The sequence below is a fragment of the Delphinus delphis genome, chromosome 9 (assembly GCF_949987515.2).
Source record: "Delphinus delphis chromosome 9, mDelDel1.2, whole genome shotgun sequence".
Lineage (NCBI taxonomy): Eukaryota > Metazoa > Chordata > Mammalia > Artiodactyla > Delphinidae > Delphinus > Delphinus delphis.
Window position 1 is genome coordinate 102,382,716 of NC_082691.1, and position 144,179 is coordinate 102,526,894.

Here is a 144,179-nt window from a genome sequence, read left to right on the forward strand (position 1 = left end):
TTGCTTCCACTGCAGGGGGCATGGGTTCCATCCCTGGTTGGGGAGCTAAGAGCCCACATGCCGCACGGCAAAAAAAAAAAAGAAAGAAAGAAAGAAATGACACTACAGTAGCACTGATCACACATATCTTGGTTTGTGAATAACATCCCCTATAAAAGGAACCAGGGCTCCTTGGAGAAATGGCTGATTCTGCGATTCTAGCAGGAAATATACAAAATGAGCCTGGAGCGGGACTTCACTGGTGGTCCAGCGGTTAGGACTCTGTGCTCCCAATGCAGGGATCACTGGTTCAAACGCTAGATGGGGAACTAAGATCCCACATGCTGCATGGTGCAGCCAAAAAAAAAAAAAAATTCTTACGTTGGTGGAGGGGTATCAAAGGTGCACAAGAGCCAACTGAAAGAGCTCCCAATGGCCAAAACTGGAACAAATTTTTTTTACAGCTGTGTTTTAATTTTATTTATTTATATATTTTTATTATTATTATTTGGCTGCATTGGGTTTTTGTTGCTGCACGCAGGCTTTCAAATAAATAAATAAAATAAAATAAATAAATAAAATTTAAAATCTTAAAAAAATAATAATAATTTCCAGTGGAGAAACCTGACAAACACCACCTCAGCCAGATGATCAAGGTCAACACCAACCGTGGTGAGCCATGTTGACAGTATGTATCCTTGATATGATGTGATGAGAAGGGCACTTTACCTCTGTGGTCTTCCTCCCAAAACCCACAAACTCAGTCCAACCACGAGAAAAACGTCAAGGACATTTCAATAGACGGGCGTCCTTCAACATACCAGACCAGTCCTCTTCAAAACTGTTCCGGTTACCCAGGAAAAGAAAGTCTGTAAACTGTTACAGCCAAGAGGAGCCTAAGGAGAGATGACAACTAAATTCAGCACGAGGGGGCTTTCCTGGTGGTCCCGTGGTTCAGAATCCGCCCTCCATGGGCTTCCCTGGTGGCGCAGTGGTTGAGAGTCTGCCTGCCGATGCAGGGGACACGGATTCGTGTTCCGGTCCGGGAGGATCCCACATGCCGCGGAGAGGCTGGGCCCGTGAGCGATGGCTGCTGGGCCTGCGCGTCCGGAGCCTGTGCTCCGCGGCGGGAGAGGCCACAACAGTGAGAGGCCCGCGTACCGCAAAAAAAAAAAAAAAAAAGAATCCGCCCTCCAATGCAGGGGACGTGAGTTCCATCCCTGGTTGGGGAACTAGGATCCCACACGCCAGGAGGCAACTAAGCCCATGCACCGCAACTATTGAGCCTGCGCACTCTGGAGCCTGCACGCCACAACTAGAGAGCCCACGCGCCACCACGAAAGATCCCACATGCCGCAATGAAGATCCCACGTGCCGCAACTAAGACCCGACACAGCCAAAACAATAAACAAATAAATTTTAAAGTAAATAAATAAATAAATCATTCTCCTTTAAAAAAATGAAATAAAATAAAATAAAATAAAATAAATTCAGCATGATTTCCTGGGTGGATCCTGGAACAGAAAAAGGACATTAGGGAAAAAACTAAGGAAATACAAATAAAGTATATATTTTAGTTAATGATAACATATTAATATTGATTTATTAAATGTAACAAGTATACCATACCAATTTAAGATGTTAATAATTGGTGAAAGTGGGTGCCAGGTACACGGGAACTCTTTGTATTAATACTATCTTCTCAATTTTCCTGTAAATTTAAAGTTACTTAAAAATATAAAGTCTATTGAAAAATGTATGGGGAATTCCCTCGTGGTCCAGTGGTTAGGACTCTGTGTTCTCATTGCTGAGAGCCTGCGTTCGATCCCTGGTCGAGGGAACTAAAATCCCACAGGCCATGCAGTCCAACCAAAAAAATATATATGTATACAAAAATGAGAAGTTCATGGATAAAAAGACCCTATTGAAGTGGCAATTTAGCATTTTTATTACCTTTTGAATTAAAACCAAAGAATCACAGTATGTGTACTAGGTGTATGAGAAAATCCCAATAACTCTCATGTTAAAAGACTAAAACACTCCATATAAAGTATAAGTTCCTCATAATTTATGTTTATTTTTAACTATTGGTGGCAAAGGAATAATCTTTGCCTTGTTTAGATAAAGTATAAGTGAACTGGGAATCTCATTTTTTAAGACTTAAAACTCAAAAGTATTTTGTTCTTGCTAGTCTCCCAAAACCTCCTGTCAACCTGAAATATAGAACTTTTTTTTTCATTTTTGGTCTTAGCATATGTAAGGGATAAATAATTGATTAGCACGGGAATTCTGGGAATATATTCAGCTTATGTTCAGCACTAAACTGTTTTTAAACGTCCTTAGGCATCAACCCAAAATGTACATCAAAAAGATGTCAGTTGGAATTGGGAAGTGAAGTGACACTGTGGATTAGAATTATGAAACTTGAAATGCAACAAGAGGAATAGCAGTTGTCAGTTTCACTGCCAGTTAAACAGTCAGTGTACCTTGCTATTTTCAAAAAAATTCCTTGAATATCTCTCTGGTAAGACCATAGCCTCTTTGAGGATAGAATCTTCCTTTGTAATTTCAACAAAATCTGGTTGAGAGCAGAAACTTGAAAATGAATTGAAGAAAAAAGTATGATTTAAAATTTTATTATGATAACACTTAACAATGAGATCTAATAACAATAAAATTTTAAGTGTACAATACAGTATTTTTAAAATAAATTTATTTATTTATTTTTGGCTGCGTTGGGTCTTTGTTGCCACGTGCGGGCTTTTTCTAGTTGTGCCGAGTGGGGCCTGCTCTTCGTTGAGGTGCGCCTGCTCTTCGTTGAGGTTGCAGTTGGCTTCTCTTGTTGCGGAGCACCGGCTCTGTAGCACGCGGGCTCAATAGTTGTGGCTCACGGGCTCTACAGCGCAGGCTCAGTAGTTGTGGTGCCCGGGCTTAGTTGCTCTGCTGTATGTGGGATCTTCTCGAACCCCTGTCCCCTGCATTGGCAGGCGGATTCTTAACTACTGCGCCACCAGGGAAGTTCCTACAATGCAGTACTGTTAATTATAGGGACAATGTTGCAAGGCAGATCTCTAGAATTTATTCATCTTGCAAACTGACATTTTATGCCCATTGATTCACAATACACCCTTTTCCCCTTCCTGCAGCCTCTGACAACCACCATTCTACTCTCTGATGCTATGAGTTTGACTGTTTCGGATGGTGTAAGTGCAACCATGCAGCATTTGTCCTGTCACTGGCATATTTCACTTAGCAGAACATCTTCAAGCTTCATCCATGTTGTCACACATTCCGAATTTCCTTCTTTTTAAAGGTTGAATAATATTCTATTATATCATTTACTTTATCCATTCATCCATCCTGGACATTTAGGTTGTTTCCACATCTTGGCTATTGTGACTAATGCTGCAATGCTGCAATTCTGAATTCCCAGAATTCCCGTGCTAATCAGTTACTGACGCGCTGATATCTCTTCAAGATCCTGATTTTCTTTTGGCTGAATACCCAGAAGTAGAATTGCTGGATCAGATGGTAGTTCTATTTAAATTTTTTTTGTAACCCCTCCACACTGTTTTTCCATAATGACTGCACTATTCTGCGTTCCCACTGGCAGTGTACAAGAGTTCCCTTTCTCTACATCCTCATCAACACTTATCTTTTTTTTTTTTTAATGGCCATCCTAACAGGTATGAGATAATACCTCATTTTGGCTTTGATTTGTATTTTCCTGATGATTAGTAATATTGAGCATCTTTTCGTATACTTATTGGCCATTTGTATGTCTTCTTCGGAAAAATGTCTACTCAACTCTTTAGCTCATTCTTTTTAAAGCTTCACAACATTGGTCTTGGCAATCACCTCTTGGATATGACACCAAAAGCACAGGCAACAAAGCAAAAATAGACAAGTGGGATTACGTCAAACTGAAAAGCTTCTTCATAGCAAAGGAAACAATAAAATGCTGTGTCAACCTACAGAATGGGAGAAAATATTTGCAAACCATATGTCAGATAAGGGATAAATTTCCAAAATATGTAAGGAACTCCTATAACTCAAGAGCAAAAAAACCTAATAATTTTTTAAAAAAATTTAAATTTATTTATTTATCTTGGTTGTGTTGGGTCTTCGTTGCTGCACTCGGGCTTTCTCTGGTTGCGGTGAGCGGGGGTGACTCTTCATTTTGGTGCATGGGCTTCTCATTGCAGTGGTTTCTCTTGTTGAGGAGCACGGGCTCTAGGTGCGTGGGCTTCAGCAGTTGTGGCATGTGGGCTCAGCAGTTGTGGCTCGTGGGCTCTAGAGCACAGGCTCAGTAGTTGTGGTGCACGGGCTTCACTGCTCCGTGGCATGTGGGATCTTCCCAGACCAGGGCTCAAACCCGTGTCCCCTGCACTGGCAGGTGCATTCTTAACCACTGTGCCACCAGGGAAGTCCCAAAAAAGGATAATTTTTAAAACTTGAGTTTCTATACATTTATGAAAGAGTGATCTCTGTCTGAAAATTTTTCCTTCATAAAATTATTTACTTTAATTATTTTATATTGGAGTATAGTTGATTAACAATGTTGTGTTAGTTTCAAGTATAGAGCAAGGTGATTCAGTTATACATATACATGTATTTATTCTTTTTCAAATTCTTTTCCTATTTAGGTTATTACAGAATATTGAGCAGAGTTCCTTGTGTTACACAGTAGGTCCTTGTTGGTTATCTATTTTAAATATAGCAGTGTGTATAGAACAATCCCAAACTCCCAGTCTCTCCTTCCCCACCACCCAAAATTATTATTTCTCATCCGGAGCGAAAGGTCCCGGGCCCCACTCAGCGTGTAACTGAATTAACACTGTGAACATGAAGAGCCTCAGTTTCCACATGCTCATGAGACAACTCAGCACCTTTTATTCTCCCCAGCCCCACTCACTCCCCAGGGAATTTCTGGGATCCATCAGGGCTGGGTTATGTCCTTCTGCCCGGCTTTCTTCTGAGGTATCTCGCCCTGGCCTTTGCTGCTTGCACCCTTCTTGGGTACCCAGCTCGACTGCATCCTGCTGTCCTCTGCAGGTGGCTGCAATGGTCCACGGAGGACCAAATGTGCAGACCGTAGAGGATGGGCCTCCCACCAGCTTTGTGATTCAGTCTGTCACCTGGTCCTTAGAGGCTCCCAGCTCTGCGACAGAGCCTCTGGGGAGCACATCTCTTCCCCTGTGGGGCCCTACCCCCTCAGTCAATAGTGACGGGGGTGGGGGGCGGAATAAACTGGGACTGACATACACACACTACTATATACAAAATAGATAACCAGTAAGGACCTACTGTACAGCACAGGGAACTCTACTCATTACTCTGTAATGACCTGTTTGGGAAAAGAATCTAAAAAAGAGTGTGTATACGTATACGTATAACCCACTCACTTTGCTGTACACCTGAAACTAATGACGTTATAAATCAACTCTACTCCAATAAAAATTAAAAAAAAATAGTGATGGTGACATGTGCTTACCCATCCTCACTCTTTATCCTCATTCTGCCCATTCTCCTCAGGCATCCACGCATCCCACCCTTCACCCCCCACCAGCCCCCAGACCAAGGTCTCTGTTCATACCAGTTCACGCCAATAGGGCACCTGGAGGAATTCCCAGATGCCCATCCTCCATACTCTGAGCTCTAGTTTGAGCTTAGCCAGGACCTACCATGTATTCCTAAAGCAAAGTCTTACTTTCTAGTTATGCTGGAGGAAGGGAGACTAGACTAGCTCATATCAGTGACCTGTACTCACCAATCACTAAGTCTGCACTGAGCCTGCCATATGTAGGATTTCATTGAAGGCACAGGGAGAGGTATGAAGACGGGAGGTCCCCGCACAAGGCTTTCATAGTAACTGCTCAGCTTCTCAATCTTTCAGTCACTTTCTCAGGCCTTAGCAGATGCCCTGGGACAACAGAAGGCCTACAGCTGGGTGCTCCTCCTTCAGTTCAATTGTTGTATAGATCTCAGCCCCGTAAGTCCATACTGTGCAGTTAGTTCCCCTGATGCCTGTAAGCAAAGTGTTCTTATATTTTGTGCAGCTTTCCTAAATCTTCTCAGTGAAAGAGTTGTTCCCCGTGATTTAGCCTGCCATTTTCAGAAGATATCCAAGTCAATCCTTAGTAAAATTCTACTCTTCCCACATAATCTAATAGTAAAAAACAAATGAACAAACAAACAAAGCTTCTGTCAAAAAAATGTCATTTTCTGTTTCTTTACTTATTGGTAAAGATGCTATTAAAACACTTTCTAAATAACTGAGAAGCAAGGCAGATGGCCAAACAAGATAAGGGAAAATATCTGGTTAATTCACAAACTGTAGAGTTAGTCTGAACAATGGGGATAAAAGGAACAGTCCCCGAATTAGGCTAAATAGACATTCTCCCTTTTAAAAGGCGATCCCATTTTCAGCATTGTTATATATATATATATATATATATATATTTTTTTTTTTTTTTTTTTTTTTTTTTTTTGCTGGACGTGGGCCTATCACTGTTGTGGTCTCTCCCATTGTGGAGCACAGGCTCCAGACGCGCAGGCTCAGCGGCCATGGCTCACGGGCCCAGCCGCTCCGCGGCATGTGGGATTTTCCCGGACCGGGGCACGAACCCGTGTCCCCTGCATCGGCAGGCGGACTCTCAACCACTGCGCCACCAGGGAAGCCCTATATATATATATATTTTTAAATTAATTAATTAATTTAATTTTGGCTGCATTGGGTCTTCGTTGCTGCACGTAGGTCTCTCTAGTTGTGGTGAGCGGGGGGCTACTCTTCATTGCGGTGGCTTCTCTGGTTGCAGAGCACAGGCTCTAGGCACGTGGGCTTCAGCAGTTGTGGTGTGAGGGCTCAGTAGTTGTGGCACACGGGCTTAGTTGCTCCACGGCACGTGGGATCTTCCCGGACCAGGGCTCAACCCGTGTGCCCTGCATTGGCAGGCAGATTCGTAACCACTGCGCCACCAGGGAAGTCCAGCATTTATATATTATGTCCTCCCTGAAGCAAATTTCTCTTTATGCAAAGCATAAAGTAATCAGGTATTTCATCAAGAGGGAAAGAACTTGTTTTTCGCTTCCTCGATGACAAGTGGGTGTGCACACCATTTGACTCACAGGAGGCAGAGGTAGCACCAGGCTGAAGGTGCAAAGCCAGGAAGGTGACCTCATCAGAAAGATTATGGCCAGGTCAGGGATCAGTGCCAAATCCATCAGTCAACCTGGGCAAGGGCAAGTCCACCAGAGTGGACACGAGCTAAGGATGTGAGGTGGCCTTGGCAGTCAGCAGGCCATGGTGCCTGGGGCGAGGGCAGCAGCCCTGGAGAAGGCCACAGCAGCTGCAAGGATCTGGTGAGACCTTGTAACTGGGGCAGTCTGCTTTAATTTCCTTCTTGTCCGGAGCCAGCCTCGTTCTCAATAGGACCAGCCCAGAGGAATGCAGGGGAAGAGAATTTCACACTGGTTTCTGTGGGCAGAGGGGGAAGTGGAATTTTATCCCTCTCCTGACAGAGGCAATTACAGCCTCCAGAAGCAAAGCCCAGGCGGTATTTCCCCAGAGCTGATCCTATTTCTCTCCCCGGGTTGACAACTACCTCAGGACAGGGATAATGGTTGTTGATAATATCTGCCACTGTGCTGATTTGAAACTAAAAGAGGGATTAAATGTTCAAGCAGAAAAGCATAAGGAAAAAAAAATCAAGACAGGCTTGCAGGCTTCTGTCTGCCTCAGATAACCACTGCTGAGTCTGGGTTGTGCAACTGAGAGGCTAACACCCCTTCTCTCCTGGAGCCTGGAAGGAAACGGGGGAGATCAAGGGCTCCCCACTTTCCCGGGCTCCCTGCCTCAATGACCTCATTCGTAGCATCTCTAAATGAAAAGGCTAGGTATTGACCCTGTCATGAACTGGGCCTTACCCAAAGGAGGATTTCCAATTTTTTTTTTTTTTTTGCGGTACGCGGGCCTCTCACTGTTGTGGCCTCTCCCGTTGCGGGCACAGGCTCCGGACGCACAGGCTCAGCGGCCATGGCTCACGGGCCCAGCCGCTCCGCGGCACGTGGGATCTTCCTGGACCGGGGCACAAACCCGCGTCGCCTGCATCGGCAGGCGGACTCTCAACCACTGCGCCACCAGGGAAGACCTTGCATGTGTTTTAATACAGAGTAAAATGAAACGAAAAGGAACCCCCTAACAGTTTTCCTGACATTGATGGTACTTAAGCAGAGTCTTGTCAATGAGTTGATGCTTTAAAAGGAATTCCTGGGCTTCCCTGGTGGCGCAGTGGTTGAGAGTCCGCCTGCCGATGCAGGCGACGCGGGTTCGTGCCCCGGTCCAGGAAGATCCCACGTGCCGCGGAGCGGCTGGGCCCGTGAGCCATGGCCGCTGAGCCTGTGCGTCCGGAGCCTGTGCCCGCAACGGGAGAGGCCACAACAGTGAGAGGCCCGCGTACCGCAAAAAAAAAAAACCAAAAAAATACATGCATGGAATTCCCCGGAGGTCCAGCAGTTAGGTCTCGGCACTTTCACTGTCGAGGTCGCACGTTCAGTCCCTGGTCAGGGAACTAAGATCCCGCAAGCCACGCTGATCGGCCAAAAGGAACAAACAAACAACGACAACAACAACAAAAAACGCGTGCAGAAAAAAAGAGCATGCTGAACAGGGTAATTCTCCATCCTACCTCAGTCTCCTCCCTGTGGAATCATTGTTGTATTTTAAAAATATTTATTTTATTTTTGGCTGCGTTGGGTCTTCGTTGCTGCGCACGGGCTTTCTCTAGTTGCGGCGAGTGGGGGCTACTCTTCATTGCTGTGTGTGGGCTTCTCCCTGCAGTGGCTTCTCTTGCTGCGGAGCACTGGCTCTAGGCGCACGGGCTCAGTAGTTGTGGCTCGCGGGCTCTAAAGCACAGGCTCAGCAGTTGTGATGCACGGGCTTAGTTTCTCTGCAGTATGTGGGATCTTCCCAGACCAGGGCCCGAACCCATGTGCCCTGTATTGGCAGGTGGATTCCTAACCCCTGCACCACCAAGGAAGTCCTCCACTGTTGTATCGTAGCAGGAGGGTTTTGTACATGTGTTCATATGCGTGTAGCACCCTTCCTTAAACCAGCACCATACACACCTTTTTTTTTGTTTTTAATACATATGACAACATAGTTCTATATTAAGTTCCTTTTTGAGCACTCTAACTGACAGAAAGTTGTACCTAAAATTGAACTGGAATTTCTGCAGATTTCAAATGGTTAAGTCCTTATTTGGGCTTCTAGAACATTACAGAATGAGTTGAACTCTTCTACTCAGTGATGGTTCTGCAAGAACATCAAGACAGCGATCTTCTCTCATTTATCTTCTCCAACCCTCTGTAAGCAGCTCCTTACCCATTTTGTGTTTGTTCATCCCTGTTTTCCTTAGATCTTAAGCATAAAGATGAGATCATTAGGCAACATTTAAGTTAGCTCCTGATTTCTGCTTTTCTAAATATACACAACACCTTGCCTAACCTGTCGATTCCTTTCCTGGATTAGAAGGAATAAGAATAAAGAATTGCTTCCCCGGCTTCTCCCCCAAAACGTGGGGTCGTCCTTCCTAGGCCAGAGGAGTGTCCATAAGGAGAGTTTCACCTTCTTGAAGATTAAAGCCTAGCAGTTCTGAGCTATTCCCAGTCCAAATGTCTGCAAAATTGAGAGAGACATCAAAACTCCTTCCACAAACTTCAGGGGACCCTGACTGCATTCTGGTAATGAAGGTGGAAGAGGGAGGGCAGGCCTGTAATATGGTCTCCAGCTGCCACTGGAGCAGCTACTACAGCTCAGAGACCTACCGCCAGCAGTTCAGGCAGTTTGACTACCAGGAGTCACCTGGGCCCTGGGAGGCTCTGAGCCAGCTCCGCGAGCTGTGCTGTCAGTGGCTGAGGCCAGAGGTGCACAGCAAGGAGCAGATCCTGGAGCTGCTGGTGCTGGAGCAGTTCCTGGCCATGTTGCCTGAGGAGCTGCAGGCCTGGTTTCAAGAGAACCGACCAGAGAGTGGAGAGGAAGCCGTGGTGATGCTGGAGGAGCTGGAGAAAGAGCATGAGGCGGTGGCTGAACAGGTCTTTCTTGGACAAAATGAGGACATGCTTGCAAAGAAGCTACCAACTTGTGAAATCACTCAGGAGACAACACGTAGCCAGCTTAAGCCCACAAAAAAGCAACTGCAGTGGGCATCGAAGGAGCTTCACACCTTAAGACAAAATGATAGAGACACCGGAACTATAAATGTGAAATCAGCTTCAAGGCGAAAGACTTCTTCAGGCAAAGAACTGCATTACAAAGTTTCTAACACTCTTCAAATGAATGCTTCCCAGAGTTTCACATTTAGAGGAACCTGTGAACAAGATAGAAAGTTTGAAAGAAGACAGGGAAACCGTCCTCGAAAACAACAACACAAGTGTGATGAATGTGGGAAAGTCTTTAGTCAGAGCTCAGCCCTTAATCTACTTCAGAGGATCCACAGTGGAGAGAAACCTTATACATGTGACGTGTGTGCAAATACTTTCAGCCGAAGTGCAATCCTGATTCAACATCGAAGAATCCACACTGGGGAGAAACCCTTCAAATGTCATGAATGTGGGAAAGCCTTTAGTCAGAGCTCGAATCTTTTCAGACATAGGAAAAAACATGCTGGAGAAAAAGTCCCATCAGTGCTGTGAGGGAGTCAAAGCATTTACTGAGAACTTTTTCAACAGGGGAGCAGATACAAGGCACCAATACTCCTTTAGTATAAATTGGTAGTTTCAGTGGGCACCAATTTCCTTTCAAAGGTTGTAAAAGCCACAGGAGAGAATGTAGAATATTTTCTGTCAGCATTGTTTGCTTTTCTGCTTTTCAGTACAGTGTCAGTTCAGATGATTGAAATTCTAAAGCTTAAATTGGATTTCCATCCCTAGTGCAACTCTTGAAAAGATACTCTCAGACATGTTCTACTGTTTCCATTATTAACACAAATAATGAACTAGTATGTTCCTTTTTAGACAAGTACATTTTCCCTGTTGAGAAGGAGTGTGTGAGTTAGTATATAAGTGGGTATTCTCCATTTCGTTACTTGCACATTGGAGTTATTAGACCAAAGATTAAATCATTTTTTAAAAAAAATTACCTGGGAATTCTCTGGCAGTCCAGTGGTTAGGACTCCACGCTTTCACTGCTGCAGGCCTGGGTTCAATCCCTGATCAGGGAACTAATATCCTCCAAGTCACGTGGCATGGCCAAAAATAATAATAATAAAATAAAATAAATTTCCTGTTTTATTTTCTGTTACCAGATTCAAAATATGAGAATAGGATTGAGGAGACCCAAAAGAATATGTACCTCAAGACCTAAGCTGAAATGTCCAGGATCATTGTTAGGAAGCAGGTGAGTAAAGGGACTTTACTCATCTCTTACGAAAACCTGAGAACCTACATACTGTTCTGTTTCAATTTTTCAAATTGAGGTATAGTTGATGTATAATATCATCTATACATACTGTTGATGATACTAAGTAATTTCCTGTGTAGGAAAAAAAAATATCTCCTTTACAATTTATATTGGAAATATCTCAGTGAAAGCATTAAGATTTGCTCTACATGTCTTCAGGAAGTGGCCTAAATATGATGAGTGTTCTAATAATGAATAGTTATCTGTGGGTGCTTATATAAAGTTGATGATCACCTTAACATAAAGAAATAAGGAAGATGAAGAAAAGACTGATGTTACCAAACAAGACTGATGTTACCTGGTAAGTGCAGCACATAATGGAGAAGTGTACCTACCTGGAAATGGGAACCCTTAACAGCTGGTGACTATCCTTCAGAGTTCTTCATGGCCTCTGTTCTGGCATAAATCAGCTGTGAACATGTTTCAGACATCACAGGACAACCTTTTCAGGGTCTTATGCATTCTTAGTAAATGAGTTTCTAGACGATTTATCATGATGTTAAGACCTTGCATTTTGATACTCTTGTACAAATGAGAAAATCACTAAAGTTCGATTAAAAAAAAAAAGAAGAGAGAAAACCCCAGGAATAGTCATGAAAAAATAAGGAAAAAAAAAAGAAGTGATGACACCGGTGAGTTCTAAGAAAATTTGGATTCTGGGCTCTGAGACTAAAATGCTCATCACAATCAGAAGGTGGACTACGATGGGCCATGCCAGAGAAAGCTCTAGTAAGTCTCAGACTTCCCTGGTGGTGCAGTGGTTAAGAATATGCCTGCCAATGCAGGGGACTCGGGTTTGAGCCCTGGTCCAGGAAGATCCCACATGCCGTGGAGCAACTAAGCCCGTGCGCCATAACTACTGAGCCTGCGAGCCACAACTACTGAGCATGCGAGCCACAACTACTGAAGCCCACGCACCTAGAGCCCATGCTCCACAACAAAAGGGGCCACCACAATGAGAAGCCCGCGCACCGCAACAAAGAGTAGCCCCCGCTCGCTGAAACTAGAGAAAGCCCATGTGCAGCAATGAAGACCTAATGCAGCCAAAAATCAATAAATTTAAAAATAAATAAATAAAATAAAAATTTTAAAAAAAGCTCTGCTAAGTCTCTTCCTCTTGACCTTGAAAGTGTTTATTTTGACGTCACCAGGTTTCTCACAGGATCAAGATAATTATGATGCATGTGTGGTTCTATTATTTTGTGATAATATTTCTGAATTGAAAATATTTAGTAATCTATGTACAGATGTAAAGAGGGTGATAACTTAGAAAAAAACAAATCTTTGGTTTCATTCGATTAGTATAAATGAGAGTAAAATTTAAAAAAAGGGAGATTGTCAAAATTATGTTGAACAGAGGATATTTTAAAAGGATGAATGTAATAAAATGTATTGGAGGGCTTGTAATCATGAAAAGGTTAATAACAGGAAAACCTAAATGGGATTCATATAATTGTTGTTAGGTCAGGAACAGATCAAGTGAATTAAAATACCAGAAGAGTTAGTTAAATTAGGGAAACTGGAACCTCACAGGAACTTAGGTCTGGTGCCTTTTTTAGAAGTTCTAGGAATTCATGATTTGGGATATAGAACCATAATATCTAAGTTTATGGAATTGAGCCCTATAGTGTCTAGTGACACTCTTAACAGTAATAAAAAGATAATTTTTTCCCACATATTTTCTGACGAAATAAATAATATTAAAAAAAAGAGAGAGTCCATTGAGTTTAACCCACATTTAATTCAATCAGATTCTCTTGTTTAAAAAGTAAATGACTGGTATTCTTTTAAAGTATTCTGACAATATATAACATAATGTCCCCCTTTCCAGGGATTCTTAATAAAACTCTGTATGTATTACAAGAATACATGGATTGTCGTGTCTCCCATGGTGCCACCGTTACCCAATATGGAGGCAATCATGAGAAATGAAAGTCCTTAGAAGGAGAAGGGAAGATAGGCCTCATGGTGAACTTCTTTGTTCCTCATGAACTGTAAACATTTCATTATCTGAAAATCCAGTCATATCTAGTGCTTGGAGTAACTCCTGAGACAAATGTGGGATTACATGCTCTGCTTAATTAGAATATTGATAAATATTAGATTAGTAAGGGGAGAGGAGAATACAAATTTTAATTTTAGAATTTTCTGATAGTGATTATACTTTGTAGCTCTAGTAAATATGAATAAGTATTGAGTTTTGTACATTTTCATTTATTAAAAATGTAGGAGTCTTTTTATTTGGGTCTCATTCTTTTTGTAATTAAAGAGAGGAACAAGCCATCTATTAAAGCAGCAAATGCCTCAAAAAAAAAAAAAAAGAATAAAGAATTAAGTAGTTAAAGAATGACTAACTCTCCTACCCTAGCTCCCCCTAAGTAAATTTGCAGGTGAAGCCTGAGGACGCAGGCGGATTACGTGGGCAAGAGAACAACCAGTTGCAGGCAGGCCACGTGAGCAAGACAGCATGGCAAGGAAGACTAGGAGAAGTCAGCAGTCCTGCACGCAATGGAAAAGTGACGCAGAATCTGACCTCCTGCCTTAACAATTAACTGAGATTTTTTTCCCTTTAAAAATTGTCATGGCTGGGCTTCCCTGGTGGCGCAGTGGTTGAGAGTCTGCCTGCCGATGCAGGGGACACAGGTTCGTGACCCTGTCCGGGAAGATCCCACATGCCGTGGAGCGGCTGGGCCCGTGAGCCATGGCCGCTGAGCCTGCGTGTCCAGAGCCTGTGCTCCGCAATGGGAGAGGTCACAACAGTGAGAGGCCCGCGTACCGCAAAAAAAAAAAATTGTCATGGCTGAGCAGAATCTTTGGAGTTGGTCTCTGGACATAAGTCCGCCTTCTCCCCAGATTGCCGGCTTTTCTGAATAAAGCAACTTTCTTCTCTACTGAAGCTTGCCCCTCAATTTATTGGCTGTTGAGTGGCCAGCGGCAGAACCTGCATTTGGGTACACCTCTCTCTCTCCCATCACCCACCCCTTTATCACATGATTCATTTCTGGCCAAAATATTTTGAGTTTCTCTATTCCTCATGTGGCATTGTAGAACTAAAATAATTGTACATATTTCTTGCCAAAGAAAAACATTCATAGTAGTAAGCTTGGTTGGAATTAAATAAAATGAGTTAATTTCTTTTGTGAAAGGTTTGTTTTTGCCATTATAACTTTATTATGCCATTACATAGCATATATTATGCTGTCATAGCACTAGGTTATAGATGGTTACCTTCTGAAGACTCTATCTCAATTACCTGAGTTTCACTTGCATAAATAAGTCAAATACTCAAGTGATTTTTTTGCAGCTGAAAAAGTAAACTTTCAAAATCAAGATAACTTAAAAACAAAGTGTACAGTGTATCTCTTAGAGCAGAAAAAAATTTAAATACATTTTGTTCTATAGCATGTTTATAGATACTATCAAATTTTCTTATTGAAATGCAAATCAATGGATTCAACTGAAAGACAATTTAAATCCTCAGCTATATAAAATCTCTATGAACTGGAAATCATTTAACTGTAGGAATTAATTTGGCTCTCTTCCTCAGAGTTTTGAAAATGGAGCTTCGACAGGGTCTCTGTTTATGAAAGAATTTGTGCTTGAAAGAATTTGTGCTTCGACATAAAGATCAAAACACAAGATTGCAGGAAATATTTTAGGACGTTCCCAAATTCTTAAAATGTGTGTGCAAGGAAGAAAAACACTGGGTCTGAGTTAGAAGACTTTGGTTTGTATCCCAGATTTACCTCTTGTTAGTTTTTTATCTATTTGAGCTGCAATTTCCTCACAATACCATTATCTGCATCATAACATTATAACCAGTATTTAGCGAGCATTTACTATATGCCAGCCACCGTACTAAGTGCCTCACACAGAAGATCTAAGTAATCTACACATCAACCGCATGAGGATCATACTCTTATTAACCTGTGTTACAAATGAGCAACAGGCTCAGAGAGGTTAACTAGCTTGCCCAAGGTCACACAGCCCAAAGTGAGGGAGTGGGAATTCACAGGCAAACAGTCTGGGCTTCCCCACCCCCAACTCAGGGGTATTTGGGGGGATAATATTTTTTAAGTGTTTCCTTGCTTGTGTTTCCTTCATTCTATTCTACGCATCTTCCTTTAAGACACTTATGGAATCTTTCTTTGTTAAAAATCTCAACTGGCTCTTGATTTGCACATGTTAAACTCTGCATTTCTAACCTGGCATTCAGCATCTTTCAGATATGCTCCCACTCATCTCTCTAGACTATCTCATAGAGACGTACCCTTGTGCTGCTCCTTGAACCCGAGTTGTGCTTTTTCTACTGTTCCCTTTCCTCTGACCAAAAGGCCTTTCTCAAGGGCCATGATTTTGTGAAGTGAGATTATTCCTGTCTGGAGGGATTTCTTGCCACCATGCCTGGAAATCTTGCGGCAGGGACTGTGTGATTCATATTATTTCCTTAGATACACTATCACGTAGAGTTATTTGTGTACACGAATTATCTCCTTTCACATCCTATAAGATGGTAGAAAACAAGGTACAGCTCTTTCTATACCCATCACAGGAACGTGATGAGTGTTTCCAGAAGACAGGGATTGCGGGCTTTTTTGGGAAGTGGGATGGGGAGGGATTTGTGGCCCCAGTGGGGGTGAGTGAACAGCCTTAGACGTATCACTTCTACTTTGTTTTGCCAACAAAGGAAAGCTCTTAAGCCTCAGGCCATAAGGAATCACAAAGCCAGTCCTTGGGCTACATTGCATTCCAAGTTTACCTGGGGGCGTTGGCGGAGTGGGGTGGGAAGGTTGGGGGGAGGTAGAAAACCTGAGCTCTTCTCCAGTTCCAGGACTGTCATTCACTAGAATCTCTTTCAGCCCTTCTTGAAACCAGCATTTGACCCTGTGGTTTTAGGTCGAACGGTTTATGTAATCGAGTTAAAAACGGCACCCGGCAGTCAAAAGTACCCTTGCATTTTTGTTTTTTTGCAGTACTCCTCGTAAAGCTAATATATTTAAATTGCTGTGAAGTAGACAACTGAGTGTCCCGTCATCTCTTTTCAATAAGGGTTCAGAGTCTTTTAGCAACTGGAGCGGAGACAGAAAAAAAAATTCCTTAAAATGTGGCCTCACACAGACAACACTGCCTCCTAGTGTCTAGCGTAGGTACTGCCTCACATCCGCGGACGGGAAGCCACTGTGGATTGGAGACGGAGGTTTTGGAGCAGGTTTGAGTGGGTTTTTACCCGCCAGCAGAAACCTTAAGGACAGTGAAAGTTTCATCACAAAATGGATCCCAAGCAAGGAACTTCTGACTTTTCACAACCAAGATTCAAACCAGGTCTTCCAACTCATATCCCTTCCTGAGCCTGGCAGGTAGGGGTGCGACTGCAGGAGCTGTGGCAGAGGCATGCCCCTTATAAAGGCATTCACTTTTCTCAATGTTTAAAGTGTCATGGGAGCCCAAAAACACTTCAGAGGACCACATCAGACTCTAAGTCATCAGTTTGCACTTAAACGATTCTGCGTGGGAGAAAAGAGATTTTCTTTCTCTTGGAGTTTCTGTTTGATTAAGAGGTTCCCAGAGCCAGTGAACTGAGCTCCAGAGTTTGCAAATACAGGCTACTTGTTTTCCCAGTGCCTGTGCACCGCAGACACACGGCAGGGTTAGGGATACTGTGGTCTTGTAACCAGGATGCATGACTGGTACACACAGGGTTCCACACTTAGGAAGGTTCCACACTTGGGTGCACATGCTGACGCTATCTTGAAATTCTTAATACATTCGGAACCATGGCCCCCACCTTTTCATTTTGCACTGGGACCTGCAAGTTATGTAGCTCATCGTGCATTTGATAGAATTTTCTACTTTCTTTTCTCCCCATTTCTTGCCTCTACTCTATGTTCTTGGCACCATGCTACGCCCCAAGCCTTGCCAGGAGAAAGAGAAGAGTCTCGGTGATGGTAGTCTGGACCCATCTTTTGATTCTCAACCCCAGCCTCTGAGACTAGGAGTCTGTGTCTTCTTTTGAAGTGCACCTGCCACGGTCACCCCACAACATGGACAGTGAAGCTCAAACATCACAGTTTGGACCCATCATCTCTTATTGGACCGTGTCTGGCTACCATGTTTATTCTTGCTCCCCAGCTGTACCTTTAAACCGTCAATAACCATACTGGCAAACCTAGGTATCAGGTAAAGAAGCACCTGGGGCTGAATGCTCTTAGGCGCAGGCTACTATTCTGACGTAGCTCCTTTTTACAAAAAAAACTTTTTTTTTTTTTGCGGTACGCGGGCCTCTCACTGTTGCGGCCTCTACCGTTGCGGAACACAGGCTCCGGACGCGCAGCCTCAGTGGCCATGGCTCACGGGCCCAGCCGCTCCGCGGCATGTGGGATCTTCCCGGACCGGGGCACGAACCCGTGTCCCCTGCATCGGCAGGCGGACTCTCAACCACTGTGCCACCAGGGAAGCCCGAAAAGACTTTTTAAATTTTATTGATGTATAGTTGATTTACAATGTTGTGTTAATTTCTGCTGTACAGCAAAGTGATTCAGTTATACATATATATACACATTCTTTTCATATTCTTTTCCACTACAGTTTATCACAGGATATTGAATATAGTTCTCTGTGCTATACAGTAGGACCTTGTTGTTTATCCATTCTCTATATAATAGTTTGCACCTGCTAGCTGCAAACTCCCTATCCATCCCTCCCCCATCCCTCCTCCCCCTTGGTAATCACAAGTCTGTTCTCTACTGACGTATCTCCTTTATTTATTTATTTGTTTGTTTGTTTGTTTATTTTTGGCTATGTTGGGTCTTCTTGCTGCGAGCGGGCTTTCTCTAGTTGTGGTGGGCCGGGGCTACTCTCCGTTGTGGCGTGTGGGCTTCTCATTGCAGTGGCTTCTCTTGTTGTGGAGCACGGGCTCTAGGTGCGCGGGCTTCAGTAGTTGCAGTGTGTGGGCTCAGTATTTGTGGCTCGCGGGCTCCAGAGCGCAGGCTCAGTAGTTGTGGTGCATGGGCTTAGTTGCTCTGCAGCATGTGGGATCTTTCTGGACTAGGGCTTGAACCCGTGTCCCCTGCATTGGCAGGTGGATTCTTAACCACTGTGCCACCAGGGAAGCCCTCCCTTTGATCACAAATTTCCTTGTACAACTTGTCATATCCTCCTCCCTGCCCACATCTGGCAGGTTTCTGCTCTCCTGTGTGACTGTCTACTTACCTACCTACCAACATCCTATATTCCTCCTACCTACCTGCCTATAAGATCACACACCGAACACCACCTACGTACCAGGCACCACTAATAGTTTATACACACATACCCTTCAGTCTTCAAGGGCAGTAGTTTATTTCTTCATTTTCCACTTGAGAAAACTGAAGCTTACAGAGAGGTTAGGTAACCTGATGGAGTTGGAAACATCTCAGATTCTTCTGAACCCAAAGTCCACACTTCTTCCTCTACACCAGCGGTTTTCAAAGTGTGGTCCCCAGAGCAGCACCTGGAAATTGGTTAGAAATGGAAATTCTAGGCCTCACCACCTCAAACCTATTGAATCTGAAACTCTGTGGGTGGGCCCAGAGTTTGAACAAACTGTGTCTGAACAAACCCTCGGGGTGACTCTGAGGGACACTCAAGTTTGAGAACCACCATGTTGTATCCCATCCCTGTCGGCCTTCTCTACATCCTGGAATTGGCAACCAAGATTCTGGACCCTCAGATGGTCCCTAAACTGAATCCTGCCCTCTTCACTCCAGATGCATTAGAATACGAACATCGCTGCAAAGGGCACATTGCATCCTGGCTCTGGGTCCCTGCCTTTCTGCCTTCTCTCTCCCTGTGCCTTTTCAAGTAGCATATCCCAAACCCAAATCATCTTTTCCTCTCCTCACACATGGCCCTCCCTCACGTCTTCATTCTGGTTAATTATTTCACTTCTTTACCATATACTCAAGCGGAAATCTGAAGTTCTCTTTACCTTTTGTTGCCTTTGCTACCCCATCTATATCATCTTATACCATCTTTCATCCTGCTCTTCTAGCTGTAACACCAGTTTTCTCAGCTTCTTATTACTTCTAGCCTTTTAACTCTAGAATGTCTGTAAGAGTCATTCTAAAGAGCAGTTCCTGAGCCCACCCATCAGATAGAAAAAAAATCTCAGTCCTGGGGCTTCCCTGGTGGCGCAGTGGTTGAGAGTCCGCCTGGCGATGCAGGGGACGCGGGCTCGTGCCCCGGTCCGGGAAGATCCCACGTGCCGCGGAGCGGCTGGGCCCGTGAGCCATGGCCGCTGAGCCTGCGCGTCCGGAGCCTGTGCTCGGCAATGGGAGAGGCCACAGCAGTGAGAGGCCTGCGTACCGCAAAAAAAAAAAAAAGAAAAGAAAAAAAATCTCAGTCCTTTGGCGCCTCCCCATCCCACGGCTCTTTACGTACGAGTCTTTTATGGTACTTCCTTGAGCTGTAATAATTTGTGTGCTTGTCTGGAGCAATGGCACGGTAAGAAAATGAGACTGGTTTCCAGAAACCATTCAATATAATCACCTTTAGTTTTTCGTTTTTTTTTTTTCTTAATGTAGTCAATCAGCTGGCTGATTAGACATCTGCCATTGGAAGAGAATTTGATGGGCATCACCGACATTTTTGCAGACCAATAACGAACATCCCCAATGACCCGGAACAAACTCCCAGTAACCCAGAAACCACTTTTCAGTGACCGCATTAAGAAAAGCTCTACAGTTGAAAGCAGAAAGCTTTTTAAATGACCATAGAATCACCTTTGGAAAAGTTGCCTTAGGGCCAATATCAGAGGTGGACAGATTCTCAGCATTAGGGCCCTAATGACACAATTACCACCACCCTCCTCATTTAGTCTGCTTCATTAAGCCCTTGGTTTCCATTAACTAAATCCAGTCCTTTTGTTGCTGGTTGAGGTAATAAATAGTGAATGGCACCTTTCTCCAGCCACCCATTTGATTAGCTTAAAATGACCTCATACTAGTTTTACATACTAGCATGACTCACACTGATGTCATTAGATCCTGCTAAGTGACTGTTGATTCCCCATGGCAATCAGCACCTTCCCAAAAGCTTCAGCAGAGAAGATTATTAAAAGCCTTTTGCTCTAACTTTTTTTTTTCGGACGTTGTACAATAAGCTTTAGCCTTGAGGTAACTGTCTCTGTTGACATATTAAGTCTTTAATTTTTAGTGTCTTGCATGCAAACAACTTGTTGAGAATGAGCCACCCTTACCTTTCCAGTTGTGAGTGAAAGCCATTTTCTAAGACTAAATGGAATAAAAAATCTAAATCCAAGAATCAGTTTTCTCTGGTGAGAGAATATTAGTCAGTGTTTCAGTTCATGAATTATTAACAATAACACCTGACATACGTATCACTCATCTCATCAAAACACTCTCAAGTGTATTATCTCATTTGACCTCCCAATAATCCCTTCAGGTAGATGGGTACGCATTGTTACCTCCCCTGCTGACAGCAAGGATGAGTGAGTTGATCAGGGTCAATTAAGTAGCAGAAGGTCAAGTAAGCAGCAGAAGGAGAACTCCAGTCTTATGTCTACTTACGGAAGAGGTTGATACTAAGAAGTCTTTCTAATTATCAGTAAGCAATAACTTAAAAAATTTTTTTAAAGCGGACTGGTGATCCTAGGACATAGAGGAAATAGGAGATAAGAATAGGAAGAATAAGGTGAAAGGGGAAGGAGAGAAAATAAGGAGAAAATTTTCTATTAATGGACATCAAATCTCAAGCAGTTTTAAATTTACAGCCTCTTCTTTTTACAGAAGACTCCGGATTTAAATATTACCGTAGAGAAGAGCTAGAATTTAAATGGTGGAGATATTTTTTTTAAAGTTAAGAATTGTGAAATCAGAGATGACATGAAAGCATGCATATGAGAAAAGAATATCTCTGTTGAACAGCCAGAGTCAAGCTGACCTTAATGGAAAAAGATTCCTCTGCTAAATGAGGTCCCACCCATGGTCTTTACATTACTCCTAGCTGCTCCCATCTCTTCCCTACTGGTATGAACCTGCTGTCGGGTGGAGAGGATAGCCTTCCACCTACACTTCAACTGTGCTGATTTCCCTCTGACATAATCCAGCCCATTCTGGCCCGTGACCCAGTTGAACAGATGGATCATGTGTTTGACTCTCATGTGAAGACTCTTTGTAAGGCTGATTTGGAAATTTAAACAAAGTCGACGATTCGGTACTGATGTGTTGATGGTGAAATATTTTAAAATAATTTGTGGGACTTCCCTGGTGGTGCAGTGGTTAAGAATCCGCCTGCCAATGCAGGGAACATGGGTTCGATTCCCGCTCTGGGAAGATCCCACATGCCGCGGAGCAACTAAGCCCGTGCGCCACAACTACTGAGCCTGCTCTCTAGAGCCCGTGAGCCACAACTACTTAGGCCCGCGTGCCTAGAGCCCGTGCTCCGCAGCAAGAGAAGCCACTGCAATAAGTCTGCGCACCGCGACGAAGAGTAGCCCCTGTTCGCCGCCAACTAGAGAAAGCCTGTGCACAGCAATGAAGACCCAACGCAACCAATAAATAAATTAATTAAAAAAATAAACCCAATCTGCTAACAAGTGCAGACTGCCAATTTAAAAATAAAATAGGGGAGGAGCTTCAAGATGGCGGAAGAGTAAAACGCGGAGATCACCTTCCTCCCCACAAATACATCAGAAATACATCTACACGTGGAACAACTCCTACAGAACACCTACTGAACGCTGGCAGAAGACCTCAGACCTCCCAAAAGGCAAGACACTCCCCACGTACCTGGGTAGGGCAAAAGAAAAAAGGAAAAACAGAGACAAAAGATAGGGACGGGACCTGCACCTCTGGGAGGGAGCTGTGAAGGAGGAAAGATTTCCACACACTAGGAGCTCCTTCGCGGACGGAGACTGCGGGTGGCGGAGGGGGGGAGGTTAGGGACCGCGGAGGAGAGCGCAGCCACAGGGGTGCGGAGGGCAGAGCAGAGAGATTCCCACACAGACGATCGGTGCCGACCGGCGCTCACCAGCCCTAAAGGCTTGTCTGCTCACACGCCGGGGCAGGCAGGGCTGGGAGCTGAGGCTCGGGCTTCGGTCGGAGCGCAGGGAGAGGACTGGGGTTGGCGGCGTGATCACAGCCTGCAGGGGGTTAGTGCGCCACGGCTGGCCGGGAGGGAGTGCGGGGAAAAGTCTGGACCTGCCGAAGAGTCAAGAGACTTTTTCTTACCTCTTTGTTTCCTGGTGCGTGAGGAGAGGGGATTAAGAGCGCTGCTTAAAGGAGCTCCAGAGACGGACGCGAGCCGCGGCTAACAGCGCGGACCCCAGAGACGGGCATGAGACGCTAAGGCTGCTGCTGCCGCCACCAAGAAGCCTGTGTGCGAGCACAGGTCACTCTCCATACCCCCCTTCCGGGGAGCCTGTGCAGCCCGCCACTGCCAGGGTCCCGGGATTCAGGGTCAACTTCCCCGGGAGAACGCACGGCGCGCCTCAGGCTGCTGCAACGTCACGCCGGCGCAACGTCACGCCGGCCTCTGCCGCCGCAGCCCCGCCCCCAACTCCATGCCCCTCCCCCCCGCCCCTCCTGAGTGAGCCAGAGCCCCCGAATCAGCGGCTTCTTTAACCCCATCCTGTCTGAGCGAAGAACAGACGCCCTCAGGCGACCTACACGCAGAGGTGGGGCCACATCCAAAGTTGAGCCCCCGGGAGCTGTGCGAACAAAGAAGAGAAAGGGAAATCTCTCCCAGCAGCCTCAGGGGCAGCGGATTAAATCTCCACAATCAACTTGATGTACCTGCGTCTGTGGAATACATGAACAGACAATGAATCATCCCAAATTGAGGAGATGGACTTTGGGAGCAGAGATATATTATTTTTTCCCCTTTTTCTCTTTTTGTGAGTGTGTATGTGTATGCTTCTGTGTGAGATTTTGTCTGTATAGCTTTGCTTTTACCGTTTGTCCTAGGGTTTTGTCTGTCCGTTTTTCTTTTTTTATTACTTAAAAACATTTTTTTCTTAATAATTTTAATAACTTTATTTTATTTTACTTTATTTTATTTTATCTTCTTTCTTTTTTTTCTCCCTTTTATTCTGAGCCGTGTGGATGACAGGCTCTCGGTGCTCCAGCCAGGCGTCAGGGCTGTGCCTCTGAGGTGGGAGAGCCAACTTCAGGACACTGGTCCACAAGAGACCTCCCAGCTCCACGTAATATCAAACGGCGAAAATCTCCCAGAGACCTCCATCTCAACACCAAGACCCAGCTCCACTCAACGACCAACAAGCTGCAGTGCTGCACACCCTATGCCAAACAACTAGCAAGACAGGAACAAAACCACACCCATTAGCAGAGAGGCTGCCTAAAATCATAAGGCCACAGACACCCCAAAACACACCACCAGACGTGGACCTGCCCACCAGAAAGACAAGATCCAGCCTCATCCACCAGAACACAGCCACTAGTCCCCTCCACCAGGAAGCCTACACAACCCAATGAACCAACCTTAGCCACTGGGGACAGACACCAAAAACAACGGAAACCTGCAGCCTGCGAAAAGGAGACCCAAAACACAGTAAGTTAAGCAAAATGAGAAGACAGAGAAACACACAGCAGATGAAGGAGCAAGGCAAAAACCCACCAGACCTAACAAATGAAGAGGAAATAGGCAGTATACCTGAAAAAGAATTCAGAATAATGATAGTAAAGATGATCCAAAATCTTGGAAACAGAATGGAGAAAACAAGAAACGTTTAACAAGGACCTAGAAGAACTAAAGAGTAAACAAACAGAGATGAACAACACAATAAATGAAATTAAAAATTCTCTAGAAGGGATCAATAGCAGAATAACTGAGGCAGAAGAACAGATAAGTGACCTGAAGGTAAAAGAGTGGAAATAACTACTGCAGAGCAGAATAAAGAAAAAAAAAATGAAAAGAATTGAGGACAGTCTCAGAGACCTCTGGGACAACATTAAACACACCAACATTCGAATTATACGGGTCCCAGAAGAAGAAGAGAAAAAGAAAGGGACTGAGAAAATATTTGAAGAGATTATAGTTGAAAACTTCCCTAATATGGGAAAGGAAATAGTTAATCAAGTCCAGGAAGCACAGAGAGTCCATACAGGATAAATTCAAGGAGAAACACAACAAGACACATATTAATCAAACTATCAAAAATTAAATACAAAGAACAAATATTAAAAGCAGCAAGGGAAAAACAACAAGTAACACATAAGGGAATCCGCATAAGGTTAACAGCTGATCTTTCAGCAGAAACTCTGCAAGCCAGAAGGGAGTGGCAGGACATATTTAAAGTGATGGAAGAGAAAAACCTACAATGAAGATTACTCTATCCAGCAAGGATCTCATTCAAATTTGACAGAGAAATTAAAAGCTTTACAGACAAGCAAAAGCTAAGAGAATTCAGCACCACCAAACCAGATTTACAACAAATGCTAAAGGAACTTCTCTAGGCAGGGAACACAAGAGAAGGAAAAGACCTACAATAATATACCCAAAACAATTAAGAAAATGGGAATAGAAACATACAGGTCGATAATTACCTTAAATGTAAATAGATTAAATGCTCCAACCAAAAGACATAGAAAGGCTGAATGGATACAAAAACAAGACCCATATATATGCTGTCCACAAGAGACCCACTTCAGACCTAGGGACACATACAGACTGAAAGTGAGGGGATGGAAAAAGATACCCCATGCAAATGGAAATCAAAAGAAAGCTGGAGTAGCAATTCTCATATCAGACAAAATAGACTTTAAAATAAGGACTATTACAAGAGCCAAAGAAGGACACTACACAATGATCAAGGGATCGATCCAAGAAGAAGATATAACAATTGTAAATATTTATGCACCCAACATAGGAGCACCTCAATACATAAGGCAAATACTAACAGCTATAAAAGGGGAAATCGACAGTAACACATTCATAATAGGGGACTTTAACACCCCACTTTCACCCATGGACAGATCATCCAAAATGAAAATAAATAAGGAAACACAAGCTTTAAATGAGACATTAAACAAGATGGACTTAATTGATATTTATAGGACATTCCATCCAAAAACAACAGAATACACATTTTTCTCAAGTGCTCATGGAACATTCTCCAGGATAGATCATATCTTCGGTCACAAATCAAGCCTTGGTGAATTTAAGAAAATTGAAATTGTATCAAGTATCTTTTCCAACCACAACACTATGAGACTAGGTATCAATTACAGGAAAAGATCTGTAAAAAATACAAACACATGGAGGCTAAACAATACACTACTTAATAACGAAGTGATCACTGAAGAAATCAAAGAGGAAATTAAAAAATACCTAGAAACAAATGACAATGGAGACACGACAACCCAAAACCTATGGGATGCAGCAAAAGCAGTTCTAAGAGGGAAGTTTATAGCTATACAAGCCTACCTTAAGAAACAAGAAACATTTCAAATAAACAACCTAACCTTACACCTAAAGCAATTAGAGAAAGAAGAACAAAAATACCCCAAAGTTAGCAGAAGGAAAGAAATCATAAAGATCAGATCAGAAATAAATGAAAAAGAAATGAAGGAAACGATAGCAAATATCAATAAAACTAAAAGCTGGTTCTTTGAGAAGATAAACAAAATTGATAAACCATTAGCCAGACTCATCAAGAAAAAAAGGGAGAAGACTCAAATCAATAGAATTAGAAATGAAAAAGGAGAAGTAACAACTGACACTGCAGAAATACAAAAGATCATGAGAGATTACTACAAGCAACTCTATGCCAATAAAATGGACAACCTGGAAGAAATGGACAAATTCTTAGAAATGCACAACCTTCCAAGACTGAACCAGGAAGAAATAGAAAATATGAACAGACGAATCACAAGCACTGAAATCGAAACTGTGATTAAAAATCTTCCAACAAACAAAAGCCCAGGCAGATGGCTTCACAGGCGAATTCTATCAAACATTTAGAGAAGAGCTAGCCCCTATTCTTCTCAAACTCTTCCAAAATATAGCAGAGGGAGGAACACTCCCAAACTCATTCTATGAGACCACCATCACTCTGATACCAAAACCAGACAAAGATGTCACAAAGAAAGGAAACTACAGGCCAATATCACTGATGAACATAGATGCAAAAATCCTCAACAAAATACTAGCAAACAGAATCCAACAGCACATTAAAAGGATCATACACCATGATCAAGTGGGGTTTATCCCAGGAATGCAAGGATTCTTCAATATACATAAATCAATCAATGTGATACACCATATTAACAAATTGAAGGAGAAAAACCATATGATCATCTCAATAGATGCAGAGAAAGCTTTCGAAAAAATTCAACAGCCATTTATGATAAAAACCCTCCGGAAAGTAGGCATAAAGCGAATTATCCTCAACATAATAAAGGCCATATATGACAAACCCACATCCAACATCGTCCTCAATGGTGAAAAACTGAAACCATTTCCACTAAGATCAGGAAAAAGACAAGGTTGCCCACTCTCACCACTATTATTCAACATAGTTTTGGAAGTTTTAGCCACAACAATCAGAGAAGAAAAAGAAATAAAAGGAATCCAAATTGGAAAGGAAGAAGTAAAGTTGTCACTGTTTGCAGATGACATGATACTATACATAGAGAATCCTAAAGTTGCTACCAGAAAACTACTAGAGCTAATCAATGAATTTGGTAAAGTAGATGGATACAAAGTTAATGCACAGAAATCTCTTGCATTCCTATACACTAACGATGAAAAATCTGAAAGTGAAATTTAGAAAACACTCCCATTTACCACTACAATAAAAAGAATAAAATATCTAGGAATAAACCTACCTAAGGAGACAAAAGACCTGTATGCAGAAAATTATAAGACACTGATGAAAGAAATTAAAGATGATACAAATAGATGGAGCAATACACCATTTTCTTGGGTTGGAAGAATCAACACTAAAAATGACTCTACTACCCAAAGCAAGCTACAGATTCAATGCAATCCCTATCAAACTACCACTGGCATTTTTCACAGAACTAGAACAAAAAATTTCACAATTTGTATGGAAACACAAAAGACCCCGAATAGCCAAAGCAATCTTGAGGAAGAAAAACAGAGCTGGAAGAATCAGGTTCCCAGACTTCAGACTATACTACAAAGATACAGTAATCAAGACAGTATGGTACTGGCACAAAAACAGAAATATAGATCAATGGAACAGGATAGAAAGCCCAGAGATAAACCCACGCACATATGGTCACCTTATCTTTGATAAAGGAGGCAAGAATACACAGTGGAGAAAAGACAGCCTCTTCAATAAGTGGTACTGGGAAAACTGGACAGCTACTGTAAAGGAATGAAATTAGAACACTCCCTAACACCATACACAAAAATAAACTTAAAATGGATTAAAGACCTAAATGTAAGGCCAGACACCATCAAACTCTTAGAGGAAAACATAGGAGAACACTCTATGACATAAATCACAGCAAGATCCTTTTTGACCCTCCTCCTAGAGAAATGGAAATAAAAACAAAAATAAACAAATGGGACCTAATGAAACCTCAAAGCTTTTTCACAGCAAAGGAAACCATAAGCAAGATGAGAAGACAACCCTCAGAATGGGAGAAAATATTTGCAAATGAAGCAACGGACAAAGGATTAATCTCCAAAACACACAAGTAGCTCATGTAGCTCAATATCAAAAAAACAAACAACCCAATCGAAAAATGGGCAGAAGATGTAAATAGACATTTCTCCAAAGAAGATATACAGATTGCCAACAAACACATGAAAGAATGCTCAACATCATTAATCATTAGAGAAATGCAAATCAAAATTACAGTGAAATATCATCTCACACTGGTCAGAATGGGCATCATCAAAAAATCTAGAAACAATAAATGCTGGAGAGGGTGTGGAGAAAAGCGAACACTCTTGCACTGTTGGTGGGAATGTAAATTGATACAGCCACTATGGAGAACAGTATGGACGTTCCTTAAAAAACTAAAAATAGAACTACCACCCCACCCAGCAATCCCACTACTGGGCATATACCCTGAGAAAACCATAATTCAAAAAGAGTCACGTACCAAAATGTTCACTGCAGCTCTATTTACAATAGCCAGGACATGGAAGCAACCTGAGTGCCCATCAACAGATGAATGGATAAAGAAGATGTGGCACATATATACAATGGAATATTACTCAGCCATAAAAAGCAATGAAACTGAGTTATTTGTAGTGAGGTGGATGGACCTAGAGACTGTCATACAGAGTGAAGTAAGTCAGAAAGAGAAAAACAAATACCATATGGTAACACATATATATGGAATCTTAAAAAAAAAAAAAGAAAAAAAAGAAAATGGTCACAAGAACCTAGGGGCAAGATGGGAATAAAGATGCAGACCTACTAGAGAATGGACTTGAGGATACGGGGAGGGGAATGGGTAAGCTGGGAAAAAGTGAGAGAGTGGTATGGACATATATACACTACCAAACGTAAAATAGATAGCTAGCGGGAAGCTGCTGCATAGCACAGGGAGATCAGTTCGGTGCTTTGTGACCACCTAGAGGGGTGGGATAGGGAAGGTGGGAGGGAGGGAGATGCAAGAGGGAAGAGATATGGGGTCATATGTATGTGTATAACTGATTCACTTTGTTATAAAGCAGAAACTGACACACTATTGTAAAGCAATTATACTCTAATAAAGATGTTTAAAAAAATAAAAATAAAAATAATTTGTACGGAATATGCGTCTTTTTAGGGTTTCCTGAAGCAGCCTGGCTGGCTGGCAAGTAATTGTCAATCCATTATTCAACTGTTTATTGAGCATTTATTTTGTTTTCTGCACTGTGATAGGCACCAGTTATAAAAGCTTAACATTTGACAATTGCATCACTCGTTTCTAAAGCATGTTTGTGGCAGGGGGGAAGGCGGAGATAAATTAGGAGTTTGGGATTAACATATACACACTATTATATATAAAATAGATAAACAACAAGGACCTACTATAGAGCACAGGCAACTATATTCAATATCTTGTAATAAAGTATAATGAAAAAGACTATGAAATAGTATATATATATATAAATGTATAACTGAATCACTTTGCTTTACACTGGAAACTAACACAACATTGTAAATTAACTATATTTCAATGAAAAGAAAACGCTTAAAACATAAAGCACGTTCATACTCATTTTCCCCCTTACTCTCATAACCTCTGAGATGGATGGACAGCATAGATATTATTCTCTCCTTTTGGCATGTGAAGAAAGAGGTACACAAGGATGAAGGGACTTGGCTGAAGTCCCTATTTGCCAGTTAGTGACTAAGATATGCCAAGATATGACCATTTCTATCGACTTCCACTGCCTGGGTACTTCACCTAGAAATGTTGTTTTGTTTTTGCTTGGTTCGTGAGTCTCGGAATCTTTATATATAAGGGGAATGGGGAGGAAACTGTGGACTCTTGTTTCAGAGTGAAAGACTGGATAAATTGTAACAGAACTTTAGCCCAATTTGTAGACAAATTTGTAGGGTAAATAGGAAATGATAATCTGAGAAATGAGTGAGGCTATATTAGCATGGTTACTGAGGATTGGAAATTGTGGGAGTACATGCTTCAGTTTATTGTTTTTCATTTATACGTGCCTGTTTGTATATAACATACATTCAGTACAAACAGTTCAATGAATTTTTATAGTGTGTACAATGGAGTAATCACCACCCAAAACAAGATACAGACTATTTCCAACAACTGAGAATGTTCTCTTAGGTTCCGTCCCAGGCACTCCTCCACCCAGAGCTAGGAGCTATTCATAATTTTGTCACATGAGTTTTGTCTCTTCTTCACCTTCATATAAATGGAACCAGAGGGTTTATAATTTGGCTCAACACAATCGCTGTGAGATTCATCCAAGTTGTGTGCAGCAGTGGTTTGTCCTTGTTAACGGTTGTGTAGTATTCCATGAATGACTACACCATTATTAATTTATCCATTCCAAGGTAAATAGGCATTTGGGTTATTTCTAGTTTTGGGTTATTATAACAAAGCCACTAGGAGTATTTTCATACATGTCTTTGGAGGATATATGTAGTATTAATCTTGGGTATATATATACTTGGGGATAGAATTGTTGGGTCACCTGGTAGGCATACATTAACGTTAATCAATACTGTTAAACAGTTTTCCAAAGAGGCTGGACCATTGCACGCTCACACCAACAATGTACGAAATGTCTAGGTGTTGCACAGCCTCCCTATACTGGTTAGCGCAGCCAGAGGCTTGATCTCACTGAGCTGTGATCATTTCAGCAAGCCTGGGGGTGATGTTGTGTTCTTTCAACAAAACACACCTAGTTTCAGGTTTTCCTGATAGTAGTTTATCTGTGCCATTTATACTTGAGGGTCAGTTTTTCTAAATAGGTAATCTTTGGCTCACAAGAACTTACTCCATTTTCTTCTGGTATGAAGTGTTCCTGCCAGAAGTTTGATCATAATCTCATTTTATTTCTATTTCTTCTTTCATGTTAGCAGCCATTGATACACAATGCCAAGATCCCTTAATTTATTAGAGGTTGCAAAATAATGATATTCTAATTTTATCTTTCATTTTAATGGATAAGCAGAAATGATTTTATAAGAAAGCTACCCCTCATCTACTATTAAGTAACCCATTAATAAAGTTCATACAGGAAAGTGAGGGAAAATGTTTGATTATTTCCTTTTATTTACTGACTTTCCAAATAATGGTTTCCTGCCATCCTCAGATGATATCCTCGTCGGGTCTTCATTTCTGCACGCGGGCTTTCTCTAGTTGCAGCGAGCGGGGGCTACTCTTCGTTGTGGTGCGCGTGCTTCTCATTGTGGTGGCTTCTCTTGTTGCGGAGCACGGGCTCTCGACGTGTGGGCGTCAGTAGTTGCAGCATGCGGGCTCAGTAGTTGTGGTGCACAGGCTTAGTTGCTCTGCAGCATCTGAGATCTTCCCGGACCAGGGATTGAACCCATGTCCCCTGCATTGGCAGGTGTATTCTTAACCACTGTGCCACCAGGGAAGTCCCCATGTTTGAAATATGATCATGAACTCCTGGATTTAAGCATATTTGACGGGTTTTATTTTACTGTAGTTCTTATCTTTATTGAAACTCAAATCGTCCCACCTTTGGCCAGTGGGGGCCTCCTTAGGTTGACTCTTAAGTGCTTTACCATAACTCTAAAGTCTTTGATAGCTTTTTTGCTTTCTAGTATGAGAAGATATTTGAGGCTTTTCTTATACATTTCCTGCCCCAGCCCTGAACCAGGCATTTCACCAAGAAGCTCAGATTTATTTTAACAGGGAATGGTTTTTCAAGACTATGATCTGAGAACGAGGCATGCTTTTTGCTGCTGGGTTGTTCAGTCTTTTACATTGGACAGATCTAGGAATTATAGAAAGATAAAATACCTCATGAGTTCATATTGCTATTTCCAAATCAAATTCAGGACTATAGGGTTTTTCCTTAACCTCTTCTATGTTGCATTTGTATTGTATTTCTTCCACAGTAAGAATTTTGATTCTCAAGGGAATATGGAATTGGAATATTCCTTACCGACTCATGGAATTAACACCTCTTAACTATACACAACATTCTCTAAAGAACAATAATTCCACTACCACCAATTATGATTAATAAAACAGTAAAAAATTTTGACATACACTATCCCAATAACCCCTCATATTTCTTCTTTTAAACTCACATTTAGTCTTAGTTCTACAACTAACTATATAATTAATGCTCACTATTTACTGCTATGTCTATCTCTCTCTCTAGTTATTTTGGTGTTTGACACCCATTCTCTAGTGAATCCCTTAGGAAAGGCCAATGAAAACAATATTCTCCGTCTGTGGCATGTATACTTGAGGGTTAGTTTTGCCAAATAAGAAATCCTTGGCTCACAGGAATGTACTCCATTTTCTTCTGATATGAAGTGTTACTGCCAGAAGTTTGATCATAATCTAATTCTATTTCTCTTATGTATATTTGTTTACCTAGCTGTTCAATGGATGTTTTTTCTTTAAAAAGTCCAGTTATTTTACTAAAATTTATTTATATTTATTTATTTATTTTGGCTGTGCCAGGTCTTAGTTGTGACATGTGACCTCTTAGTTGCGTCATGCATGTGGGATCTAGTTCCCCGACAAGGGATCAACCTAGGCCCCCTGCATTGGGAGTGTGGAGTCTTACCCCCGGACCCGCAGGGAAGTCCCTTAAATATATATATTTATTTATTTAAAATAAGTTTATTTATTTATTTGTTTATTTGATTTTGGCTGCGTTGGGTCTTCGTTGCTGCACGCGGCCTTTCTCTAGTTGCGGTGAGCAGGGGCTACTCTTCATTGTAGTGCACCAGCTTCTCATTGCGGTGGCTTCTCTTGTTGTGGAGCATGGGCTCTAGGAACGCGGGCTCAGTAGTTGTGGCTTGCGGGCTCAGGAGTTGTGGCACGTGGGCTCAGGAGTTGTGGCGCACGGGCTTAGTTGCTCCATGGCATGTGGGATCTTCCCAGACCAGGGCTCGAACCCATGTCCCCTGCATTGGCAGGTGGATTCTTAACCACTGCGTCATCAGGGAAGCCCCATGTGTATCTTTATAAAAGGCAAAGAGGCAGAAGAAGATTTTATAAAGAGACACACAGAGGAGACGTGATGTAAAGATGGAACAGAGAGATGTGAAGATGCTGGTCTGAAGCTTGGTGGTGTTGCAGCCCCAGCCAAGGAGTGCCGGCAGCCACCAGAAACTGGAGGAGGGAAAGAATAGACTCTCCTCTAGGGCCTCCGGAGGGAGTGCAGCCCCGCTGACACCCCGATGTGGACCCAGTGATACTGATTTCAGGCTTCTGGTCTCTAAAACTGGGGGAGAATAAATTTCTGCTGTTTTAAGCCACCACGTTTGTCATTACAGCAGCCACAGGAAACAAATACAAAGATCAATCAAGGTGATTCAGTGAATAGAGCGGCCCAAAGCGATTTAAGGAACTCACTGAACTCCAGTTGCGGAACTCTGAGTCAGCTGTGCACAAATCCTCCACCTTCCCCTCAGGAGAGGGATTGCACCTCGATTTACTTTCCCATAGGGCCAGCAGCTCATTTACTCTGACAGGACAAGACCCACAAGTGGCCCCAATGTAAATGACAAAAAAGGGCGAAAAACCCACCCAATGATTATCACAGAATGTACTTTGTTTAGTTCATTGTTTACTAGCGACTGAAGTTCCCAGACGTAAAGAAGTTACATGTTAACTTGTAGATTTTTGTCTGGTAGAGAGGCAAATAATTTCGGTCCAGTGGAAAAGAAAACCCTAAAGTTTATGTTTGATTGCCCTCTAGTGTATTAGCCAGTTTTTAATCCAATCCATCAATCCTATTCTAATGTTTCTTCATTAATTTACTTATACATACCTACCTTCTCATTCCGTCTTTGCACCAGTATTAACATCTTACTATTTCCTGCATTAAATAGTGAGTTGAATAATATATTTGTCAAATGTTCATTTTACATTTACATGAGAGTCATGATTTTCTCATTTTGAAAATTATAATCTAGTAAAGTGCATGCAGGACGTTGGGTATCTGACTCTGGTGACAGTGTGGAGAATGAGGATGGTCCGCCGAGAGAATATCTAGTTTGTTGATAAAGATAATAACATCTCTTTCTATGTGCTTGAACTTGAGGTGTCCTTGTGGTATCCAGAGGTAAATGTCTACTGACCTTCTTTCCTGGAGACAGGAAAGAACTTAGGGAGTGAGGCCACAGCAATTTTGGAAAGGCAGAGGCTCTAAATAAGTAACTGAATGTGATGAGCGTTGGAGTGGTCTCTGCAAGTATACTTGCAGAGTATACACACGCATACACACACTCACACACACTCACAGGGGCAGGACAAAACTACTGCTAATTGCTAATTTGTTTTTTCATCAGAAAAATGGAGTGCTCCTCAAGCTTCATATGCTGAGATGGAGAGTCTAGCAACTAATTTCAAAATCAAATTAAACAGCAGAATAATTACTTTCAATCCACAAATATTTTGAGAGTTTCATTGACAAATTAATATAACACTCTTGCTGCAACCATGCAACAATAAGACCAAACATAAGGATACCAGCCTTTGCTTGTCATCAAAAATAATCTTCGGATATTACTTGTTCACAAGGTGGGAGACTACTTAAAAAGTTATCCAGAACTTGGATATAGGGTCAAAAGGTGGGTGACATGTCCTTTCAAAGCCACAAAAAGGTGAAAGCTCACTGAGGGTTTGTCCAAGAGGATGTACTTCGACTTGCTCTTCACTGTTGATTACAGGGAGAGGATACGGCACTGTAATGAACGTTTGGCACTTTGCAAGAATATGCACTTACATTTTTTCTTCAGTTATAAGGTATCACTTTTTTTCACTCGTTAAATTTCCTGAACACTTAATTTAAAGCAGGAATTGATGGGGCACCTTCGATTAAGGAAACATTGTACTATTTTAGTTGAATCTTACTTATATCCTTGTAAGTATTCATGTTAACTAATCAAATCTTCTAACTTTCCATTTATCCACCTAAGACATTGACAGGAGAGTGACATCAATGGCTGACAGCCATCAATCAATCAGTTATAAAGCACAATTATGAGACTAAGACTCGTTAGTCCCTTTTAATTTTCTTCTCCAATGGAGTAACTGTTTTGATTGCTAGATACAGCAAAGCAAAAGACATGCAATATTTTGATTTTCATGGAGCACTTAAGTTTTATATTTTGAGTAACACCGTCATCAGCAGCTATAAATATAAAATATATAAAAATATAATATATATATTCTATATATGTAATGTCTCTGAGTACATATCTTTGTTCTAGATGTCACATCATTATAAAGTAAGGGGTGGGTGGGTAAATGGTCCCTTCATAGTTACACATCTTGATTAAGGCTTTTCATTTCTCTTCCTCTGAAGAGCCAGTGGGGTGAGAGTTTAAAATCATTGGGATTTCTGGGAATTCCCCGGTGGTCTAGTGGTTAGAAGTTAGTGCTTTCACTGCCGTGGCCTGGGTTCGATCCCTGGTTGGGGAACTGAGATTCCTCAAGCCTCGCGGCATGGCCAAAAAAGAAAAAAAAGTCATTAGGATTTCCACTTGAGGTGAGCTGAGAAAATACAGTGACAGTAATGGGAAGTTAACCTAGTTCATCTTGCTGCCTTTTAATATTTCTGAGAACAGATGGTTATAATAAATGGTCAGTTAAAATACACGTGTCTCCCCATCCCATGTTGGTAATGGAAAGTGAGCGGTAAGGTTGTACATGTCTGAACACAATCCTGGTAGAAGGGAACGTTTGACAAGACCTACTGTCCTTGCTCACTATTTATAGGCAGAAATGAAACAAATTATGGGAAGGTTTCTTCCAGAAGAGGATAAGACACTTCTGGAATATCTTTGTCCACATTTTCTCCAGGTTGTTTTTGCTCATCTGAGTGAGACGCTGTTGACATATCGAATTTCTAGGAACTTGTAGAATGTAAGATGTTGAAGGACACTAGTTGTTAGAAATCCAAAGGGGGGGAGAGCTGGAGCTGATAAATGCACTGGCTATATTTAGAAAATGAGGACAAAGGGTATACCTAGAGATTATAGTCCAGTCTACTTAATTTTAATTCTAAAAATATTCAGAAAGCCAGTTGCGAAAATCTCAAACATTGGCTTTGTAAAGGACACATTTTATCAGACCAATCCTAATTTTCTTCTACAATAGTGATTAACTACTAGAAGAGCTTAGAATGAGTATGAGACATTTCAATTTTAGGGAATTTTTGGCCTTTAAATTCTGAATAATACACGTCCTAGTAGGTTGTGAAATATTTGGCACTTACTAATATTAGGTTGATTTACATCACACACACACATAAAATGATTACCTGGGGGTTAGCATGAGCTACCACGGGGCTGTGATTCCTTGCAACAATTCTGAAGTTCAAAAGGGCTCTGAAAACAGAAGGGTTTTTGTTCAGTATGTGGCAAACTTTTTGGCTGTAAAACTTGACCTGAACCAACGTGAGGCTATTTTTAGTCTTTATACTACTTAGTGTGAGAAGTCCTATGTTTCACTGCAGAAACGTTAGAATGATTGATTACAGCACGCTGCTCCGACCCCCGCTGGTGTTACCCGACGATCTGTACCTGCACCATTTCCTTTCTGAGGCCTCGAAATTCTGAATTCTGAAATGCACCTGGAACTAAAGGCTGTGGATAAAGGACTGTAGAAAGTATTAAATATTTTCTCTTAGCTTTTTAAAAAGAAAGGATTAAGAAGGCACAAATAATACGTATGAATGATACTAAATTTCCAGAGGTAGTTCACATTGGCCTCCTTTGTATTTCATAGAATTAAAAGACTTTTTGAGAAGGACCCCCTGGTCTAGCCCCTTCATCTCACACATGAGGCAGCTAAGATCTAGGGAGGCTACGTGCTTTGCTTAAGGTCCTGTATTTCAAAACCCATAGGAGGGGCTTCCCTGGCGGCACAGTGGTTAGGAACCCACCTGCCAAGGCAGGGGACATGGGTTCGAGCCCTGGTCCGGGAAGATCCCACATGCCACGGAGCAACTAAGCCCGTGCACCACAACTACTGAGCCTGCGCTGTAGAGCCCGCGAGCCACAACTGCTGAGCCCGTGCGCCTAGAGCCCGTGCTCCGCAACAAGAGAGGCCACTGCAATGAGAAGCCTGCGCACCTCAATGAAGAGTAGCCCCCCGCTCACTGCAACTAGAGAGAGCCCGTGTGCAGCAACGAAGACCCAATGGAGCCAAAAATAAATAAATAAATTTATTAAAACCAAAACCAAAACCCATAGAGGACATTCAAAATGATTTTCTCAGCGACTTATTATCAATCAGGTCGCTGCCTATAAATGGCCCTGTCCAACTGCAGAATCGAACATCTGTAGCCTTTTAGTTTGGTCCTGCCTACCCCCCCCGAATTAATGAGAAAACAGCACAAGACAAAATAAAAAATGATTAGAATTCCCTTCATCCCCGGTGGGTGGGGTGAGGACTTGGTTTTGTTGCCATCACGCCTGCGACCTGGGACCTGGGACCCAGACCTGGGGCTCCGCGGTCAGGGCTCGGGGTTCGGCATCCACTCAGGGGCACCTGCTGGGTTACATGCCTGAAGCTTGGTGCACGGGGCCTTCACAGCCTGTCGAGAGCTTGTCACCTCCCTGGAGCTCGGACATCCAAGCTGGGTATATGTAAGAAAATCCATGAGGTTGCAGGGCACATAGAATTCTGATTGTATCTACTTTTTACATAGACACAAAGCTTTGCTGATATCTAAGAGCCTGGTGGCCAGGGGTCAGCACTGTAGCTGGTGATGTGACACTGCTGGAAAAGGAGGAAGAGGGGACACTCCAAGGGGCTGACACAACCTCTCCATGCCTCCTTGCTCTCAGCACATCGTGAAGACGGCAGTTTACCTGCACAGGGTTAAGTGGCGTTATACGTTGTAGTATCTTTAAATTTTTTTTTTAAATTTTTATCATTTTTTTATTAAAGTATAGTTAATTTGCAATGTTGTGTTAGTTTCAAGTGTGCAGCAAAGTGACTCAGTTATACACAATATATATATACATATATTCTTTTTCAGATTCTTTTCCCTTATAGTTGATTATAAGATATTGAACATAGTTCCCTGTGCTATACAGTAGCTCCTTGCTGTTTATCTATTATATGTATATATATAAGTTTGTATCTGCTAATCCCAAACTCCTCATTTATCCCTTCCTCACAGCTTTCCCCTTTAGTAACCATACTTTGTTTTCTGTCTGTGAGTCTATTTCTGTTTTGTAAACAAGTTCATTTGTATCATTTTTTTAGATTCCACAAATAATTGATATCATATGATATTTGCCTTCCCCTGTCTGACTTCACTTAGTATGATAATCTCTAGGTCCATCCATGTTGCTGCAAATGGCATTATTTCAGTCTTTTTATGGCTGAGTAATATTCCAATTTATATATGTACCATGTATTATCTTAAATTGTGTGATCTTCACAAAAGTTTTGTAATGAGATGGGGAATGACCCTGGAAATATTTTGTACCACACATAGGTTCATTGGTTATTTCATCACAGAGTAGCTCAAAGAGTCTTCGAGTTTAAAGAGGAGCTATTCATTTCTTAGCTTTTGTGAAGTATCTTTTTCAGCAAGTTGGGCAAGGTTTAGTAATGAAGCGAGTACAGAAGGAAACCAAATTTGATATCAGACTTATCTGATATCAGATATCAGATATCAGATACAGTTGAATAACTGTATCACAGTGTTAAATCAAGATCTTGTGAAATAAGTACAACTAATCACAAAGTAAAGTGTGTTTTGTTCCATTAACAGATGAAATAAAATTATTTAAAAATATTTTTTTCTTTTACATTTAAATTTTGTGTATGTTTTAGAATAATATTAATGCAGTAGCGTATATACAAAACAATATATATATGCACAGACACACACACACACACACACACACACATACAAAGCAAGTTCAAACATTTTTTTATAGCAGTGTATGATCAAGCATTTGGAGACCACTGCCCCAGGACCAGCTCCTGCCCTGTACCCTCAGCAGGTGTCCCTGGTTCTGACCCCATCTTGCCTTGGAATGATGATATCTGACCCTGATTCTCTATAGCTGGATTGAACATTTTCGTTATTAACGCCAAAATACCAATCTGGAAAAAAATGCAAAAATATTCCCAGAGAGAGATGACAGTTTAATGGGTTTACATTTGCTAAAATGCATTAGCATTGTGAAGTGTGGGATGGGAGGGACCTATTCAAATCCCTACTCTGTTGCTCACCAGCCTTGTGCATTTGGGCAATTTCTTAACCTCTTTGGGACTTTGTTCCCTCATTTATAAAGTGATGACAATGCATCTTCAGAGGGTTCTTGAAGTTTAGGTTCAAATAAGGTAGACTTTATGAAAAAACCGGAGTGTCTACTGCATCCTTAACACTCACTTCTCTCCATGGCTCCCACTCCCGAGAAACGTCCTGCCCAACCTTTTTTTACATGTGGGCAACACTCCCACCTAGAGAGGCAATACACTCTGTGCAAAAGAGTGTTGTCTATTTTTGTTCATCACTGCTTCCCTGGAGCACAGCACAGGTGTGTGGAAGAACAGTTGAAGGAGCTATTAAATGTTTGCTGATCATTTAACTTTTCCAACTCTGTAAAGAGGGCATTTCTATATTCCAAAGTTGCAGATGAGGAAACTGAAACTAGAGGTTAAGTAACTTGTCCAAGACAGCGGAGCCGGTCAGTGGCAGAGCAGGGCTTGTAGACTGAGCTATTTAAGACTAGCATACGTAACCGTAGAAATCCACCGAAACTTTTCTGGAATAGCTTGTCATCTTTTGTGTTTTCCCCCTTATTTTCCAGTACCTTCTACTCCATGGACAAAGTAGCAAAGGCAAATACAAGAGGTGGCTGGGTTTTTGTTGTGGTTTGTTTGTTTTTTAACCTAGCAATTGATCTCACTGGCCCAACCAATTGAGCTTGAGAACTTGCATCATTTTTCTCTTTTGTCAACTGTAGGTAATCTCAGTGAGGGTTATAGATATAACTGCATCACTATGAGGATGGCTACTGCTATAGGCTTTGTGAAATGCTTCTGACCATCTGCCTGTTTGTATATTACTTGGGGGGGGGGCGCGGTCAGGGTGGGGATTCTAGGTAAGAATCCAGAGAAGAACTAGAAGGCATGATCTACCTCTACTGTTTTGGTGAAATCCTTGCAATTTCTTGGTAGATATTGCATATTTCCAGATACTCCAGAGCTTATATGTCTGCCATCAAAGCAGGGATGGCAGACAGAGGAGTTGTTGCCATTTATTGAATGCTTATGAAGTTCCAGGAACACTTTCTTGTCAGTTTATTTAATCTTCACACCATTTCTACATGGTCGGCCTTGTTTCCCCCTCTTTTACAGAGGAATGTATTAAGTTTCAGAGAGGGTGAGAACTTGTCCAGGGTAACTCAGATTGCATGTGGCAGAGTCAGAACTGGAACCCATGTCCACTTGGATCAAGATCCCCACCTTTAATCACTACTCACACCATCTCTTGTGAAGATAACACCCAGAACTGCTGGGCTGATTGACAAGATTTTCTTCTTTCCGGAATGAAAACCAGTGACTATCATTGAACACAAGTGTCTTGCCTGATGAGTGTGTCTGATTGCTGCCTTGGAATCCTGGATCCACCATTTAGTTCTAAACTTGCTTCCTTATCTACAAAATGAGCATATTAACAATAGCACCAACCTCCCAGAGCTGTTTTAGGGATCAAATGAAAGTACTCATGTAAAGCATTTAACACAGTGATTAGTAAGTTTTTTTTAAATGTTAGCTATTTTGCACAGGGAACTATATTCAATATCCTGTGATAAACCATAATGGAAAAGAATAAGAAAATGAATGTATATATGTAAAACTGAATCATTTTGCTGTACAGTAGAAATTAACACAACATTGTAAATTAACTATATTTCAATAAAACAAAATTTTAAAATGATAGCTATTTTTATTATTAGACAGTTCCCCACGTAAATATGGATGGAGTTCCAAAAGTTCATTTTACATTCAGTTGTTTGGACTCAGAACATATGAAGAATATTAGATGTTCTATTTGATTACCCATAAATACTATTATTGTGTCGCTGGCAATGTATGGACTTAGATTTGCATCCCAGAAGCCGGGGCTCTGCAGGGTAAGGAAGGAGCACAGCACAATCTACTCTATCCCAGGGTTGTTCTCCTTGGGGGGCCAGGTCCTAGAGCCCTCAAGCTGCCTTAAGCCCTTCTTCTATGGTTCTGTGAGGTTTTCTGCTTCGATATTATTCTCTTCCTGCAGTAGTAATTAAATATTCAGTGCCTCTGGCAGTTGTCCAAACCTTAAAAAAAACAAACAATCCTCTTCTCCCCGCCACGCCTGCCCTCTGTGTCCTGCATCAAATATCCTATTTCCTCAGTAGCTGGCTCAGGAAAGCAACCGCTAATTTATGATGATCTGTGAAAGCCCTAAACCTCTTAACCGCCCAAGAGGTGTTTACATTTTTGAAGAAATGGAATCTAGAGTTTCAGGCAGCGACACAGAGAGCAATCCCAGAATCTGTAGCACTGGGATATTAATGATGCCCTTCTTACAATGTCGTTTTGAGAATGAAGTTCCCTCAGACAGGGGTAATGGGTCCACTATCTGTTTTCTTACATAATACCTGTATGACGGAAGGTACTTTGAGGCAGACCAGCTTAACCTGGAAGTTTGACCTGGGATCATCTCTCTTAAGCTGACCTTGTTTTCTTTATCACCTCTTTCCTTCTTCCATTCCTTAACCCAGTTTTTCTAAGAGCTCCTGGATTAAAAAAAATAAATAGTTGTAAGGTAGACGGACTCTAGTAAAAACTGGGACCTCTGATGGGGTATGTGCTTGTTCAGTGACTAAGAGATTTTTGCTGTGTTAGCGGAACACAAGAAGGATATGCAAACCAGTGACAGAGTGTGTGGGTGACAGATAGCTGAAGAGTAAGGTTCCTGTATTGTCCAAGCTAAAATTTAGGACACATGATCTAAGTATAAATAAATTTATGGAGACAATGGGACCAAATAATTGAAACTGGGATGCACGTCAAACTTATGATAGCTGAAAGAGCTGGGCAGATAACTGGAGAGAGTAGTCTTGTGGTGCAGTGGGAAGAGTTTTGACATCTCTATGTCCCTGTGCCATAGGCAAAGACAAAGATGAATAACCCAAAGCCCCACCTTGCCTCTTCCAAACATAACAGAGAGTTAGTGACATCCTTTTTATGACACTGGAGGAATGAAGAGCATCTCCCCTCTCTGCTCAGCTCCAGACCAGCATTTCCAACTGCTTCCTGAGCATCTTTCCCTTGATGTCCAGGAAGTGCTTCAAAGGGAACCTGCTGGTCCTTCTTTGACCTCAGTTCATGGCTTCCCCATACACAGAACCATACAAGCTAAATATAGCAATTATTTTGTCTTCCTCTTCCTCACTTAAAAAAAACAAAGCCAACTGGTCCCTGAGATCTTTTATTTCCATATTTCTACCACTGAAATATCTTTTCTATTCCTACTGCCATCATGACCTTCTATTTCAACTACTTCATTGGTTAACATCCTTGCATTCAATCTCATCCTCTCTATTCCCTCCAGACATACACACACACACACACTTTCCTCCTGCGAAATCTTTGGATATTTATTGTCTAGAATAAACTATAATGTCATACAATAGTGCTGAAGGTTTTGCGCAATTTGATTTCAGACTCTTCTTTCTAACTTCATCCCAACCAACGAACGTATCCTGCGTTGGCTCACACTGGACTAGTCATTTCCTGGAATAAGCCTCTGTGCCTTTGCAAATGCTGTTCTTCTTTTCCCACTTTTCATTGTTTTATTTTTAGATGTCTCTCCCCCTGTGAGGCTTGTCTTAGGTCTCCTGATGAGAATTAATTCTTCTCTTCTTGGCGTTCCCTACAATGTCCCCGTCTATCCTAGCATGTTCAGAGGCTGACATGTATACATTTCCTCCTCTACCCGTCCCCGCACAGGCGTTCATCTTTAGACCCCAATCACTTAGCCCACTGCCAGCATCTAAAAGGTACTTGCTAATAAATGCATAAAGTCAGAGCTGAAATTCAAACTAAGGGAATTTGGCTTCCAAGCCTGGACCTTTCACCAATACAGACTATTTAGCTCTGAATCACAAAATCTTTAGCACCATGACAATAAAGTGTCCTTGGTCACAAGGGAGAGCTGGTAAGAGGACATGAATGATTCAACATAGCTCATCTCCACTAATGGAAAAATGTCTCAAATCTTAAGTATGAGTGACGATAGGTCTATGTCAATCCTTTTTTTTTTTTAATCCCTTAGTTATAATCCAAATAGCTGGAACAGAGCTGTGATTGTGGCCACAAAAATCTAAGGTTAAGAGAATTACTAATCAGAGGAAAGCAGTCACTGAGAATCAGGGCAGTAATGATATTGAACACTTTACATGTTACAATGCCTGGTATTTTTATAAGCTAATTTGAAAACTCAGAAAAATCCTTCCTTACAGATAAGGCAACTAAAGCTTAGAGATGTTAACTAACTCATGCAGAAACATATTTAAGTTTCTAAGATGAGATCTGAACACAGTTCTGAAAGACTTCAAAATTTAGCCTCTTTCCATACTCCAATAAACAAGTAAATTTAATTTTATACATTTTTTGTTGGTACAAACTAATACAACTAAAAATATCTGGATTAAGAATACAGTATAATTTTTATCTTAACTGATAGCTATTTCTTTTCTTTTTCTTTTTTTTTTTTTTACATCTTTATTGGAGTATAATTGCTTCACAATGGTGTGTTAGTTTCTGCTTTATAACAAAGTGAATCAGTTATACATATACATATGTTCCCATATCTCTTCCCCCTTGTGTCTCTCTCCCTCCCACCCTCCCTATCCCACTCCTCTAGGTGGTCACAAACCACCGAGCTGATGTCCCTGTGCTATGCGGCTGCTTCCCACTGGCTACTGATAGCTATTTCTTATCAGTTATAATTATTGGGAACACAGTGACCAAATGTTTTTCTGCAAACTACTCTTGCTTAGAATTCATACTGTACCTTGATAAGTAAGAAGCCCAAGAAATAGTAAGATAAGACATGGAAACATTGTGGTTGTGTGTCCAGTTTCAGGTACACTTTGTTGCAACCAGAGTTTCAGCTGGATGAAAAGACAAACTCAGCAGGTATGGGTTCTCACTTTGCACCCTCCTACCTGTCACTGTTCAGGTAGAAACTCTTTAAGTTTCCCCGCGCATCTTTTCCTGCCCAAAGGGACCAAGTCAATACCCAGTGAAGACATGTTGAAATGGAACAGTCTTGCTTCCTTTATTCCCTTATGAGTTCTGTGATGCTTCTAAAAAATGTTCTAGAATGAGCATCAAAAAGGAAAGGAGAGGCCCCTGGGAAGACAACTCCTCCAAAACCTGTTGCTTGTGAGATTGCACAATGGCGAGAAACGTTTGTACTTAGAGCTCTTGGCAGTACATTCCGTCCAGATTGCTTGGCGTCCAATTCCGCTACTCAGCAGTTTCATTCCGATTGGCAAAAGAATTAGATTTTTATTGGATATTACTCAGTCTCTAGAACATATAGTAATTGCCTAATGGGAGTTCATGGGCATTTGTTACTGGAAATAGAAAACATTCAAGGTGAAGAGCTCAAAAATTTCAAAGTGTATTTGAAATTATCAAAGGACTGGGTTAGGCTGAAGGACCAACTGCTGAGATTCCTTCTGGCTCTAACATATATTGAACCTATGCATACCAGATGCTGGCTTTGAACACTTTAGCATTTTCCTGTTTTCTCAAGGGCGCCTAAAGAAAGTGCCCAGAACAAAATTAAACTTTTAATATATCCTAATTTGAAAAGTACGAGTCTCCAGTTCTTTATTTCAGAGAGGTTTTTATAATATCTCCCTCATGGGATTGTTATGAAGATTAAATGTGTGATGGAGTGAAAATGCTTTGTAAACTAAGATACTGTTATAATTTAGTTTTCTCCACGAGAAGTGGACAGGGAGTAGTTACAAATAAAACCATAAGCCTGTTTAGTAGAGCAGAAGACCTCATTAAAATGCACGTCTGCAGACTTCATCTGTAGACTCTGACACAGAATTGGTGACTGATTCTGATTACAGCCGTGAGGAAGCACGCATCCTGTTTTGTTGAATGAATAAATGAAGTGGATTTGCACTGAAATTGGAAGGACGAATGAGCTTTGAATGGAATGGATGTAGAGGATGGGGTAGGTAAAGAAGAATGTTCTAGACTGAGGAGCCTGCACGAAGACCAGACAATAGCAATGGTTTGGTCCGCGGTCGGCTGTGCCCAGACGTGTCAAGGGCATCATGTGAGATGAGATTGGAAAGGTGACTTGGGAACAGATCATGGAGGACCCTGAATGCCAGCTTGAGGGTTTGGATCAAATTCCATAACAATAAAGAGTCATTGAAGGTTGTGGGGGAGGGAGACTGACATGATGTACAAACTTTCTGGGTTTTTGCCATGCTGCTTCTCCTAGCAGCATAATTCACCCCAAGATGTCTTGGATGGGCAAAACATGGCGATAGGCTGGCTGACAGGAAGCTATGGAGTAGTTTAGCAAGAGTGACAGTAGGAGAAAAAGCAGGGTCATAGACACAAGGGATTGAATGAACGGCACAGGAGGGGAGCAGGAAGAGGCGTAGGGGATGGAGTTTTCCAGTCGGAATCATTGCCACGGGTGGAGGCGGAAACAGTAGAGTTGATCTGAATAAGGTCAGAGCTTTAGGTGATTTCCTTACCAATCTTGTGGTTTTATGTCTGTTACCAATTCAGCACACTCCGGCCAATCAACTCCAGCTTGGACCATTTTCTCACACTATTGTCAAGACCTCTGGGAGGTCCTTTGAGTGCAGTGACAGGCCCTTCCTCTTAAAGGAGAATGCCAGCTGCTTTCAAAGGAACGGGCCCTACTTTTTGGGTACTCCTTTCTCTATTTGTATGCTCATGGCAACAGAGAACACACAGATCGCTCCTACCCACAGCTCTGCAAATTAAGATTCACAGAGCTGCTAGGTGGGCAGTTTTTCAAGACAGCCTTTAGTTTTTGTGTTCTTTTCCCTTCTTGGCCCAGCACGACTAGTTAAATGCAGGAAATTAAGATCACATTGTCCGAGTGTGCCCTGACTAAATTCCATTAGATTGACAATCTCTGTAAGTCCTGATTATTTTGTTTTTAAATTGTCTTCATATGCATAAAAATGCATTGTAACCACCATCAAAAGATGTTTATTAAAAGTTCATTTGAGAGTGATGCTGGGTTATGCAGCCCTCAGGAGAGTAGGAAACGGTCACATCATCTGCCACGGAAGTGATGCTGAATTCTGTACAGGAAGCATTCCAGTTCCCCTGTTTCTGCCTTTTTGGGGGTTGGGGGAGGGGAGTAGAAGGCTATTGTTGGGTAGAAGCACCATAAAGAGATGCTCGTTCCTGCCACGGAAAGCCAGCTACTGATAAAACATTCCTCTCATTACAAGGAGACGGTAGAATTTTGCTAAGTATGTTGGAGGGAGCAAACCTTAGCAATATAATTAATAGAGACTGTACTTGAAGTGCTTCTTACAGAATGGGAGGTTTATTTCTCTGTTGGTGTTTTGGCCTTTGTCAAAAGGGATGCCATCAGTCTCTGATCTATAGGAGTTTATGATATAAGAAGAATAACACAGAAGAATGGGTTGTAATGTATAGAAAAAACAGTAAAAACACGAACACAGAAATTATTACATAACCTTTGCTTTTATTTGCTTTTGATGATGACAGCAAATAAAAGCAAGTGTCATGTATAACTGAGAGGCTTAAAAATTGCTGGATGACTTTCATTTATTCAATAACCATTCACTGGGTGGCTACAAAATGCCGGAAGTGTCCGATGAACTAGAGACATAAAATTATATGAGACATAGTTCTACTCTCAGAGAGCTCCTGGTGTACCAAGGGCTATGGAAGCATAACCATAATGATGCCATCAGATAAGTGAAAATGTGGAAAGATGTAGGAGGCTCTCTGGGAGCCCAGAGGAGAGAGCGATTACTCTTTCTGGAAGTTGAGGGAAAGCTTCAGAGAGGGGGCAGATCTCCACCTGGGTCAGCAAGGATGAATTATTTATTTATTTATTTATTTTATTTATATATTTTTTTGGTCACACCGCCCGGCATGGGGGATCTTAGTTCCCCGACCAGGGGTCGAACCTGTGTCCCCTGCAGTGGAAGCACAGAGTCTGGAATGCACTGGACTGCCAGGAAGTCCCTAAGGATGAGTTATTTAAATGACAATTCCAAGCAGAGGCTAAAGGAGTGAAAAGGCATAGAATCAGTTAGAATATACGGTTTAATTAGGAAAATAGCGAGTGAGGCAGAGACTGTTGTCATTCCCCTTATTGCTCATTAAATCCCATTCCCATCAAGCATTGGTACCATATGCTTCTGAGGACTTGAGGCCCCGCTCCAGCCCAAGAGTATGGTCTTTAATAGTCTAAACCAATCACAGTCTATCAGTTCCCCTTACCAATGACTGTTTTTGGCATAGGCTGGTGTTATGAGTTGAACTGTCTCCCAAAAAGATATGTTGGAATCCTCACCCTGGTACCTGTAAATGTGATCATATATTTATTTTTTTTTTTTGCGGTACGCGGGCCTCTCACTGTTGTGGCCTCTCCTGTTGCGGATCACAGGCTCCGGACGCGTAGGTTCAGCGGCCACAGCTCACAGGCCCAGCCGCTCTGCGGCACGTGGGATCCTCCCGGACCGGGGCACGAACCCGCGTCCTCTGCATCAGCAGGCGGACTCTCAACCACTGCGCCACCAGGGAAGCCCAATGTGATTGTATTTGGAAACAAGGCCTTTGCAGATGGAATCGTGGTAAGATGAGGTCATTAGGGTGGGCCTTAATCCAATATGACTGGTCTTTATAAGAAGAGAACACCATCTGATGATGCAGAAACACACAGGGAGAACACCACGTCATGAAGAGGCAGAGACAGGAGAGATGCATCTATAAACTAAGGAACACCAGGGTTTTCTGACTTTCCTCCTAGAGTCTTTCGAGAGGGCTGGTCCTGCTGACATCTTTTTTTTTTGTGGCTGCGTTGGGTCTTCGTTGCTGTGCGCAGGCTTTCTCTAGTTGCGGCAAGCGGGAGCTACTCTCCGTTGCTGTGTGCGGGCTTCTCACTGCGGAGGCTTCTCCTGTTGCGGAGCATGGGCTCTAGGCACACGGGCTTCAGTAGTTGTGGCATTCAAGCTCAGTAGTTGTGGCTCGTGGGCTCTGGAGCGCAGGCTCAGTAGTTGTGGTGCATGGGCTTGGTTGTTCTGCGGCATGTGGAATCTTCCTGGACCAGGGCTCGAACCCGTGTCCCCTGCATTGGCAGGCACATTCTTAACCACTGCAGCACCAGGGAAGCCCCCTGCTGACATCCTGATTTTGACCTTCTACCCTACTGTGAGATAATAAATGTCTGTTGTTTAGGCTGCCCAGTTTGTGGTACTTTGTTACAGTAGCCCTGGGAAACTCATGGAGCTGGATAATGAAATGAGAGAACGCAGCTAGGGACTTCTAGGGACACCTTCCTCCCTCTCCTTCTTAGAAAAGAACCAAGATGGGGCATTTCTCCCTCTGTCTTTGCCCATTACAGTTATGGTGGATGGAGCGGCTGTACCCATTTCCACAACAGCAAGGGGATCTGTCTGAGCACCAAGGCCAGTCTGCAGAGTCTGGTAGAACAGAATGTACAGGCCCACAGTGATGTCATGGAATGGTTGAATTATCCTGGGATTTCTGGATTTTCTATTATATGAAATAATAAAATTTGCTATTTCCTGTGCCATCTTAAGGGAAAACACCTTAACTCATACATCAAGGGTTGGTGGTGTCTAGAGGAAATAATTGAAGTCAGGAAGTCTTTTGTTTACTACCAGCTACTGGCCATGGTCACCATTTCCAATAAGTCCTATGCAAAAGGGACACTCCCCCAAAAGGCACATCCTTTATTACGAGCCAGTTCCAAATTCCATTAAGGCTTCTTCCCTGGTGAAGGGGACGGGCCCATATATGAGTCTTGAGGTCCTCCAGGCCTTTGTATGTGTTTCCCATCCCAGAAACATTCTCCCACCCCACCCTCTCCACCATCAAGCTATTCTCCACCCACCTTCTGGCTTTCAGCTTAGACACCATTGCTTTGAGAAGATTTCATTGACTCCCAAGACAGGTTTAGGTGCCCTGTTAATGGCTTTCTGGTCACCCTGAACTTGCGCCAACTTGGATTACACTGTATTGCAACTGCCTGTTTACTGTTGCTATCTCTCACTAGACTCTAAAGTCTTGGGGGCAGAGACTGTAAATGTCCCACTTACTGTTTCATACCCAATCTAATACAAGGCCTGTCTCATAGTAGGCACTTGATAAATATGTATTAAGCGAATGAAAGACGTGGCAGTGCTGGCAGTCTGCAGTCTAGAGTTTACAACATTCTGATGACGGCCGTGGAAAAGTGGGGCTGGGCAGGGCTTTGGCAAAATACAAAGGAGTGAGCCTTTGCCCCCAGCCTCTGGGTCCTATACTGGGATTCCTCCACACTCCTGACCTTTCCTTTTCCTCCCACCTTCTACTTTTCTTTCTAGTTCCCTTTAAAAATTTCTAGATCTGGCTCTTATTTGAACTGAATAGGTTAAAAAAAAAAAAAAGGAATGATCATGGGTTACCTAGCATGACCAACTAATCTACTACTTTTCCTAGGGAAAAAGCAGTTTAAAAGTGCTTTTAAGGGACTTAAAAGCTGCTGGTCCAGTGGTAGGACTCCACACTTCCACTGCACGGGACATGGGTTCCATCCCTGGTCGGGGGAACTAAGATCCCACAAGCCGTCTGGCAAGACTCTCCAAAAAAACAAAAAACAAGAAAAAAAACCATGTGCTTTTAATACCAGTTAAACTACATGGAACTATGTCTCCAGAAAGCTCCTAAAAAATAATGTCAGGAATTTATTATAGGGAAGGAGGAGGAAGGAAGTGGGACTTTCAGTACCTTTATAACATAGTCGGTAAGTGGTTGCCTACTTTGATCCCAGGGTTCCAGTAAGAACTTTTGGACATCATCCCATCTTTGATACTTGAAAACATTTCCTATAATGATCTTGGGGTAGTGTTAACCCAATCTAAGGTCATTCATTCCTAAAGGCTGACCATGCGTTTGTTTTATAGGTTTTTCTTTTATAGAGGAAGGCATGCAGTGTTCTGGTAGGTATAAGAATTCTAACGGCAATTTTTTTCTTTATTCATTCAAAAAACATTTGGGTGCCTCCCATGAATGCACCAAATACTGTGCTAAGCATCCGGTGATCAATGGTAAGATATTCGGGAGCCCTATCCTAGCGGAGTTTATATTCCAATGGGAGGACAGACTACAAATAAAAATATAAATTTGCTCCAAATGTTGTGAATGAAAGCAATAGATTGTTGAGATAAGAGAGTAAGGTGCAGGGAGGGCACCTAGTGGGTGATCACAGACAACTAATCTAAGAAGGTGACATTTAGGCGGAGACTTAAAGGATGAGAAGGAGTCAGCCTTCGGAAACGGGGTCACGTTCACCGTAAGTCAGTTAAAAATAGCCCGCAGGCTCTCCAGCAGCAAGATTGGACGTATCGGCAACGAGACTCCGCCGCCAGCACTAAAGATGGCGGACAGGGGGCGGGGACGGGGAAACGGGGCGTGCCCGCGCCGTGATTGGTCAGTCAGGAGAGGCGTCACGTGGGCTGAGGAGAGCATCCGGGCTCCCGGCAGAGGCGCTGCGGAGGCTCCCGGGAGCGGGCGGCGCGGGGTTAGCGCGGCAAGCGGACAGCGGCGGGACCTCCCGGGCAGCCAGCGTGGACTGAGCGGTGCGCGTGCCGAGCATGGCGGGCTCCTTGCCTCCCTGCGTGGTGGACTGCGGCACCGGGTAAGAGCTGCGGGCGCCCACCCCGCTCCAGCGCGGCCCCGCTCTAGCCCCGGCGCCGAGCACCTGCCCGCGGCCCGCCCCCTCTCTCACCTGGAGGCGCTCCGCCCGGGGCCCGGGTCTCGGCCTACAGCTGGGCAGGTTCGGGGGGCTGGCCCGTCTCCGCGCCCCGCTCCTCTCCTCCACGCCCGCGAGGGCCACGCGCGGAGCTCGCTCCCCTTGATGCGAAGAGGACCGAGGGGAGGAGTCGGGCCGGCTCGCCTCGCCTCCCGCCTCCTCTCTCCGCGCTCGGCCGGGGCCTCCCGGGATGCCAGGTTTCAGGCAGGCGGCTGCAGACCCCGCTGCCGTCACTTGCCTTCTGCCTGCCTGACGGTGCTCCTACCTTTTCACGTTCTTAAAAGGGGCCCTCGTTTTGGGTTCGCAAACGCATGCCATTTCTCCTTGCTCGTGATTCTCACTTGTGGAGGTTTTTATATTCATCTACCAAGTTGACACCTTTTTTTGCAGCCTACTCTGCTCTCTTCCAGGAGTGAATGGTTCTCTCGGGCTAAGCTCTTGCTTTAGTTTGCATAGAGTTGCCTTTTCACTTAAAAAAAAAAACCAAAAAGACTCCATTTTGAAAAACAGAAAGTCTAAATCTGGGAAAGCCTGTTTGTGGTATAGTTTTTATTTCGCATTACTTTTGGGGTGAGATTGCTTCTTTTGATGTTGTTGGGATATGCAAAAGAGACCTTAGGAAATTTCCTGTACTTTCTTTCAGTGGCCCCCGCTTCGCTGGTTTTAGGAAGGTGCTCACCGAATCCGTCTAGCTGGTGGTCTAGAAATTCAAGCTTGCTTGCTTGCAGTGTAGGTGAAGTACCAAATAAAGTAGGCTGGAAGTAAATTTAGCCTCTTAAAGATCTTTCAAGATGGGGTTTTAATCATGTTTTCCACAAAATATTCCATGGTATGTTCACCTTAGCCTTGATTCTTTTCTGTAGAGAAATGCACGTGGTTTAGTTTCCTTGACAACCTTGTAGGGGTGTCTCTTTAATTTGCTTCAGTCCGTCTCCTACGGATCGTTCTTTCCTTTTGCTGCTGAAGCCACCGGTGGTGGTTACAGGCTGGAAAAAAACTGCCTCTTTGCTTGTACTAATTTTCCTTTTTGAAATACACATTTGTACCAGAAGTTCCAGGGCTCTTTATTTTAGAAGTTGTTTTGCTATACAAAACCCAAGCCCAAACCAGTATTGATATTAACCCCCCGCCCAGTTGTTGGCTTCCTTATTCAACCCCTCCTCCCAGGAACTGGTGTTCACCCCACACCCATCTGAGGTCTGTTTGTGTCAAGAGTGCAGGAAGCAGGTAAAAGATTTTTTCCTTCTCACATTTGCACGTGAGATTTTTTGTTTTTGTGGTTTTGGTCTTGTAAAACTATTGAAATGCAAAGCATTTCTTGGCAGAAGCAATAACATGTGCCCACAGGATTTGTCATACCTCTACTAATAGTAAGCTGGGGACCTTACTCATCATTCTTGCTGTAAATATCTAAAATGTGGTGCTCAGTTTTGACCTTTTGAGGTAGGTGGTATCTCACTTGGAGATGTAACTTCAGAATCTCTTTGTTTTATGGCCCAGTTATGTTATTGTCTTCAGGCCGTCGTAGGCTTTGGTGTCAGGACTTAGAAACAGTGGCCTGGAATCTTCCCAGTGGGTTTCACATGGACATGTTTTGTTGTGGAAACAACAGTGGTTAATGATAAATTTCCAGTGTCCAGTGTGTGGCCAGATGGAGCAGCGTGGAAGAGCCTAAATTTATTTAAGCTTGTTAGTAGCTCTTATATTTCCCATAGAGCTAAGTGGTTTTTGGATTGACTTTTACCTCAGAATACAATAAAAAGGGGTAAAATGCAGATTAAAAATAACTAGGACCAAGGAAAAGAATGGGCCTGGGGCGTCACCCTAAACTGTAGACCAGTGGTGCAGCCGACCGGCCTCACATTTGGCCTTAGTTTTCCTGTCTGACAAAATTATAAGAGGGTCATCATCAGTTATGTAATTCCTGTCATCGGGAAGGAAGAGAAATACCTGTTTCTCAGGTGAAAAAACTTTTCCTAGTACTAAATTCTAACAGAAAAATTCACACTGAATTATACATAGTGGACCTTAATGATTGAGTAGACAGTGTACGAAATAGTATTTTTTAATTGCAAATAAATTTCATCCTGGGAGCCTGGCCTCCTCTACTGAGCCCTGAGACCAGCTCAGTGAGCGCAGGCGAGCTGGGAGCCGCGATAATATGGACCACGGCTCTGTCTGCTCCGGAGATGAGGCTTCATTTACTTAAGTGAATTACTAGGCTGCTTAGTGTTCAGAGAATATCCCACAAAAACTATAGTGTTACTTCTCTTAACTGAACTTTTCGTATTTTTGAAGATTTTTATATTTTTAAACTTACTTTGAAAACTGTCAGATCTACTGAAAAGCTGCAATAAGAGTACCAAAAAGCCGGCTGTATATTCTCTATCCAGTTTACCAACTATTAACATTTGCTTTATTGTTCTCTATATACTATACACATTATTATTTTCTGAACTGTTTGTAAGTCGCAGACATCGTGCTGTTTTATACCAAGATACTTCAGTGTATCCTTTATGAAAACAAAGACCTTCTCTCATAGTCACAGACCAGTGATCAAAATCAGAAAATTTAACGTTTATGCAGTAGAGTTGTCTACTAAGTCTGGATCCCATGAATGGTCCCATTACGTCTCTGGACGCGCAGCTCTCTGCCCTCATCTGGCACCGTACACTGTGTTTGCCTGTCATCGTGTCTTTTTAGTCTCGTTTCGCTGGACCAGTTCCTTAGCCTTTTTCTGTCTTTCAGGACAGCGACATTTTTGACAGTCAGTTGTTATGGATCATGTTCCTCAATTTAGGCTTGTCTGGTGTTTCTTTCTGACAGATACAGGGTGTGTATTTTTGTCAGGAGTACCACAGAAGTGATGTCAAAGCTTCTCAGTGCATCACATCAGAAGGCTTTTCCCCTCCAGCTTTATTGAGATGTACTTGACACACAACATTGCATAAGTTTAAGGTTACAACGTGTTGATTTGGTACATTTATATGTTGCAAAATGATTATCACATTACGATACTAACACCTCCATCCCGTCACATAATTACCTTTTTTTTTTTTTTGTGGGGAGAATATTTAAGATCCACTTGTCTTGGAAACTTTCAAGTATAAAACATTATTATGAACTATAATCACTGTGTTGCCCATTAGCTCCCCAGAACTTACTCATCCCATCAGAAGACTGAAGACAGTTGATGACATTCATTTGGATTATTTGGATACGGTGGTGTCGACTAGATTTCTTCATTGTACGGTTACTGTTTTCCCCTTTGTAATTAATGTCATTTGTGGAGAGATATTATGAGATTATGCAAATGCCCTGTTCTTCCTTAAACTTTCAGCCATTAGTGTTAGTATCCATTGGTGGTGATTCTTCTTCTAATGGATGATTATAGTCATGGTTGCAATATTGTGGTTTTTTTTTTTAACTTCAGTATCTTGTACATTTATTAGTTAACATTTTACTATAAGGATGCACTTTTCTGTGGCTCCCATTTATTTATTTATCGTCTGTATGGGTTATTATCTTGTTCAAAGAGTTATTTATGTCATTCTTACTGTATTCAATGGATTATGATTTCTTATTGCCATTATTTGTTTTGATGCTTAAATTGTCCAGATGTGGCCAGCAGAAGCTCATTCAGGCTGTTTCTGGAGTTCTTTAGACATGTCCCCGTCATTTTTTGAGCATTTTGTTATTACCAAAAGACTGCAACGTAGCCAGTGCAGTGCATTTGTCTTTTTGCATTTTTTCTGGAGCATCTCTGAGATAGGTTTCTAGAAGTGGGATTTCTGGGTCAAAGGGTAAGTGCATGTGTAATTTTGCTAGACAGTGTCAAATCCCACTCAGTAGTGTGTGTCTTCACCAGCAACGTGTGAGAGTGCCTACGGCTTCTTACAGACTCACCAGCAGAGTAATTGCCAAATTAAAATTTTTTTTACCAATCTAGAAGGTAGGAAATGATATCTTATTATAGTTTTAATTTGAATTTCTTATATTATTATGTGGGAAGATGAACATCTTTTCGTATGGTTAAGAGGCATTTGCGTTTCTGTTTTCTGTCTCTTCGTTTCTCTAGCTAGTTTTTCTGTGGGTTTTTAAGTCTTTTGCTTCTTTATTTTTAGAAGCTCTTTATGGATTGGGGTGTGGTGAGGGTCCCACAGACCACCCGCAGGTTCATTGATTTGCTAGGAACAAGCACAGGATGATAGTGAAAAGGTAAAAGCAAGAACAGCCAAGGAAAAAGGCACATGGGGCAGAGTCTGGAGGAAACCAGGAGCAAGCATCCGGAATCCTTTCTCAGTGCCCAGAGTTTTTATTGGGGGCTGGTCATGGCACCTCCTGCCTAGCACAGACCAGAATTCCAGAGTCCCAGAAGGAAGGCAGGTGTTAGCATAAACTGTATTTGCGGAGCAACAGGCTCCAGAGTCCCAGAAGGAAGGCAGGTGTTAGCATAAACTGTATTCCAGAGTCCCAGAAGGAAGGCAGGTGTTAGCATAAACTGTATTAATTTTATAATCTGCTACTTTATAAAATGCTCTTATTGTTTGTATGAATTTTTCCCTTGATGTTTAGGGTTTTCCAGATACAGAATTTTGTCATTGGCAAATAGAGATTGCTTTCCCTCTTCCTTTCTGTTTTTAGGAGCCCTGATTGCCTTTTCTTTTCTTTATTTTGACATACTGCAGTGGCCATTGCCTCCAAATAATGTTAAATAGGAGTGGAGTTAGTGGGCATTATCCTTTTGTTCCTTACTTTAGTGGAATAGTTTCTGGTGTTTCTAAAATAAGTAAGATGCTGGCTTTTGGGCTGCTGTGTGTATGTACATACTTACACACGTATACAAATATATGTTAAGAAAGTTATACAAATATGTTAAGAAAGTATCTGTCAACTGCTATATTTTGGAATGTTATAACATGAATGAGTGTTGCATGTTGTATGATTTCTTTATAATAAATGGAACATGTGGTTTTCTTCCTTAGCTAGTTAATATGGTGGATTTCCTAATATTGAACCACCCTTGCATTCTGTAATAATCCCCACTTGATCATGCTGCATCATTTTTTGATGTGTAGGTAGATTCTGTTAATATTTTATTTAGATTTTCATGTCAGTATTAGTATGAATTATAGTTTAGTTTTCTGGTGCATTCTTTGTCAGATTTCGGGATCAGTGTTACACTCTCTTCATAAAACAAATTAAGAAGTTTTCTTTCTTTTCCTGTGCTCTGGAATAGTTTAAGTAATTTTGGGATTATCCGAGTTTTAAAGTCCTGGTAGAATTCCCCAGTGAAACTGTCTGAGCTTAGTGCTTTCTTGAGAGGAGAGTCCTGCTGCCCTTTACATTTCTTCTAAGGCTGGTTAGACTTCCTACCTCGAGTGGAATCAATTTTGGTATGTTGTATTTGTCTAAAGAAAAATTCTATTTCATCTAGATTTTTCAAATTTATGTATGTACTAGTCTCATGATTTTAAAAAATCTTTGTTTTTATGGCTATTTTTCCCTTTGTTGCTCAAATTTATTTTGTTTTCATCCTTTTTTCTTTTTCTTTCTTTTTTTTTTTTTTTGCGGTACGTGGGCCTCTCACTGTTGTGGCCTCTCCCGTTACGGAGCAACAGGCTCCAGACGCGCAGGCTCAGCGGCCATGGCTCACAGGCACAGCCGCTCCGCGGCATGTGGGATCTTCCCGGACCAGGGCACGAACCCGTGTAGCCTGCATCGGCAGGCGGACTCTCAACCACTGCGCCACCAGGGAAGCCCTATTTTTCTGTTTTTTTATTTATTTCTACTTTTATTTATTTCTTCTGCCTTCCTGTTTTTTTTTTTTGTTTTTGAGTTGGATATTAAATTCATTTTAATTTTCCCTTTATATTGAAAAAGTATTTAATTTTGGCTGTTATGTCTTTAACTACATGTATTCCTTACGTACAGGGATTTGGGTATAGTTTCTCATTATCGTTTTCAAGACATTTCTGTATTTTTCTTTTGAATTTCCCTCTTAACTCAATATTTCTATACTAGTATGTTTTAAAAATTTCAGGTAAAAGGACCTTTTTGTTTTTAATTCTAGTTTTATTACATTATGGTCAGAGTGCTGTTTATATTCTATTCTTTAGACTTCACTGTGTCTAAGATATGGTCAATTTTGTGAATGTTCTGTATGTACTTGGAAAGAGGAATATTCCCTATTGGTATGATAGGAGTTCAGTGTATATCTGTATGAGCTGTCTTATTAATGATGTTATTTAGGTCTTCCAGTTTTTTTGTCCACTTACTCTTTAACTGAGAATAGTGTGTGAAGTGCTCCTATCACTAGTGTGTTTCTTGTTTATTTCTTCTTGCTTTGTGAAAGTTACTGCTGCCTTATTGAGCGCCTGCGTGTGTAGATTTGACTTACTGATTTTGAACTTCACCAGGGGTGATATAGGTGGGTTGTTTGTTGGGAAATCTCCTGGTCTTATGGTCTTTGGCTCTTTCCTTTTGAGCTGGTCATTTTCCCCAGAGGATATACTTCTGATCATCTGCTTGGAGGGTGGGGTCTGGGTGCTTGTGTTATGTGTGAGAGCTGAGTTGGGGGCAGAGGAGGGCGTGGGAGAGGGCCTCTGAGCCGTCAGCTTTTTTTGTATTCAGTCAGGTAACCCCTTTCTTTTCAGAATGGTTCCCGGACTCGCCCAGGCCAGGTGACTTGGGAGTCCAAAGGCCCTTGGCTTTACACTCTCTAGAGTCTGCTTGTGGGAATGCGGGGGTCAGGGAAGGGTGGTCACCCTGAGGTGTGGGGCGGGAGGGAGCAGTATCACCTCAGCTTCGTGTTTTGGGCCCTTCAGTCCTGGTTCCACAGGTGCCTGTGCAGCCACCCATTCCGGGGCTTTTCAGGGTCCGGGGTGTGTTGGGCTGGTTCTCAGCTTTGCCCACTGCTGGATTTTATATACCTCTAAAGCCACTTACTACTGGTCCTCTGCGATCCAGGGCCAGAATTTTGCTGTTACCTCCTCTTCTTTTCTCCCTATTGTTGTGGTTTATATATCTTAAAAAAATCATTTTGCTTTGGTTTTAGTGGGGCTTCGGGACAGAGTGAAATTAGATCATGTTTAGTCCATTGTTTTACCTTGGAAGTCAGAGTTCACTTGATAATGCGCCAAACCCACAAAGAGGCCACACATCATGATCTTATATTTACTAGCCATAGGGCAAAGAATGCTGCTGTAGAAGAAGAAATGGACAGGTATATAGGGTAATGTAAAATTTACAGATCAAATAGAGAAAAAGAAAAGAAAGGATATTGGATTTAGATAAAATAATTAATAAATTTGAACTTACATGTTTAACTGTGTCCTATAAACAAAGACTACCCTTTTCTGTATGACAGACAACCCAAGAAACGTTTGAAGAACTTGATCATATGTTAATATACAGTGTACAGTGTGGGGAGCATATATTATTTAGAACTCTATCATTAGGATCTGGGAGCAATTTTAGTTTTATCAAAATCATATTCTGGGGCTTCCCTGGTGGCGCAGTGGCTGAGAGTTCGCCTGCCGATGCAGGGGACACGGGTTCGTGCCCCGGTCCGGGAAGATCCCACATGCCGCGTGGCGGCTAGGCCCGTGAGCCATGGCTGCTGTGAGCCTGTGCGTCCAGAGCCTGTGCTCTGCAACGGGAGAGGCCACAACAGTGAGAGGCCCGCATACTGCAAAAAAAAAAAAAAAAATCATATTCTGAGTCAGTGTAGTCACTTTTTTAAAAACTGAAAACATCTTAGGAGGGGGTAGAGCTATTCTGGTTGAAGTTGGGCATTTGAGACTGGACCTCATAAGAGGTCTCAATCAAAAAAACCTCCCTGCAGGATACAGTTTCAAAAACATTGTTTTAAAATGTGACATTTCCACTTTCAAACATAAATTAATCGAGCTTACATTGTCACCTTCTGCTCTAGACACATGGTTGTAGGCGGGATATATATAAGTATGTTGAGTTGACGGTAGTCAGATTAATCCTCCTCACTGCAGGCAGTTACTGCTGTGGGCAGAGGGGCCTTTAACAAGAGGAGCGAAAGAAGTTTTGCACAAGGACCTTTTAAAATGTTTGGGGCAAATAAGGATATACTTTATTTACAGAAAGACATTGGAGGATACATGAGAATAGGATGGAAGGCGAAATGGGGTAGATGGGTGTAGGAGTGAGAGTGAGACTTTTTATAGGTACCTTTTTAGAGTGTTTGGAAGTTTGAACTATGAGAACATATTTGGTTAACAGGCAGAGTTGTAACTCTTGGTCTTGCTTTATGCAGCTATTGATCTGTTTCCGTATCTTCTGTCTGTCCTGATTTCCGTATGAGAAAAGGTCTCAGGTCAGGGGATGTGTGGAAGGTGGCACTGAGTTTGAGAATATGGCTGGCAGTCTGTAAGCTTAGTTTATGTATTTTTGAGAATGATGCTTGCCCCCACCATGCTGGCTATCCTTTGGGAAGATGGTGTTCAAATAAACAAACCAAAAATCAAAGCCTTTTAATATAAAAGTTGTTGATCTTAATTCCTTATGTACACATGTTTGGGAAAATCTGATTGATGTGTCTCTTCATGTATCAGGTATATCAGATGTACACAGAACTGGAAGAGAAACGATACAGAATTTTAGTATAGGGAAAGACTTTCAAGGTAGAAACTGCAAAGGAAATTATTCAGGAAAATAACTGGCAGATTTGATCACCTAAATTGTTGAAACAATTTTATATATATATGTATATGTATATATATATATATATTTTTTTTGCGGTACGTGGGCCTCTCACTGTTGTGGCCTCTCCCATTGCGGAGCACAGGCTCCAGATGCGCAGGCTCAGTGGCCATGGCTCACGGGCCTAGCCGCCCCGTGGCATGTGGGATCTTCCCGGACCAGGGCATGAACCCGTGTCCCCTGCATTGGCAGGCGGACTCTCAACCACTACGCCACCAGGGAAGCCCCTAAACAATTATATTTCAGAAAATGTATAACTGAAGGTAAACAACAAACTCAGAAAAATTAGTAATATATGTGAGCAAGCATTAATATCCTCAGTATGTAAGAGTTTACACAAATTGATAAGATCCAAAAGTCTAGTAGAAAAATTATCAAGGACAATTCATGGAAGAAATACAGATCATGACTACACATCAGATAACATTCAGTAGTAAAATAAAATTATTGACTGTGAGATCCTTTTACTTTTTGAATTAGGGGGTATTTTCCAGAAATGGTAATGTTTAACATTGAAGTAGGGATTGTTATTACTCACCTTGTACCAATGAAGCAACTAAAATAGGAGGGATTAAAGTCACAGAGCTAGTGCTGTGCTTTGAACCCAGCACTGTGGGCCCCATTAACTCCCTCACAATATGAAAATACACTGTTTTGCAACTATTTTTACTATGAACTTCCCTCTGGGAACTGCTTTTGCTGCATCCCATAGATTGTGTAAGATTGTGTTTTTACTGGCATTTGTCTCAAGGTATCTTTTAATTTCCTCTTTGGTTTCATTGTTGACCCATTGGTTTTTTAGCACAACTGTTTTCAAATTATATCTATATACGGCCAGTAACATAAGTCTGCTTCATTTTTGTTGGTTGTGTTGCATTTTATTGAATGATTGCAATATAGTTTATCCTCTGTTTATGGCATTTGAGTGTTTCCAGTTTTTTCGTTGTTTTGCTGTTATAATGCTGTAGAGAACATTTTTCGTGCATATCTTTTCATACATGTAAAAGTGCTTCTGTGGGGTAAATACCTAGAAATGTGCTATTTGGACAGTAGGGTGTATGCATTTAAAACTATTTGGATAATATGGTATATGCATTTATAATGTTGATAGGTAATGTGAAACTTCTCTTTGTAATGACACTTCAGCCTTTTAATAACACCCATGTATAATTTATTACCACCTTCCATATTTGCCCAGATTTTGAATGCTTTTGCATTAAATTTATAGGTGAATTTAGTGATATGTGATGTTTCTTTTAAAACTCTTGACTCCTCCTGTATGAATAAGGTGTGTCTCTGTTTGTCTCCTTGTATGTGGAGAGTTCTTCACATCATATGGTTTATTCTCAAGGGTAATATTTTTCTGTGTTGTTGCCATTGTGAATGGGATCTTTTCATCCAGTGTATAGTCTCACTTGTTACTGGTAGGAAAGTTGCTGATTTTTGCCTCTTCATTGAGTAACTGGCCATCTTGCTGAATTCCCTATTGCTTTTAGTTTTTCACTTAATTTCCTTTGATATTCCAGGTCTGTAATTATGATTTACAAATAAATTTTGCTTCCTCTTTCCCAGTACTATTCCTTTTATTTAGTTCTTTGTGATTTGTATTATCTGGTTCTTCCAAAACAATGTTAAGTGAGAGTTACGGTGGTGGGTCTCCTTGGCTTCATTCTGTCTTCAATAGGAATGCTTCTAGTTTTTCACTGTCTTTTGGTTTGAGAGATTCCCGCCCCCCCATGATCTCTTCCTAAGGATTAACTATTTCTGTTTTGAGCCTTTTTTTTTCCCCACTACTAGATTGTTTTCATCACACCCTAATTACATAAATAGTTTGCATTGAAAAGCATTTCCTACATTTTTTTTTCCATAGAATACTTAAACACATAGTATTCTAAATAAGACAGACTCGGTACATCTGAGTCCTTTCTTCTGAACCTCTAGCCGGTATTAAACTTCAACATTACAGGTACATTTTATCTGATAATGTGGTAGGTGTAGATGTTTTTGTTAGAACGTGAGCGTGAGGATGGGGAGCTTGCGTTACCTAAAAATTCACAGGTGATCTCATGTGGTACAGTTTAGTCAGTGATTCCTGGGCTGGTTGATCGTCAGAACCATGGCAGGGGAGGGGCAGGGGATGTTTAAAATATGGACGCCCAGGCTCCTTCTCTGTGATTCTGGGACAGGCCCTGGGAATGTGTATTTTCAGAAGCTTCCCAGGTGATCTGATCAGTCAGGCTTGGTACATTCTTTCTAGATGACTACCCAGATGATCTTAAACTCACCTGCCAGATAATGTGGGCCATGCTACCATGAAAAACTCAAATCTGAAATCATGTTTCTAACAGGTGACCATTTTAAAAAAAGGATAATTCACATCATTTATTGTACGGCTTTCATTTATTTTTACATTACATTTTTCTTTTTTTAAAATTGAAGTATAGTTGATTTACAATGTTGTGTTAGTTTCTGGTGTATGGCAAAGTGATTCAGTTATACATGTATACTTTTTCATTATAGATTATTACAAGATATTGAATATAGTTCTCTGTGCTATACAGTAGGACCTTGTTGTTTATCTGTTCTATATATAATAGTAGTAGTAGGAGGAGGAACACTTGTTAGTTAAATTTACAGTATTCTGTTTAATAGGGTCTTCTTGAAGTTGTATATGAAGCTGTATTGAAGATTTTGTTAATATTTGAATGTCTCTTAAAAAATATTGTTACATGTTCCTTACGTTGTGATTATTCAAAGTGAGAAAACCTAAGTGTATTTGATGCTATATAAAAAAGAGCACAGGAAGATTCAGAGACATTAAATTAGCATAAAGTGATCTGAGTAATTTCTGCTTTCGCCAGTGGTTTTAATTGTTTCAGTTTTGCTAGCAAAGGAAGGGAAGACCTCATAGTTAGTTGTTAGTACCTACAAATATTAATATAGTTTAATGTTAGTTTGCCTCAGTCATGAAGATCATTGTTTGCCGAATGTTACTGCTGCAAGGTACTCATGTGATTCTGTGACAGAAAGCCTCCCTCCTGTGAAGGCTGTGCTGTCTCAGAACATGGTGACTTCAGAATCTGAACACTCTAGCAACTGATGCCAAGTGGCATGTGGTAGTGGCATCATCAGTATGTAGTTGAATTTTAGAGCTGTGGGCCTGAAAAGGGCCCCATGCACTTCTGCAGCCTGACCTTTTGCTGCTGTGGGCCATTGTTTATGATTTCAGGGCGCAGAACTTGGGATGGAGTTGAGCCATGGTTGTTGAAGGACACGTGGTACTTTCACTGCCGGTGCAGTTTATCTCCATCACTTCACAGATTAGTTTGTGGTGTTTAGAGTGGGCATGGCAGAAAGACTGAGTAATATGATTTGGGACACAGAACGTCCTGTTTTTTAAAAAAAATTTCAGGGACTTCCCTGGTGGCGCAGTGGTTAAGAATCTGCCTGCCAGCGCACGGGGTGTGGGTTCGATCCCTGGTCCGGGAAGATCCCACATGCTGCGGAGCAACTAAACCCGTGCGCCACAACTACTGAGCCTGCACTCTAGAGCCTGCGAGCCACAACTACTGAGCCCATGTGCCACAACTACTGAAGCCCATGCGCCTAGAGCCCATGCTCCGCGACAAGAGAAGCCACCACAATGAGAAGTCTGCGTACTGCAGCGAAGAGTAGCCCCTGCTTGCTGCAACTAGAGAAAGCCTGCGTGAAGCAACGAAGACCCAACTCAGCCAAAAGTAAATAAATAAATAAATTAATTAAAATTTTTTTCCAAAAATTTAAATTAGGAAATATTTCAAAGATACAGAAAAATAATAGTAAAAAATAACTGAAACATATAGCTAGCACTGTTGTAGTGCTCATTCTATTTATCTTTTTAATATATTAACTCACTAATCCTAGAGGGTAGGTTGTATTATGATCCTCCTTTTAACAGATGGAGAAACTGAGATACAGATAGTTACACATTTGGCAAATAACAGAGCTGGGATTTGAACTTTGGCAGTCTGGTGCCAAAGTGCATGGTCACAACCAATACAATACACTCTGTTGCCTTTCAGAAATACTAAAAGTAATATAAAGGACATGAATGATACTTAGCGCCTAATTTTAATAAATGTTAGCATTTTTCTATACAGTTGACCCTTGAACAACAGTGGGGCTAGGGGCACTGACCCCCCCGCCCCACAGTTGAAAATTCGTGTATAACGTTTGACTCTCTCCAAACAACGACTAATAGCCTACTGTTGACCTTACTGACAACATAAACAGTCGATTAACACATATTTTGTTGTATGTATTATATGCTATATTCTTAAAGTAAGTTAGAGAAAAGAAAATCATAAGAGAAAATACATTTATAGCACTGTACTGTATTTATTGGTACCATAAGTTGACATCATCTGTTTACAAGATGAATCATCTGTCAGTACCTATATCAGTATTATACAAACCACTGTAGATGTTATATGTGTTACTAACACTAGACATCAAAAATGAAAAGAAAATGTGAAAAAGGAATTCATATTTACTTACAATGCATTTCAAGCATTAATAACGAAGAGGCAGCAGTATGATGGAAACCTAGTGTAATTGATACATCTGCTTCTCGGTAGCCCAGCCTATATACACTGATGGATGAATTGTTATAGAATTTTTATGGTAAACAGTATTACAGTCATATTCATAATACAGTTTTGGAAACATTGTTGCATTTTAAACACCACCACTTACCTGTGATGATAGACTGATCTGCAGGTTCTGCAAGTACTGGAGAGAGAGAGAGAGAGAGAGAGGGAGGCATACTGTAATGTAACTCTTTGAAAGCAAAGTAAGAAAATGAACACATTATTAATTTTATTTTATTTTTTTATTTTATTTTTTATTGAAGTGTATAGTTGATTCATTTATTAATTTTATATTATATATCACTTAACCTTGCGCCTGTGTAAGGATAGGCTATCCAGTTCAGTGTAAGTCTTGCACACGATATATTTTTGTATATTTGTTGGAAAAAAATCCACACATAAGTGGGCCTGTGCAGTTCAAACGTGTGTTGTTCAGAGGGTCAGTGGTATTAATATTTGTTTCAGGTATTTTTTTTTTTTTTTTAAATAACCCTATTAGACAAAACCAAGTGTGAGAGGTTGTATTAGACAATTGTCTTTGGTCTTTTCTTGTCCCATCAAATTGTTTTTCTGACTGTCAGCATCCCCCCCTTTCAAACACTGGTTCCTTCCCCCGCAGTTTGCCAGTGATTGCCTTTTCTTACACCTGGTAAGAACTCTTTCAGCAGATACTTATGGAGTGTCTGCCACAGTCAGGACTGTGCCAGGGTGGAGATAAAATCAAGAAGAAGGACCCTGGGGCTTCCCTGGTGGCGCAGTGGTTGAGAGTCCACCTGCCAATGCAGGGGACACGGGTTTGTGCCCCGGTCTGGGAAGATCCCACATGCCGCGGAGAGGCTGGGCCCGTGAGCCATGGCCGCTGAGCCTGCGCGTCTGGAGCCTGTGCTCCGCAATGGGAGAGGCCACAACAGTGAGAGGCCCGCGTACCGCAAAAAAAAAAAAAAAAAAAAAAAAGAAGGACCCTGTTCTGGTCATCCTGCAATTTATAATCTAACAGTGTGGGAGGGTGGGCTTCTTTAAGTACGAGGTGGGTGGTGTGGCTGGTGAGCGAAGTGGCCCCTCTTAAAAGCACAGACTTAGGTGCAGTGCAGTGATTCTAGTGATTTCTGGCCTGCTTGTTAGCTTCTCTGGACTTCTTTAGCCTTGGGTCAGTCATTCACTTCGTTTATATTTGTTATTTGGAATTTACTTCCAGAAAAATGGTTCAGTTGAAGATGATCCAGAATTCTTAAAGTTCGGTATATATTGCCTCCCCTGGACTCTGGGTTGGCTTCGACTCTGCTTTTGGGTCTGGCGAGCCCTGGAGTTGAGGACTTGTGGGTCTACTTGGTTTGTGTACTTCGGTAGAACTTGGGAGTGCCCTCAGATGTGTCTTGCCTTTTATAAACTCCTTGTTGGGCCTGACGGGTCTCAGGGCCTGGCCTTGCCCAAACTCTTGTGACACCAAGACCTTAGTTCCTTGGAGACTGAGCAGTAAGGCATGATTTAAGTGGACCCGACTTGCTTTTTTTGCCTCCCTAAATCTTACTTATTTAATGTGTGTTCAAAAATAGTAAAATTAGCATACGATTAAAATACATTTAAAAATCATAAAATTAATTTATTAGAACTTGGAATGTATTAATTACATCAAAAAATTTAGTATCAAGCGTCTTGAAATAACTTGTAAAATAGCATGAATTAATGAAGTTGCTTTCAGCACTGCTGGGAAGCGTTTGTATTCCTCGGGAGCATTACTGCAGAATGATGGCTCCTTGTCTCGACCTGACCGCTTGGTACAGAGGGCCTGCTGAGGAGGGGGGCACTCAGGAGTCTTTCCAGGCTCACATTTCCAGCAGATGGTTCCGGGGGGTGGTCCCCACCCCACTTTTTTTTTTTTTTTTAAATTTAGGAGATAAGCAAATGCTTTTGGAACAGATGGTAGTATTTTGGCATTCATTTTAGTTAAGACTTTTGGAATCCATCATAAAGAGTATCTTGACAGAAGATGGGCTCATTCTGAAATGAGATGATAGAGAGCTGCTTCTGTCGGATACTCTCAGTACCTGGCAGTAGCTCTTCTAGACATGTGCCATGACACTTTAAGAAAATTATGGAATTCCCTAGCCCCCCCAAAAGTTCGTGAAGTTTGGGAAGTAAGTACATTTTTTTGAGCGGCAGCTCTGGAATTGGAGCCTGCATATTTAGAGTTGGGTTCTTTTTCTGTTCACTAGCTGTTTGGCTCTGGGCAGCTTAATGAACTTCTCAGTGCCTCAGTTTTCTCATCTGCAAAACAGGGATAATATTTACTTCCTTTGTAGGATTTTTGTAAAGATTAAAAGAATATAAAAGCACCTTAAAATTATTAGGGATACACAAATGTAATTCATGTGTTAATATATGAATTTTTCCAGTAGAAACAGGCATAATATTTTATGTTTTTGTAACTGCTTGCTTATCTGATATTAGCGTTTGATTCTTAGTCATCACGAGGTTTTTTTTTTTTTTTCTTTAATTTCACGTGTGTATTTTCAGTCTTGATATTTTAGGACTTGGAGAGCTTATAATAAAAGACATTAATGGGATATAGAGGAGAGTATTATTATCTAAACATGTGTTGATGACTTTGTGCTTTTAGGTATACCAAGCTTGGCTACGCAGGCAACACTGAGCCACAGTTCATTATTCCTTCATGTAAGTAAAGCTCCACCCTCGGTTTATAAAGGATTGTGTTTCTTATAATTGTTCTAAACATTCTAATTCTGTTTTTCACGGTATATGAATTTACTTGCCGTCTTCTTTTAGATGATTGTTCTGGTTACTGGGGAGTTATTTATGTTGCCATCTGGCTGCTGAGCATTGCTATCGGCCGTAGCTGTCACCTAAACCCTCCCAACTTTCTAGTCCTTTGATTCTCTTCTGATACAGTCCTTTGTCACAGTCATTGGAGTTTCGGCTTGGGTGGTTGGCAGAGGCCTTCATTCAGTCATACATGTCTCAGCTACTTAAAAGACGTATATGTGGTTCCTTAAGGTTAATTTGTAATTTTAAGTAAGTACAGTTTTATTAACTTAGCACTTTGGTGGACTATCTATTGTATTACACTATTCACTTTATTGAAAGATATTTTATTTTTTTTGAAAGGAGAGGTCTGTTTTATTATGTTCTGAAGTGTTCTGTTTTTGTTTAAATGTTAGTCAGTAGAGCATAATAAGGGAAGAAATGTCCACATTTTGGCCAGAGTGCATCCTGCCCACTCTTTATTCACAGGAGACCCCAAGGTCAGGTTGGTTGTCCACAGGGTAGAATTCTTCTCTGAAACTGTTTAACTTCTGGGTTATTTTTTGGAGACCGTTTACCAAAGAGGCAGGTATGTCAGTCAAGAGTGGAGTGAAGTTCTGTCTCCTAAATGTAGCCCTTGTAAGATAAGTCACGATCTTAGAAACTGTAAGCTGTCGTGGGCGCAGGGACTTCTGAGCAACAGGCTGCTTGACCCCGGTAGAGCGTGAGCAGCCTCGCAGAGCGACGGGGAAGGAGCTGAGTTCTTAGTATTTGTTCAAGGGAGACCAAAGCCTTTCTGGTGGATATGGGTATTCAGATTGCTGGAAAGTGCGCCCTCATTCCTTGAGAACATTTAACTCACCTCATTCCAGGTCCTTGCTTGCTGGATAACTGATCATGAGCTTGATTTTCTAGGTCTAAATACTTGGTTACTATGATGGGGTGTCCTTGACAATAGGCACGCTTGGTCTGCTGGTCCTCATTTTAAATTCATGATTTGTTGTATTAGTCTGGTAGGGCTGCCATAACAAAATACCGTAGACTGGATGTCTTAACCAACAGACATTAATTTTATCACAGAATAGAAGCTTGAAGTCCAAGATCAAGGTGCCGTCAGGGTTGGTTTCTGGTGAGGCCTCTCTCCTTGGCTTGTGGATGGTGCCTTCTCACTGTGTCCTCACATGGCCTTTTCTTGTGTGTGTGCATGGCTGAGAGAGAGACCTCTGGTATCTCTTCTCTTCTTATAAGGACCCCAGTCCTGTGGAACTGAGGCTCTACCCTTATGACCTCATTTAACCTGAGAGGTCCCATCTCCAAATACAGTCACATTGCGGGTTAGGGCTTCAACATAGGAATTTTGAGGGGACACAGTTCAGTCCATAACAATTGGCATTCTGTAGGGTAGATCAGTCTTCTGTGAATTTTATATTGTGAATGCCAGAGAACTGGATCATTCCATGCTGAATTGGTAAATTGGAATTGGACTTTCTGATTTTTCAAAGCAGATTAGTTTTAACCTTGTGAAGTGCAGCAGCTCTAAGAGGATTGCCTTGCACCTCTTGCTTTAATACAGTTGTTGGCAGCATTCAGTTGGCTGCACCACTTCACCTGTCATCATTAACAGAGAGGGGATTGAAGTCAGCTATTAGCAGGATTCCATTCACTGTCAGCAGGCGCGGCAGCTCTCACATTGGTGCTGAGAACAGCAGTGGTGGAAGCTAGAAAGAAAAAGGTCAAGGAGGCAGGAGTAAAGGAAGAGTTATACCCTTGGCTGAATTTATTGCAAGAGTTAGAGAAGCCGTGGGGGACAGAAGGGAGTGCGTTGGGACAGGTGGGCAGAGGGCCTCGGGTACCTTGGGCAGCAGGCCTGCTGCACTCTCAGTCCTGGCAACCGAACCCTGTTGGTCGTTACAGAGGCTCTGTTCACAAGGTGAAGTTCAAGATGCAAAGTGGCTTCCAAAGAGAGAAGGGAGCTTGTCTGTACGTGTGTGGCTGTGTGGAGAGTGCCAGGACAGGGCCTTTCTGGTTCTGGTGGGCACAGAAGGGAGGCACCCCCCATGCAGAGGGTGGTGGGAGAGCGGGCTGGGAACATGGAGAAGTGCCAGCACTTGTATGTTAAGGAATTGTCATTTTATTTTGCAAATGGGGAACCTTCGCATTGTTTCCCAGGCTCCCTCAGGGGCCTTGTCCCAGACTAGAGAGTCGCCGGACCCTGTCCTGGTCCACCAGGGCAGCCTTGCCTGTATCTTATTTATTTGAGCTTCTGTGCAGAATTTGCTTGATTGTTTGAAGAAAGGTTTTCTCTACGTATTTTTTTTTTTCCTTTAAGTTGTTGGAGAAAGTTGAGAGTCATTGAAAAGTTCCAGGCAGAGGAGTGTATGTGTGGTGATCACATCCATAGAAAGAGGATGTGGGAGGGGTCAGGAGAAAGTAAGTACATTTTAGACAGTTGATGTTTGAAGAGTTCAGGTGTAAACGTCCTGTAGGCAACTGGGTAAAAGGTTTGATGCTCTGGGGAAAGGTCTAGACTGGAGACAGGGATTGAGCCCAGAGATGCTTTTGTTTCTGAATGTCTTTTAAATCTTTATTTTGGAAAACAAAAGAAAGAAAGGTAATATAACAAAGACCCATTTACCTACCACCCAGAATGAACGAATGTTAACACAATTGCATCTTGTAAGTGCGTAATACAGGCATGCATCCCTGTGAGTGCCAGCCCCCTTTCCTCTCCTCCAGTCCTTCCCCGCTCTCCCTCCTTTGCTGGACATTAGCTGTATTCAGTCCACGCTTCATCCTTATGTTACAGATGCAGGATACACTGACAGTATGTAGTATTTTGTGAATTTAAACATTTCAAAAATGATAATTATACTGTAAATAACTTTCTGCATTGTTTTTTTTTAAATCCTCAATATTTTGTTTTTAAGATGTGTCAGTGTTGCTATATACAGATCTAGATCAAAAATCTAATACGTGAATCTACATTTGGGCATTTTCCAGTTTTTTCTCTGTTGTACAAAATGATACAGTAAGTATCTTCTTAGCCACATGTGCTAGTTTCCCAAGAGAAAATATGAGAAATGGGGTTGTTTCATCACTCAGGTATGCACCTCTTCAGCCTTGTCAGGTATTGCCAAACGGCTTTTCCAAGCGCCTGGACTGATTTAAATGCCCATCAGTAGTGGATGGGAGTTTCTGATTCTGCACATCCTTGACGACAGTTGATCTTATTTGACTTAAATTTTTGCCAGTCTAATGAATGTAAAATGATGTCTTATTTTATAAGTCTGCGTTTCTCTGATTACTAGGAAGGTTGAGCACCTTTCATTGTCTGTGTATTTGCCCATTTTTCTGTTGCATTTTTTTGTCTTTTTTATGGAGTTACAGAAACTCTGTGTATACTTTGAATACTAGTGTCTTGCAAATATCCTCTTCTATTTTATTTATTTATTTATAATTAATTAATTTATTTTTGGCTGTGTTGGGTCTTCGTTGCTGCGCGTGGGCTTTCTCTAGTTGTGGTGAGCGGGGGCTACTCTTCGTTGCGGTGCGCGGGCTTCTTATTGTGGTGGCTTCTCTTGTTGCACAGCACAGGCTCTAGGTGTGCAGGCTTCAGTAGTTGTGGCACGTGGGCTCGGTAGTTGTGTCTCTGGGCTGTAGAACGCTGGCTCAGTAGTTGTGACGCACGGACTTAGCTGCTCCGCGGCATGTGGGATCTTCCCGGACCAGGGCTCAAGCCTGTGTCCCCTGCATTGGCAGGGGCATTCTTAACAACTGCGCCACCAGGGAAGTCCCTCTTCTCCTATTTTAAGATGTCTTTAAAATTATTTTTTAATCTCAGAAGTTTAAAAGTTTCATGTAGTTCAGTTTTTCACTCTTACCTTTTTTATAATTTATTTCTATTAAAAAATGCATTTATAGTCTAAAGTCATAAAGACTGTCTGTATTTTCTTCTAAGAAAAAAGTTTTTTTTTTATGGTGTGGGAGAGAGTTAATTTAATTGTTTTCCAAATGGAAGGCCAGTTGCCCCAGCACCACTTATTGGAGGGTGCCTCTTCAATCATATTGAGGCTCTGTATATGGTTGGGAATATTTATGGTGTTTTTCTGTTGCAAATTCATACTGTATTAAATACTATTACTTTGGCATGTCTCTTTATATCCAGTGGGTCTGGTTCCTTCTCCTTTTTCTTTCTCAGAGTAGCTTTGGCTATTCTTAGGCCCTTACTCTTTATCATAAATTTTAGAATCAGTTTAAGGTCAGTGAAAAATTATGATGGGATTTTGATTAGAGACACATTGAATTTGTAGATTAATTTGGGGAAAACTTGGTATCTTGGGGCTTCCATGGTGGTCCAGTGGGTAAGACTCCACACTCCCAATGCAGGGTGCCTGAGTTCGATCCCTGGTCAGGGAACTAGATCCCGCATGCATGCAGCAACTAAAGATCCTGCATGCCGCAACGAAGACACGGCGCAGCCTAAATAAATAAATATTAAAAAAATTTTGATATCTTTATGAATTGAATTTTCCTATCCAGGAATATGGTATATATGTTTTATTGTTTATTCATGTTTCTTATGTTTTTCAGTAATGTTTTTCAGTATTCTTTAAAAAGCTCATACATACCTTTTGCCATATTTATTTTTAGGTACCTTTATGGTTTTTTGCTGTTGTGAATTTTTTTAAATTAAATTTTCTAATTGTCGCCACCATAGTAGGAATGCTGCTGAATTTTTAAAGTTGTTTTTGAATCCAACAGTCCTGCTGCCCTGTCTTATTTGTTCGAATAGCTTGCAGGTTCTCTTAAGTTTTCTATGCAAGCTATTGTATTAACTGCAAATAATGGTTATTTTGTCTCTTCCAACCCCAATACTTCATATTTTTTTCCTTGGTCCGGCTGCACTGGCTAGAACTTCTATCAGTGACTAGAACTGGGGATAGCTGGTGCTTTTGTCTTTCTGATTTTAAAAAGAATGATTTTACTGTTTCACTAGTGATTGCTGTAGGTTTTTGTGGAAATGCTTTTTCAGGTTAATACAGTGCCCTTGTATCCCTAGGTTACTAAGAGGTTTTTAAAAATTTTTTAAAAATTATGAATAGATGTTGACATTTAAGGCTTTTTGTGTATCTCTTGAGATGATTATGTGGTTTTGACATTTAGGCTCCAAATATGAATTACATTGATATATTTTTCAAATGTTGAACAGTCTTATTTTATTCTTGAGATAAAGCCTACTTAGTTATGAAATATCAAGTACATGCTCAATTGTATTTGCAAATATTTGGGATTTTTCTATCAATGTTCAAAAGTGAGATTAGTGTATAATTTTCTTTATTTTGTACCAGTTTTGTGTGGTTTGTACATCAAAATTATACTGGCTTTATGAAATGAGGTTGTTAGCTTTCTTTTCTGTTCTTTGGAATGGTTTATATAAGTTAGGAATTATTGTTTGAAGGTTTAGTAAAATGTTTGACATTCTTCTGAGAAATATACTGGATATTTTTATTTTAAAAATTACTGTTGTCGGGATTTCCCTAGTGGTCCAGTGGCTAAGGCTCTGCTCTCCCAATGCAGGGGGCCCGGGTTTGATCCTTGGTCAGGGAACTAGATCCCACATGCCGCAACTAAGAGTTTGCATGCTGCAACTAAAGTTTCCACATGCTGCAACTAAAAGATCCTGCATGCCACATCTAAAGATCCCGCATGACGCAACGAAGATCCCACATGCAGCAAAAAAGATCCTGTGTGTGACAACTAAGACCTGGCACAGCCAAACAAACAAACAAATAAATAAATAAATGTTAAAAAATAATTACTGTTGTCTGTCAACTGCTGTAGCAAGTGTTCTTGAGATATAGAATTTTTATCTAAATCTTTAGGTGTATTCTTCCTTAGATATACTCTCCCTGATAATCTTCCTTAGATTGCCTTCCGATGACTTTTTAGCACTTGGAGAATAGCCTATGTCTTCTGGTTATACACATTCTATACCCATATATATATATTTTTGATCTGCAGAACTTTTACATTGTTCTTTAAGTTTAATCTTCTTAGTTTTGATTCATCATTATAGCTAACTGAGGTGCTTTATTTTTTAATTTGTTTAAATAATTTACAAGCTCATACATACCTTACAACTATATTTTATTTGTGTTTAAAATATTTTATTTTGAAATATAGAGTCACAGGAAGTTGTAAAGAGAGTTTAGAGAGGTTCTGTGTACCCTTTTTCCTGTTCCCTCCACAGGTTACATCTTACACAATCATAGTACAATATCAAAACCAGGAGTTTGACATTGGAACAGTGTAAGTGCAGTTCTCTGTCATTTTATCCCATGTGTAGATGCCTGTAACCACCACTGCAGTCACGGTATAGAATTATTTCATCACCACAAAGATGTTGTGTTATTTCTTTATAATTACACGTATTATTATTTTATAATTACACGTGTTATTTCCCATGTTATTTCTTTATAATTACACGTATATCCCTCCCCTCCACCGTTCTTGCCCACTGACCACCACTAATCTGTTTCCGTCTCCATAATTTTGCTGTTTAGAGGATGTTATAGAGATGGAGTAATACAGTATATGTGTCCTTTTGAGATTAGCTTGCTCATTTGGCATAAAGCCCTTGGGTGCCATCCGGGTTGTTGCATGTATCAGTAGATTGTCCCTTTTTATTGCTGAGTGGTATTGTTCCAGTGTGTGGATGTGTACCACAGATGTTTAAACATTCTTCTTTTGAGGGGCATCTTGGTTATTTCCAGTTTTTAGCTATTACAAATATAGCTGCTATGAACAGTTGTGTACAGGTCTTTGTGTGGACATAATTTTTCATTTCTCTGGTTAAATCCTGTGCATAGCGCAAGTTGTATGGCAAGTTTGTGTTTAGTGTTTTTCAGTAACTACCAGAGTGCTTTCCACAGTGGCTGTGTCATTTTGCACTCCCACCAGCTATGTATGAGAGAGCCAGCTTCACCTTGACAGCGTTTGCCATTGTCACTGGTTTACTTCATCTGTTCCAGTAAGTATGCAGTGATGTCTCATTCTCCTCCTTATTTTCGTTTCCCTAACGGCCAGTGATGGCAAACATCTTTTCATGTGCTTATTTGCCATCTGCATATCATCTTTGAAATGTCTCTTCGTGTCTTTTGCTCATTTTTTAATAGTGTTGCTTGTATTTTTACTGTTAAGTTTTCAGGGTTCTTTGTATATACTAGATATGAGTCGTTTGTCAGATATGTGGTTTGCAAGTAATTTCTCCCATCATTTAGCTTGTCTTTTCATCCTCTTCACAGGGTCTTTTGCAGAGCAAAAGTTTTAACTTTCGATGAATCAGCTTTTTGATTCATTGATTTTCCTCTATTTTTCTGTTTCAAATTTCACTAATTTCTGCTCTTTATTTTCTTCCATTTTCTTGCTTTGGGTTTATTTTACTCTTCTCGGTTCTTAAGGTGGGAACTTAGATTATTGATTTGAGACTTCTTTTTTCTAATGTAAGCATGTAGTGTTAAAAATTTCCTTCTTAGCACCGCTTTAGCTATGTCCCACACATTTTAATATTTTGTATTTTAATTTTCATTCTGTTCATGCAGTTTTTAGTTTCCCTGAGACTTCCTCTTTGATCCATGGATTATTCAGAACTATGTTGTTTAGTTTCCAAGTATTTGGGGGATTTTCTCATTATCTTTCTGTTATTGATTTCTGAGTTAATTCCATTGTAGTCAGAAAGCACACTTTTATGGTTTTCTTTTAAACTTGTTGAGGTTCGTTTTATGGTCCAGTATTAGATTTATTTTGGTCCCATGTGCACTTGAAAACAGTGTGTGTTCTGCTCTTGTTGGGTGGAATGTTCTCTTCATGTCAGTTGGATCCTGTAGGTTGATGGTGTTGAGTTCTTCTGTATCCTTGCTGATTTTCTCTCTACTTTTTCCATCACTAGTTGAGAGAGAGGTAGAGTCTATATCTATAATTGTGGACTTGTCTTTTTCTCCTTTGAGTTTTTGTTTCATATTTTGCAGCATTCTTTGGTACATACACACTTAGGAGTGCTCTGTCTTGACAGATTGACTATTGCTAGTTAATGTTCCTTTCTATCAGTGGCAATTTTCTTTGCTATAAAGTGTACTTTTTCTGATAGCAGTATGGCCACTTATACTTTCTTTGATTAATATTTTTGTGGAGTATCTTTTTCCATCTTTCTAGTTTTAACCTGCATACAGGCATACCTTGGAGATGTTGTGGGTTTGGTTCTAGACCACTGCAATAAAGTGAATATCACAATAAAGCGAGTTACACGAAATTTTGGTTTCCCAGTCGATTTTAAAGTTATGTTTACACTGTACTGCCATCTGTTAAGTGTGCAATAGCATATGTCTAAAAAAACAGTGTATGTACCTTAATTAAAAAATACTTTATTGCTAAAAAATGCTAACCATCATCTGAGCCTTCAGCAAGTCATAGTAGTAACATCAAAGAGCACTGATCACAGATCCCCTTAACAAATATAATGATGATGAAAAAGTTTGAAATATAGTGAGAATTACCAAAATATGGCACAGAGACATGAAGTGGGCAAATGCTGTTGGAGAAGTGGCACCAGTAGACTTGCTCGACTCAGGGTTGCCAGAAACCTTCAATTTGTAAAAAAAGACTAAATAAAAGCAAAACACAGTAAAACCAGGTGTGCCCTTATATTGTTAGATTTGAAGAGAGTTTCTCGTAGACAATGTAGAGTTCAGTCACGTTTTTTTAATCCACTCTACCAATATCTGTCTTTTAACTGGTGTGTTTAGACTGTTACATTTATTGTGATTATTGATTAGTTCTTTTTCTGTTTGTTCTTTCTGTTTTTCATTTCTTTGTTTTGTTTTACCTAACTTCCTGTGGATTACTTGAATATGTTTTAGAATTTCATTTTGAGTTGCCTGTGGTGTCTTATTTATTTATTTAGGTTGCGCTGGATCTTAGCTGTGGCACGCAGGATCTTTGTTGTGGCATACAGGCTTTTAGTTGCAGCACATGGGAATCTAGTTCCCTGACCAGGGATCGAACCCAGGCCCCCTGCATTGGGAGTGCAGAGTCCCAACCACCGGACCACCAGGGAAGTCCCATATCCGTGGTGTTTTGAGTGCTTCTCTCTGTGTAGCTTTTTAAGTGGTTGGTCTAGTTATTATCTTATATGTACATAGCTTTTCTTAGTCTGCGGTGTCAGCATTTACCAGTTTCAGTGACATGTAGAAACCTTATCTCCCTTTATGTCCCTTTACCCTCCTCCCTTTCTGTTTTAATTGAGGTTATACATTGAGAAGCACATTAGCATTATAATTTTTGCTTTAACTGCCAAACATAATTTAGCAAACACAAGAGGAGAAGGAAAGTAATTGTAATTTCCATATTTTTGCTCTTGTTCTTCCTTCCTTCCTGATGTTCCAGGATTCCTTTTATCATTTCCTCTCTGTTTAGAGAACTTTCTTTAGCCAGTCTTTTAGAGTAGATATGTTGGTGACAAATTCTGTTAGTTTTTGTTCATCTGAGAATGTCTAGATTTGCTCCTCATTTTTGAAGGAAATTTTGCTGAATATAGAATTCTGAGTGGGCAGTTCTCGCAACACTTGAAAATATGCAACTTCCTTTTGGGCTGCCTGATTTCTGATGAGAAATTTGCTGGAGGCATTCAGAATTTTTTCTTTGCTCTTTAGTTTTTGGATTTTTTTTTTGGGTTTATCCTCTTTAGAGTTTATTCAACCTTGAATTTATAGGTTTGTTTTATTTTTTTTGCCAAATTTGCCAAATTTTTTTTTTCTTTCTCACCACGCAGCTTGCAGGATCTTAGTTCCCCAACCAGGGATCGAACCCAGGTCCCCTGCAGTGGAAGCACGGAGTACTAACCACTGGCCCACCAGGGAATTCCCAGATTTGACAAATTTTTAACCGTAATTTCTTTGGATGATTTTCCAGCCCTACCTCCTTTCTCCTCTCATCTGGGACTCGGAATACATGAGTATTAGATGTGCTGTTGTCCAGCCCACGTGTCCCTGAAGCCCTGTTCATTTGTTTTTCAGTCTGTTTTCTCTTTGTCGTTCAGGTTGGGTTATTTCTGTTGCTGTCTTCAAGTTCATCGACTCTTTCCCCTGTCGTTTTCTGCCGCTGAGCTCATCCATTGACATTTTAATTTCAGGTATTGTGTTTTCTGGTTGTAAATTTCTGTGGGCTTTGTCTTCATATCTTTTCTCTTTGCTGTGCCTTTGTGTTCCTTTGCTGACTTCCTTTTATTTTTCATGTGTTTCAGGTGCATTTGTAGTTGCTCATTGAAGCATTTTATGATGGCTCCTAAGATCTTGTTTGGTAATTCTGTTATCTGTGTCATCTCAGTGTTGCTATCTATTGATCATCTTTTCTCATTTCACTTGAGGTATTCCTGGTTCTTGCTATGGTGAGAGTTTTTTTTTTCTATTGAAACTTGGACATTTTGGGTATTATATTATGAGATTCCAGATCTTATTTAAATCTTATGCTTTGGCAAGTCATTTCTGATATCGCTCCAGCAGGGGAAGGGGGATACCCTTTGTTAATGCCAGTTTGGGGCTGAAGTTCAGGTTTTCCTCTTGGCCTTTGTTGACACTCATTTGGGGAGGGGCTCCATGTTGCTGCTGAGTGTGGGCGGGGGATCAGACCCCTGACTAGGCTTCTGCAGGTACCATCCGCCGGAAGGGTGAGGGGTGGAAGTGCTGACTTTCCACCAGGCCTCCTCTGGCAGGACCCCGGTGTGGAGGCAGAGGGGTGGGATGAGTCCTGGCTCCTGCGTGGTGTCTACACTGCACGTGGGGGGTTTGTTTTTCTGTCGTGTTTGATTGGAGTCGGGCAGTTGTATGTTTTCACTGCCCCTTTCACCTCCTTTGGCTGGAGACAGCAGGCTTTTGGGGACTGTGTTTGTTTGTTCCCACTGGTGTTTCTGGGTTGTTGGCTTCCCTGGCAGCCAGCGTAGGACACATGAAACAAACGAAAACCTGGAAGTCACCAGCGTGTTGTTCCTTGGGTCCTGAGGTCCCTAGCCAATCTGCTGCTTTCTCTTCACCTCTCAGCATTTTTATGTTTCTTTCAAATATAAAGTCCAGGGATTCTAGCTGTGCTTAGTGAGAGGAGTAGAGAAAAGTATGTTTGCTCCATCTTTCCAGAAGCAGAAGTCCAAATTTAATTAACTTTGAATAGGTAATACATTCACGTGACATACAAATTAAATGCTGTAAAAAGATGTACAGCGAAAATTAACTCTCTACCACCCACTTCCGCTCTTAGATGGCAACTACAGTTTCTGGTTTCTTCCTTCCTGAGGTAACTGTACATGTACCGGCGAATATACACAGACGTGTTTTTACCTAAGTGGTGGCGTACCACGGACACCATTTTGCACCTTGCTTTTTTTCTCCTGACGCTCCATCTCTGAGAACGTTGTGGGTCACTTCGTGAACTCCTGGATTGCTTTTCGTGGCCTCATGATATTCCATTGCATGGAGATGCCACATGTATGTAAGCAGTTGGAATGTTTAGGTGCTGATCCTGTTATCTGTTATATTTGTTGTCCTTTCCATCTTAATGTTCTCCGCACACTTGTCGTCTTTGTTTACACCTGAGTCAGGGTCCTGTAGGAAGCTGTGGTGTGCTGGAGAAAGCTGCGAGTGATTTAGATCTGTGTGCTACAGCGAGTCATGTGTATACTCCGTGAATACTCAGAGGTGCTCACTGATAGCTACTCTTTAGACACATTTCTCCGTCATGTTCTCAAGGACTATTTGGGCCACATCTTGCTTTTCATAGGTATGAACAAAAGGTTTTGAATATAAGCTCTATAAAGCTTTACTCTCTTTCATGGCTGTAGTTGCTTCCGTGTAGTAGTTAAAAGAAGCACGCTTTATGGTTTGTCGCTGCTGCTGCTGCTAAAGGCCACTAAAACATAGGTCTCCTGTGCTTTGGGGTCAGAGTACTTACATCTCCCTTTTGGGAGGGATAAGATTTACTTTGTTCTCAGGTGAATTTTTGAGCGTGGTAGCTTCATCCTCACTAAGGTTAGCATTGTTTTCTTTAAGGCGGTGAGTTTCCACTTGGTTCGATATATTGCCCTCAAATTTTTGGCGAACTTGAGTGAAGTCATGAATTGAAGGATCTTTTTGTCGTTGTCTCTTTACAGTCTTTTAAGTTGACTTGGCCGTTTAATTCTAAATTCGGGCATAGTGAAGTTTGGTCTTGCCCAGAGGGTGGAATCTGGCACTGCCACACTGTGAGGAGTTTTGAGGTCTGCTGCAAGCCCTCTCTCCAGGGGCCCTTGAAATGCTAACTGGCGCATCGGATGATTCTGTGTCAGTGCGCCACTGGATGGCGCGGTCGGTGTTCAGGGATGGGTTGTGTTGGTTTCCACAGGTTGCCTTAGTAAGTGTTGGCCCTCCTTTTCTGGCCCCATTCTTAGCCTCATGGCCCTGATGGGCTCACTGCTTCCGACATGGATGCTTTCTCTAGGCTCAGCCCCCAGCATTTCCTGCAGAAATTCTGTCCTTTAGATTTGTGCCACCTCTCGTAACTTGAAAGCTTCGAGACTAAATGTGGCAATGAGTTGGAGTGAGAAAAGGAGATGGGCAAAGTGATTTCTGTCCTTTTTTTTTTGCCACCTCTTTAGCCTGTTACTTAAAGATAGCTTTCTGAGAAAAAGGATTAAAATTCACTCCCGTAGCTTTCTTGCTATTCTTCATTTGTAATAAATTGGGGATTTCAGATAATCTACCTTTAAAAATAATTGTATTTGTTTTCTAATTTGTTCTGGAACAAATTTGATGAAGAGTAGTTTTTAGGAACTCAGAGTTTAACCAGGGGTTAGGAGTTTAAGTGGAAAATTGAATCTTTGTGAAGCTTTCCACATTTCATTAGATGTTAATTCTGGAGTTAAGTTTTATATGATTATTTACTACTAAGTATATTCCTAAGTATCAAGGTTAAGCTCTTATTAAAATAATGTTTCAAAAAAGCCATTAATATTTTTACATAATACAATTGTTTGATTATTGTACTTTTCTTTTTGTCAGATACTAGTCAGCAACCTCTTAATTGTTCTTTTAATGGGAAATCAGGTTTTTTTTTTGGTAACAAGACTAAAAATATGTTTTAAATCTGACAGAGTTTCATGAAAATGACATGAGGCATTTTTCAGTTTACTCTTTTCTTCCGTATTATATTTTAAATTTTGTCTCCTATTTTATATTTTAAAATTTGTAATCTATTTGATACTCCATGGGCATTTCATTTACTATCTTGAGGAATTTTTTTCAGATGAAACTGAGAAATTTAGTAATGTAGCTTTTGTCAGCATTAAAAGCAGACCAGCTGAGTTCTTTTGTGCCATGCTGAAAATAATGCTGGAACATGGTAACTTGTTTCTGTGTTACTTTACGTACTCATTGGTAGAGTCTTTTCTATGAACACACTCGACTCCAAATAAAACCGTAATATTGAAAATTTACTTGTCCATACATAGGGATTTTATCATCCTCTCTTGACCATTGAAATGAATGAGTATGGTAATGGGCTCTTTGTATTGTTTTTCCTAAGGTATTGCCATCAGAGAGTCTGCAAAGGTGGTCGACCAAGCCCAGAGGAGGGTGTTGAGGGGTGTCGACGACCTGGACTTCTTCATAGGGGACGAAGCCATAGATAAACCCACGTATGCCACAAAGGTAAACGCCTGCTGGGATTCGCTTCTGTAAGTGCACAGCCAAGAGCAGAGCAGCAGGATGAGTGATGCAAGGTGGCGCTTTATGTAGAAACTGTACTTGTGAGTTGTAGAATATATTTTATTCTTATGTTTGAAAAGAGGCTTTGTTGTTGTTTTTGATGAAGGTACTTTTGATGTGGGGAATCGAGTGAATTTACAAATGCAGAGTTGACTCAGGGACCGCTGGGTTATGTGGAAAGCAAGGTCTGCTCCTGTGGAAACCTGTAGGTTGACTAATTAACCTGTCATGTGGAGAGTTGCAGATTGATCAGTTAAAAAGAAACACTAAAGTTATTTAACTAGACATTTGTTCTAAAAAAAAACCACTCCCCAAACTCCAGATCGAATGGTATTGTAGATTAGCTCTGCTTTTCCATCTGTTATCCCATTGTTAAGATGATTCTTTGTGCTTAGAAATGGGTGGAGTAGAATATAAACAGTAATGTCATGGACTCTTTCTGGTAAAGTGCCTGTTGTTTCTTTCTATAAATTAACATTCACTCCATGCAGAGGAACACTGTTCAACAACTCGCTGTCTTCCATCTCTTCCGGGCCAGTGCTGTTGTTAAACTGTTGCTCTTACTGATGTGAACTGAAGCTTGATGTAGTTTGGTTTCTCTTGCTTTAGTGGCCAATAAGACACGGAATAATTGAAGACTGGGATCTAATGGAAAGGTTCATGGAACAAGTGATTTTTAAATATCTTCGAGCTGAGCCTGAGGATCATTATTTTTTAATGGTGAGTAACTGGACCTAAGAAGGGTATATCCCAGTCAATTCCAAGTTGCGTAGATTTTAAACCCAAGGTGTTCTTCCCTGGGGAGTTTTTAATGCCTGCTAAAGCTGTTTGTATGAATGGGGGTGCTTTTTGGGCAAATAACAGAAAGCTCAACAAAAATGCCTGAAAGCCAAAAGGGACTTATTATCTCATGAAACAGAAAGGCCAGAGTCAGGCCGCTCCAGGGCTCGTTATTTCAGCAGCTCAGGGACGGAGGCAAGGACCAGCCTAGTTCAGTAGTTTGGCCTCTTGTGTTGGTTCCCCTCAAGCCCCAGGATGGCTGCCCAAGTTCCTTTACCACCTCTTGGTGTATTTGCTGTCAGAGGTAGAAGCACTTTTTAGGAATTAAGAATCCCTTTCCTAGAAACCTTCCCAGCAGATTTACCCCATCCGTCCATGCCTAGCCTGGTGCCTTGCAAGGGGAATGGAATTACCTTGACAGGTTTAGATTGATCAAGATTCTCTCCCTTGGGCTGGTGAGGGGACGATGTCTGATCACCTGGCCCCAAGAGGGTAGGTACGTAAACAGGCCTCTAACAGCAAGGAAGGTGGAAGGAGGAATGGATTTGGGTAGGAAACCAACTGTGCACTTGGATGTCCTCGGGAAGTAACCGAATGACTCTGATTTTTGCTTCTTTTATAGCAGAGGAAACTGAGTCAAGATGATATTTTGCCAGGGTTTAAATCGCACTCTAAAATAAAATTGAGCTGAGTTATGGGCCCTGATATTGTGGTACTTAATTGATCTTGTTCAAACAAAACAAAGCATTACAGAGAAATGAAAAGAAATATCTCTTGGTTATGGAATCTGTTCTGATTGTTCGACTCAACTTCACGTTTCCTTCCATGAAATGTTCTTTTTAAGTTAAAACTAATTACATGTACAGAACACTTGCTTTGTGGAGAGCAATTGCACATAGCATAAGCTGCACATTACAACCTCCATAATTTAGCTTTGGATTTTTTCCATGCAAGTATATTGTCAAAAGGTCCCTGATCCCCAATTATGTAGTTCTTTCTAATGTTAAATATGGAGTGTTCTTTAGAATTATCTGGCTTAAAATATGTTAACTACAAGGCTATTATGGTAGTTAGTGGAATCTGTATATTTAAAATCTATTACAACAAGTTCTTGAAAGTGCCCTGATCTTTTTTTCTGGCTATATCGCCGTAACTAGGAATTGCCAAGTGTGAATACTGTGTTTTACAGGCCACCATGTGTTTTCTCTCCTGTGCGTCTACAGTGGTTTATGTAAAATAAATGGAGCCAGGAACTGACAGTGTGTCTGAGTGGCTTTGTCTTTAAAGCCTCAGCAGATCACAGATTCCTACCTGCCCCATTTGGCGTCTTTCCATCTCTCACGCATTGCGCAACAACCTGTTGGACAGGACTTCAGGAGCGCATGCCGCCCAGCAGCTTCCTCCTGTCCACCTCAGCTTCCCATGCCAGGTGGTCCCCTCTCGCTTCACTCAGAGGGTCGCTTAGTCCTAGCCTGTGGAGCAGACACACACCACCAGGACACAGCCCACAGGAATTGTTTCCTACAGGAAATTATTTTCTGCTTTCGCTGGCATTATAGGCTAGTAAGATAAAACCACTTTCTCGGAAGGAGTTGGAGGTGTTTGGTGTGAATATGAAAAAGTCCATTTGCCAAAAATGAGTACCTGTAATGAATATTCAGAAATAATCAAGTTTATTAAATTAAACAGAGAAGATATTGTGTTCTGTGTATTGTGCTTTGAATTTTGCAGGGTCAGTTCATTGCATGATGTGATTGAGGAAGTAATGAGAATGGTACATTGCTTTCAGGTTTATGCCCTTAGTCGTCAGTTAATGGAATAGTTCAAGGGGAGTAAAGCAGGTATAGAGATTTATGGCCGAGTCTAGAAGTCAGTTGAAGACATTTACTGAACTGCTGTATCAGATAATGCTTTTTGGTATAAGAGAGTCTAAAGGGGTTAAATTAAAGGTCCCTCAGTAGCCCCCCAAATTGTTCTTTCTGGCTGCGGTGAACAGATGCCTGAGCATATAGATGAGAATGAGCTCATTACAGCTCACGTTTTTCAAGACGTTTCGGAGACTTGGCTGTATCGGTCATGTGGATTGAGCAGATGGCAAATGGGAATCCTACTCTTTTCTCCAACACTGAAGTGCCCAGAGTTCAAAACAGAAGCATATATTTTAAAGAATTGCAGTGCTCTTGAGTGGAAATCGAGTTACAACTTTAGAAGAGATTGGCAGACTTTTTGAATATGAATCAAGGAGGAAGAGCAAGCAGCACGTGCTGATCAAGAATGCCTGAGAGCCAGGAGCCGGAAAGACGGACATCCCAGCTTAAAGAGAGAGAGAGAGAGAGAGAACCGCCCTTCCTTCGTCTTTTGTTCCATTCGGGTCCTCAGTGGCTCAGATGACACCCGCCCATATTGGTGAAGGCGTGTCTCTGTTCTCAGTCCGCTGAATGCTAATCTCTTCCAGTGACACCCTCACAGACACACCCAGAAATGATGTAGCAGCTCTCCGGGTGTCCCTTAGCCTAGTCAAGCTGACCATGACATGTGGCCCATGACATGTGGTAAGTCCTGACTCGCCGTAATAGTTGCCTTCTTGGCTCTTGAGAATGAAGTAGACCTGCTGTGTCCAGTACGGAAGCCCCAGCCAGTGCGAAGGTTGACAGCCCTGGGTATGCTAAGTCCGTCCCCCCGGCCCACGTGCTTTCCACCTTACAGTACCTTATCTCCTCTCCTGGTCTCCCTCCCTTCAGGATTTATATTTTTGAAAAGGTTTCTTTACCGCAGTTACAGAGAGGCTTGGGGGTGGGACAGTATTAGGTACATGTGTTCAGTTTGTCTTTATCCAGAAATATGTTGGTTTTATGGAACGGATTCGTTCTTTATTTTTGAGTTCATACCAGATGATGTTTCACCATGATTATGAATAAATTTGTTTGTGTAACTTGCATTCATGTGATGTTTTAATCATATGCTTCAGTATTAAAAAAAATAAAACTTGATGTCTCCTATTTAGATCTTGTTGTAAATAATGGTTTGGGGAAAGTTTCATTTAAATTGGTCTCCTAAAGGAACAGTTACTGGTGGTAAACATAAAAGAAATGGAGGATTGAGGAAAAAATGGGTTTATGATTATGATTCTCAGAACCCATAAGAATATGCCTTTAATAATGCTGAATTTGATTCAGGAGCCAGGAGAGCCTAATTACATTGTAAACATTCCCTTAAATAAAAGTATGTAGGTTTTAATGTAAATTCTTCACAGATGGTGAATCGTTTGGCAGCAGGTAATTAAATATTGGTTTTAGCAAGTTAAGGGTTTTATTTTCCTTACATACATTTGTAGTAGGGAGGGCAGTGCTGGCAGGGCAGCATCCTGGTGTCTGTCATTAGCGGTCTCTGTGCTCTAGTATCTCTAGCGTATGGCTTTCATTCCACGGTTACCTGGTGACCCCACGCTGGCTCCTGCAGCTCCATCATCACCTCTGCATTCCAGGAAAGAAGGCATTAAGAGCAAGCAGAAGCGAGTCTACTGCTTGAGTCTGCCTTCACCCCTGTAAGGAGCTTTCCTAGAAGCCACATCCATCAGCTTTTGCTTCTTATTGGCCAGAACTTACTCACTTAGCCACCCCTGTCCATGAGGAAGTCTGGGAAATGCTTTTCCTCTGGGCCTGTGATTGATCAGTGGTCTGTCATTAAGGCAGAAGGGAGAATGGGTACAGGGTAGGCAAGTTGCAGTGCCTTCCATAATGATGTGACTGCAGGTATGAAGACAGTGGCAAGACGAGAATTCATTCAACTGTCTTCACAACTCTGGCTGGATGTGGCGAGTGTCATCCCCATCGGCAGCCAGAAGGCCAGGAAAGCCATGTCGAGATGCAGCTGCTTCTGCTCTGTGTTGCCTTCTTGCCTCTGTGAGTTTCTCCGTCTGGATAAATAGATCAGGAAGTTGTATTGGGAGTTTCTGTGGTCTTTACACACAGGCTGTAACCCAGGGTTTCACAACTCTTGTAAAGATTTTTTTTTATTATAGAACTGTAAGTGTGATTTAGAAAATTTGAAAGATATCTGTGGGACTTTTTACATCTCATTAACATAAATATTAACGTTTAGTATATCTTCATTTAATCTTTTCACCCATGTTTTTGTATGACTTTGCATTTAATATTGTGTCCTCTGTCCCTCTTCCCCCATTTTCTTACACTCTTTTCATAATCCTCATTTTAATGGCTATACAATCCTCTATCCAGTGAATATTTCCTGTTTAGCAGTTTCACTATTTTTAGATGTTTACTTTTGTTTCCAATTTCTTGGTTTTCTAAGAAGTAATATGAAGTAATCTTTGCACAGTGGTTTCTATATTAGCATTTTTTATATTAAAAGTATAAAAATTATATATAATTTGGGGGTACAGAAGTATTAATAATTTTGAATCTTTAGCATACCATTTCACGCTGAAATCTTCAGTGTACTAGAGGCCACATTATTAGAACTCTTGTCAGAATTGATTAATATTTTTGATTATTTGTTGTCAACTTGCATTTTTAATAACTTTGACCTTAAACATTTTTTCATGTGTTTATTAGCTGTATTTTCTCTTTCGTGAATTGCCTATTCATGTCCTGTGTTTTGTACATATCAGTGTTTTATTGCTTTTCCTATTGCTGTGATTTCTATGATCTTTTTTTTACCTAAAAGTTTCTTTTGTGATAAAATGTACATAAAATTTACCATTTTAACCATTTTTGAATGTACAGTTTGATGAATTGAGTACATGCCCATTGCTGTGCACCCGTTACCACCATCCATCTCCAGAACTTTCTCGTCTTCCAAACTGAAACTCTGACCCCATTGAAGAATAGCTCCCTCTTCCTGCTTCCTCCAGCCCCTGGCACCCCCCCATCCTACTTTCTGTGTCTATGACTGTAACTATTCTAGATCCTCATATAAGTGGAATCTTACAGTATTTTTCCTTTTGTGACTGGCATATTTCACTTAGTATAATGTCTTCAGGGTTCAGCCACATTGTAGCATGTGTCAGAATTTCCTTCTTTTCAGGGCTGAATAATATTCTGTTTTATATGTATCACACTTTGTTTATACTGTGAACTCTTCCTTATAATAGGAAGCTTTTGTCAGGAGCAGATTTTTTTTCCCTTTGTAGATTATGTTTTCGAATCTGTAAGTTTTTATGTAGTAAACCTGTTTTCCTTTGATGTTTATACATAATTTTCATCCATTTGGGATATATTTGGAACTTCATTTGACACTGGACTTAAACCCGGAAGAATCCAGGAGCCAGGGTCAATCTACTTCTTGCTGGGAATGTCTCCTGTAGGCTCACTTTTTGCTTCAAACCAAATAGGCAGCTCTTAGCCAGTGGGGAAGAAATGTTCCTCGACTGTGCTCACACTTTTCATGCCTTTTTAGTCTTTTTCTCTTGATCCTTTTTTCCCCTCTGCTCAGTTTAAATGCTTTGTTTCTAAAGTTAACTTATTAAGGTGCTTGCATTTCTCTTCATGGTGAGAAAAGATTTTATAGATCTCTGTAGCTAATATATATAATTTCTTCTGGTGTGAATTACATTATTGATGGTATAGCTGACATTTATTCAGTGCTTGCTATGTGCCCTGCCCCTCCCCTCACCAAGTATTTACATCTATTCACTCATTTATTTAATCCCACCAACAACCCTGGGAGGGGGTAGTTATTAGGCCTCTTTTTCAGATGGACAGGAAGTGCTTTAAGGAAATACATTGTAGCCAGTACTGTTGGAAGGTGCAGCTATTATTCATGTGCTTTAAATGCAAGAAATCTAAAATAGTAATCATAACACAGTGCCAGCTATGTGCTGGGCGCTTTAAGGTATTAAGAAATTTAATCTCAACCCCCTGAGGTAGGAATGTTAAAATAAGTTATGTTGTTGTTGGGTGACTTTCAGATCCCTTATTTACAATCTGCTTTTGATGACTTTATTATTTCTCACATATGTCTTAAGATTGCTTTCTCTCTCCCATCCAGGGAATATTATATATTGATTCTAATCACAGTAATTAAAACTTGGGGTGCTGCGTTTGAGCTTTCCATCATTGCTATACAAGAGTCTAAGCTAAAGGCCCCAGCGAGCTGACAGCCAGACTTGCTTATTTGTTTGAAGCGATGACATGCACAGCACAGAATTCAAAAGGTGCAGAAGGATTTCCAGTGCACGTGTGTCTCCTTCCCAGCTCTGTGCTGCCCCCCAGATCCCCTTCCTGGAGGAAAGCACCTTTACCGGTTCTTAACCAGAGATGATTGTGTGCAGGCATATGGATTATACATAATCTTGTTTTATAAAATGGTAATGAAATACACATATGGTGGTAACCTTGTTTTTTATTGTAAAACCTTTAAAAATTGTGATTAAAAACATATGAAATTTACTCCCTTAACCTTTTTTAAGTGTGTAGTTCAGAGTGTTACCTGTATTCGCATTGTTGTGTGACAGGTCTCTAGAACCTTCGCATCCTGCAGAACTGAAGCTCTGCCCATTGAACAGCTCCCTATTCCTCGCCCCCATACACCTTGATTTTTTATAAAAAAGTCGTTGATACAGAAGAACATTTAAGAATGTGTAAAGTGTGGAGATGCCTTTCTCTTTTCACTTAACTGTTTATCATAGAGATTGTTTCATACCAGCACGCAAAAAGCTCATCCTTTTTAATTGCTGCAAAGTGTAGCGTTTTATGGATGTGGCATAATTTGTTTCATCAGTTCCTAGTGATGGGCATTTAGGTTTTTTCTTTTTTAATATTTTATTTATTTATTTGGCTGTGCCGGGTCTTGGTTGCGGCATGTGGGCTCCTTAGTTGCAGCTTGCGGGCTCCTTAGTTGCGGCACACACGTGAGATCTAGTTCTCTGACTAGGGATCGAACCCGGGCTGCCTGCGTTGGGAGCATGGAGTCCTAATCACTGGACAACCAGGGAAGTCCCAAGGTTTTTTCTGATCTTGGAAGCAACGCCGACTTTGGACCTCTCTGAGGCACCTTGTTTTTTCTTGCCTAGAGAATGTAATTTGATTTTGTTTCATGGTCTTAGCTAAGAGACTTTAGTCTTTAGTGAGTTTCTCACTGGTACTTGCTGATGATTCTAGTAACAGTAACTCACCACATGCTGTGTGCTGCCATGAGCACTTTATTTAGACTCCTGTGAGATCAGTGCTCATTACACACTGAGACGGGAAATCACTTTCTAAACTTAGTAAAATTGAAGGTGGGACAAGCTCTCCTTTTAACCGGGCTGGTGTGGCCTGCCACTGTGCGACAGGTGTGTGTGGCCTTAGTTCAGCTGTTCTACTATATGCTTTGCTTTCTGGTTTTAATATGTTTTATTTATGTATTAGTATTCTAAGACTTATTATTTATAAAAGTAATTCATAATAATTCATTAAAACTATTTAATGTAACTACCCTTCTGTATATTTACCTGTGTTTGTTTAGGTGTGATTACTTCCTACTGTGCTTAGTGATCAGGTTGGTACATTTCCACATTTTCTTACCTTTTCTTTCTTCCTCTGTCACCTGCTTTTGATGGATCATGTTACTAAACTTATTCTGCTATTTACAACTTTAGGTTTACTGATGTCTCTGATACTCTATAATAAGACAATTATCTTTTGATTCCATGGTATGAGGATATCAATGTCTATATTCTCTCCTTCCATCTATACCTCTCCTTCCATCTGTACCTCTCAACTTGATGCTGGTTCTGCTGTTTTAATTTATAATGTTTGCATTCTGTTCTATAGCTGTTATTCCCTGGAAAGAAGAATCTGTATTCCTACATCTTAAATGGATTAATTGCTCACTGTGAGTCTTTGGCCATACTTTCTGCATTCTTATCTTCTAATAGTTAATTCATGAAGGCTTCATAGGAACCAAATTCTCCCAAGTTCTTACATGTTTAAAGGTCCTTTGTTTTTGCAACATACTTGATTGGCAGTGTGGCCAGATGTAGAATTCTTGGGTCACACCTTCCTGCCCTGAAGACTCTGTAAGTGTGGCCCCATGTGTCCCAGTGCTACAAACATATCTGTGTTGATGGCCAAGGCTGGCTGTACTTTTCCTTTCAGGGTGTTTTAGGTGCTCGAACTAAGCATAACAAAATCCCACAGGCTGAGTGGCTTACCCAGCAGACATTTGTTTTCTCACAGTTCTGGAGGCTTTAGGTCCGAGATCAGCGTGCTGTCAGGGTTGGTTTCTGGTGAGACCTTCCTTCCTGGTGTGCAGATGGCCGCCTTCCCGCAGTGTCCTCATGCGGTCTTTCCTCTGTGCGTGTGCGAGAGAGAGCTCTCTGGTGTCTCTTCCTTTTCTTACAAAGACATTGGTCCTCTCGAATTAGGGCTTCCCCCATGACCTCATTTAACCTTGATTACCTCCCCAGAGGCTTCGTCCCCAGATGCGGTCACACTGGGGGTTGGGCTTCAACTTAGGTATTTTGGGAGACACAGCTCAGTCTATAACAAAGGGTAATGTGGGAGTTTTTGCCAAAAGGTCCAGAGAATTTTTATTTATTCTTTCTTTCTTTCTTTCTTTCTTTGTTTTGCAGCTTAAATATGTGATGTATAACCATATTTATTGACATGGAAAAATGTTCACAACCTATTGCTGAATGACAAAAAAGCAGGTTTATTTATTCTTTTTATCTTTCTGTAATCCTGTTAATTTCCTCCTATTTGATAATGGTTATTATTTTAAAATAGATATTTGAATTTTTTGAAATGTCTTTATCATGATTTTCATCTGCTGTATTTTTACATTTTTCTGGGTACATGTTTTTTTGCCTGCCATTTGTTTTTCCTGTTACTTTCCCCTCTTCCCTCTCTTTTTCTTTCAGTGTCTTTATATGGCCTTTGGCTGGTTTCTTTGTGTTCTTTCCTCATGTTTGAATGAGGGGAATTCTTCCTGGACAGGGTGTGTGTGTGAGTTGAGGCCGGGCGGGGGAAGGTGTCTGGGTGAAGCTGCTTCTGCCCAGCTTTTTCTGCCTCGCAGCTGATGGCAAAGATGCTTCGTCTAACCTTGCGGCCTGTGCTCTGATGGCAGGTGGGGCTTGTGGAGGGAGGCTTCTCAGCTGTTCTGCTCAAACTGGTCTTTTTCCAAGCAAGGCTCACTGCTTTTCCTCCCTCTGGAGACCTGTGTAGCTTGCCTGGGGTCTGAAGTCACTGGTGTTCCCTCTTGGCATCCTCACTCGTCTTGGTGGGGTTATTACTACCCTTGGCAACTTGCTGCCGGGCTCTTCAGTTTCAGGGTGTTTGGCTGTTATGTTATTGAAGGTAGAGTTCACTTTTCTCTAACTTGTTCCTGTTTTGGGGTGGTTAATAAGAGCAGAAGTGTTCAGAGAGGGCTTTACTCTGCTGTGTCAAAGCTTTTTTTTTTTTTTTTTTTTTTTTTTTTTTTGTGGTACGTGGGCCTCTCACTGTTGTGGCCTCTCCCGTTGCGGAGCACAGGCTCCGGACGCACAGGCTCAGTGGCCATGGCTCACGGGCCCAGCCTCTCCGCGGCATGTGGGATCTTCCCGGACCGGGGCACGATCCCATGTCCCCTGCATTGGCAGGCGAATTCTCAACCACTGCGCCACCAGGGAAGCCCTGTGTCAAAGCTTTTAAGCCCCGCAGCCAAAGTTCTTTAAGACAATTTCTTTAAGTACAAATTTCTTTAGAGGATGCTCTGGGTGTGCGCTACCTGTCAAATCAGGAAGTTGTACAGCATCCTAGTTAAAACATGCTTTTAGGTTAACTTTTTTAAGATTCTGATATAGTTACATGAAATTTGGGTGAACACTAAATACAGTGAATGTTTTCTTACAGACAGAACCTCCACTGAACACACCAGAAAACAGAGAATATCTTGCAGAAATTATGTTTGAATCATTTAATGTACCAGGACTCTACATTGCAGTTCAGGTAAAAACAAAGTGATTTTTATGATTCCCAAATGACCTTAGCTGTCTAATAGTGGAAGAAATGGTGATTCTCAAGGCCTCTGTTGTAAGATTGTGCTGTGCGTTCTTCCTTTTCCACACCGTACACACACACACCACGCCCACCCCATTCAGGTTTGAACTCAAAACACTGTACAGACCATGTTCTGTGATTTATATCTTCATGTTTTTACTGCTGGTATAGAGCTTGTCCAGCTTTTGTCTTTTTACATGCTTTAGAATCTAATGTATTCTTCTCTGGATGACAAGATTGATATGATGGTTCTTTTTAAAACAAAACATATGTCTCTAGAGGGTTCCGCCTTTGGGATTTGGGCTCCTGTGGTTCCATGAGCTTGTAGGACTTCCTTTGAAGCTACTTGTTCTTAGTGTGGGGATTTTTGTTGGTTTTGGATGTCGTTATTTATCTGCCACCCTGTATAAGGGAATTGACTGGGATCTTGGGGAATAAATTTTTAAAAAGTATCTCCTAAAATGTCTTCTGCATATTCCAGTCCCTTCTAAGAAAAAGGAGAAGGATTTGCATAGAAAATTAATTTGGGAGATAGCACAGGCTATTGCCTCTGGTGATTCTCTCCGGCTTTTCTTTGCAAAACTTTGATTTATTTTATTGAAAACTTGACCCCTCCAGATGAAGTATACAAAATTTGTGTGTTAGTTGTTCAATTTGGAATTTGAATTTTGGGGGGAAGATGGAGGATAGGGAAGGGAAAGAGTTACTCGTAAGAAAAGTCTTATTGATTGAACCTGAGAACAATCAGGTGCAGTCCTTGGGAAGAGTTTCCCCGAATGCTGATGGTCTCCGTGTCTTTGGTGCAGGCAGTGCTGGCCTTAGCAGCGTCTTGGACCTCGCGACAAGTGGGCGAACGTACGTTAACGGGGATCGTCATCGACAGTGGGGATGGGGTCACCCATGCTATCCCAGTGGTAAGCAGAGTGTTCAGTGCTTCACTTTCTGTAGGCCTCCCCCGACTGGAGGTAAGGGGAGAGATTAAAGGAAAAAACCCTTCTGTAATTAAAATACCACTTTAGAAACCGTAACTGTACTTAGCAAAGGTAACAAGAGTCTTTAAACTCAGGTATGTGAGAAAGAAGAAGAAATCCAGTGTCTTCGGTGCTGGCAAGTTGGGATTCATGCTGGGAAATTTCTGCAATCAGGATGTCAGCAGTCATTCGGGGTCTCCAGGGCTCTGCTTGATCACCGGGGGTACATCACCAGGAGGGCCTTCCTGGCTTACGTTCTGAGCTGTCAGCTTGGGTATCAGTAGGTGTGGTGCACGACTGCTCTGAAGGATGAGCTCTGTGTTCTGTGACAAGATGTGGACGGCTTTACCCAGCTCATGCTTTAGAGAAATTGCTTCTTGTTTTTCAAAATTTATTTAAGAGCCAAGAAGGGGAGATTGTTCCTTTTGACTTGCAGAATGCTCTGCAGTGTCACTTTTTGGTTTTAATTTTCAAAATATTAGAGAAATTATTCCTAATTCAGGTTCAAGAGACAATGTCTATATTTTTCTTTCGGTCCAGTGGACTATTGAAATGAATTATTTGAAGTTTGCTTTTTTTTTTTTTTTGCGGTACGCGGGCCTCTCACTGTTGTGGTCTCTCCCGTTGCGGAGCACAGGCTCCGGACGCGCAGGCTCAGCGGCCATGGCTCGTGGGCCCAGCCGCTCCGCGGCATGTGGGATCTTCCCGGACCGGGGCACGAACCCGTGTCCCCTGCATCGGCAGGCGGACTCTCAACCACTGCACCACCAGGGAAGCCCCTGAAGTTTGCTTTTTTGAAGATGAATCGAAGCTGCCTGCAACGGGACACACAGTGGACAGTCAGACCTCCTCTTCCTTCTCATCTTCCTCCTCCAGGCCCCCTGCTCAGAGAGCCCTGTTACTAGTTATTTATGTATATTACAGGCATATTTTCTGCACATATGGGGTGTGTGTGTGTGTGTATACCTCCTTTTAAAAGGTGTGGGCCCTCGGGCCGAGCTGCGGGCGGTGGGCAAAGAGCTGTAGCTCCCTTCCTGGCGCTGGCAGGGGGCGGCCCAGCAAGAGGATCGCAGCTCCTCCCAGCGTGGTCTCACATGGCAGAGCATTTGGGTGAACTGGCCAGAATCACTCCTAACAAGTGCCGCTCTTTGTACAGTAAACGGGACCATTTACTGAGTACCTAACTACTGGTCCCAAACAGGGCTGTGAGCTGGACTTACTCTGTTTCATGAACTCTGTATTATAAACCCCGTTTGCCCCATATTATGGATGAAGGAACTGAGGATGAAACATGTTGCCAGATGTGTCCACGGTCACTCAGCCCACAGACGTGGAACCGGATTGAGTCCAGGTTGTTAGAAGCCGTGTCCTGCCTGCTAACCAAATTGTTGACTTTTAAATACAGGTCCATTTATAGTCGTTTTAATGATTTTATAGATAAACTTCTTCCTTTCTGTTAGAGGAAGAAAAAAATGATGATCCATTGTTCTGACAAACGGCAGTACTTTTTGGAAATGAACCATTTCATGTGGTTTTTCTCTTCACATTCCTGACGAAGACGTCATTTTGGTGGCTTACAGGGCATCTCCGGTTCTACTAACGGAATTGTGCCAGCGGTCGTTTGAAAAGACTTCCAGGCCTGAGCTGTGCACAGAGTGGGGACTCAGTAAATGCAGTGACGCGGGCGGGGCGGGAGACTGACTTAGCGCCCAGGGAGCCCTTCTCTCCTGGAGTCGCTCACACACCGTCTGTCTCCTCTTCTTCCTAGGCAGAAGGGTATGTCATTGGGAGCTGCATCAAACACATCCCTATCGCAGGGAGAGATATTACGTATTTCATGCAACAGCTGCTGAGGGAGCGGGAGGTGGGGATTCCTCCGGAGCAGTCGCTGGAGACTGCCAAAGCCATCAAGGTAAGAGCAGGAGCAAACGGGGCTGGCTTGCGGGTGAGAGAGGTGTTTGGGTGCTTCCCTCGCTGCCGAGACCCCCCGCCCTCACCTTCCTTTCTCCCCACTCCCCACGAATGTGGGTCTCGATCTGTTTATGCTTGTGGAGCTTCCAGCTACGCATGCGAACAGCCCGATCGCTGGGATTGAGCGCCCTACGCAGTACAGCATCGTTTCATTGGCGCCTGAGCAGGTAGAACCTTCAGTTAGCTGGACGTGTCTCCCACGTCTCCCTTCAAGTTCATTTCTAGAATAAGGAACAGGCAGCAGCAGCAGCGACCATTAGGAATCCTGTGAGGTCAGCCAGTATTCACACTGGCTGACCTCCCAGTACCTGTAGTCTGTGGTTCTGTGCCCTGTGAATTACCGTTCAGAGTAATGCTGTTCTAGGGTGGGATCATAAAGCAGAATCCACATGTAGTTTCCAGACTGTAATTACCATGCCGGAAAAGTTACAGGAGGTTTTAAAATTAAATCCGTAAGAGTAGAAGAAAAATGGCTCATTGTTCCTTTTTAAAATGCCTGCTTGACCCGATCCATCAGTCTGGTCTTTGTACGACTCTGTATGTAGCAGTTGACAGACCCTGTTGAAAGGAGCTTTCTTTTCAGGTTGCAAAATTAGGACAAATTATTGTGTTTTTTTTAAGCCAAAATGCAAGAGATTCTTAGTAATACAAGCGTGATCTTCATATAGATGAGGAGCAAGGGTTTTGTTTGCTTCTGGAGAAGAATTTAAACGTGGGGACGACACATGGCCTTGAGCATACACTTAGCTTCTGAGCCGCAGGGGAATCTAGCCTGTTCTCCTGCGCCCCCATCGCTGCTCCCTGGCTTCCTCGCACTAAGCACCCAGGACCGGGCTGGCTAAAAGGAAAGGAAGCATGGGGCGGGGGCGGGACTTCCGCGTTTCACCCGCCACTCCTGGTGAACAGAGGTGTTTTGAGCCCAGGCACACTGGCAGTGGTCAGGGCTCCTGTGAGGAGGGGCCTGCTGCCCCGTGTGCCCAGGACGGGAGCACCTCGAATGCCCAGCCAAGGCATCAGGGCCCATCCTTTCCTTCTGGTGGGAAGGTTATAGAAGCAACATAAGACTTCCTTTTTAGAATAAAATATTTCCCCAACTTTCCCTCTTCCTCTCCTTGCCTTTCTTCAAGGAAAGAGATTTGGATCTCTGATCCAGGTTCCCTCACCACGCCCTCTTTCACAAATGGGACCCGACCCTCGGGGTGGACGTGGGGTGAGCAGAGCCCTGAGTGTGATGATCGGGAGGCATTTCCTTCACTTGCTGGCTCTCTGGGGTCCGGTTCTGGCCCTGAGCCCGGAGCTGGCCCAGTCCGGCCCTGACAGTGTGTCGCTCAGCAGTGAAGGTCGGGCGTGCGAGAGACTCCTTGTGTTCTCGCAGGTGAGCTGCCCCGACCCTGCTGTTCGTTCTCGCCTCACTTCTCTCTGTGATGGAGGAGATCCTGGAAAGGGTGGTTAGAGCCCCTGCATCCTGTCACTCCCAGGGTCACAGGTGGGCCTGAGGCTGGTGGGCTCTGGCACACACTGTCCTTGCAGTGGGAGTCCAGAACTTCGGGCTGACGGGGCTGCTCTCCGTCCAGCTTCAAGGAGGCGTTTCATGCCATCAGTTGAGCCAGCTGAGGTGCCCTAAGAAGTTGACCAGGCCTCTTGAGGCAACGTAACGTCTCTGTCTCCAGTCTGTAGATTTGAAGTCATGTGGACTGACTCGCTCTGTTGTCAGTGAGCAGGGTTGTGTAGCTTATAATTCGACAAAGTATATCAAGGATGGTATTAGGATCTGTTTCAGGGATTCTCAGGAACTTTAAACTTAGTATCATGAAAAGACCTTCAGAGGTCCTTCTAAAATGTGTAGTGAGCTCCAGCTGTGTGCCTGGTGTTGGGCAAAGCCCACCTTGCCCACAGGCAGCTTGCTTTCAGAATCTGCCACCCAAGTGCCACCTGCTGCTCTGCTGAGGTTAGCTCTCAGGACAGATGATCGACCCAGAGATCCCCAGTCGAGCGTCACCAGATGCTGAGGAGACACTTTCCACCTGTCAGGCTGGTCCGGTGCTGGGGTGGAAACCATGAGTGGCTTCTCGTGTATGGGCGTACGGCAGCTCCATCCTGCCTAAGTGGGCCTTTTCTTTTGTCCGCGGTACCTGCCGCCTTCTAGCGTGCTGTGTCACTTACTTACATATCACGGCTGTCACTTTACTCTCTTGACTTAGCCAGAGCGTATGCTCCAGTGGGCAGGGGTCTGTGTGTGTTTTGTTCACTTGCGCATCCCGTGTGCCTAGGCACTCAGTGAGTACTGTCGTGGAGCTGATGACCGTGCTGTGTCGGGCTGCACAGCAGGTTCACGACCCACCGGTGGGCCGTGGTAGGCATGGGGGTGAGATCCACCGCATTCATCGTGGGGAATGCGGTCTACTGGTGCAGGGTGGATGGCGGTGTGTGCCCGGCCAGGCGCTGTGTAGGGGCCCAGGAGGAATAAGGAAAGCGGAGAGGGATACCTTTAGACATCACTTCAGATGATATGCAGCAAAATTTGATAGGGTAAGGCTGAGGTTCATAGCCGAGCTGCAAAGGAAGCAGATTTACAAGTCCAGAGCATAGTCATGAAAAGTCTGTGAGGCTTGGCCACACGTCCATACTGGAGTTGTGTGTGTGGGACTCATTTCAGGGTGTTTGATGCTGGGTACTTGTCAGAGGGCAGACTCTGGTGGCATCTCTGTGTGTGTGTCTGCAGGAGAAATACTGTTACATTTGCCCTGATATCGTCAAGGAATTTGCCAAGTATGATGTGGATCCTCAGAAGTGGATCAAACAGTACACGGGGATCAATGCAGTCAACCAGAAGAAGTTCATCATAGATGTTGGCTACGAAAGGTTCCTGGGCCCTGAGATTTTCTTTCACCCGGAGGTAAGATGTTAGCTTTTTGAGTGTGAGGTGTGGCACATGTGGAGCGATACTGCCACCTCATGTGTGTACGGAGAGTCCCCAGCGGGGTTTCCTGAGCAGCTCTCAGGCCGCCTGTCGTGAGGACGCTGGGATACACGCTGCACCCTCTGCAGCTCTTACAGCCCCTGTGCAGGTTGCCTGCTTGACTGATGCCCCTCTTTAGACTTGGTTCTCCGTTAGAGATAATGAGTGATTAGGGAGAAGCTTTAAGAGCAATAGAAGATAATGGAAATGAAATTAATCCATAGTAATATGAAAACTAGTTAATCCCGGGGACCGAATGCAATCTGCCTTTGTATGGGAGTAGAGTAACATGTAACCTTTCCATCCTCGGTGATGGTCCATCCTAGTTGCAGCTTTTAACCCCAGACAGTTGGTCCTGCTGTGTTCCCTGCTGCAAGTTAGTTAAAGCTTCTGTCTGAGGACTAACCTTTCCATTAGTTAGATGGGCTTTAGGAATTACAGATATCATCATTTTAACTATAGTCACAAAGAATTATTATTACTTTTGCAGAAGCAGTCATCAAGAGGCAACATTTTAAGGTTTAAATAAAGTGGATTTTATTTGTATTTTGGTATATTTTTCTGCCTAATTCAGTTTACATTTGATAGGTAGGTTACAAGCGGCTGCCTGTTTTTAGATGTGTATGACCATTTTGTATAGGGAAGTGGCACACAATGTATGCCTTACTATAATCTAATAATCATGCCTTTGATATTACTGATTTAAAATAGACATAAAACCGAAAACGTCCAGTGAACAGCCGGTGAGCAACTGGATGTTACCTTCTTCCCCTTGAGTACGTTAAAGCTTTCCTTGATTTTTAAAGTGTATTTAAAGTTTTTTTAAGTTGAATTATTTATACTTTAACTTATTTAACTTACAGAATTGAATCCAAGACTGTTTACTCAGTGACATGATTGCTACCATATTGACTGTTTCATTTAAAAGCCACCCCCCCGCCCCGAACCCTCCCCAGGCTTCTAGCTCAGGTTCACAGTGTGATCTTTCATTGACTGTGTTTTTTTCCTATATCATGGCTAGTTTTATCATGATGTTAATATTCATAAGTGGTATACTTATTGTGTATTCGTGGCGTTTTCATTACATGTCACATACATCATGCACACGCGTTTCACACTCTGACAGCAGGATTCACCGTGTGTCCTAATGCAGAGCTGGTCTGTTTTTGCTACTCTTTGATGTTTTCCCCTTGCTGACCCCACACATGTCATCTCCTGAGGGCACGTGTCACCATCACCCCATGCACAGTCACTTGGGTTCTTCTGACGTATGAACATTTGACGTAGTCATTCCAGTGTGATGGTTTTAACGGTATAGTACATTTTGTATTTGTTAGTTACTTTTTAAAAAGGTTATTGAGAGAAATGTGTAATGTTTCTTTTATATTTATATGAAATCAGTTTGCCAACCCAGACTTTATGGAGTCCATCTCGGACGTTGTTGATGAAGTCATTCAGAGCTGCCCCATCGATGTCCGTCGTCCGCTGTATAAGGTATAAGCTTATACCTTATAAGGGTAAGGTGCTCGGGTTCATTGCACAGTTAAAGGCCCAGCATTCTTGGAATAATTGGTTCTTAACGTCAGTATGCAGATGTTCCTGTTTCACTCCTGTCTTACAGGATTTGTTAAAGGCCAGCATACTGGTGAAATATTTTTCTTGGAGTGGAGATGACTTAAATGTTTGGAAATAGGACTCAGCTCACCAGAAGTGTTTAAGTATTCTCATGGCTTTATTCTTACCTGGCCAGCTGTATTTTAAACTGGACAATTTTAACCTTACGTATTGATGGAAAGATGAAGGGTATCCTTCCCCTCATGGTTTCCATGAATTCACTGGTCTTGCTTCATGCATATTTAGGTTTGTGCCAAATGTGCTGTTGCCAGGAAGAGGTCAGAGCCTGAAATGAAGCAGTCAGGTAGAAAATACTCATGTAATTTTCAGCCCTCAGCCTCTGCCCTGTCTTACCTTCTCAGCCCAGGGACTTGAGTTTAAAGAGGAGCGTATCAGGCTCAGGAGTGAGGGCTTAATAAATTTTGTTTCATCTACACAATGGGATACTACGCAGTCTTTAAAAAGAATGAGGTGAATCAGTGTAAACTGAAATGAAAAGATGTCTATAGTATACATTGTTAAGTGAAAAAGCAAGTTGTAAAGTTTACACGTAGTATTACTTTATTTAAAAATATAGTTTGCATATATATATTGAAAAGGTTTTGAATGAATGCTAAACTCTTAAAGAAAATAACATACCTTCGGGGGTAGAAGATGCATAACTTTTACCTTCTACTTGTGTTTTAAGATTGAAATTTTAGAGTTAACAAATGTTATTCTTATTATTGGAAAACATTTTCCTATGTAGACAACTTTTTATGGGTGAAAACAAATTATAATTCTATTTTTATTGTTACATGTGCTTAATTAAACAGCTCTGTCCTCCAACAAAATGTGCAAGAAAGGGAAACTAGAGACAGGTGGGAGTATTAGTAAGGTTAGTAAAATACATGCCTTGCTCTCCCTACTTCTTAAATCTCACTTAACATCAGCTGTGTCTTCTTGTCCATGAAAGCAAGGAACAGGTGTGCACTCTTTAGTTTTTTTTGTGTGTGTGTGTGTGTTACGTGGGCCTCTCACTGTTGTGGCCTCTCCCGTTGCGGAGCACAGGCTCCGGATGCGCAGGCTCAGCGGCCATGGCTCATGGGCCCAGCCGCTCTGCGGCATGTGGGATCTTCCCAGGCCAGGGCACGAACCTGTGTCCCCTGCATCGGCAGGTGGACTCCCAACCACTGCGCCACCAGGGAAGCCCCACTCTTTAGTCTTTATTTCATCCTAACGGAAAAGAAACTTCTGCCAGCAGTTACAGATTGTTCATAGGTGAGATTTTTTCTCATCAGACAGTTTAGTTCACTTTCAGTACATTTACAGGAAGTAGAGATGGCCTTGTAACCTGGGCTCCTTGTTTAATAGATGATGGCCCTGAGCCCCAGAGATGGGAAAAGGAGGCAAAACTAGAGGGACCTGGGTCAAGTGGAGCAAACTGGTCTTGGACGTCTAAAAAAAATTATTGAGGTATAGTTGATGTACAATATTATGTAAGTTTTAGGTGTACAACCTAGTGATTTTCAATTTTTAAAGGCTATATTCCATTCCTAGTTGTTATAAAATATTGGCTATATTCCCTGTTTTTGTACAGTATATCCTTGTAGCCTGTTTATTTTATACATAGTAGTTTGTACCTCTTAATCCCCTACTCCTGTCTTGCCCCTCGCCCCTTCCCTCTCTCCACTGGTAACCATTAGTTTGTTTTGTATGTCTGTGAGTCTGCTTTGTTTTTGTTATGTTCACTGGTTTGTTTTCTTTTTAAGATTCCACATATAAGTGAGCTCATATAGTATTTGTCTTTCTCTGATTTGTTTCACTTAGCATAATACCCTCCAAGTCCATCCATGTTGCTGCAAATGGCAACATTTCATTCTTATTTATGGCTGAGTAATATTCCCTTGTGTATGTGTGTATGTATGTATATGTGTGTGTGTGTATATATATATATATATATATACACACACACACACACCACATTTTTCTTTATCCATTCATCTGTTGATGGTCGCTTAGGTTGCTTCCATATCTTGGCAATTGTAAGTAATGCTGCTATGAACTTAGGGGTGCATATATCTTTTTGAGTTAAGTGTTTTCATTTTTTTTTTTTTTTTTTTGCGGTACGCGGGCCTCTCACTGCTGTGGCCTCTCCCGTTGTGGAGCACAGGCTCCGGATGCGCAGGCTCAGCAGCCGACTCACAGGAGCAGCCGCTCCGCAGCATGTGGGATCTTCCCGGACCGGGGCACGAACCCGCATCGGCAGGCAGACTCCCAACCACCGCGCCACCAGGGGAGCCCCAAGTGTTTTCATTTTTTTTGGATAAATACCCAGAAGTGGAATTGCTAGATCATTAGGTAGTTCTATTTTTAGCTTTTCGAGAAACCTCCCTACTGTTCTCCATAGTGGCTGCACCAATTTACATTCCCACCAACAGTGCACAAGGGTTCCATTTTCTCCACACCCTCTCCAGCATTTGTTTTTGTGGTATTTTTGATGATAGCCATTCTGACAGGTGTGAGGTGACAGCTCATTGTGGTTTTAATTTGCATTTCTCTGATGATTAACGGTGTTGAGAAACTTTTCACGTGCCTTTTGGCCATCTGTATGTCTTCTTTGGAAAAACGTCTGTTCAGATCCTCTGCCCATTTTTTGATTGGGTCGTTTGTTTTTTCTCATGTTGAGTTGTATGAGCTGTTTATATATTTTGGATATTAACCCCTTATCAGTCATATCATTTGCAAATATTTTCTCCCATTCAATCGGTTGTCTTTTCGTTTTATTGATGGTTTCCTTTGCTGTGCAAACGTTTTAAGTTTAATTAGGTCCCATTTGTTTATTTTTGCTTTTATTTTCTTTGCTTTAGGAGACGGATCCAAAAAATATTGCTATGATTTATGTCAAAGAGTGCTCTGCCTGTGTTTTCTTCTAGAAGTTTTATGGCCTCTGGTCTTACATTTAGGTCTTTAATCCATTTTGAGTTGGTTTTTGTACATGGGATTAGAGAGTGTTATAATTTCATTCTTTTATGTGTAGCTGTCCGACAGACAGTTGAGTTTTGAGAGGGGTTAAGCTCCGGGTAGGATCACTTAGCTAAGTGGCAGGGTTGGATTTTGAGTCCACTTGCCACACCTTTGAAAACTTGTGCTTTTTCCACCACATCACACTGAAGATTATGTAAAATGTGGCAGGAAGACGATTCCTCAAAGAGGGAAACCCTGTCTCGACTGCTTCACCCCCTGGAAAAGTCATTTCTTCCCTGAGGTGTTCGAGGGCTTTCTGCTTGGCCCTGGTTGCCTGGCCCTGCTCCGCCGGCCGTGTTAGTGCTTCTGTGCGGGACCTTGGCCGAGTTACGGTAGGCTTTCGAGTGGTTTAGGATCTCAGTAGGCTTGGTGGGGGGCTGACTGGGGGTGGGCCGTGTTTTTCTCCTTTGTTGGGCTCTGTACCCCGTGGGGAAGGAGGGATACAGCGGGGCCCGGTCTGCGCTGCCACCCAGCAGGTGAGAAGCTAGCCCTGGCGTCTCGGTGCTCGCAGCACACGTTCACTTGTGTGTTCACGGACTGTCCCCTGTGAGGCGGCTCCCCTGGAGTGTCACGCTGGTGGTCACCCCTGCGTGGGAGCCGGCTGGCAGGCACCTGGCTCCCGCCTGTGGCCCGTCGCTGCCACGTGGCCCAGCCACACTGCCAGCCCTGGGCGTGGGGTGGGTGAGGACTGTCTGCTGGCACCTCCGCCACGGCCACCACGAAAGGGACTTGTTTCCAGAACAAAGGGCTCGATGAGTGAATGCAGGTGTAACATCGAAGCCTAAACATGCCCTTTCCTGCGTGCTTGCCTGCTGGGTAATAATGGCTGTCGTCATGCTTTTCCCCGTGGTGGTTTTAGACCAGGGGTTGGCCAGCTCTTTCTGCAAAGGGCCAGATGGTAAGTATTTTCAGCTTTGTGGGCCATTCGGTCTGTGTTGCTGCCAGAGAACACGTGAGTGACCAGGAGGGTCTGTGTTCCCAGGAACTTTGTATGTGAAAACAGGCGTTGGGGATGTAGGTGGGAAGCGCGATTCTCACACTTTCCGGCTCAGGCCTCACGCACTCATTCGCTGACTGCAGCCAGGGCTGCTGTTGGGAAAGTCTCCTCTCACCGCAGGGCCCTGTGGCCCCCGCCGGCCACTGCTCTGCCCCCTCGTGTCCAGAGGCCGTCACCGCGTGTTCCGGGCTCCGGGGGCAGCATCCCGGGCGGGCGGCCTTGTTCTTCGGATTCACTGTGAACTTTTGGTCCCGCTTTCCTCCTCCCCCTCCAGAGTTTAGCCGTGAGCTTGCTGTGGAAAGAACCTTCCACCGTGACATCTGTGTTCATGAAATGCACAGATGTACAGTTTGTGGGATTTTGAAAGTAATTAGAGACATACTACATACAAGTGCTTCTGCAGAGCACGTGGGCGTCTCGCTCTGGAGAGCTGTGTTCACGTGTCTTTAGGTAGCACGTCTTTCCTCTCCAGTCTTACCGTTACTTTGTCATTCCCTCCTCTGTTACCGATGTTTCTTCCTACCTGCTGGGCCCCCTTTTGTCAGTGTCCCAGACACGTGCCGTGGGGCTTAAAAAGTACTCAGTAACCACTAAAGAAGTAGGAAGCAGGTTCGTACCCGAAGAAACTCATGATTGCCCACGGGAAGCAGCCCATCTGCTGTGCCCTGCTGGATTCCGTGCCCGGGCAAGGTGCCCCTCCAGGAGGCTTGTTTCCTGACTCCTGCCTCGGTGCACTGTCCCTGCAGTGCCCACAGGCTCAGACGGGCGGCCGAGGTGGCCGAACCAGCCAGAGGGGAAGCCACAGGCCCCGCGGGAAGGGCTTTGCTTCTCAGCCTCAGAGGAAGGGGTCTCCCCGTTGCCTCACCTTCTCCCAAAGGCGCTGTCTGGACCAGTCGGGCCTGAACCTCTTATGTTTCCCAGGCTCAGTCTTGGGAACTGTAGGTGGAGCTGCTTACGGAGAAGCGGGCAGGAGGAAGCACCCGAGACCTTCTTGGTCCTGAGTTAACACCTTCCTCAGGCTGGTGCACAAGGGAAAGAAGTCGGTGGAGAATGAAATGTGACTTTGAAAATTTAGAATCTTCAAAAACGTAGAACAGTTATTTTGGACAAAAGGAGTTATAATCTAATTTCTATTTCAGTCTGGCCTGTAGATCAGAAGGGTATTCACATGCCCCCTTTTTCTGTTCAGTCTCTAAGTATGATGGAGGTCGGGTCTGGAGGGGACTCGTGTGTGAGAGCCAAGTCTGGGAGGCCTGTGATTTCCCCACGAAGCCAAGTCATTGCAAGCAGCAGGTGCTGCTTGAAACAAGACGTTTTCGGCCCTGGCTGTCCATGGGCGTCACCCCAGCAGCATTAAAATATACTGATGTCTGGGTCCCACCCCCAGAGATTCTGATGTAACTGTTTTGGGCATCCGGATTTTAAAAGCTTCCCAGATGATTTTAATGTGCAGCTAAATTGAGAACCACTGTTAGCAACTAGTTCGCTCTGGGGTTAGTCAGCGTTTAGTAGCTTTCATGCTTTACTCGAGGGCAAAGCCAATTTTGAGTTGCTTTGTAATGCAGCTGGGTCTCTACTAAATACAAGACACTATTGTTAACTTAGAGGATTTAAGTATGTATGAGAGATGGATCTTGTCTTGAAGAGCTTATAAAAACGCTAAAAATAATACCGAAATAATTCTCACGGGAACCACCGCAAGCTAAATGTCGTTTATTGAGGTGTCACGGAAAGTTAATGAGAGGGGCTCAAGGAGGGCTTGGAGAAGGTGGCAGGGAGCTGGTCTGAGGGCTCGGCCTGCAGAGATGAGGTGGGGGTGCAAGCCACTTGGCATAGGTGGGAGCGCAGGCGCAGGGCAGAGGCTGCAGAACCCTGCTCCGGGTGGAGCCCAGAGTGGTACTGAAGGTGGTGGGCACCAAGTCCAGGAGGGAGAGCGGGGCTGGCAAATAAATATTTTTAGACCTGCTTTGGCAGTGGGCTGGGGGTTGTTAAAACATCTCATTCGTTGTGTTGTCAAGCAGACGTGACTGCATCTTGATGTGGTTCAAGGAATTATTTTTCTGGAACAGATTGCTTGAATTGGGTTCTATGTAAGTATGTTAATACCTTTTAAATCGGAGGAGCTATTGCAAAGTGAGTTATATATGTATTTTTAGTCTTAATGGTGAACGAGTTGAAATATCTTTAATACTTGAGAGAGCGAAATACACGTTTTAAGACGTTATTGGTTTGTTCAACCCTTTTCACAGTAGGCCTTCTATTCAGGTGAGATTCCCAAGTGCAGTGTGACGTGTGAGCAGATGAGCGGGTGGTTTGGGGCCAGGTGGTGGACAGAGCAGGCCCAGGGCTTGCTGGTCCAGCCCCGGCTCCACGCGCACCCCCGTAGTTGATGCTTCCTGCCCAGGTGTCCAGGAATGGCAGGATCCGTGTGCTGCTGGGGAGGGAAGAGTGATGTCACAGCTGAGCACTGACCTGCCAGGTGGAGAGGAACTTCCAGAGGCTTATTGTTATGAGAGAGTGAGGAGGGGCCGATGGTGACTGTTTTGACACCGTTTTGACAACGTTGAGCAAATGTGCACTGAGCCTCCAAGGAGGGCCCGGCCTCACGTGGGCACCAGGATAGACCCTGACGGGAGTGTGTCGGGCTTGAGGCCAGCGCCTCATTCTTGCGCCCAGGGCCTCTGGCTCCTTGGAAGAGGCCCAATCCGCGTTAGGGAGGACGCTCTTAGCGTTGACCACATCTGCAAAGTACCTTCACAGCGACACCGAGGTTGCCGTGTGGGTCAGTCATTGGGTGCTGTGGCCAGACCAAGCTGACACACAGAGTTAACCATCCAAGAAGCCAGGAAGGAGCAGTCGAAGAGAGAAGAGAAAGAACACTCTGGGAGTCAAGGGGAGACAGCTGCCATCAGCCGTGTCAGGTGACGCCCAGAGGTCACGCAGGACGAGGGTCGAGGTGAGGATGCGGGCAGAGGCCAGGTTACAGCAGCTGAGGGGAGAAGAGGAGTAACTGGGGGAGGAGACATGCAGGTAATTCTCGGAAGACATTTGTCGTCGGTTGTTACGTCTCCTACGGTCAGGCAGCCATTTCGAGCCAGCTTGGAGTTGGATTTCCTCTAGGACAGGGCGGGGCATCATACGGCCCATCTTTGAGAAGTAAGTTTGTTCAAGCTTTGCTGGGATTGCAGTCTTTGGGTTCCGTCTAAGAGTAAAAAAGCTCTTGTGCCGTCCAGTGCTTAAGAATCTGTGTTGCAACGCAGGGGACGCCGGTTCGATCCCTGGTTGGGGACTAAGATCCTACATGCCGTGGGGCAACTAAGCCCTCGCGCCGCAACTACTGAGCCCATGCGCCACAACTAGAGAGCCTGCGTGCCACAACTAAGACCTAACGTGGCCAAAAATAAATATTTAAAAAAAAGTTTCAGAAGTGCTGCAACAGAGTAAGTTGCATGCTTCCCTAAAAAGCTGTGAATTTTTTTATTTTAAAAAAAGCTCTTGTCCCTAAAGAGGTATAAGCCTTTCAAAATTTCCACGTAGGGGTGGTTGCCGGGAGAGTTGTCATCTTAACCTGTAGCGAGTGGTGGGGGTGGAGACTTCGCTGTGAGCATCTTACTTTGTGCCTCTGGTTAACGGAGGAATAGCATGGTGGGTAGGGGCACGGCGTGTCTGTCAGACAGGATAAGAGTACGAATAGAGTCTCCAGCACAGAATATACTTAGCGTCACAGGACTGGCGGTTTTTGTTATTTTTAATACTATATAAGGTATTGAACGAGCTTATTATTAACATAGACTTTGTCTTTCTGGCTTAAACGTCAGGTGGCTAACAGGCTGTGTGTAGTGTTCATGATGATGTGTGCTAGGATGTTCTTTACTAGCATAAAGACAGGGCCCTTGCTTTTGTAGAGGTAGTTTACGATTGAGGCTTTTATTTGGCATCATGGGATAAACAGTTACGCAGCAGAGTAAGCTGCAGTCTGTAGAAGAACCCAGTCCACACGGTGGTCTGGGTAAGCAGATGGCACAAGCCGCACTGAGTGAGGAGGTGCTGTGCAAATTGGGCTCCGCGGCCTTTCAGCAGGTCAGCGGACAGCACCATAAAACACCGTCTTAGTGTAGGAAACGTAGACTCTACAGGTGAGAGAGGATGATCGTTTCTGGCTTAAAATGCATTTAGAAAATTTGAGAAGTGCCAAAGTCTTTAGGAAAGAAAACAGTAACCACTGACTTTATAAAAACGACTGAACTTTTCCCAAAGTGGTTGTATCATTCATACTTCCACCAGCGATGTGCAAGAGTTTCATTTGTTTGTATTTTAACCTAAACTTGGTGTGTAATGGATTTGGTTTGTATGATCCTGATTACAAATGCTGTTGCCTCTCTTTTCACGTACTTATCGGTCATGTGTGCATCTTCTTTTGTGAAATGTCTGCTTGAATCTTTTGCCCATTTTTCAATTGGCTTGTTTATATTATTATTGAGTTGTAAGAGTTCTTTTTATATTCTGGATATAAGTCCTTTGTTAGACGTATGTATTGCAGATACTTTTTCCTAGTCTGTGGCTTGTCTTTTCATTTCCTTAGTGGTATCTTTTGAAGAACAGAAGTTTTCATTTTATAAAGTTCAATTTATCAGTTTTTATTTTTTATGGTTCACGCTTTTTATGTTCGATCAAAGACATCTTTGCCTACATCATAGTCATGAAGACTTTAAGAAAATATTTTCTTCTAGAAGCTCTGTAAGTTTTAGCCCTTGCATTTAAATCTGTGATCCATATTGAGTTAAATTGTGTGTGTGAAGTAAGGCAAGTAAGCAAATGTTCATTTCTCCTCTGTGGATATTAATTATTCAGCATCATTTGTTGCAAAGACTAGTCTTTTCCTGTTGTAGTATCTTGGCTACTTTGTCTAAAATCATCTGACCACGTATACACAGTGTATACACGGCACCTTTTTTTTTAAATTTTTATTTATTTATTTTTGGCTGTGTTGGGTCTTCGTTTCTGTGCGAGGGCTTTCTCTAGTTGCGGCAAGTGGGGACCACTCTTCATCGCGGCGCGCGGGCCTCTCACTGTCACGGCCTCTACCTTTGTGGAGCACAGGCTCCAGATGCACAGTCTCAGTAGTTGTGGCTCATGGGCTTAGTTGCTCCGTGGCATGTGGGATCTTCCCAGACCAGGGCTCAAATCCGTGTCCCCTGCATTGGCAGGCGGACTCTCAACCACTGCACCACCAGGGAAGCCCCACAGCACCGTTTTTATTGTTGTGTGAATGAATGAAAAAATGAATCTTATGTGTTACACCTTTGAAAGCAATGCAATGCTTCTGATCTTAATGAACAATCGTTTTCATACCCTGGTGAGTTAATTTTTAAATTAAAAAATCCATTACAGAGATATGAGAAGTAATTGCAGCAACTGACCCAAGACTGTATCCTGGACTGGAGAGAAAAATGCTAGAAAGAGTGCTAGCAGTGCATGTGACAGAATTGGAAGAGCAGGATGGATTTAGATAAAGTTTTTTTATCAATATAATTTATGAAGTCGAGAATTGAACTGTGAGGCTTATTCTAAGATATGATGCCCAGAATATCAAGAACGCTTTTAAATGGTGATTCTCAGTAGCAAACAGATACACAGTTCATGTGAAGGTGTTAGCAGGTGAAGAGACCTGTCTCTTCAAGAAGGTGGGGATCAGAATGCCCTTGTTTTACTCTAGTAAGGTTGCCACCTGACCTGTCTGGGACTTGGTCCTGGTTCTCTCAGCTCCTGGCCAGGTCGAGGAGGAGTGTCGGTGAGCAGGGGTGACCCCTGAGAGCAGCATGGGTTGGTGGCCCCTTGACCCTGATAGGAGCCGAACCGTCTCCTGTTGTTTCTGAGCGATTTCTCCACGGGTGACCGGGTGCAGCAGTGATTATTCGTGATGTTGATCCTGGGGCAGGATGTTGTCTGAAAGATCTAGATTTGCAGTTTGTCAAGAGAAAACGGGGAGGGGTGTTGGTAGAAGATGGCCCTTTGAGAAATGGAACAGGCAGTGTGTTTTCACTTGGTTATAATTGAGGACGAGCACCAAGAGAAAGAATTTGTGACACAGGAAGAAAAGTACAGTTTATACTTTCTCGATAGCATTAGCTCTGCTTCGGTGATCATCTTTTCACGTAGATTGAAGTGTGTTATTCAAACAAGCGACTGGGCGCGTGGGGTGTGTCGTGGGCAGGTCACTAGGCCAGCGTGGGCGGGTGATTTCATGCAAGGAAACCTCTGCTTTGTGTCTTTTAGAATGTCGTTCTTTCGGGGGGCTCGACGATGTTCAGGGACTTTGGACGTCGCCTGCAGAGAGACTTAAAAAGGGTGGTGGACGCCAGACTGAGACTCAGCGAGGAGCTCAGTGGCGGCAGAATAAAGGTGAGGCCCCTCGCCAGCACAGGCCGGTGGGCGTGCCCGTCTGGGCAGCGAGGGAGAAGTGCAAGTTGCAGCCACTCTCAGCCACCGTGTGAAGTGACTTCAGAGGTTTGTCACCTGGACTCACCCCAGGTGTGCGGTCAGGGCGGGTACGGACCTCGTGAGGCAGCTGCGCAGCTTTACACTGCCCACCGGCCCACGCACGCCAGCAGTTTCCTTTGTGTAAGAGGTCAGGCGTGGAGTGTAATGACCAGCATCCCAAGGAGATGGGTCAGTTCACAGTGAGGAACTTTGACGTCCTTTGGGAACATTCTCATTAAACTCAGATAACTAACACGAGCAGGGCATTCATGCTGTGTTCCTCCAAGATAATAATTCTTGACTAGCTGGTGAATTTACTCAGTTTACCCAAGCAAGCTTGGGCTTTGGTGTGGGGTGAATGGGAGCTAACCTGTGTGTCCTCACCTAGTGGGATCACACTGTTGGCAAAGTGTAATTTTTATAGTATTTTTGGGACACTTAGTGTTATTTGGAATTCTCTCTAAATGCTACAACATCTAATTTGTTTAGTTAAAAAAAAGCAGTTGGGTTATTTGCTTGGATATTTTACTTTTTAAAGTGCCTTTAGATAGAGGTAACCTGCCCTGACTTGTGTGCTTTGTTCTTTTCACCTCCTGGGGCCGGGCGGGGGTGGGGGGTGGGAGGGGGCTGGGGGCTGGGGGCCAGGTGGATTTGGCAGCAGGAGCAGCTGAGAACCTTCCTTTTAGGGCGGAGTGCAGAGGTGCTTGAACCTGAGGGCAGGGCTTGCGGGTTGGGAGGAGGCCCTCAGAGTGGAGCCCCGTCCAGTAGGTGGAAGGGCGTCAGGGTGTGGAAGGGCATCTGCACAGGTGAGTCAGCACACATCACTTCCCCTTCCAGCCCAAGCCCGTGGAGGTCCAGGTGATAACACATCATATGCAGCGCTATGCGGTGTGGTTCGGAGGCTCGATGCTGGCCTCAACTGTAAGTCCTTTTCTAGATTGTGCTGTCTTTTCATCTCTGTGTTCTCTGCTGAGTTTGAATAAATACTGTCTTCTGGAGGTTAAATTATGTGTGTTCTAATTGTGTGTGGCTCTAAACAGCCGCACGTTTAATTCGGAGATAGAAAAAATAACTTTAATGACCATTTAAACTGCACAGCTAATTCGTAAGCATCCTTGCCAATTAGGGGTTACAGAGAATATGGATAAGAGAATCCAAAAATAACCTAAAACATCTTGCATTAATCATTAGTTCCAGTGACTTTTCCGAGTAATTACTACTTTCTTGCCTCAAATTTGGGACTAGCTAACAAACTGCTGATTTAGGGCGAGCACGTAGTTGTTCCTAAATAGAAGCTGAATAAGTTTGGAAAAAATGGCATAAGCTCCTGCTTTGAAGAGGTCAGAATCTGTGACAGAGGCCATCGGGGAGAGGATGGAGGTTTGGGGTGAGGAGAGTTTCTCATTTGCTTGGTCGTTGACTTGGTTTCATTTCCCTTCTGGAGCATTTATGCTCCTTCTGCTGGTTGCCTCTCGCAGCCGGAGTTCTTCCAGGTCTGTCACACCAAGAAGGGCTACGAGGAGTACGGCCCCAGTATCTGCCGCCACAACCCCGTCTTTGGAGTCATGTCTTAGTGGCGGCTTTGACACCGCCCTTCCAGTGGTGTCGCGGCAGGTGCGCAAGTGTCCTTCAGACCCGGAGGAGACCGGCTCCTGTACATAGCGCGCGTGCCGTGGTGCCGGGCAGCCCAGCAAAGCCATCTCCGCGCCCAGCCTCCCCCCGCCCCCCCGCCCTGCTCTCCTCTCCACCCGAGCTTCGAGTCCACAGATCCAATTCTGGAGGAATTCAGCTGCGACTCTCAGATTTGTTACGGAAAACCCTAGAACACGGCGCAAAATAGCTCTCCACCCAGGGCCGAGTATGGGGCTCTCAACCCTTTTCCTCCCAGACTATTTTTGTAAATAAAATGTTATAAACTTGAAATACAAATTGATGTTTATATTTCCTATCATTTTGTATTTTATGGTATTTGGTACAACTGGCTGATCCCGAGCACGCGTAGATGTCCATGTCATGGAGTGTTGTCATAAAACGTTTCTAATTGTGAGGCATGTTCTGATGTGTGTGTAGGCAAACAAAATAAAGCAGAGCACACTTTTCTGGTCACGTGTTTGCTAGGAAATGGTTACGCTTTATTGGAGGATGGGGAGGTTAAACACTAAGCAGTGTTGTGTGACAATTAGTATAGACAACGTATCCTTTCATTTTCTTGTTTGAACTTTCTGGAATTGTTTTATAGAAGATGCCGGTTTGCTGTTGGTGAGTGTTCGATGAAATACTACCTTGCACCATTGTAATAAAAGCAGTTAGACTCTTTATAAAGATCTCCTCTTGTGCTGTAGTGGTCTTTTGGTTTTCCCCTTTGTGCCTGAACTTCTTTCAAAGAATACTGAAATTTGTTTCACGTCTGTGGAGGCTCTGATGATTGACACCAAGTTTTGGGGAGGAAGTTTCCTGAAGTGATGTGGATTGCCTGTTCTGCAGTGACCATTCGGCCGCCGAAAGTGGTGTGGATGGGCCTGTGAGCGTCGGGGGCCGGGTGGAGGGACGCGCCTCGTGGTTCCCACCGCCCCTTCCTGGGAATTCAGAATTCATGGCTTTAAGCTTTGAGTAGCTACTCTGACATCTGCTGAGTGGATTGCTGGCTTGAAAGGTAATTTCCTAAATTAGGAGATTTAGTTTTACCCCATTCTTCATATAATACTTAGGTTACTTTTTAAACTGTTATTTATGGTATTTCTTCAAGGTCATGAAGTATGTTTTATTCTCTGAAAATTTGCCTTTGTAAAGAAACATTTGGTTTTACTTTTTTTTTTTTTTTTTTGCGGTACGCGGGCCTCTCACTGTTGTGGCCTCTCCCGTGGCTCTGGACACGCAGGCTCAGCGGCCATGGCTCACGGGCCCAGCCGCTCCGCGGCATGTGGGATCTTCCCGGACCGGGGCACGAACCTGTGTCCCCTGCATCGGCAGGCGGACTCTCAACCACTGCGCCACCAGGGAAGCCCGGTTTTACTTTTTAAGGTTAAGAAGTTTGGGGTGATACAGGAATCTTTCCGCTCAGTGTTGTGAAGTCGGTTTTCCCGGGCCGTAGGCAGGCCCTGCCACTTGCACCTGATGCTCAGCAGCCCTGGGCCCTCCAGCTCCGCAGTGGAGAGTCTCAGGCCACTTGGTTCTTCCTTTGTCCAAACTCTGCTTTGGACCCCACTGGGGTCTGCTCTGCTCAGGGCCCCGGGGCCGGGTTGCTTCCTCCTGGTATTCCAGCCCCTGTATCCCAACTCTCCCAACTCCCATGCAGGCGCCCTGTGCACCCTGCGTGTTGGCAGGAGTCACCTCCCCTAACACCGCTTCCGCCGCCTTCCTCTTCTGTTCAGGAACCGTGGGGCCCTCGGGGCCCCTCCTGTCTCCCGTCTTGGTGGGCATCTTCCCACTGGGGCTCTTTGCCTCCCCAGCTTCACCGTCTCTGCGCTTCTCACAGAGAACGCACTGTTTCTGCCTCTGCTTGGTCCCCCCTTGCTTTGATTGGCCAGGTGCCTTGCTAGCAGGTGCATTTCCCCCAAACTCCTAGAGCAATGCGCTCCTGTGTGCCAGTGCCGGCCCCGGGCTTCAGAGGGGTCGTGCCCACTTCCTGTTTTAGCTGCCCCTCAAGTGACCCTGTGTCAGGAGCCCAGTATCACCCACGTCGGCTGAGCTAGAACTACTGTAACCCGTCCTTCAACCACAGAACTTGTAAAGCTCCCGTTGCCCTTGTTTGGGACAAGATTATCTTTGAGACTGTACTTTTGTTTCTCGTCTTACAGAATCTTCATCAGAGCATTTTGTTTTAACATAACATTGGTGGGACAGAGTCATACATGAGAACGTGACTGGTGTGATGAGGGGCCCTCAACTCTGGCCAAGACCCCTCCCAGATCACGTGCATCAGGATGCAGGGAGAGGGAGGGAACAAGGAAGGCATTCATTTTTCACTTTCTGTTTTTAAGCCCTGTAGGTGATGCCCGTCTGTAGCTGGGGCTGAAAACCCTGGTGAGCAGAGGAAGGACTTTTGAATCTGAAAGATCTGAATCTAAATTCTGGCTGTTCCTTATGCAGATGGTTTCTCTTCTGTTTCCTCATCTAGCTGAGAATTGCAGTGGCTTCGTTGCTGTTAGTAGATTGGAGTTATAATTTTTTTGGTTTTTTCAATAAACCTGCCAGATACTGTATGTAGAAATGGGATGTGATTCTGCAATGTGCATTGGTCATTCTATAAGGAGGAAAAACGCTTAGAGTTGTTAGTAATTTTAAGAAAATCTACACATACCTCTTCTTCAGATTGAATTAGCACTAGATCATAATGTAGCAATGAGTTAAGTATTAATGGAGTCGATGGGTAAAATCAACCTTCTGTGATGCCTTATAAAATGCCTTATAACTCTCAGCGAACAGTTTTCTATAAAAAATTTCAACCAATGCACACTTTAACAAAACATTCTAAAATTACAAGTCAGTAGTTTTTACAACTATTAAACCTGTAGATATGACAAGAAGGCACTTTACCCCATTTGACAGATGTAAACATAACTTTATGATGATGATAATATAACAGGAACGCCTTACTTAAGGAAAACCTGGTTAACTGGTGTGTGAGTATCTGCCCACGTTCCCTTTCTAACAAGATGCGGTGGCTGGCTCTGGGTTGCTCTTTACAGCCCACCTGTGGGAACAGCCTCTCAGTTTTTGCGGAGGGAGCATTATCACCTCCTCCTGAGGGCTTCCACTTCTGCTTTGATTAATTTTCTAGCCAAGACTGGATCAAAGAACATGAGGCTCATGATTTTTTTCCTAAATGTGTGAGGGGTAGGAGAAGAAAACAGGAGAGGGAAGTTCAAGATACCAGTGGGGAGGCTTCCCTGGTGGCGCAGTGGTTAAGAATCCGCCTGCCAGTGCAGAGGACATGGGTTCGAGCCCTGGTCTGGGAAGATCCCACATGCCGCGGAGCAGCTGAGCCCATGCGCCACAACTACTGAGCCTGTGCTCTAGAGCCCGTGAGCCACAACTAATGAGCCCACGTTCCACAACTACTGAAGCCCACGCGCCTAGAGCTCGTGCTCCACAACAAGAGAAGCCACTGCGATGAGAAGCCCGCACACCGCAACGAAGAGTAGCCCCTGCTCACCGCAACTAGAGGAAGCCCACGCGCAGCAGCAAAGACCCAATGCAGCCAAAAAAAAAAAAACCAAAAAAGATACCAATGGGGGAGGGGTAGGTAACTCCTTGATCAAGGTCCTCGCAGAGGTGGGAGATGATGTGGTCCAGAGTTGAGGGGAGGAGAAGCCCAGGATGCACCCGATCCTTCTAGCAGAACAAATCCACAGGGCAGGCAGGGGACGCCCTTCACTGGAACTTCCATGGAGCCCGGACGGAAGAGGCAGGAAGGCAGCGAGTTGGCTTCCTTAGGGGTGGGGTTTTGCTGGGCAAGTGTGGCGACAGGGCAGGTGTCCTGGGGCTTCTCTGTCCTTGAAGTCTATGAAGTCCGGGTGGGTGGGGAGTAAAGGAAAGGGAGTATTGAAGGTCCTGAGTTTCAAGGTCAGGGGGGTGGGCTCATAGGGAAGATGTAAGTGTTTAAGATTTCAGAGGTAGAGCACTTCTCAGTGAGAACAGGATCACTGAAGTGAGTGGGCATGGTGTAGAGGCCATTGGAAATGGGAGAGATGAGGGAGTTTTGAGATGAGCGTGTTGGATAGATTGGTGCGTGCTGGCATCATCCAGGTGGGGTGGGGCCTTGGAGATGAGAGCAAGATTGTGACCCAGTCGCCAAAGTCCCGAGTCCATTTGGGTTGTGGCCCCGAGCTGAGCACAGTGTGTGGGGAACTTGGCCAAGTGCTGAGTGCACGTGACCTTATTTAATCTTAGCAGCCTGTGAAGTTGGCATTACTATTATTCCCCCATTTTCCAGGTTAAAAACTATGGCTCAAAGAGATTTAATCACATGCTCGAGACCACACAGTTAGGAAGCAGAGAAGTCATTATTTGATCTAAAGTATGCATTCACTGAAATCATGCCATTTGCAGCAACATGGATGGACCTAGAGATTATCATGCTAAGTGAAGTAAGAGGAAGACGAATATCACATGATACCACTCATATGCGGAAACTAAAAATATGATACAAATGAACTGATTTACAAAATAGAAGAAGACTCACAGACAGAAAACAAATTTATGATTACCAAAGGGGAGAGGGTGGGGAGGGATCAATTAGGAGTTTGGGATTAACAGATGCACACTACACCTGGCTCTGTGCTGGGAGCTGCTGCTGTATGGCCAGTGTGAGGATGCCTCAGTTTTGGCTATGCGTGTTCCATAGACATGCTTTAGTTGAACACACTGGGATCTGAAAGTTCCCCTTTGGTATCACGGTGTTATTTCAAGGGGAGGTTGGTGCACAGCATCCTGAAGGGATCAGCCCCAGAAGGGGTTTCTTTCCCTGAGTGCTCTCGCCCTCGGCTCCAGCATCATCAATGTGTGAAGCCTTCTTGGACCTTCCCCACCGAGTCAGCCTCTTCTTACCCACGCACCAGCTATGCCCTCTGTCCCTCACCTGGCTGAGGTTCTGGAAAACGGGACTGATTTTTGTGCCCCCAGGACCTTCGCAGTGCCCGACACGTGGTGGGTGCCCGTTAAATATTGAATTAAATTTCTATTCACACGAAGACTCCATCCCTGGTTTTTCCAGGCTGGGTATGCTGTATAGTGAGAAGTGTTGTGTGTTTGGGTATCCTTGGATGAAAGCTGGGTTTTGGGTGTCTGGGGTGTTACCCATCATAACTTTAAGACTTTTTAACGCTATAACATGTATCTCTTGAATGGATAAAGAAGATGTGGTACATATATAAAATGGAATATTACTCTGCCATAAAAAATAATGAAATAATGCCATTTGCAGCGACATGGATGGACCTAGAGATTATCATACTAAGTGAAGTAAGGCAGACAGAGAAAGACAAATATCATATGATATCGCTTATATGTGGAATCTAAAAAAATGGTACAAATGAACCTATTTACAAAATGGAAATATAGTCACAGATGTAGAAAACAAACTTATGGGGGAAGGGGGGAGGGATAAGTTGAAAGATTAGGTTCGACATATACACACTACTATATATAAAATAAATAACTAATAAGAACCTGCTGTACAGCACAGGGAACTCTATTCAATACTCTGCAATGACCTATATAGGAGTAGAATCTAAAAAAGAGTGGATATATATATATGTATAACAATCACTTTGCTGTGCACCTGAAACTAACACAACATTGTAAATCAACTAGACTCCAATAAAAATTTTTTAAAAAGATAAAAAATAAAATTGTACACAACATCCTTCCCCCAATCTAGCTCTTATATCAAATAAATCAGTGGTCGCCTGGGAGAGGGTTGGGGGGTGGGGAAGGTTAGGAGGAAATGTACCTACCAATAGGTATACGGGGTTTCTTTCTGGGATGAGTAAAGTGTCCAAAGTTGATCCTAGTGAGGATTGTACAGCTCTGGGAATACACTAAAAGCCATTGAATTATACACACTAAGTAGGTGAATTCTGTAGCAAGTTAATTTTATCTCAGTAAAGCTGTTAAGAACTTAGTAGGTTTCTGAAAAAAAAATCTGGCTCTTAAGCCATGACTCCAGTAGGTGTTCCGTATACCTGACAGGTGGGTGTGCGATGCCGTAGCACACGTGTGTGAGAGGACCTCCCTCCGCTGTGTCACCGTCTGCAGTGTGGTCAGCGGGAGAGCCCAGCGGAAGAAATGACCCCGCAGGAATCTTGAAGACGTAAGTATATTTTATGGTAGCGATGGCCAGTTCATTCTCCAGCTTAACTAATACGCCTAACGAGCTCTCGTGTGACTGCAGTACCGACAGTTTTGTGATGAATTCATTTTTTATGATCCCTGCGTTTTATCTCATTTGTAAAAAGTACGATTGTGCTGAACAGGCTTGTGAGGTCAATCAAGCGTGTAGCTTATTTCAAACCGCAAGAGAGCGCCATTAAGAATATTTATCTGTTAAAGAATTCTTTACTTGATTGAAGACTATTTCATAATGTTTCTTTTAAAAGTAACTGTCACGCTTGTTAAATAGAAATATAAATTGATTGGCAAAATAATTGTGTGGGGCTCTAACTGGCAATTATATCAATTTCACTTGGTCGGATGGAAATAAGTCTTGTTTAAAAGGAGGAAAAGACCTATCACTTGATATCGGTATCACGGAAGGATTTTTCTCATGTTAAAATATTAGTTCTTTCTACCCTGTCTTATGTCTCAAAAGTAAGCAGCTGTTTATTCTCTGAAGATTAATTTCTCAGGTTTTACCCCCTTGTTTTTAGCTTGGGATGCGACAGATTATTTCTGGTTATGTGTGTGTGTGTACAATCATATATATATAAGTTAACAGTATTTGCTACTAAGAATTTCAAAAATTTTTGATTGATAAAAGAAGAATATAGCTATACCTTGTTAAAAATTAATAATTACAAACCCAAGAGTTTATGATGGCCAATGAAATTTAAGTGATACGGCATTGGCTATATTTTCAATATTAAGGGGTCAGATCAGCTGTAGCAATTGATCAGAGCGCCATTTAAGGCACTCGCGGCTGCACTGGCACCTACTGCAGATACAGTTTTAATGGTTTCCCATCAGACACACTTTGGCCTGAGTAGTCTGTCCTCGTGCTTATAGCTAATTTGGCCGTGGTGACCAGATGAGAACGAGTTCTGAGGGGTGCTTTTGGTGTCCCTTTTCACGGCAGTGTGGCAGAACTTGGCGACTGAGCAGAGAACGGGACAGCTGAAATCCTGCCTTCAGACCCTGGCATTGCTGTCGGCTTGTTGCTGGTCCTTGTTAATATCAGTTCATTTCTTTCTCCTGCTCACCTGCTGATGGGGGTTATGTGCTCCAGGGGAGCCAGTGGCCGCAGGATCCCACCTTACTGGACAACTCCGATGACCAGAGTTCCTGGAAAGATGAGCTGGGAGGGGATGGGGACATTGTCAAGGAAACCACAGGAGGCTGTGGTCCAGCTCTCACTGCACCTCTCAGACTGTAGTCTATAGAACCACACCTTCTGGGTTTGTGCGGTTGCCTCCGGTTTTTGTTTTTTTAAACTGGGAAAAGCCATCATTTGTCGAGTGCTTGCTGGGTTCTGGGTACTGTGCTAAGTCCCCGTTCCATCAACGCACGTTTGCTAAGTGCCTGTTAGCCCCAGGATGTGCCAGTCTGAGGTGGAGTTTCCTTTCCAGTGGGAGAGCTGTGCATTAAGCAGATAATCGCAGATTATCACAGACTGGAAGGGCCACGAGAGAAAGACGTGCGGGGTGCGCTGAGACACACCACAGGGGCCCTGGGTGGCGTCGCAGCTTCCCGAGCAAGTGACACCCAGCTGAGACCACGAGAGACGCCAGCCGGGTGGAGGTGTGGGGAAGCAGCCAGAAGGGGCTGATACGGCAATGAAATGCCTCACTAACACACAGGCCCGGTTTGGATGGAGTAGAGGCATCCAAGGTGGGGCTGGGTGCAGAGCTCGATCTTTCTCTGGAGAACAAAGTCCTCAGGCGCGTGAAACAATTTTGAACATGAGCGTGGATGGTCAGGTTGGTACAGCCGTGCCTGGAAGTTTCAGCCAAGAGCTGTAGCTTTTCTCTAGAGTCTGAGCAGACGTGGAAGAAAAGAGGAGAGTCAGCCAGACGCGAACGCTGCTCTGGAGTGTTCTCTTGGGAAAGCTGTCTCGTGAGACCAGACGGTCTGGCAGAGGCAGCCAGGGAAGACTGGCAGAAAGTTCGAGCCTTACCCTGTGGAACAGTGGGCAAAAGGAATCAGAGCAGCCAGCGCCTACGATCTTCAGATGAAGGTGGGGAGTGGGTTTTTGGGGTTTTAGTATAATAGAGTATACGGCCAGTGGATGCAGTTAGTTTTCAGTTTTAAAACTGAAAGACAGTTGCTCCTGCTGAATTTAGAAGCAGTAGGTGTTTTTCACTCTTCTTAGCTCTGTGCTTTGTTTCTTTTGTAGAAGAAGAGCTCCTATGATTTGTCCATAATCAGTGGTATTTGAGAGCTGTTATAGAAGGACTTATGATACAGCACAGTGTAGAAAAAGTGCTCTAAATAGTAATTAGAAATAAGCTATCAAGAGAAATGTTTGTGAGCTATAAAGGTACAAGTGACTGGTATTTTCCACTGACATGACTCATCTTAATTAGGATGGTATACTGAACTTGCATTTCTGATTATGCAGTCATTTTCTTGAGCTGAATTAGTATGTTTTAACATTTATTCATTAGCTCTTAGTCTATGATAAATTAAACGTTATAGGTAATCAAAACATTATTGCGTGATATCATTACAGTGCTCTGAATTAGAGTTTAAGAACGTTATTACAATAGTATATGTAACTTAAACGTCCCCTACTGGCAAAGATGGATAGCATTATGAACTTTCTGGTGATATGCCGTTCTTGTCCGGGTTGATTTACAGTTGAGTAACTTTTAAAGAACTGACAGCACTTGTGCCGAGCCTTTATGAACAGTGTCCCTTCCAAGGAGGAAGCCATCCTCTGTAATTTGGTGGTGATCACTAAACCACTCATAATGATATGTGTACTAAGTTTGTCATGCCAGTGCCCTGAGAAGTTGTTATATTCATGGCATAGTAAAGTAGGTGCCTGGTTTCTCAATGTCACATTAGGAAATCAGCTACATAAAAACGGAATAATGATGTCGATAGGGCTTAAAAACCACACCTGGGGATAGTTTTTCAGGATTTTGTTTTTTCTTAAAAAAAAGAAAAAATCACTGATACCTTCACACAAAGGGATATACATTTTTGAGCGTATATATTTTTTCTTAAATCTTAAACTCTGCCATTCCAGTGGACTGCTCTAGAAAGCCTTGGGGCTGTAAATACTGGACATCTGCTTCTTCAGTTCCTTACCCAAGGGGGATGCTTGTTGCCGGTGTGAATAGAATGGGAAAGGGACTTGGTGTTCTTTCCCCAACATCAGAGATGGGTTTGTGGGGGTGAGAGTTACAGACCTTTAGACCAAGCAGTTTGCCTCTCCCCGGCCTCCCCACGACCAGGTCCTCTTGACCACGTGGGATGAGAAGTGACTGATGATGAGCAGAATTCCGGTCTGTGTCCACCACACAGAGTCGGGCTTGCTGGACACAGGACTTGAACCAGAGACCCCATGGAGACGAACAAAAATTACTCAGGCCTGCTCACAAGTGAACTGTGGCTTAATACCAAGCAACTGCTTCCGATGTGCTTGTTATAGCAGAGAGATGAGAAACAAGTTCCAAGCTCAGATATATTTAGGAAACCTTGTGTTAAAGAAAGCACATTTCTTTTTGCTTTTTTTTAGAAAGCATCTTTCTTTACTCAGTTGACGAGAGCTTTTGATATGCTGGGATGCGTCGTGTCCTTCTGAGCACAATGTAGTGCACTGCGTTCCGTGTCTACACCCTGGCCCCCGAAACAGGAACACCTCTCGGCACCAGTGGTCCAGAGGACAGAGTTTGGGGGATCCGTCCTACTGGGATCCCCCAGGGAGAGCCGCCTTCGGATCGGGTTGTCGGAGGAGGGCCCTCTCTCATCTTGCTCTTGGTAGACTGAGGGAAATTGAGGTTTCTAAAAAGGATTTTTTTGTTTTTACTTTGGAATAATTACTTTTATTTTACTGTGAACTGAAGAGAAATGATAATTGTGCTTCTGATGGTCATTGGTGATAAAAAAAAATTAAGGAAAGTTGAAGTTACAGCAAGTATTTTGGTATATTTTGCAGGAAGATTGTAATTAAGAAAATGGGCTGTTGGGCATTTCTTTCCGTAATTTCTCATTTCTTATGCTCTCATTCATCATCTGAGAGGATGCACGCGTTCAGTGTGTTACAGTCTGCAGGCTGCATTTATGCAGTTTTTCTGCGAGGACATAATTCCTATCCATTGGAGTTTGATTTCAAATATGAACAAAATCCCTGACAGGAAAAGATTGAGAGATGCCAGGGGTTCCTACAGTGCTAACTGGGGTGGGGGTGGGGGATTGATAGTGTGCTGGTCACTGGGACAACAATTTTTATTTTTTAGGGAAAACAGATTCCTTTTAACGAGTATGATAAAAATAAGAACGATATGTTATGCCGATATCCTTTGTTCTTGAGTGAGAACCCCCAGTTTTCTTTAATCTCCAGTCACAATTGTGTGCTTTGGGGAATATTCTTTTTTTTTCGGGGGGGGGTGGACATTCTTAAAGAGGAAAATAATTTTTATTCATTTTAATAGTTTTAGTGGGCATCCTGTTTGTGGTTAGGGCAAAGAGTTTCTAAAGGTCATTTACTTTCAGACGTTTTTGGTTCAGAACTTTGGAGACTGTGGTCAGCCTTCCATCGCGTGGGCTCTGCCCGTTCGTTATCCAGGGGGGACTGTGATTGTCCCCCGCCCTGCCCTCCGGCTGTTTTTCATGGCAGCCCCTCTTCTGGAGAATGTAGAGGAACATTAAAGATGAAAACAGCTTTCCTTTTAGTTGTGGGAAAAATAATTGGTGGTAAAGAAGATAAAACTTTGTTGTATGGAAATAAATGAAGAACCACATAAGTAAGAGGCTGCTTACTTAGCGCTGGTGGAGCGCAGGGGTCCATCCAGGGGAAGGGGGCTCCGGGGCGCCCTGGTGGAGGCTATGGGCTCGGGGGACCTAGGGCGGCCAGCTTCCCCACGTGATTGGTTAGGGGAGCATGTTGGGTTTTCCCCAGTTGGTCCTGAGCTGGAAGTGGGGTCAGAAGTTAGGGAAGCTGTCCGTTATTGATAGAGTCCTGGCTGTCTTGGGCTGTTGCTGCTCGTGCGGTTTGGCTTCCTGGGCTGATGATGCTTGTCCATGAAAAATTAATCAGTCGATCTAAGAAAGAATTGGAAAATTTTATCTGAGCCAAATTTGAGGATGATAACCCGGGAAGAGCATCTCAGAAAGCTCTGAGAACTGTTCTGCCCTTTACAAGTCACGGCATAGTTATAGAAGCGTTTTCTTGAGACAGAGCAGAGTGTACATTAAATGATGTATTATCGACAGCCTGCGTAATCCAGATCTAAGTGCCCTCGCGGGGGGTCACGTGACCCTTACGAGCTCAAGGAGGAACGTTCTCTTTTAAGGGGTTGTCTTGGTGCTGGGAGAACGTGGCTCTTTTTGGTTGAGCAGGTATTTCTGCTGATGGGGGAGGTTTGATCGATGCGTGGTGCAGGTACACAGTGCACAGTGTGGGGAGAGAGGAGGCCAAAGGGCAGAGAAGAGTTTTCATGTTTAGATTTTTCTTGTCTTGCCATAAAACATGAATTTTATTTCACACGCTGCAGGTTGTGGGTCCGAGGCAGGTTGTCACATGTGGTCTGGCTGCTGTCTGTTCACATATTTAGTCTCTCAATTGGAAAAATGAAATTTTGAGTGATGTGTGAATGATCCAGACTAGATTTTTTTTTAAGTTTTTTCTTTCTTTTTTTTTTTTTTAAAGAATACATATGCTTTATTTATTTAAATTTTTGGCTGTGCTGCGCAGCATGCGAGATCTTAGTTCCCCGACCAGGGATCGAACCCACGCCCCCTGCGTTGGAAGCGCAGAGTCTTAACCACTGGGCCTCCAGGGAAGTCCCATCTACATTTTTCCGTTCCCCAAAGCACAAAAGCCCCAACCCTGAGTCTATGCTGCTGTGCTGCTGTCACTTTATTTCAATAAAACCTTTGAAGTATTTCTACCACTGAATACATTTTTCCTTAGAAGACTTCAAGTGATGGTGAAAAGAACCTCAGACGTAGTTGCTGTGCCAGTGTTCTGGTCCCTGCTCTGTTCCTGCTGTGCTGTGTGGTCCCCGTGAGTCCCTGGGCCTCCAGTGGCCTTGGCGTGGATATGATGAGGTCCCACGACTCTCTCTGGGGTGTTGTGATGATACAGTGAAGCCCTGGAAACAGTTGAGGAGACCTGTATCAGTTTCCCAGAGCTGCAGTAACAAAGTACCACAAACAGGGGGGCTTAAAGCAACAGAAATTCACTGTCTCACGGTCTGGAGGCCGGAAGTCCGAGATCAGGGTGTTGGCAGGGCCGTACTTGTGGCAGCAGAACTCTGGTCTCCATGGCCTGCTCCCTCTGTGCGCGTCTGGGTCCACCTTTTCCCTGTTTTTAAGGACACCAGTCATCTCAGAGGAGGGGCCCACCCTGCTCCAGGGTGACCATCACAACTACTTACATCCTCAAAACTACTTATTCCCTGGGACTTCCCTGGTGATGCAGTGGTTAAGACTCTACGCTCCCACTGTAGGGGGCACAGGTTCGATCCCTAGTTGGGGAACTAAGATCCCACATGCCGCATGGCGTGGCCCAAAAAACTGAAAAACACAAAGCTACTTATTTCCAAATAAGGTCACGTTCTGAGGTACTGTGGGTTAGGACTACGACATACAGGTTTGTGGGGAGGCCATTCAATGCATAACGAGACCCTGTGAACACACAGGCCTTGGGTTCCTTGGAGCTGATAGGTATCTACAGTGCTCCTGGGGTCTCAGTGGGCAGCTGTGAGCTTGGTACTCAATCAGTTTCCTCACCTGTAAGAGGAGGGTCGTGATGCATACCTCGTGTGGTTGGAAGGATTAAAAGAGGGAATACATGGAAAGGAAAGGGCTCAGCACAATTCCTGGAACAGAATAGCTGTTAGAAATGTAACCAGGGACTTCCCTGGTGGTCCAATGGTAAAGAATCTGCCTTACAATGCATGGGACGCGGATTCGATCCCTGGTCAGGGAACTAAGACCCCACATGCTGCGGGGCAACTAAGGCCGCGCGCCACAACTACTGAGCTCGTGGGCCTCAGTGAGAGAGCCCACGTGCTGCAAACTACAGAGCCAAAGTGCCCTGGAGCCTGCGAGCCACAACCGGAGAAGAGAAAACCCGCACGCCACAACTAGAGAAAAGCCTGCGCACCACAAGGAAAGACCCCGTTCGCCTCAATGAAGATCCTGCAAGCCGTGACTAAGACCCGACGCAGCCAAAAATAAATAAATAAATAATAAATAAATGTTTTTAAAAAAAAAAAAAAGAAATGTAACCAGGAGCCCCTCGGTCTGCAGGAATGCAGGGATCTGCATGAGGAGAAAGGGAACAGCGTGTCTCTCACTAAGGGATTGGGTGTCCAGGTTCAGGGGAGAACCTGCTTCCTTCAGCCTGCGTTCTCAGCCAGTCTGACTTTTGCAGACATGGAAGGCCCAGCTCAGGGCTCGCTTTTCCTCGAAGCAGTTGGCAATCTTCCTGTGTTCCTTCGGCCCAAGGACTTACTGCTCCCCGACGCCTGGGGCTCTGTTCCTGAGGGCAGGGCCTCGCTGAGGCTCTTCTCTGCACACTGGACTCCGCGTCTCATCACCAGGCCCCTCGCTGACTGGGGGCAGGACCCCTGTGCGAAAATTATTCAGAATTTCAGGACGGCAGGCGTAGGTCTTTCTGCCTGGGTGAGGAGTCCTGTGTGATCACAGGACTGTGTGGCTGTTTGTCCACGAAGCCGCCAGAGTTTCCCAGGAAGAGACATTCAAAGGACCACTGACATGCTGGGAAGCAGAGGCGTGCAGGAGGGAGAGGCGGCTGGATGTTGTGAGGACCGCCCACCTCGCAGGGGTCACCGCTGGAGGGGGAACCCCTTCCTGGAGGGAGAGGACGCTGCTGTTAACACCCCGACTTCCTCCAGGTCCTTCGTTAAGGATGCCTCTTATTACAAGGCTGTGTCCCTCCCGGAGGAGCAGGTGGTGAGACAGCTCAGGGATGGACCTGCCACGGGGCGGGCGTGGTATTTATTGATTCATGAGTCTTCTTGTAAAGCAGAGGAGAAAAGAAACAGTTATGTGCCAGAAAACACATTTTGATTTCTTAAGGGCATCCATTAAACTTTTACACTTGAATAGTAAGTTAGAGCAGCCGCAGGGCTGCCTGGAAGGCCTTCGGCTTTTCCCGCCCGCGCGTTGCTGTGGTATCCTCGGGTTCAGGGTTTAGGGGGAAGCTTGAGCGTGGTGGGCAGCCGTGTGGCTTGTGGCTCAGCCCTGGGGCAGAACAAGGACACTCCTGTTGACGGACCAGTTTGCTTCTCCACCTAATCTCCTTCTCCTTCTGGTCAAGCACAAACTGATTATCCAGCTTAAACCTGTTGTTTGTGTCAGACAAGTAAGAAAGTGTAGAATTAAAAAATTTGCAGAAAGGTGTCATGAGTATCATATGCTCAGCATAGTTGGAAGGGCCCCCGGTGGGCATAGACTGTGGGTATCACTTCCAAAGGGAGTCTGTCCTTGAAATGAAGCAAGCACAGGATTGTAAGAACAACCGTGTCCACAGATTTCATGCTTGAGTTTTTATAAACTATTGATCAATTCAAACAACATCTATCTTTCACTTTCTCAAGCTTGTCTTTTTTTCCCCCCAAAGTGTATTCTATTAATAAATGTTAGAGGTTGGCCAAATTGAGGTTGTCCTTCAGAACTGATTATTCTCGTTTTCCATTTGCAAAGCGTGTAGTTTACCTACAGATAGGATACATTGAAAACGAGATAAGTTATTTCAACAGAGTTAGGTTGGGAGGGGATTTTAAGAAAGGATTTTAAGAAATATCTGCATCAAAACTTGCTTCTGCCCTTGATACTTTCAAATTTAAATAATATTCAGCAGCAGAGAGCTTGAAGAATAATACATAGGTTTAGTATAGAATTCCTGAGGGAATGAGCAGGGGTTTGCATACAAAATACAGCATCCCAATGTTCCACTTTCCCATGTATCAGGGTTTTAGTTACAGACCACAGAATGCAAGTTCATTATTTATTTATATTAATTATTTTTTAATTGAAGTACAGTTGATTTACAATACTAGTTTCAGGTGTAAAACACAGTGATTCAATATTTTTATAGAGTATACTCCACTTAAAATTATTATAAAATATGGGCTTCCCTGGTGGCGCAGTGGTTGAGAGTCCGCCTGCTGATGCAGGGGACACGGGTTCATGCAAATTATTATAAATAATGGCTGTACCAAGTTAGATTTTAAAAGAACGAGTGCTGGTGGCTTCAGAATACCCAGGAGGGCCAGAACACAATCATCAGGAGAAATGCCTGGAAGCCAACCAGAAATGCGGAAGCACTGGCCCAGCCCACCATGTAGCTCCTGCCCTTGCTGCTACAGCCTGAAAAAAACACAAGGCTGCAACCCTGTGCTGCCCAAGATGACTTCTCAGGATGGGGCTACTCCTTCCCATTGCTGCCTCCTGCCTGGGCAGACCCTGGTCACATGTGGAACGCCAGCTGCAAGGCCATCTGGGAAAGGCCATCTGTGTCTGCCTGGGTGGACGCACCCTCTGGGGTAGACCTGTCATCTGGGGTAGACGTGTCCCCCTAGGTGGATGTCTCCTTCTGGGTAGACGTGTCCCCCAGGGTGGATGTTTCTTCCTGGGTGGGTGTGTCCTCCTGGGTGGATGTCTCCTCCGGGGTAGACGCATGCCCCTAGGTGGATGCGTCCCCCTGGGTGGATGTGTCCCCCTGGGTGAATGTGTCCTCCTAGGTGGATGTGTCCCCCTGGGTGGATGTGTTCTCTGGGGTAGATGTGTTCCCCTGGGTGGACATGTCCCCCTGTGTGAATGTGTCATCCTGGGTGGATGTGTCCTCAGGGGTGTATACACCCCTCTGGGTAGATGCATCCTCCTGGGTGGACATGTCCCCCTGGGTAGATATGTCCTCCTGGGTGGACGTGTCCCCCTGGGTGGATGTGTCCTCCTGGGTGGATGTGTCCTCCGGGGTGAATGTGTCCCCCTGGGTGGACACGTCCCCCTGGGTGGATGTGTCCTGGGTGGGTGACTCATGCTGCTGTGTCTGGGAGAAGGCAGTTGCAATGCCCAGTTCACTTCAGGCTTCCTCAGACTCCAGCTCTTTTTCTCCATACATGTGTTACCAGTCTGATCCTAAATATGGTGATTTATTTCCTTCGTCGTTGCATCTGAACTCTGTCTCTGAAGCTGTTAAAATGAAAGCAAATTGAGTTCCTCTCTGGAAGCAGCACATATGTGGAAGAGGCTGAACTCAGGGACCAAAGAACTGAAAGAACAAGAGAAACGATTGTGTGGGAAGGACATGCTGGACCCTCTGTCCCCTTTGTCAGAAGATGCAAGGACATAGATTTGCTAGTTTCAAATTTGGTAAAGTTGTATTTTTAATAGGATCAAATTCTTTTAATCACTTTAGAAATGACAATGTTATCCAGTAACGAAGAACTGGGAGCAGAAGCTCCCCAGGTCAGCTGAAGACAGAGGCTCGATTTTACTATTAGATTGGAACATGAGATGTACTAAGGATAAGAGCAGGGAAGAATCAGAAACAATTTAAACTGCTCTTGTAGTAGCTCTATGACTTCTTCTTCAGGGTGAATAATGATTCCCGTCAGGCAAGTAAGAAAATATTCCCATTTCATGCATCTAATTATCTACAACAAGATTTCAGGGGTAGAGGAGGTTAGTTAAAAATACTTAGCGTAGGGACTTCCACGGCGGTCCAGCGGTTAAGACTTCGCCTTCCAATGCAGGGGGTGCGGGCTTGATCCCTGGTTGGGGAGCTAAGATCCCACATGCCTTGGGGCCAAAACACCAAAACATAAAACAGAAGCAATACTGTAACAAATTCAATAAAGATTTTAAAAATGGTCCACATCAAAAAATCTTTAAAAAACCCCCCTAACTTAGTGTAGAAGCCTGTTTTCTTCCCCTTCATACCTTTATCGGTCTAATGTAAGAGGGGAGCTTTTATTTGTAAATAAAAGGATCTACTTACTTTGACTGCTTGTGAAAAAAACCAGTATCACTAGTAGTTTCAATACATAAGGTTTTATTTTCTCCTGTAGGCAGGCCCTCCATGGCTGGCATCACGATTTCCCTGAGGGCCTCGGGGACATGCTCCTCCAAACGTTATGACCTACAGTCCCTAGACGGTGGCCCTGGTCCTCATAGCCCAAAGTAGTGGCTGGAGCGCCAGCTGACACACATGCTCTCCAGCCAGCAGGAAGAAGAAAGTGGCTAGAAAGGGAGTGACTCCTCCCTCTTCAGGGTATTTCACGGAAGCACCATCCAGCACTTTCTTGAACTTGATTGCGTGGCAATAACCACCTGCCAGCGACGGTGGTAAATGGAGTCGTGTGGCTGGGGGACAGTGGGCTCAGCTAAAAATCAGTGTTCCATGACTGAAAAATAGGAGAGTGGATGTTGGGCATTGATGAGCAGTCTCTGTCACAGCTGAGCCGAAGGATCAGTTTTTATAGATTTCTTTTTAAAAAGGGTGGACTGATGCTTCAAGGACAATAGGGCCTCCTCTCCTGGCCTAAGGGCTTCAGAGCTGCCCGTGCCCCGAGATCCCACATGTGCTGACATCAGTCTCCATTTCCCAAGAGTCAGGTTGGTCGCTTCAAGGAGCACCGACGGGGTTTTCAGGCCTCTTTTCTTTGATCTTAGCCTAAGGAAATAGGACACTTTCCCGGAAGATGCTCGTTGCTGGCTTTTAATTCCCCATGAACACAGACGATTCTGTCTTATTCGGCCCGTTGAGACTAGGAATGAGGTGATAGAAATAACAAGAAGAATCCTTCATTTTTATCTTATACTATCAGTCTCCTTCCTTATTCCCCTTTCCCTCTGCCTACTGTTTAAAGCAAATAAAACAAATTAAAACAAAGCGCCTGTGTGAGTCTCCCAGGGCTGCTGGCACAAACTATCACAAACTGGGTTGATTAAAGAACAGACATCTCTTCTTTCCCAGTTCTGGAGGCTGGAAGTCCAAGATCAAGGTGTTGGCAGGGCCAGGCTCCCTCTTCTGGCTTCTGGTGGTGGCCATCGTCCTTGGCCTTTCTTGGGTCGCAGCTGCATCACCCCAGCCTCTGTCTCTGCCACCCCATGGCCACCTGCCCTCTGGTGTCTGTCTTCACATGGCTTTCTCCTGCATCTCTTCTCCTTTTCTTTTTTTTTGCTGAGCTGTGCGGCTTGTGAGATCTTAGTTCCCCGACCAGGGATTGAACCCGGGGCCATGGCAAAGAAAGCACTGAGTCCTAACCACTGGACCACCAGGGAATTCCCTCTTCTCCCCTTTTTTTTTTCTTTCTTTCTTTTTTATTGATGTATAGTTGACTTGCAATATTATATAAGTTACAGGTGTACAATATAGGGATATACAATTTTTTTGGTCAATCCTAAACTCTCTATCCCTCCCCCTGACCCTTCCCCCCAGTAACCATAAGTTCTCTGAGTCTGCGAGTCTGTTTCTGTTTTGTAAATAAGTTCATTTGTATTATTATTTTTTTTAGATTTTGCATATAAGTGATATCATATGATATGTCTATTTCTCTGTCTGACTTACTTCACTCAGTATGACAATCTCTAGGTCCATCCATGTTGCTGCCAATGGCATTATTTCATTCTTTTTAATGGCTGAGTAATATTCCATTGTATATATATACCACAACTTCTTTATCCATTCCTCTGTCGATGGACATTTAGGTTGCTTCCATGTCTTGGTTATTGTAAACAGCGCTGCAATGAACATTGGGGTGCATGTATCCTTTCAGACCATGTTTTTCTCTGGATATATGTCCAGGAGTGGACAGGACTGCAGGATCATATGGTAACTCTATTTTTAGTTTTTTAAGGAACCTCCATACTGTTATCCACAGTGGCTGTACCAACTTACATTCCCACCAACAGTGTAGGAGGGTTCCCTTCTCTCCACACCCTCTCCAGCATTTACTGTTTGTGGATTTTTTGATGATGGCCATTCTGACCGGTGTGAGGTGATACCTCATTGTAGTTTTGATTTGCATGTCTCTAATAATTAGCGATGTTGACCATCTTTTCATGTGCCTCTTGGCCTTCTGTATGTCTTCTTTGGAGAAACGTCTGTTTAGGTCTTCTGCCCATTTTTTGCTTGGGTTGTTTGTTTTGGTGATATTAAGCCTCATGAGCTGTTTGTAAATTTTGGAGACTAATCCCTTGTCGGTCACATCATTTGAAAATATTTTCTCCCAATCTGTGGGTTGTCTTTTCCTTTTGTTTATGGTTTCCTTTGCTGTGCAAAAGCTTTTGAGTTTCATTAGGTCCCATTCATTTATTTTTGCTTTTACTTCCATTGCTCTGGGAGGTGGATCAAAAAAGGTATTGCTGCGATTTATGTCAGAGAGTGTTCTGCCTATGTTTCCCTCCAAGAGTTTTATAGTGTCTGGTCTCACATTTAGGTCTTTAATCAATTTTGAGTTTACTTGTGTGTATGGGGTTAAAGAATGTTCTAATTTCATTTTTTTACATGTAGCTGTGCAGTTTTCCAGCACCATCTGTAACTGAAGACATGAGAGATTCAGTTTCCTGTTGACCACATGAGAAATGAAGTCACTTACGTTACGGGGATGTGGGGAGAATCAAATAAGGGAACACGTAGAAGTGCTCTGTTGGCCGTCTGCACAATCACTGTTGTTATGATGGTGTCTAAAATTTTGCAGACGTCTGTGTAAAGGAGCATCATTCGTGGAGCATTTGTTGGCCACAGTAGTGGGTGGTAAGGTATGGCTACTATTCTAAACATTTGCAATTCTGATGCAGAGACAAGACATCCACATGACATCGTAAATAACACAAGGTCATGTGTAGGTGCTGGAGGATGCTAGGGGTCAGGCGTTCAGTCAGCCCGGGCTGAGCATCTGTGGCGATCTGCAAGGGTGACCTAATCATTCAGACCCAATGGGAGGGGTATCAGAGGACTCACCAGGAAGGCTGGGTGCACAGATTTGATCGAGAAGATTAGAACACGATGGAGGAGTGGGTAATCCGTTTCTCTGAAATTCTAATTAGGGGCAGCAATTGGGATCTGTAGTTTTTTCTTCTGTGCCGTCTCGACAAAACCAATTAAGTCTTATTGCATCTATACATCACCACGTGTACAGGCCATAAGCAGGAGAAGGCCTATTTAACTTGTTGCCTTTTGGCTTTTAATGGAACATCCATTTATTCCTGTGTATTAAGCTCTTAGTGCGTATTGGATATTACCTTCCATTTTTCCGTCAAATCCCTCTCCCACTTCCCCTTTCTCAGGCATCAGGGAGGAGTCTCTTGTGACTTTAAAAATGGTGAACGTGGGACCTCCAGGAAGTAGAGGAATGAACCAGGTGCTCACTAGACGTATGTTGGACCCTCCCAGAGCTTTCCGATTGAGTTATTAAATTCCTCAAGGTTTTAAAATTCTACAATCAAGCATCAACTTTATTAATTCCACAGTCTGTTAAGAAGTGGTCCCATTTAGGAATATTACTCAGCCATAAAAAAGAATGAAATAATGCCATTTGCAGCTCCATGGATGGACCTAGAGATGATCGTACTAAGTGAAGTAAGTCAGAAAGAGAAAGACAAATATCATACAATGCCACTTATGTGTGGAATCTAAAATAAGACACAGATGAACTTATCTATGAAACAGAATCAGACTCACAGACAGAGAACAGACTTGTGGTTGCCAAGTGGGAGAGGGGCTGGGGGAGGGATGGGGTGGGAGTTTGACGTTAGCAGTTGCAAACTATTATATAGAGAATGGATAAACAACAAGGTCCTACTGGAGAGCACAGGGAACTACATTCAATATCCTGTGATAAACCATAATGGAAAAGAATATAAAAATAGAATGTATATATACGTTTAACTGAATCACCTTGCTGTGCAGCAGAAATTAGCAGAACATTGTAAATCAACTACACTTCAATAAAAAAAATAAACAAAGATGTCAGACCCAAAAGAAATGGTCCCATTGAGAACCTAATGGCGTAAGCCTTGTTCAAAGCGTACCCAAAGGCATTGGCAGATTAGATGAGCAGCCCTTTCTAAAACAGGGAAGGAAGAGTCATGGTACCTGTGATGGTTATTTTATGTGTCCACTTGGTTGGCCTCTGGTGCCCAGTTGTTTGGCCGAACACTAGTCTAGATGTTACCATGAAGGTGTTTTGTAGATGTGATTCACATCTACGATCAGCTGACATTAAAGAGATCACCCTCCCTGATGTGGTTGGGCTGCATCCCATCAACTGACGGCTTTACGAGCAAAAACTGAGGGTTTCTGGGGAAGAAGGAATTCTGCCGCAAGCCTGTTAACATAGACATCCTGCCTGAGTTTCCAGCTAGCCTGGCTGCCCTGCAGATTTCAGACTCAAGACTGTAACACCAACTCTTTCCTGACTTCCTAAATGGTCAGCCAACACTCTTAAGTTTCAGATGCGTGAAGTCCCTCCAATCATGTGAGCCAGTTCCTTAAAATAAATCCCTCTCTGGCCCCCGCCCTCACATCCATGCACATCTCCTGTTGGACCTGCTATTGGAGCCCCGACTGACACACCTGACCTCCAACCCCCTCTCTCGGGCTCAGGGCATCCTGGGAAATTGCCGGCAATGCTTTCCTCCCGAGCCCGGACCCGGCCTCAGAATCACCCAGAGGATGCTAGAGAGGGAACCTGTTTGCTTTTCTAATTGTAGGAGACATTCTTCATGGATGTTGACTAATAAATCAGTAATTGCTCTCGTATTAAGCACCAGTTAATTAAGTTTTCAGCTAACGTTTGTGGGCTTCTGATGCCACAGTACTCTGTTTAACATTAAGGGATAAGAGATGGACAAGGTACAGAGCATGGAAAGATCTGGGCTGAGCTGGGAGCTCCTGGGGGCAGAGGCAAGGGAGTGGCCAGGGCAGGGAGGCATCACCAGTTCCCATGACCTCCACCACCTGCTACCTTTGATAAACCGCAGATACGGGAGGGAGGCAAGGCGGGATGCATGATGGGCAGAGGGAGGGGACCACGTAGGCACCTGTGAGCTTGAAGCCAGAGAAGCCTGGGTTCACAGCGTCAGAGGACGCGCCCACCCCATCCCCCTTTTTAATGCTAGTGATCGTCAAATGACCTCTTCGAGCCAACTGGATATTTCGTGACGGCAGTCACTGGGTGATGAGGGAGTCAAGTCTTTAAGCAGAAAGGACAGCGGGCCGAGGAGGGTGTAGAAAGCAGTGATCGTGTTGTGCTCTGGCGTGTGGGAGGCTGTGGAGGTTGGGGGGTCTGACTGAAATAACAAATGATGCCTTTAATAAAGGAGGAGGAGCTTTGACATGAATAGCAGCCCAAGATTGGAGATTAATTTTTTAAGTGTTTTCTAACACGAAAAATGTAGCAAATCAATTCCGACCATTAGGAATTCGTGAAGACCTTCTAAGAAGAGCTCATTGCCAAAGGCAGATAAGGGAATTCGTGGTGGCTCTGAAGGCCTGGATACATGTGTCTCCAGGCATTAGGGGAATTGGCTTGCTTGCCTTTTGAACCCAAGTTGTCATCTTTGAAGTATCTCAGGGAACGTGCAGAGAAGGCCAATCTGGGTGAGGAAGCTGCATTCGCACACCCACTGCGCCCTCACCTGGCCCAGCCCGGCGGCTCTGATGGGGCATCTAGGGGCGTGTGGTAACGGGCTGGGTCTGTGTCCATCTGATGCTCCTGGGACATGCTGACCTCCTGGATGGTGGCTGCTGACCGCTGGCAGATGTGATGGGGCTGCTGCAAACGTGGCCAGGAAGCAAAGGACTCGGGAGCCTGGACACACGGGGAGCTCCTGGGACTGGAGAAAGTGAACAGTGGGTCTCGGATCATCACACATCACAAACCAGGACCATTCGGACCGTGGGCTGCTGGCTCCTGTGGGGTTTTGGATCTAAAGCACAAACTCATGAAAGTTACCCCTTAATCTTTCTTTTCCTTAGTAATTTTTTTTTCATTTTTAAATAATATTTTTTATTGAAGTATAGTTGATTTACAATGTTGTGTTAATTTCTGCTGTACAGCAAAGTGACTCAACTATACATATATATATATATATATATATATATATATATATTCTTTTTCATATTCTTTTCCATGATGGTTTATCACAGGATATTGAACATTCTACAGTAGGACCTTGTCGTTTATCCATACTACTTACAATAGTTTGCATCTGCTAATCCCAACCTCACACTCCATCCTTCCCCCAACCTCCTCCCCACTTCCCCTTAATCTTAAGGTGTTCAAGCACACCGTTTAAACGCGGGTAAAGGACCTTGGCCTCTACCTTTGATGTCCTCAGACCCCTTCTTCTTCAGCACAAATCCTGCTTCAGCTCCTGGACCCCTGACATTGATGCTGGTCCCTCGTCATGGCCATCTCTGCCTGATTCACCTTCCTGTGGGTTTACTGCTCAACTCTCGAGCTGTATGTTAAATGCCTTGATGGTTGCACTCGTACTCTACTTTGTAAAATTCAATAATAAGTAGTAATGATGGCCATAGGTAGCATTTACAGTGTGCCAGGTCCGGACATGGATCCATTTAATCCTATTATAAGTGAGGACAGGCCCTGCATGTATTGAATGTTTGCTGTGTGCCGGACACTGAGCCAGGCCATTCACCGTAGTTTGATTATATCATCCTCAGATCTACCGAGGGCCTAGTGTGTTGTTTTTTTAAAAATTGAAGTAAAGTTGATTTACAATGTTTACAGTGTTATGCTAGTTTCAGGTGTACAGCAGAGTGATTCAGTTATACATATATATACACATATCAATTTTTTCAGGTTCTTTTCCGTTATAGGTTATTACAAAATACTGAGTATAGTTCCCTGTGCTATACAGTAAGTCCTTGCTGTTTATCTATTTTATATATAGTAGTCTGTGTATATGTTAATCCCAAACTCCTAATTTATTCCTTTCCCCTTTGGGAACCGTAAGTGTGGGTCTATTTCTGTTTTGTATATAAGTTCACTTGTATCTTTTTTTTTTTTTTTTTAGATTCCACATCTAAGCGATATCATATGATATTTATCTTTCTTTGTCTGGGCCTAGTGTTCTTATTCTCACGGGGGGCTGGAGGTGGGACCCCGTCAAGTAGGGAGCAAGTGGGGGAAGAGGAGGACTTAAATATACCAGGTCCTTGACCCTGAACCACAGACCGCCGGTCCCCAGGGACCTCCAGAACGGGAAGACCACGCATTGCTGTCGTGCGATCCCCTCAGTCTGAGGTACTTTGTTACGAGAGCCCTAGCAAACGAATACAGCATTCACGGTTCAGATGCTCAGAAACGCTGGTGCCTCCAAACCACCCCCAACGGCCTGTGTGCTGACTTTGACCACAGCAGCTTGTGATCCGTGGAGTCACATGCCGGGCTGCTTCGTAGAACCTTCCATGAACTTTCTCCTTGAATTGACCGGCGGTCCTGGGGGTGGAGGGTTCTCAATATCTGCCCAACTAGCTTGGAAAAGAGGGAGAAGACTGGGACTATGCTTAAGCCTAGAACAAGTATCTTCCCTTGGATGTCATCTGATGCCTTTTATTAAAAATTTTTTTGGTTTTATTTTTTAATATAATTTTAAAGGGTACACTCCATTTACAGTAATTACAAAATATTGGCTCTATTCCCCGTGTTGTACAATACATCCTCGTAGCCTGTCTTTCACTCAGTAGTTTGTACGTCCCACTCCCCCATCCCTATATTGCCCCTCCCCCCTTCCCTCTCCCCACCTTTAGCCACTAGTTTGTTCTCCATATCTGTGAGTCCTGCTGCTTTTTCGTTATATTCACTGGTTGGTTGTATTTTTTAGGGTCCACATATAAGTGATGTCATACAGTGTTTGTCTTTTTCTGTCTGACTTATTTCACGTAGCACAACACCAATAATAATAATAATAATGACATGGATTGGTTTAAGCACTTATACTCTGCCAGCCACGGTTCTAAATGCTTTCTGTGATCAATTCCTCTAATTCTGACAAAACCTTGTGAATTGCTATTGTCATGGCCAAACAGAAGCATGAAGAGGCACTTCCTGACTAGCATATACTTTAATAAACAACGTTGATTTTAGTTTTTTGCACCTGAAAGGCCTTAAAGATTAGTATTTGGTTTTTGTTTTCACTATTCAGATAAAATAATTCTGGCCCTCATCTCCAAAATTTGTGGGAGGTTTGGCATCTCATTGATATTTTGATGATTTTGTGGGCCGAGGGGGATATATACTCACATTTTTCCATGCATAGAAGTTGTAAATACTTATTTTAAAATTAGGGATGGTGATAGAAAGGAAGCTGGGTGGAGACAAATCAATTAAGAACTTGGAAAGCCAGCTCAAGTCATCTGCCGTATTCATATTCTTCAGTACCTTGCCCCAGCAAAAACATAAGCTATGCTGTACGTAATGAGATACTGTTCACATTTGGATTAAGGGATGGGTTTGCCAGGAACCTGACTGGGGTGCTGATCTAGAATATCTATTTAGACAATATTTAAGTAACTCAGAAACACAGTACCTGCTTCCCCGTATCCTGACATAATGAACAAAATGTAAATTATTAGCCCCATTCATGTGATAATAGACTCATAAAAAAATTCATTGCCGTCCACTCCAAATAGGGTAAAATGTTATATGACGCTCAAGGCATTTAATGAATGTCTTATTTGGAACATAAAGAGATATAATATGTTTACTAATAGAAAAGTCATTTCTTTCCACCTTTGCTAAATATACACTGGTCGAATGTTAAAGACTTGCTCTGAAGGGGCATCATAGTCCTAATTTTCTGGGCAGAACTTCATTTCTCTGTCTAGCTCTGTTTTACAGTGCACTGGGCTGGCCCCCAGCAGTGTCTGTGTTGATGTGCCCTCTTACCTCTCTTTCTGTACACCTTCCACATTCTGAGACCCCCCATTGCTATTCCTCACATACCTGGCTTCCTAAAGCTGCTTTTGTGACCCTGAAGATTGCCCCAGTCAGCTTTCAAATGGGGTCACCAGAAAAAAATACAGGACACCCAGTTAAATGGAAATTTCAGATAAGCAACAAATAATTTTTTAGCATAACTATGTCCCATGCAATATTTGCAGCACATTCCAAACATTGTATGGGACAAACTTACACTAAAACGTTATTCATTGTTTACCTTAGACTTTGTTACATTTGGCAACTTTCCTTGCCCTGGTAGACCTCAGTAGTGATTTTGAGTAATTTCTTGGTAGAAAGGTGTGTGTGTGTATGTGTGTTTGTGGTGGAAGTGTATAAATGACTGCTTGGTTGGGTAAGTTAATCTTTGGTTTATAATTTAACAACAAAATCATCTCTCAGTGAAAACAAGAATATGAATGGTAAGCCCACTGTACAGAATGCTGTCCTGTACACGACATCGCTGGACACTTTGACGGTGCTTGTGAGAGGCGTGTCTCTTTTCCTTTATCAGTGAGCACACAAGAAGGTCAAGTGCCTGTTCTCCACATCCTGCTTCTCCAAACCATAGGAAGCTTTCTTTTGGGGCAATCCACTCATGCCTTCCGTTAATTAGTACATAACGGTGTTTAAAAGACCTGAGCTGAAAATCTGGAGGCCAAGATTTCAATCCTGGGTCCTCACTTATTGTGTGAACCTCAGTGTATTTATTTATTTTTTGCGGTACGCGGGCCTCTCACTGTCGTGGCCTCTCCCGTTGCGGAGCACAGGCTCCGGACGCGCAGGCTCAGCGGCCATGGCTCACGGGCCCAGCCGCTCCGCGGCATGCGGGATCCCCCCGGACCGGGGCACGAACCCGTGTCCCCTGCATCGGCAGGCGGACTCCCAACCACTGCGCCACCAGGGAAGCCCCTCAGTGTATTTCTTAACCTCTGACCCTCAGTTTCCTGGTCCCCAAACGGAGGATGTCAATTGAACTGTCGAGTTTGCCGTGAGGGGGAAAGCTGATAGGGATGCGAGAGTGTGAGATGGGCCGTCTCTGGGTACTTGGTCCTTCGCTCTCTCCCCTGCCCTTGCTTTCCGACTGCTTAGGTTTCCGGGGGTTGGGGGAGCGTCACCCGTCAAGATGTGTGATTCCGGATGCCCGCGGTCAGTCTGACCCTTGGAAGCAGGTTTCCAGGCCGCGTGTCCCATAGGCGGACACCAGAGGGCGTCCTAGCACCGCCGTCCGCTCTGGTCCTGGGCGGCTCGCGGATTCTGGCTCCGGGCTGAGCGCCGAGTGTGCGGGGCCCGCGTGGCTGCAAAGTGCTGCGCTCACGATCCATCCTCAGAGGGCAGTTCCGAGCTGAAATCTGAGGGAAGGGAGGACAGATTACATGCATTAACGCTTCCAGGTTATTTAAAAACCTTATCACAGCACGGAGTGGTAATGAACCAAATGGGATTTGGGTGACAGAGAGCAAACTATTTTACGATTTTACCTTCAGAGACAGTGTGCCCCTGAAACCCTCTTGGCTCTTTGGAAACAAGAACTCAGAGCCATGGGCCAAGCCTGGGTCCAAGGGCCCCCCCTCTCCCTGCTGGCCGCACACCCAACTTTCTCACTGTGCGGAATTCGCCCGGGAGGTGGACCCAGATGCCTGAACCCAGGAGGGCTGAGGTGACTGTCACCAAATCCTCGTGCTGGGCGGTCCAGGAGCCTCCCTGTCTCAGGGCTACAATATTTTTTCTCTCTCTATCTCTCTCACCACCCCCACCCCCCTGTGACTCACCCACCAGAAGCCGCAACTCAGAGGGGGGCAAGGGGCTGCACCCCAACTGTAGGATTGACCCCGATGGTGAGAAAGGTCAGCTCAGCACAGGAGTTTGTATGCACGATGGCGATTCTGAATAAGGAAGAGGGTAGAGGATCAGTACTCACTGCTTAAGAAGGCATGAAGGTGTGTCATCCATTTAAGAAAGCTTTTAGCTTAAAATGGATAAAATAAGGTTTTGGTGAATGAATAAATGGAACTAATTGAGTCATCTAGAAATTTTACATAAGGGACCATAGCTGAGAAGTTGCTGTGTTGATTCGTAAAGACAAAGGTCCTCTGTACTTTGCGGGCTTTAACGGATGGTAAGGATGAAAACGTTTCCGCAGTGCCTCTGGGAGTGAGTGTTATCAGGGAGTGGGCACAGGTGGGTGCGTGGGGATGGAGAGACGGCAGGAGGGTCCCTCCCCTCCATCCGCCCGAGTTGCTTCCCCCTCCTCTCCCTTCTCCATCCATCCCGTTTCTAACATCCGCTTTGCACTGTGGTGTGTGAGCCTGGATCATGGAAACCCCATCCTTCACTTGCTACACCCAAGGTGCCCACCGCCGCACTGATGGGCTGGAGCTGCCTTACCATCTCACCTTGAATGCGCAGGTGCCCAGAAGGAAATATTCAGCACCTTCTCGACCCTTGAGATTTTGTAGTCTTATTAGGAAAACTATATACGTTAATATGTGATCGAGGTTAAGCCTCTGATCTATCTACAAATGCTGCAGGATTTCAGAGGAGAAATGAGAGTGAAAAGATGGTATTTGGCTGGGCTTTCGCTGTCAGGTGAAATATTTTGGAGGGGAGCCCAGGTGGGGTGCTGGAGCTGGCATTATTCTCAGTTGGAGAGATTGGGGGTGAGCCGCAGTGCACCCCACCAGCAGGATGATGTAGAGAAATGACCTTCTTTTACATAAGGCAGTTTTTATCTGACAGGAGAGCTGAGAACGCAAACACCACTTCTCAGAGAACAGACCAGTGCGCCAAGGTATAGGACTGTGATCCCACCTGGCTGTTTCACTTGTCTTCATAGGAGTCTAAGATTGACCAGCAGATTTAACTGAAGTTCTTTCAGAAGAGCATCTAATCCATACCAGGTTTTAAGTATGAAAACCAGAGCATTTAGTGGGCTCTGTTCTATGGGCCTTATGCTGTACACATCTGAGGCACAGAGCTATGGCTTTTGAAATACAGACAGCACTGCCTGATCTATGCCCTTGGGTTGTGCAGTCTTGTCCTTGGCGATCTGGAGAAATTGGAAGGTTCTTCATCACCAGCAGGCTGTGGTCAGCACTGGAGATAAGAGGTCGCAAAGCTCCTTGAGGCCACAGGGGACACGTTGGACAGCGGGATGGAGTAGTAGTTCTATTGTCCTAAAAATAATAGAACTTGTTAGATGCCCTTTCTAGAGATAGCGTGCCTAGTAATCAGTGAGAGTTGGACTGTTCCCTCAGGGAGTGTGGTGGATGCTGCGATGCACCACATACATCCCCCTCCCCCCCGCCCCCAGTGATGGAGGTCTTAGCTCCAGCAGACACCTCTCAGCCGGCAGCCCCTATGGGGTGCCTGGGCTGCAGCCTCCCCAAGGTCACATCCGTTTCATGGACCCCTGTTCTCCCACCCAGTCCCCCTCCAGTGACTCGCTGAAGTGGGGGGAGGGAGGTAACAGAGTCACTGCCCTCTGGCTTCAACTTGGATCAACTCTGAAGGGTGGTCCCTGGCTCACAGCCTCCACGCAGGGTCAGCTGAAGTCTTCTTCAGACTACATCCGGCTTGACCCCTCCCTCTTGACAGTGCTCCCCTCCCCTCCCCTTTCCTCCACTTCCCTTCCTTTCTCTCCCTTTCCCTCCCCACCCCCACCCCCATCCCCATCCCCATCCCCACCTCATCCCCACCCCCACCCCACCCCACCCCATCCCCATCCCCACCGCATCCCCATCCCGATCCCCACCGCATCCCCACCCCCATCCCCACCGCATCCCCACCCCCACCCCCACCCCACCCCCACTCCCACCCCACCCCCACCCCACCCCATCCCCACCCCGACCCCCAACTCCACTCCCGCCCCCAACTCCACCCCCGCTCCCAACTCCACCCCTGCCCCCCTCCCCACCCCCACCCCCATCCCCATCCCCACCACATCCCCAACCCATCCCCATCCCCGCCGCATCCCCACCCTCATCCCCACCCCCACATCTCCGTCCCCACCCTGCCCCCACCCCAACCCTCATCCCCACCCCATCCCCAATCCCCATCCCCACCCCCACCCCCGTCCCCACCCCATCCCCATCCCCATCCCCACCCCCACCCCCATTCCCAACTCCACCCCGACCCCCAACTCCACCCCCACCCCGATCCCCCCACCCCACCCCTGTCCCCACTGCCATCCCCACCCCCACCCCCACCCCCATCCCGACCCCCACCCCCACCCCCACCCCCATCCCGACCCCCACCCCCACCTCCACCCCCATCCCCACCCCCACCCCCGTCCCCACCCCCATCCCCACTCCCATCCCCACCCCCACCCCCATCCCCAACTCCACCCCGACCCCCAACTCCACCCCACCCCCAACTCCACCCCCACTCCAATCCCCCACCCCATCCCCACCCCCACCCCCATCCCCACCCCCACCCCCATCCCCACCCTCACCCCCAACTCCACCCCATCCCCACCCCCACCCCCACCCCATCCTCATCCCCACCCCCACCCCATCCCTATCCCCACCCCCACCCCCAACTCCACCCCGACCCCCAATCCCCGACCCCACCCCCCACCCCGCCCCCCTCCCCACCCCCGCCCTCCTCCCCACCCCCGTCCCCATCCCCACCCCCATCCCATCCCCACCCCCATCCCCACTCCCATCCCCACCCCCATCCCCACTCCCACCCCCACCCCCATCCCCACCGCATCCCCACCCCCACCCCGTCCCCACCCCCATCCCCACCCTCACCCCCAACTCCACCCCCACCCCCACCCCCATCCCCACCCCCACCCCCACCCCCAACTCCACCCCGACCCCCACCCCCACCCCATCCCCACCCCGATCCCCCCACCCCATCCCCACCCCGATTCCCCCACCCCATCCCCACCCACACCCCAGTCCCCATCCCCACCCCCCCACCCTCATCCCCACCGCCATCCCCACCCCCACCCTCACCCCCAACTCCACCCCCACCCCCATCCCCACCCCCACCCCCATCCCCATCCCCACCCTCACCCCCAACTCCACCCCCACTCCCACCCCCACCCCCAACTCCACCCCAACCCCCCACCCCTGCCCCCCTCCCCACCCCCACCCCCACCCCGTCCCCATCCCCACCCCCACCCCAATCCCCACCCCCAACCCACCCCCGTCCCCACCCCCATCCCCATCTCCATCTCTATCTCTATCTCTGAGTTGGCCTCCCAGGACCCATTCTGACAAAGTGGCTTATAGTTTCACAAAGGAGACAGCCCTGTGATCACGTGATGGCTGTGTGGTCTGCTAGTGCAGAGGTGTGCATGCCAGAGAATAGGGAGAGAGGATTTTCCCCTCTTGGGGGGGGTGGTCACATCAATCTGAATGGGACTTTATTATTTTTAAGGATGTAGGAGTTCCCCAGGTGGCCTGGAATGAAGACGCAAAGGCACAGAGACTGGTGTGCAGAGGGAGGTGAGCACTGCAGCCAGAGGTTGGGATGGCCCGGCACGGGTGTGGAGAGACCAGGCAGGACCCATGGAGCCTTGGCTGCCGTGCTCGGGGCTTCACCCTGGAGCCAGTGGAGGCCATGGAAGGACTGCAAGCAGCAGAGGAACGTGAGCATATTTCTCTGCAAGAAAGGCCATTATTGTAGCACAGCGTCAACTGGGGGTGGGAAGGCAGGGTTCCCACCGAGAGCTGGAGGTCCAGATCGCTCCTCTCTGCTGATTCAAATGCCTCCAGGCCTCTAAGATACAACTGGGATGCCACCTCCTGTGAATGGATGTCTCCTTTCCTTAATGCTACCAGACCCCCGGTGTGTATCACAAAACTCCACACGTTCTCCTGTGGATTCCTATACAGCCCCTGTAAGTGCATCAGTCATGGGGTGTGCCATGGGTCATAGGATATGCCACTGGCTATAGGTTGTGCCAGTGGTTCTAAGGTATGCCTCGGTCATAGGGTATGCCAGTTGTTCTAGGGTGCGCCATATTTGAGGCTGCCTCTGTTCTCTGGACCAGATCACACTTTGACTTCTTTTAATCACAGAGAGAAATTTTAAGACACCAAGATATAGAAACTGGCTCATGTGTTTGGAAGGCCCTATATGTTCTACCAAGGGCAGTGGTCGGAGAGTTTCCAGCTTGTTCTGCTTCTCGGCCCTGCCTCTGGTGGGGGGGGGGTGACTTAGAGTTGTCTGAGCAGGGACTTCCCTGGCGGTCCAGTGGTTAGGACTTCACCTTCCAATGCAGACAGTGCGGGTTCGATCCCTGCTCGGGGAGCTAAAATCCCACATGCCTCGTGGCCAAAAAACCAAAACATAAAACAGAAGCAGTATTGTAACAAATTCAATAAGACTTTCAAAATGGTCCACATAAAAAAAAATCTTTAAAAAAGAATTGTCTGAGCAGTGCTTTGCCCTGGGGGTGCACGCAGAGGCACACAGAGCAACGGCAGAGGGGCTTTCTCACAGGACGGGCAGACAGAAGCCTGGCCCCCTCACCAGCAGCACCACAGAGGGGTTCTCT

The 144,179-nt window shown here is 43.7% G+C and overlaps 2 protein-coding genes across 9 annotated transcripts; both read left to right on the forward strand.

Moving 5' to 3' along the window:
* The first annotated feature begins 9,651 nt into the window (after positions 1 to 9,651).
* LOC132430833 (zinc finger protein 396-like) lies at positions 9,652 to 11,341 on the forward strand. 2 transcript variants are annotated; one of them, XM_060020082.1, is made up of 2 exons: positions 9,652 to 10,558; positions 11,280 to 11,341. In XM_060020082.1, the coding sequence occupies exons 1-2, from the start codon at positions 9,652 to 9,654 to the stop codon at positions 11,339 to 11,341; spliced, it is 969 nt and encodes a 322-aa protein (XP_059876065.1). The 2 variants fall into 2 exon arrangements, with proteins under 2 accessions (XP_059876065.1, XP_059876064.1); XM_060020081.1 differs by lacking the exon at positions 11,280 to 11,341 and having other exon boundaries at positions 9,652 to 10,671.
* Positions 11,342 to 50,917: 39,576 nt separating this feature from the next.
* On the forward strand, positions 50,918 to 112,738 carry ACTR3B (actin related protein 3B). 7 transcript variants are annotated; one of them, XM_060021176.1, is made up of 13 exons: positions 67,189 to 67,209; positions 73,547 to 73,605; positions 74,257 to 74,326; positions 80,899 to 81,023; positions 81,690 to 81,800; positions 91,694 to 91,789; positions 92,647 to 92,754; positions 94,580 to 94,723; positions 97,505 to 97,678; positions 99,143 to 99,235; positions 109,635 to 109,760; positions 110,676 to 110,759; positions 111,283 to 112,738. In XM_060021176.1, the coding sequence occupies exons 5-13, from the start codon at positions 81,729 to 81,731 to the stop codon at positions 111,676 to 111,678; spliced, it is 1,293 nt and encodes a 430-aa protein (XP_059877159.1). In that variant the 5' UTR covers positions 67,189 to 67,209; positions 73,547 to 73,605; positions 74,257 to 74,326; positions 80,899 to 81,023; positions 81,690 to 81,728; the 3' UTR covers positions 111,679 to 112,738. The 7 variants fall into 7 exon arrangements, with proteins under 7 accessions (XP_059877155.1, XP_059877156.1, XP_059877160.1 ...); XM_060021172.1 differs by lacking the exons at positions 73,547 to 73,605; positions 74,257 to 74,326 and adding an exon at positions 50,918 to 51,058 and having other exon boundaries at positions 67,154 to 67,209; XM_060021173.1 differs by lacking the exons at positions 73,547 to 73,605; positions 74,257 to 74,326 and adding an exon at positions 50,918 to 51,058 and having other exon boundaries at positions 67,154 to 67,209; positions 92,647 to 92,695; positions 94,584 to 94,723.
* Positions 112,739 to 144,179: the final 31,441 nt, after the last annotated feature.

What these genes read in the sequence shown, in the direction of transcription:
- LOC132430833 (XM_060020081.1), top strand. Translation starts at nt 9,652, where the DNA reads ATGTCTGCAAAATTGAGAGAGACATCAAAACTCCTTCCACAAACTTCA.
- ACTR3B (XM_060021172.1), top strand. Translation starts at nt 51,015, where the DNA reads ATGGCGGGCTCCTTGCCTCCCTGCGTGGTGGACTGCGGCACCGG. An exon ending in GTGGTGGACTGCGGCACCGG is followed by an intron (nt 51,059 to 67,153) that starts GTAAGAGCTGCG and finishes TTGTGCTTTTAG; the next exon opens with GTATACCAAGCTTGGCTACG. An exon ending in ACAGTTCATTATTCCTTCAT is followed by an intron (nt 67,210 to 80,898) that starts GTAAGTAAAGCT and finishes GTTTTTCCTAAG; the next exon opens with GTATTGCCATCAGAGAGTCT.